The sequence below is a fragment of the Cyrtonyx montezumae genome, unplaced genomic scaffold (genome assembly GCF_038088225.1).
Source record: "Cyrtonyx montezumae isolate F1298 unplaced genomic scaffold, pur_monq_1.0 scaffold_21, whole genome shotgun sequence".
In the NCBI taxonomy this organism is placed as follows: domain Eukaryota; kingdom Metazoa; phylum Chordata; class Aves; order Galliformes; family Odontophoridae; genus Cyrtonyx; species Cyrtonyx montezumae.
This window is the reverse complement of record NW_027071948.1, coordinates 1,557,670-1,686,048: the sequence shown is the minus strand read 5'-3', so window position 1 is coordinate 1,686,048 and position 128,379 is coordinate 1,557,670. Positions and strand designations below refer to the sequence as shown.

The 128,379-nt window shown below is 45.0% G+C and overlaps 1 protein-coding gene across 4 annotated transcripts; it reads left to right on the top strand.

The window, feature by feature from the left end:
• Nucleotides 1-18,181: 18,181 nt before the first annotated feature.
• On the top strand, nucleotides 18,182-109,791 carry SKI (SKI proto-oncogene). 4 transcript variants are annotated; one of them, XM_065737925.1, is made up of 8 exons: nucleotides 18,182-19,353; nucleotides 43,264-43,374; nucleotides 101,176-101,301; nucleotides 101,796-101,911; nucleotides 102,902-103,164; nucleotides 104,089-104,390; nucleotides 106,400-106,630; nucleotides 108,312-109,791. In XM_065737925.1, exons 1-8 carry the CDS (start codon nucleotides 18,442-18,444, stop codon nucleotides 108,498-108,500), a joined length of 2,250 nt encoding a protein of 749 aa, XP_065593997.1. In that variant the 5' UTR covers nucleotides 18,182-18,441; the 3' UTR covers nucleotides 108,501-109,791. The 4 variants fall into 4 exon arrangements, with proteins under 4 accessions (XP_065593997.1, XP_065593996.1, XP_065593999.1 ...); XM_065737924.1 differs by having other exon boundaries at nucleotides 102,899-103,164; XM_065737927.1 differs by lacking the exon at nucleotides 43,264-43,374.
• Nucleotides 109,792-128,379: the final 18,588 nt, after the last annotated feature.

Genomic DNA, 128,379 nt, shown 5'->3' with positions numbered 1-128,379 from the left:
TGAAAACTGTTGGAGAGAATGTTTCAGATCTCAAACAAAGATTAGGTTTGATGGCATGAAGCCCTGGGTTCTGTGGCCCAGCCTAGAATTCTGCTGAGGGAGTTGTATAATCTGCCCACATTTTAAAGGATTTCAGCTCTGAATTTAGGATCAAAAATGGCTTGAGGATTTTACATTTTTATCTCTCTTTCTTTCTTTCTTTCTTTCTTTCTTTCTTTCTTTCTTTCTTTCTTTCTTTCTTTCTTTCTTTCTTTCTGTCTGTCTGTCTGTCTGTCTGTCTGTTAGAATTGTGGCCTACAGCCATTTGAATTTGTCCTGTTTTCTGTGCATCCTTTGAAATCAATGTACTTAATGGCTCCAGCAATAAATAAATAAATAAACAAACAACATAAGTAATAGCTGTAGTAATTGCAGAAGATCACGTCTTTTTTTTATGGGCATGAAACCACGTAACAGCGGAGCAAAAATTCCACTACCAGTTAATGTGGCATGTTGGTATCTGTAACTAGAAGTAGGTATAAAATCAACTTTAAATGGAATATCATTGAACAGAAAATACTTTTTGGTCAAACAGATGTGGAAAGTAGGTTTATTTAGTTTTTGTGATTATTTATTTATTAACGACAAGCTAGCATCTTGAAAAGTCTATTAAATCAGAAGGTATAATAAAGCCATGAAGGCAGTTATGAGAAGAGAGTATGTGATCTAGTGGTACAGTGGTTATGCTGCATTACAGAGTATTCTTGGAAATACTCATGATGTCCCTTCCTAAATTCCTTCCTTTTTGATACTCATGCTTCTGTCCTTCATTAATGCTTGACTTGACAAAAGAAGTACAAACTGGGGCTCATTTAGAAGACCTGACAGTAAAATGCTAAATTTCATTCTGTTTTCCAGATGTCATTTATTTAACTGTATTAGCCACAGCCTGACCTGAGCTTGGCTTATTTACATAGTTTCAGTTCATTGGGCATAAAACAATCCTGTGACATTGTCAATATGAAAGGTCATTCTGCTTAGATTATATCTCGTTGTAACAGGACTGTGGCACCTTGTTAGAGATATTAAAGTAGATGTTTGCACCTCCTGGATCTGTAAATCGAAACCATTTAGATTACTTCAAGTTAAAAAAAACACCAAATGACAATAATGGTAACACCCCCACACAAAAAACCACCAACAAACAAAACGACAAACAAGATGACATAGTCTTGTCACCTCCATGCAGTATTGCTATCAAACTGGAGCTTCACACTACTGTTCACTTCAAGAGTTAGGCTAGATTTGGACTATACCTGAAGCAGCTCATGAAATAGGCTCGAGGCTAACCTTCCTTCATAGCAGCATCTTTCCCTTAGATGTTTTCTCACTGTGTCTTACATCAGCAGCTTTGAATTCACTAGGAAAAAAAAATTGTATTGATAAACATTAGCGCAAACATACAGCATCCTTTGCCCCAGAGGCGTGCTCTGGCTTTAGTACCACACTTCTAATGACAAACATGCACCTAGTTTACCATATGCATTCTTTTATCTTAACTGTTCTCTCTGCATGTTAGGAGATTTATTTCTGCCCATAATGTATTTCATGTGTGTAAGTTGTAAATATTGTGCTCATAAATCATCCTGGGCCATCCAGCCCCAAAGATGGAGACAGCTTACAATAGATCTGTCTGCTTCAGATTGGGAGACTCAACTAGTTTGCTGTTTTTTCCATCTCTTGGCTCTGGTGGTGGCATGTTGCCAGTCCCCTGTCTCACATTAACAAGAATATTATATATACTGAATTTAAAGTGTTTTCCCTTCAGGACAAGAAGAATGTAATGGAGCACACATCTGGCAGTGTGACATCCTTCCTATGGGGTGCAGCGTGCCCTCTGTGCATGGAATCATCACTGTGGATTTCTGCTTCAGTCCTGCGGGCACAGGTTCTACTGTGTGCACTGAGGTAGGTCTCAGTGCAGGCTGGGGAAGCTTTGTGTCAGGGATTGCATGTGTGCATCCACAATGTGTAATGAAAAATGGGTCTGTCTCCCCTTCCATCAGCTAAACCTCTAAGTTAAGTATCGTAGAAGTAGCAAGAGTTGAGTGTAATCCCAGGACTCCACATCTTCATTTCACTTCTAGAACCAGCTCCACCTGTGCTCACACCTACTGACCTCACTTTTTTCATATGTGGGATGGAAACTACCTGCACCATGAAATGGTTGTGGGAAATTTATTCACCCATAAAGCATATGCCTGAGGACATATCAATACTACAGGAGCATCAAATTGCCCCAAAACTCCATAGGATTGTTACTATTCATCATCAATTAATTTCATTTGGACTCTTCTCCATTTGTTCTCTTGTGAGAAAGCTCGTCCACTCAGCAGAAGCTACAAATGGTTTCTGCTCCTGCTGAATTATTGCCCTTTTGCCAGTTCTAAGAAGCCTGTGCTCTTAAAATTCCTATGTTTGCATAGAACAAGCCTGCATTAAATTGGATTGTCTGAAGTAATCAATATTCGATAAGCTTCCGCTATTTTAATTGGCTCATTTATAGGAGTCTGAAATGGGCTGAGCTGCAGGTCTAAACTAAACAGAATCTGTTATACCAAAAATAAAGGTACTCTGAACAAGTATATTTCTTCATAGTAGTGCAGCTGAAAAAACTTTTACTGTAATTAATATATACCACAATTATGCCTATGGTTCCTATCTTATTTATGCATATTTAAATGTGAAGACCCTTAATACGTATCTCACAGTACATCCCAAAACTGTAACTCTGCATAAATGAAGTTTCTCAGAGCAGTCTGTGACCCTGAGTGTGTGATGCATTTCAGGAGAGCCGGAAAGGAGCATGGTGTCATCACCTGAGGGGAAACAAAAATCAGAAACGAGGAGGGGAAATTTTGGTGCTTATTTTTAGACTCTGTGGGTGAGTATTATTTTCAGCTCCCTTTGTATTAATTTCTGCAGAATGTAGTACTACTGTGTGAGTATGTGTGAAAGGATATTGGTGCGAATCATAATTTCTAGCTCAGCCTGAAGTGATCACTTACCAGCAGCATGTGAAGAATCAGGATACTCGTTTGTACCAGGATAAGGTAACAGTCAAAGACATTGCTACAGATTGTGTAGGTATCTCTGAGAAACATTACACATGCATTGATTCTGAATGGGTCCATCCTCCATGTAGCTGAACATCCGCTGTTGCTGGAATTAATGTCAGTTAGTTCAAAGCTAACTTTCAGTGTGTAACTGAGGAGCTGTTTTTTCACTTGTGACTGCATACCTTCAGCATCTTCTCCATTTGGGACAAGCCTGCACGCTCATAAGTTTCATAGAAGAAAAAGCTGCTTGTTAATCAGCACTTTATTGTCTCAGTATGCTTAAAATAAGCATTTTGTCACATTCAAGAAGAAGCAACTTTATTGGTTTGCATTCTGGCACCATGCTGGAGGCTGTCAAGTGCTGTCAGTTGTCTTCTTTCTGTAACTTATTTACTGGGAGAGAGATTGAGATTGAAATGGAAACATTCTGGTACCAATTTTCATGAGATACATATTGGATGTGTTGTAGAAGTATCTCTAATGTTACAGAGAAGGAGAGAATTGAGGAGTAACAGTCTCATCTTGCACTCTAGAGAGGTCTCACTTAGAGCCTGTGGCAGCTGTGTAGGACAGGGAACTACAGCTAAAATTTCCCTATTGCACGGTGGGTGAATACAGTGAGAGGAAGGAAAGAAGATACCATCTTATCGAAGGATCTTCTGGCTTCCTTTATAAACAGCTAAGCTTTACCACTTCCCTCACTCAGTATTAAGCAAAGGACTTTTGCAAGGACAATAGATGATATGTCTACCAAAATTTTCTTTGATGGTCTTAGAATGTGTCTTTAAGCGTCAATAAAAACAAATACTGCTTTAAAGCCAGATGCTTCTAGTTAGTCTACAGTGTTGTATTTTAATATGATTTGGGGGAAGAAGAGTTTGGTCTTTGTTTCAAGCAACCTGCTTTTGTCACTGGTCCTGAAGCTGTCCTTCTGTTTGACTTCATGAGAGTGGTTGCATCTCTGTGTCACTCACTCTTTGCAAACTCATCAGCAGAAAGCTTAATGGCAGTCTTGTACCTTCCACTATGAAGACCAGTGACAAGATAGCTCTGTGATTAAATTCAATAGTCAACACATTTACAGTTAAGCATTCTAAATAAGGACCAAGTACAGTGGATACATTAAAGCTACTGTGGTAGCTTATGCTATAAATGAAGCATTACAAAAAGCAACCACAGAGTCCTACGTTTTGTCTCTGTATAGGTAGAAGGGAATGAATTTGGAAGAGGAGATACTGTAGGAAATAGAATGGATTAAATACTTGCAAACATTTGTGGAGTAAAAATACTGTTAAAACATTCTAAGAGTCATGTGGACAGTGATCTGACAGTGGAAAAACAATGCTTTGGAAATGAATGTTTTCCCAAGAAAACTTTCCAGTAAGAACATGGGAGACTGCACTATTTCTTGTGGTGGAAAAAAAAGGCTACATTCCAACTTTAAAGAGACAGTGCTTCCATGGGAACTTGGGCACTCAGAAGGTACTCTGGCTCCATAAAGTGATGAAAAAGAAAAGTTTAGGACTTCATCTATGGTTGTTTTGTTGTTTTTGTTTTTCAGGTGTGCACGTAGTACATCCTTTTGTATGTATATTTTCCATGTGGATGATAAAAATAGATGGAGCAGTTTCACAATTGCTTCCACTTGATTTCTTTTTTGTGATCTGTATGCACTTGTGGAATTGCTGCTAGTGGAAAAATAATAATGAAATTGCTCTAGGGAATGGAGTGCACAACATATTTTGTTGACATTTTAATATGTATGTCAAGTAATCCTTTTCTTGTCCGAGCTTTTGTAAACTCACTTTTGGTGAGGACTGGTGTGCTCAGTGCCTAGCAAATGAAATGAGAAACTTTAATTGCTATTTTGAATCGAGTGTGTGCTAGTAGCAATTTAATGGTTGTTTTCTATAGGGTTATTTTTAAGTGACCCATAAATAAGCTGTTACACGGTCTCAGATGTGTTCCGCCTCAATAATGGATGCAATTGGCCCTAATTGTTTTCCTTGGTAACTCTTAGAAAGAGTTCTCATAGAGAACTCAGACCAGTGAGTTTTAATATTGCTTATTCCTTTGCTTTTCCTGGTGGTTCTTGGAAGCTTCTTGAAGCATTGAAGCACACTGCTAAAACATTGTAGGAGTGAAGTCTTTCTCTTGATGACAGAACTGGGCCTGCTATGTGCACAAAGGACTTTTTCTTCAGGGCTGTCATCCTACCCTTCATTGGCAGTAGATGTATAGAAAAGAGACAGTGAAGAAATGGACAGTTCTTGCACCAGTTGCCTTCCTCTGTGGAATCACAGGCTCGAGCTTATAAAATATACATATATATATATTTTACAAAAAAACCCAATAAACTTTCTGGTAGTGGGTGGCATAAAGAGACTTTTTTTTTCTTTTTTTTTCCATTCATGGCTTAATCTTTTAAGTGAATTTCATTTAGATTGATTTAACCTGGTGTGGGAATTGAAAGTTTGACTGTGAAACTTCCTGTTCTGAACCATGGCTTAAGTGAGTTGCTGATTGAATGTGTCTTGCCATTCTTGTATTCTCTTTCTTTTGTAGTGATCCTTGATACTGATGAGTTTCCATCTCATACGTGGGCTTGATGAGACAGTGCACTCACAACTGCTTAAAAGTACAGGAAATCTGTGCTTCTGTCCAGACCTTCCACATTTTTTCTGAGAGAATTACATCATTTCTCTTTGTTTTTGTTTTCTGTCAGTAATCTTTGTAAGTGCTTTGAAACCCTGCTGGAGGACTTGCTGAAATTCTCAGATTGAGCTTATACATGGTATTCTCCCAGGTGCTTCCTTGCTGAGCTGCTAACTAACCCCACTACATAGAAGTGGAGATATGCTACCTTGCCTTCCATAGTTACAACCCACTTGGTGAAAATGGCCTTGCAAACCCAGGGAAGAATTATGGATTCAGTTCTTACGTTCCTCCAGTCCATCATGCCACCCACCTGTTAATTATTTACAGCTAATAAAAATGTCAGTGATATGAGTACAGTAAGTAGGAAAGCGGAATATGAGGAAGATTACAGGTGGATAAACTGCAGGACTGAATATTTCAAAGAAAACATTATTACTGACATGGTTGGCCATTGAGCTCTTTCAGGTATGAGCCAAAACCAAAAGGTGCTATAAATCCATATCATATACCTCTGTCTGCATGCTTTGTTTAACCTGTGTGTGCTCCCAGTAGAGCTTCTGTATGCTCAGAAATCTGCACTGAGCCAGCTGGACTGTCGTTTTTGTGTGAGGAGACCAAACTTCCCATTTTTGTATCTTACTGAGCTTTCCATTTCAAGCTTAAACACAGGAAAGACTTCTCAAAGCCTGATTTCTCAGCTTATCATCCAAATAACATTCTGAATTTTGCAGGATCATAACTTCTGTGTAAAGCTGTCCTACTGGTTTTTTGTGTCGATAAAGGACTTAGCTGGGCACTGAGAGATAAGACTGTAGGATGCAGAAATTGCTGACTTAGTCATACAGTCTTCCTGTACTGCTTTTCCATATGGAAGTTATGGGTGGATATAACCATTCAAGTTAGCATTCTAATCCTGCAGGGTGCTCAGCCATCACATTTGATAGAAATCTGGGACACTTGACACCTTACAGAGTGCAGCTTTATATAAAGGCTTTGGATTCCTGGCAGATTGTCAGCGTAGAGCTCAGATTGATTAATCTAGTGCTGTTACTCTGAATCAGAATATGTTGTGTTCAGAGAGCAAATCTGACTGGAAACTTCAGGATCCAGCTTAGGGCTAAGTGCCAGGATCAAGGCAGGATTTTGGTTAGTATTGCCAGCTGAGAATGGCACTGGGCTTTGTGATAGCCTAGAGCTTATATTCTTTGCTTCTAAGCAAACACGCTATCCATACTCCTGCTGAGATCAAGGTTTGTCTTGATGTTTCAGATAACTCTTAATTATTTAGACAAAGAGATAAAATTAGACAAATTAAGTGAACAAATGGAAAAAAAAAAAAGTACAGATGGTAAGAAGCACCTAAAATCCCATGTGGTGCAATGACTGCTCAGTCAGCTAACGATACTTTTATGAATGAGAAATCTAATAAGGAAGGGAGAGCAGTTAAAATTTGCCCTAGAGCAATTGTAACTTCTACACCTCTTTTTTTGGTTCATAAACACCTCTGTCTCCTGCAAAAACACTTGTGAGTGTACTTTTTAATATCGCTCACTAAGTTTTGTTGCTTGACTTCATTGTTACTGCAAATCAGTAAATGAATTCCATTTGCAGTTCACTTTTTTTTTCTTCCAAGACAAGGAATATTTATGCCAGATTGCTGCTCCTACTTTTGCCTTTAAAATCACACGCCCAAAGAACTCTGTCTTGCAGAAATACACAGCTGCAGCAAAGTGCAGTATGCATGTGCAGAGATCCTGTAGGCCAGACTATGACACATATTTTGCTAGCGTTAACCTGCTAAGGAGCTGCAGACACACACTGAACAGAATAGCACATGCTGTAGGTCCCATTTAACTGATAAATACAATCAGACAAGTTGAGAGATGTACTTCATAGTCTCTTTGTCTCAACTTCAAATTACAGTCATTCTCTTTATTTTGCTATTGCTGATTTATACCAAACACGGCAGAATAGGCTCTCACGTAGTGATTATAGACAAATTATTCCTGGTTGATGCTGATGTAAGGCAGAATCGTCCCTTTGAAGTCAGATTTTTGCCCTAGAGCAGGGAGGAAGAGAAGCTGTTCTCTTCAGCTGAGGCAGTTGGTTTTCTTGTTTATGCAGAAGTTCATGGCTTGTTAGCATTCCCAACTGTTGTTGCAAAGTACATAATGAAAAGAAGCGTAGAGCAAAAAACGTCTTAAAAATCAGAGAAGCCTATGGAGCTGGTGAGAAAATGAGAGGTGACATGAGAACAGGAAGGAAAGGGGAAGGTTATGTCATTAGAGACTGGAATTCAATGTTTTGCTGAAACTCCATGGATACAGGAAGAAGCAGGGCGGGTAAAAATAGCTAAATGAAAATGGTATGAGTTCCAAGAATCCTGTCCTCTGAAAAGAAGGAAATAAATGTTCTTGCTCAAAAAACGGGCAGAAAAAGTTATATATTTTTATGAACCATTAGAAAGAATGAAGGAGAAACAAAAAGGGTGAAAACTGCTGACTATTATTTCTCTTTCCTTTTGTTCCCCAACAAAAACCTGACACTCAGTGTCATTACATGCAACTCACGGAGCCCTCAGTGGCTCAGCTCCCAACAGAGACAGAACACTGCTCAGAACGGTCCCATCAGAAGACCTCGGAGCTGTGCACGTTTCTGGGGCGGAGCACACACGATGAGTACAAAATTTGCTCACTTCCCTGACTGATGTGAAACATTACTGATCACTGTGTGAGAAAGGGGCTGCAACACATAAAATTGTTTACTTCACGGGATTGAAACTTGCCCAAAGTCAGCAAGCAACTAGGTTTTTTTTGGTACTGAATGGTATACACTTGTATCCCTCCCACTGAGATTCTTATCTATGAAGCAGAAAGCTCTTAAAACAAGAAAAAGAAAGTAAAAAGTAGGCCAGTTTACTTGGATTTTTTGTTGTTGTTAATTTCAGAACAGATGGTAACATATCACAATGGAAGTTTTATAAAAAATTCCATCTTTTAACTTTGAGTGCAGGCCTTAAATTTTTCCCTGGTGAAAATATGGAGCGTGAGTCATTAAACACGCTATGCTGTATCTGCATGGGATTTTCACTTGGTGCATTCAGAAAAGTCAGAAAGCCGTTCCATTACAGCAGATGATTTTTTTTTTCTTCTCCACCTGGGCAAATGGCCAATTCCATCATCTCAGGCTCAGCACTACGAACAAGGAAGGTACAGTCTGAGGAAGGACTGTAATGCACAGACAAGGGGAAAATCCAAGGGCAGGAGTCAATTTCCACCACTCAAACAATTGTCAAAAAAAGCTGCCCCAGTTAGGATTTCTCCAGTCCAATCTGAATTCACTAATTGAAAACTTATGGCCTGGTTTTACAAACCAGAACTTGTATTGCCTGCAGAGCGTTCAGCACCTACTGCATCTTGCCACTAAATTATTATCATATAATGATAGACTAAACTTATTCTTTGTTGGGATTCCATCTGAAATTTGGCACTAATTACTGTTGGGCAAATAGGCCCAGAGATGCTGAGTGTCATTTTCTGTGGCTCTACTGATGCGACCTGGGAGAGCCAGAGGAGCTCTCCAGTACTGCTCATCTCAGTGAAGCTATAGGACTTTGCTGTGGAGAAAGAAAGGGATTGTTATGTCTAATCTTCAATATATTTGTGAAATCCTTTTGTTCTCTCCAGGGCTCTGACAGCAGTCTCTGGTGTGTAGTTGTTAATTTGCAGCATCTTTCAGAGGACTGCAGTGTTCGTCAGCTTTATCAGCCTGCTGTTCCTTGTACTGGTGTTTGTAATGCATCTAGATCAAAATTGCTTTGGAAAAAATCAAATCAAGGTCTGAGATTTGCTATTTGGAATTTCCTCTGTGGCATCTTAGGGTATCTACACCCATTTTGGACTGGAGATGTTAAGTAAGGCATGAGATGTATTGCCTCTTAGTTACTCCAGTTAATAAGCGTGTTAGAAATGCAGAAAGACATCTGGATGGATGGATGGATGGATGGATGGATGGATGGATGGATGGATGGATGGATGGATGGATGGATGGATGGATGGATGGATGGATGGATGGAATTATCATCTTAAGAGGTCTCTATCAGATTAGCTAATTATTCTCAACCTTTGTGGTAGTTACTGACATCTACAAGTGAGGTGAATGGTCTTTTTGGATGGCCAGAATAATATAGAACACAATTTCCCCTGAAGAAATAGCTCGCATACCTTATATAATGAATGAGCTCATTTTGCCTGTGTTTGCCAGAAACAATAAAAGTTAGAAAATGTCCCAGTAATTAAAATAAAGTGTTACCCAGATTTATGGTGAGAAATGTGAAATGTCAGGCAATTGAGTGCAGCTCTGCACTCACAAATAAGCTTCACATTCGTTAGAACAGGTTGCATTCATTACTAAGAACAGTGTGGGTCCAGTGCTAGCCCCAGAAGGCAATGAATGGTTTCTCCTGCTCAGGGAAAGAAAGCAGAGGGGAGGGAAGGGTGCCAGCTGGCATGTTAGCTGAGGGATTTTAGGTCCTAGTGGTAATGCTGCAGTGTGCATGGCACAGGCATGATCATTGCTTCAGCATGGGCTTTGGATTACACCATGGATAGTAGGAAGAAGAGAGGGACATTCTCAGGCCTGACACATGCAGAAAAGAAAGCTAGCAGAAACCCTTTCTGAAAGGGTGGATGTGAAAAAGGGAAATCTAAGCAAGGCCAGCCTTTCCTGCTACCCCTCCTCTCACAGTCATTGTTTGTTTTTTAATGCAAATGCTGTACCTACAGCCCTAGGAACATGATTTCCTTGCTCTCTTAAAGTAATCTCAAACCCTGCTTATTTCAGAGACCGTTTCTTTCATCAAATGCTCCAGAACACACATAGATCCAACCAAATTCTTTTCAGTAGCATGCACATGAAAGTGTAAGACTGTTGGAAATAGAAGAGAAACTCATTGAAAGATTACAGTGCAAGCTCATTTGTACAGTTATCTTGCAAGTCATGCTCAAACACTGCCCTTGGCTTTCTGCTTTGTGTAGCTACAAAGGGGTATGTCGCTGAAATGTCCCTCTGCTGTGACGTGGGGGCTGTGATACTGAGAACTGCTTGCTGCCTTAACATCTCCTTTTGCAATCCTTCGTACTTCTCTTTTCTGAGATAACCAATTAAAAACGTGAAGAAATTTGAAATGAGAATGTTTTATGTAAGAACTAGACTGCCTAGAACCTAAAGCGTGTCTTCCTGAAAAAGAGAATGGAGCAACGTTATATCACAGACACTTGTGTTGGATTCTCTTCTCACATAAATTTAATTTGGGAATAGTTCTAGGAATATGAGTGGAGATTTGTTAGAAAAGAAATCTCCATTAAGTTAAATTAGTTGATTTGGATTCAATAAAAGATTTGGGTTCTGATTAAAATCTGCAGGATGGCCTTAAGCCAACTGGATATTATCTCTGTTCCTTAGTTCCACATCTGTAAAATGACAGTATGAATGTTTCTTTTTTATTACGTGCTTGTAAGAAAAATCACATTATGCTAATGAGGTGTGCACACACTTTAATCACAGGTTCATTCAGAAAGTCCATAAATAAAATAAATAGGAGATCAACTCTTGACAATTTGGGAGAGAGGTGCAGAAATTCCAGATTTTAGGACAGTATGTTCTGAATTACTGAAGTGATGATGCAAGCACTTATGCCCATAGACTGACTAGTGCTGTACGTGTTATTTATAGGAGATCAGGCCTTGAAAATAAATTGCAGGTTCATATGTCAGATGAGCAGATAGAGGATCACTTTTCAACAGACGTTAGATACCATAAATTTCAAGCAGACTATGGGGCTCACTCCCCACTGTGGTTTTGGATTTTAAACTGTTGTAAAATAGATCCCAAAGAACGTGAGAAAATAGTCTGAAATCAGAAGCAGCAATGATAACCCTACTTGCAGATATAAGGACTCACAAGGTCTGTCTGAGGAAGATGCACTTAAGCGTATAAACATTTTTTGTGAGATATGGATAGTGTGATGATGAGAAATTATCTGGAAGAAATGGATGGAAGAAATTACAAAAGGATATGCAGATGCTTAGACTCTGTGATAGGCTATTGGGAAGGAAATGTTTGTCCTTAAAGTTGCATGTGGGTTTCAGGTGAGATGGAAATGAAGCGTTATTAATTGTGCCACTGTGCAAGTTGGTACATGTAGTTGTAGAACCCAGCTCTGTTACCCTTGTACTCACCACAGCAGCTGCAGCAGATCAAATCAGTATTCCCACAGCTTCTCTGCATGATCGAGTGTATGTAGGAGGGCAAGAGAGGGGAGTTAACCTACTTTGTTTTGGTGAAGCTCAAACCTGAGGCTCTGCTAATCAGCAGCTCCTGTAGTGCAAGGCTGGCATGCTCTTTTCCTTTGATACTGTTTGGGGATAGACTAGACAAGATGCTTTGCCTACGTCTTAGGTTGAACTTAGTCTTAAATGTGTTGATTTTTTTCTTCCCCAGAGTGGTGATAGTCATTGGTGATATCTTCTGTGTAAGAACTGTGATAGGAGGAAATACCAAGGGTGAATAGTAACAATTCAATTACTTTTTTTTTTTTTACAGGAATAAGGTTTTGTTTTGGCATTTTTATCTCTTTCTCTGTTGCATATGCTTTAGTTTGCTTATTGCTGGGTATGCTGAGAAACGAAAGATTATGTGTTAATATAAATGACAAAAAGCCTGTGCAGTCCTGAGTGACCTAGGGCTGTTCTGTGAGCTCCTTTGGGAACCCCAAGAGTTCCAGCTTGTACGCCCTTCTCTGTGTCTGACTTTCCAGTAAATTAATTTTTTTATTGGCAGTAGCAAGCATGGCTTTTTTTAATGAGGTGTTTGGCAGCGTCCACTGGGGCATGTAGGTACAGTGTGTGGGTAGAAGGGGCAGCCCTGGGCAACATACCAGGCAATGCAGAGAAAATTCTAAAAGGTGGAGAATTCTTTCATGTGCTTTTAACAACCCCTTACATCTATTTTTCCTAGGATGTTTGATGGTTTCTTGCCATTTAGATGTGAATTTTAGTTTGAGAGCAAGCCATATTTTAAGCAGGTCATCCAGTCATTAAATATTTTAACCATGGATTGTATGCTCATTAGTCAAACTTTATGAAGAATTAAGTCAGTTCTTAAATTCAATAGTCAAACAGCTTTTCTGAATTGCCTGCTGGGCTAGCTTCTCTCCTGGCCAGGGCTAGGGACTTCTGGAGCAAGAAAAGAAAATAAAAAGACATTTTAACTTGAGCTAGAAAGCTGAATCCTATACTGGATGACTTACTCTCCAGGGATGAGAAGTAAGAAGGAATGTAAGATGGATATGGATCAAGAGGTTCTGTGCTTTGCAAAGACATAAAAGATACAGAAGAAGATAGGATAAGGAGCTGAGCTGGCCCAGAACTGAGACTCATGAATGGAGTTAGGAAAATATTGGAGATGACTGCTGAATCCATGGGATTCTCTGCTTAGTGGTGTCAGAAGGTGCTATAAACATGATAAAACATAATCAGTTAGCTGAACTAAGCCTGTCAAATGTAACATAATTAGCTGTTATCAACAAAAAGAACAGATATTAAACCAATGTATTTTGCAGAGAGAAGAGAAGCAAGACCCAGGAGAGGAGCAGCATTCTGTGTGCAGATCATGGATGTTAAAAGGGAGAAAGGTAAGACCTTTTGTTTTCTTCATTCCAAGTGCAAACATTCCTAACCTTCAGTTACAGAGAGAGACAAAACACTTGCTTTCCTCAGTGGAATGACCACCACTTATGCATCTATTTATACACCACCTCTACGTACACAGTCTCATAATTATCAATTTTATTTTTACTGCTCCTGAGCTGGATCTTGTCACTTCTTAGAGCACAGTAAAATCTCACATTAACCTTAAGTATGGGGATTGTCAGGACACAGCTGGAATCGGTGATTGAGTAGCAGGTGATAAGATGTGGCTAACCCAGGGCACACAGGTGTAAGCAATGTACCCTGGGTCCAGCCCTCTTCACTCCCATTTAAGGGTTAGCAGCTGAGGGAGCAGGATCTCTGGATAGAGGTTGTCCTTCTGGAGACTTCGCTGACCTTCAGGAAGGGTAAGCCACTTGTTTCTGTATTGTCTTGCAAACTCTATCTTGGAGAATGCCTTTATGATTGCATTTGTATCTTGGTAGAAGGCAATATCATTGATATCATTGCTTTCCCTTGCACCACGCATTAGAAATGAGCTGTAAGAACCTAAGTTAAACCTATGACCAGTCTGTATGAAGTGTAATGTAGGGAGAAGACTTTGTTATGCAGTATCCCAAGGCTTACCTACAGAAGGTGGAGTCTGACATGTGTTAAATACTATAAAAGTCCCAGTGACCTTGCTAAGCTCTGGTCTGAAAGAGGTTGCACAGATATTTTTTTCATTAATTAGAAGAAAAGAGAAAGGAAATCCTGTTGTGACGTGGGTCTGTTGCTGACCTTCTCAGGCAGTGAATTTTTCATTTGGTTCATTGTAAACGTAATCGATTTATGATTTCCTTTTTTTTTTCCTTGTGATTTCTTGATGTTTTAAAATTCTCTTATTTCAGTGTATTTCTAGGAGAAACATAACAAAATGTGGTCTCTTTAAAAATGTTTGAACATTTGGTTTTTCTAAAATGATAAAACATTGATGTGCCTTTGTGAAATAATTTTGTGAGCTGAACCTATTCTGCTGGTTCTGGATAGTTTGGCATTCCTCTGTTTCACTGTAAAGGAAATATCAGTGGGAAGAGTTCCCTTTTGTGGAGGCTCTGCAAAGGAGAGGAGGGGAAGAAATATCCTAGCTGCACAGAAGTGGTCTTACTTCAGTAGCTGTGTGTCACAGTTTGAAATGAGTATGCATAGCACAAATGGGGAACTTAATGCTTTGCTGCTATAATGAATTTACCATCTAACATAAGCTACAGTAGGAACTTTGTGTCACGTTTGTACGGATGCTTTGTTTTCACTTTCTTCTTCACAATTGGCTCTTCCCAAACATTTTGTCAACAGTTGCAATTTGCCACACAGTCCTCTGCAGTCCCCAGGTCTTCCTGGCTAAGCAGACATCTGAAACCAGAAGGGAACTAGGGTGAATTTGTTTAGAAAATACTTTTCATGAGTGTACAAAAATACAGGCAAGCATGCAGTGATGTCTTTGGAAGCATGTAAAGGGTGGGACAAGATACTCGTGAGAGGCACTGAGTTCTGCAAAATGAAGGCAATGTGGAGGTGTGGGGAGAAATGAACTGCCTGTTAAATATGGAAAATGGAGTCTGCTTTTTGTTCTGGGCCTTTGGAATCTGTGGGTGGATTGGAGCTGGCAGGCAGGGAGCAAACACCCACCCACCACAGGGCTGCGTGGTTCAGAAGTTTACAAGAGTGTTTGTGTTCCAGGAGCTGTTGGCCTTGAAGCCAATGGAGAGGGGGAGGAGAAGAGGGAGAGAGTGAGAAAAACAGTGTGGTGTTGGGGCCCTTCCTCAGAGATATTTTTTCCCTTCTCCTTTCTTCAGCTAGAGGGCTTTGGAACTGAAGCAAAACAAACAGTTACTGGGGGAAAGATTAATAGGGTTTTAAGATGCACAACACTCACAATCTGTCATTGGGGTGGCAGAGGCTTCAGAAAGCATTGCCACCTTAATCCCTGGTGACAGTGCTCTTTGCTCCCACTTCTCCTGTCCTGCTGCTGTGTAGTTCTGCAAAGTCTGTGGGGATATATGGAGATACAAGCTTTAGTGTTGCTGTGTGAGTTGCAAACTGGCTTTTGTCACGCTGTGAATTCAGGTTCAGAAGCTGCTCCTCTATCAGTTAATGTCTGAGTACTGCAGACAAAGAAACTGAGGCACACAGGAACTGAACAGCTTGCCCAAGGCAACAGGAAGTCTGTGGGAGAGCTGGGAATAGACCCCAGACGTCCTGAGTTCTGTCTTAACCACAAGACCATCCTTCCTGTCTTTTTGGTAGTCCTGTCTGCTTCAGGAATTCCATTTATGAGTTGCACGCATTAACAGCCTGCTGCCTGACCCAGTGATTTATTTGCATAAAAGAGTCATTAGGAAGGGGGGGAGAAAAACCAACAACCCAAACACCTTCTGAAAAGAGCTGCAGTTGTTACTGTCCTTTCTTCACGAGGAGTAAAGGAGGAGTGCAAACAAACAGCATCCAGAACTAAGAGGCTTTCCCATTACTATGCAGACTTCCTGCAAACAATAATTGGGATCTCTATAGTTATGTTGCAGTCTGCCTGCAAGTTTATATTTCACTGAGTTTAAAACAACAACAAGACTGAAACAGTTAAGTCCATCCAGGGCATTAACGTGGTGCTGTTCACTGTTCTGAGGACCCCTGATCCCATCCTTTTGGAGGCCACATCCCTGATGGGCTCAGGGGTATCTGCTCTTCCCCTTCCCATTGATGGCTGAACGGTGGGAAGGGCTTTCTTCCCAGAGAGCCTCTGGCTTGGAAGTGAAGGAATGAATGGAATGTCATGGATATGTATATCACCTTTAATAAGCGTGGTTTCTGAGGAGCTCGACTGAAAATGATTCCTACCTAAAGCTGTTTGATGCTTCTGTAACTGAGTGAAGGATACCCCTAGTGCTGCGTCCTGCTACACCGCACTGCCCTGAGCATCACCAGCCAGCGAGGTCTGCATCGCTGGGTTTTATCTTCAGACCTTGGCTTTGTGGTAGTAGCTAGCAATTCCAGTCATGGAGCAGTAAATCTGTGTGAACGCTGTGCAGGCACCAACCTGAAGCTCTGTCCATGTGGGATGTGAAGACACAGCTGGTAGCTTGAACCAGCATGCGTGGTTCCTCCCTGCTCTGTGATGCTTGGCCTGGCAGCACGGTGCTGAGCGTGCTGCTGTGTGCAGCAGTGCCCCTTTCCCTTTGAATGGGACTTCACAGCACAGACGTACAGTGTCTGAGCTCGGTGCCCGGCCCTGGCTGAACCTCAGCCTGTTTGGGTTGGTGAGGTTTCTGTTGCAACCGTTTGAAAAACCATAAGTTTGCTTCACCTTTATTTTACCACGGTTTGCCTTCATTTACACCGTGGTGGTCACCCCTTCAGAAGAGACCAAATCTCTGCATCCCTCGGCGTGCCAAGGCACTATGAGCAGTGCTTCAAGTCGCTCCTGCATCAGAAAGAACCGTCGCAGTTGTGTGTGCGTGGAACCGCTTTCCGGCCTTTCCTTCTTGCACCCTTCGTTGCCCCCCGGGCCAGTTCCACAGCCGCGTTTCGGCGTCCAGAAACGCTCCGACCGCTCCGCTGTGGGCGGGCGGCGCTCCGGGCGCGCGCTGCCGCCAGGGGGCGGCGTTCCCCGCGCGGAGCCGCAGCGCTCCGGGCGCCATTTGGTGCAGCGGCGGCCGCCTCCGCGGGAGCTCCGCCGGCGGTCCCCGCGTGTGTGTGCTCCGCATCGGCTCCGTGTCCGCCGCGTGAATGCGGACGCGCCGCCGGGGCGCTGCTCGGTGCCGGACCCCCCTTCCCCCCCCCCCCCCGCGCGTGTGCCGCTCTCACGCGTGGCGTCTCCGTCGCCGCGGTTCCGAGTTAACTTGCCGCGAGCGGGTTTAGCGGCGGAGGGGCTTAGGTGATGCTCTCGCGCTTCGCGGGCGCTTTTGGGCGCGCACGCCGCTGTTTGTTCCCTTTATTTATTTATTTTTAACCGTCGTCCAGAAATAAAACGGCGAGAGGAACCAGCCCGCGCCCTCCCGCCCCTCCTCCGCGGCGCGCCGCTCTGTGAACCCAGCAGCTCTCCCTCCCCCCGCCCCCCCACGGGGCCGCGCTGCGCCTGCCCGTGCAGCAGCCGCGCGGGAGGGGGGAGGCGGCCGCTGTTCCTGGAAGAGCCCGGCCTGGGGAGTTGGTCACATTCTTGGCCGGGATTCAATGACTGAGGCAGACACCAACAAACAGAGGGGGGGAGGAGGAGGAGGAGTGAGGGAGGCTGAGCCAGCCTGCATTAGCTCAGCTCTCAGGCACTCTCAGTCTCTGCTGGAAAGAGGAGCTGGGAGGATGTGCGCGCTGTTACCGCGGCTCCCCACGGCACGCTGAGACCGAGAGGAAGAAAGGAAGAAAGGGCAGCGCGGCGCCGGGGAGCCCGCCCGGATCGAGCGAACTCGGGGAAGGCAGCCCGCCCGCAGCGTGGGACGTCGGGGCCTTTTAATTCTATTCCGCGTTGCTCCCTTCCCCGCACCGAGCCGCTTTCCTCCCCCGCTCCTTCCTCCCGGTGGATATGGACACAAGCGGGATCGCTGCAGAGAAGCAGCGGCCTCCAGCGCGTGTTTAACCCGCGGTGCCCGGAGCGCGGCTCGGAGCGGCGTTCCGGGGCTGGCAGTGCGCGCTGCCTGCGGCCGCCGGCTCGGATGAGGACCTCGCCTCGGCGTGACTCTGCGCTCCGGCCGCTCGGGGCCGGGCACGGCGAGAGGTTGTGACGGAGCGGGAGAACAGAAAGGAGAACGAGACGCGTACGGAAAGGATTTATTTCCTCGTCGTCTGTGGATTGCTAAACCTGAGTGGGAAGGGGAAAAAAACAAGGGTGGGTTGTTGTTTTGTATAAAAAAAAAAAAAAGGAAAAAAAAATCCCTTAAGTGGATTTGTACCAGCGTGGAAGATAACTGGGGATTTTTGTTGTTTGTTTCGGGAATAGAAACTAAAAAATGGAGACTGTAAGTAGAAGCAGCTTCCAGCCTCATCCAGGACTGCAGAAGACCTTGGAACAGTTTCATCTGAGCTCTATGAGCTCCCTGGGTGGCCCTGCTGCTTTCTCAGCACGATGGGCACAGGAGATGTACAAGAAAGACAATGGCAAAGACCCAGCGGAACCTGTACTGCATCTGCCCCCTATCCAGCCCCCCCCGGTGATGCCTGGTCCCTTCTTCATGCCCTCGGACAGATCTACTGAGAGGTGCGAGACCATCCTGGAAGGGGAAACCATCTCCTGCTTCGTGGTGGGTGGGGAAAAGCGCCTTTGCTTGCCCCAGATCCTGAACTCGGTGCTCAGGGACTTCTCCCTGCAGCAGATCAATTCGGTGTGTGATGAGCTACACATTTACTGCTCCAGATGCACCGCTGACCAGCTGGAGATCCTCAAAGTCATGGGCATCTTGCCCTTCTCTGCCCCCTCCTGCGGGCTGATCACTAAAACTGATGCTGAGAGGCTTTGCAATGCCTTGCTTTATGGTGGCACCTATCCTCCCCACTGCAAGAAGGAATTCTCTAGCACAATTGAGCTGGAGCTTACGGAGAAGAGCTTCAAGGTGTACCATGAGTGCTTTGGGAAGTGTAAGGGACTCCTGGTACCAGAGCTTTACAGTAACCCCAGCGCAGCCTGCATCCAGTGCTTGGACTGCAGGCTCATGTACCCGCCTCACAAATTTGTGGTCCACTCTCACAAATCCCTGGAAAACAGGACTTGCCACTGGGGCTTTGACTCTGCAAACTGGAGGTCCTACATCCTCCTCAGCCAGGATTACACTGGGAAAGAGGAGAAAGCTAGACTGGGCCAGCTCTTAGATGAGATGAAAGAAAAATTTGACTATAACAACAAATACAAGAGGAAAGCCCCCAGGGTAAGTGATGCCTTAAATTATTATTTTAAGAAGAAGCGGGGGGGGCGGGGGGGGGGGGGAGGGGAAGGGGAGAGAAAGAGAAAAGGGATTTTCGATGACGTCCAAACTCAATTTGTTCCCAACTGCTTTCCTTTTAGAGTCGTTTAGCAATCTAATCGCGTTCTTAATTCTCACCACGTGTGCGTTCATGCAGCCGACCAGCGTTCGGCATGGCACCTTTTTCTTTTTTCCTTTTTCCTCTGGTTGCGTTCTCAGCACAGGAGTTGGAGCTGAATTGCATTATATGTGTTTGTATATGGTTTTGTACACGGAACCTGATCTTTGAAACCCATCCCGCTGCCCCACTTCAGCAGGAAGTGTGTGATTTGGGGTGTGAAGAGCTTCACTGGGAGGAAGAAACCAGGGGGAAAATTAACTCTCGATTGCCCCAGACACAAACGCATCCAATTTTCTTCTCAACTGCGTGCCTCCAGGGATGGGGGCAGGGGCTGAGCTGTTGAAACGCTTGAGCTGGAATAAAATGTGGCTGCTGAGAAAAATCCTGACGGTGATGCAGATTACCGGTGTTAAGTGCAGAACGGGAGCGGAGAAGCCTGTGCTTTTAGGGGATCCCGGTGGAGTCTGACTCTCCCCGGCAGACGCGCTTTTAATATCGGATTATGCGTACGTTCAGTAAATGGATCTGAAGGGCCAGCTGCAGCAGCTCGTTACGGTATGCCCTGCTGTCCTGAGGCCAGACAGCCCGAGCGTATTTTCCAGGTGTCTTGTGTTTTCCCTTCAGCCTGAGCTGCCTGCAGGCCCCACGCTTCTCGGGGTGCGGGTGAGAGGTGCAGCACGGCCACGGGCAGCGGTGGGGGCCGCAGCTTCTGCCTCCCCCGGGGGGAGGTGAAAGCCAACCGGAGAAGTCTGCCCTGCAGCTTTGGGGGCGGGTTCTGCCTCCTCCGTCAGAGATCTGGGAAGTTTTCTTCGCTTTTGTGCGTCTGGAGTGGAAGGGCAATAGCACGAGCATCAAAAAGAAAAGGAACTTTTAAAGGCCTCTGGGAATGCTAGGTGAAATTCTTAGCTAACTTCCGCAATACCCGCTGAAACGGGCACGTACACATTCAGACCAAACATGGCTTTTATTAAAAAATAATAATAATAATAATAAAAAGCAAACCGAGGAGGTATTCATCTCCCTGCACGCACAGTGCAGCACGCAGTCTAGCTGGCCCGAGGGGCCTGCTCAGTCCATTAATCCATTTGCTTGGGCTCCTCATTTCTGCATCCAGGATTCTTACTCTCTCCAAGCCCAGTTTCTCCCAGTTTCTCTTCTGCCTAGCCCCCATCTCGCTTCTTGTCCTCACCACCCCCCTTTCTTCCAGCTGGAGTGTCAGAGCCGCTGTGACAAAGCGGGGCTGTAATGAGCCCCATTATCTCCGTGGCTGGAGGTGGATGTGTTTTTAATGGCTTGTCTATTCTCCGTCAGTCATGTGCTAAGGGGCTGCTGGGGTAGATGCGCATGAATGTCTGCGAGAGGAGAAAAGGGCTCCGGCAGCGGAGATGTCTTTCAGCTTGGGCGGTGAATTTTCTTGGGCGTGCTCTGGGAAGTGAATAGAAGAATCACTGCTTTCTTCCTTCTGGACGGGGTCAGGGTTAGGAAGGGGTCTGTGCGCCTGGCGTGGGCATTTCCACAGTTTGATTTAAGTGAACGCGTTTATAGGTCTGCATTCCTCTTCTTACAAGGCACTCTGTTCTGTTGTGTGATCGATGCAGTGCCCCAGCTGAAGAACAAGACAAGACTGCAAAGTTTGGGCATTGCCTTACTCTCCTAGTGACCCCCTAGCAGTCTTAGCTCAGAACATGGCAAGCACTCTTTCCCCCGCCCTCCAAAATCTATTTGCTGCACTGGGAGCGTGACTTCGGGATACCTGGTCGTACCTAGCAGTGGGTGCCAAAAATTAGACACGAAAAATCATTCAAAAGTGTGTTTTTGAAACGATTTTGCAGAAGTGTGTGGTAAAAAACGTGCTTGAAGTCTCCTGCGTGGGTTCATTTGGGAGATGGGAAGAGCTGGGGGAGGAACGGCGTGGGGTGTGTGTGCTCAGATGACAGGACAGCGCGCATCCTGTGCAGGACGCCTCTGAGTTTCCACGCTTTTGAGTCGTCTTTGCAGCTCCTATTCATGTGGTGCGGTCTTGAGGAGGCCCTGACATCACTGGTGGAGTTTTGAACGCTTATCCTTCCTTTTTCTGTAGTCTTTTTCCATAGGGCTCAGCCAACGGATATCATATGCTAAGGTCATTTGTGTTGTAGCAGTGTGTGCAGATAATTAGGGCGAGATATTATCTGGCTGTAAGGTTGGTAGACTGTGGCCAGGGGCAAGTAACACTGGAGTAAAGTTTAGATGCCTAGTAAGGAAATGAAAGGATGATCCCGTGTCCGTGTCTGTGTGTTACTGTTAATCACTGTCAGTCTGTGTGGGTTTTGTGTGTCTGCTGGGCTCTGTGTCTGTCTGTCTCAGTGGATGAAAGGGTGAAGCATATGCGTCTTTGTGGTGGTCTTCCTTTTTGATGTAGATCTCTGTGTTGCTTTGTTCTGCTTTATACAGAGGTGTCTGTGTGCTGTGTGCTGTAATCTGCTGTGTCAGATGCTGCCTTCTATGTGCAGGGGGGGTTTAAAATAATTCTCCCGATTAATTTGTGTACGTGTGTGCAGTGTTGTGCTTTCCCCGGGCTCTGTCAGTGCGTTGCAGCTTGGGATGCAGCTGCCCACTGCTGTGGCTGGTTAAGAAGCAGCGAGTTTTCAGACGGCTCTTCGTTCTGTGAGGTTTATGTGATGAGGTATGTAGGCATTTGCTAGCACGGCTCTGCCTTTTAAGGGGCTGACTTCTAAATGCCAGAGCTGGGCTGGCATGAGCCCCCACTGCAGATTTGGCATACTGGCAAAACTGCCTTTTTTCCTTTTCTCTTTTTTTTTTTCTTCTTTCTTCCCTGTTGGGTGGTTTTAAAGCATTGCTACAAGGCATGGCTTTGCCTAGATACTTACTTCCCACCCTGTATTTGCATGGAGCATCCATTGTGCATGTCTATCCATCTATTTATCTATACTGAGAAATAGATACATAGATACACTGTCTCTCAGCATGGTTGGTTGAACCAGATGAGCCTTTTCTGGTCTTGCCACTTGTAGAAGCAGTTTTAATCTACATCTGCAGCTCAGTGAAGTCAGCAAAGGGTCTTAACCAAAACTGGGATGAGTTGTGGCAAGAGCTCCAGCAGAGAGGAACCATCCATAGTGGCTCAGCCACTTTCTTACCCTCTTTTAAAAATCAGATCGTTATATCCTCCCTGTTAATCCTTGGATAAATGATTTACCTCCCATAAGCTCCTTCACCTTCCTGCCACTTCCTAAAGCTCTTTCTGTTCTTGAGCCATACTACATAACCTCTCCATTTTCCTCTGTTTGTGTCCTTCACTGGGCTTTCCACTTTCTCATGCGCTGATGCAGTTTTTCAGCCGTGATCTCTGCCTGCTCTTCCAGAGTCCCCTGGTACCAGCACTGCTCTTACTTTTGTGGGTGTCCCCTTTCCGTGCCTGTCACATGCTGCATCCACCTCTACTGCCATGGAGCACAATCGTAACATTCTGGGGTATTTTGAGAGATTTGAAATGTGAGTAACCTGTCAGGGCTGCAAAACAGGGTCCTGGGAATACACGAGCAGTGCCAGTGCACTCTCCTGAGCTCAGTGGCTGGTGCGTGTTGTGTTCTCTTGCTGGTACAGATACGGCCTTGGTATATCTATCAGATTCTCTTTCCACTTTAGCATGATACATCACTGCTTTTAAACATCAGCATGTCTCCTATGATTGAATCAGTTCAAAAAGCAGGCCTGAGGGCTCTTTGGTTGCTATTTCCAGTAAAGGAGGGTGGGTTTGGCTCTGTCTCTTTTGAACTTTTTTTTTTTAATATTGAACTGAGCAAGGTTTGACAGCGCTTTCATATTTCCTACCTGTGTGCCAGACATCTGTATTTTTAGCAAAACTGTGTATGATCAGACACTCAGAGAATACGAGAGCTTCCCTTGCACATGTGTGAACACACCCACACACGCCAGCACCGCCGTGTTCCCACGGTTCATGTCCCAGCAGCACTTCTATGAAGTAGCTGGAAGCTAGAAGCAACATTCTGATACTGACACACAACCAAGCACATAAGGCCTCCCACTTCATTTCACAATGCCTCCCAGCCCAGCGCTGCCACAACATGCAGCTTTCTCAGCTGGAGTAAGGTTTAGCCAGGTCAAGTGTGCGGCCAAATCAAAGAACAGAAATTGCTGGAAGTGAAACAGTGGGAGACCGAGTGAGTTCTAGGGGAGCTGTGGCTCTTTTAGGCGCTGTGTGGTGGTTGCTGCGCTGCATTTTGCGCCCACTTGAAATGTTGCAGTAATAGATGTTGAATGCATATCTTTCTGTATTTCAAAGTTCTGCCTCCTGGCAGTAGCGAGCTTCTTGATTCGTTAATCGTATGTATCCTGTAGTGTGCAGAGCAGAGGGATTCTGGTCTTTTTTTCAGATATTGGTGTTCAGAGTGCTGGATTTATTCTGTGTGAAATGCATTGATAAATACTCTTGAAAAGTTTTCCCTGAGAACTATGGGTTCGAGTACTTTTTCCATGGATCAAATAAATCATTTGCCCACTTGCCTAATGTTTTATATTCAGGAATTATCCCATAAGAATTTTGAAGACCCTAAAACAAAAATGTTGAAGTCTCCAAGGGATGGTTTAAATTTAGAGTCATTTTACAGCTTAGGAATAGGACCTGGAAAAGGACACGAACCTTAAGGGAAGTCCTGCATAACTGAGGAGGTGTCACTGTTTGAGCAGACATCAGCATTTTTCTTCCAAGAGTACAAACAGATGTGGAGAGGTACGTGCATGTGTGCGAGGCAAAGAATATGCTGCAGATAACAGTGTGAGGATGTTGAGTCAACTGTGGTGTCCGTACCTCCAAAGCAGTTCAGGCTCCTGAATCCAGCCCTGTTGAATTAGGGAGGGAATTCTACAAAATGCCTTCTTTAGAAAATCACTGCCTAAAATGTTAGAACATCTGCCACTCCCTTCGTTGTCTGGGCTGTCTCACTTGCTTCTCCATTTCTGCAGTTTGGGGCTTGGGTGGCTGCTCTGCCCAAAACAGTAGCGTGCTTTGAAGATGCATGTAAAAATGTTTTTTTGGATGTGCTGAGAGCCTGTAACACCTGGCGTGTGTGCCAGGAGATGAACACGGATATCACTGGCTGGAGCTGGCTGACCGATGAGGGTGTGTTTGTATTTGCTGAGATGAGTGTTGACACCAGTGTTGTAAAAGCATCTGGAGGCGTCCGTGCGAGGCTGCTCCGAGCATGTCTAGACAATGCAGCGGTTAAATCCTGGCAGCTGCCTGGTACCTTATCTGCACCTCGCTTAGCAGCACTGCTGGGACTGGGAGCTCGGGGGCTGTGTCTGGGTGCTGGAGCTTGAGCAAGGCTTGGGGCTTTGAGGAAGGTCCATCATCCATCCTGACTGAAAGCTCACGTCAGTTCTGTCTGTTAGCCAGCACGTTTTGCTGATGCTGAGGGTTCCCGTGGTACTGACTGCAGCGAGGTGTGGGCTGGCTCTGGGGAGAGCTGAAGGTTGGAATTCACTGCTGGCTCGGCTAGCCCAACTGCTTTGCCATCATGCTAGGAATTGTGTCTCAATGCAGAGTACCTGGACCCAGAAAGATTGATTAAATCAAAGAAAAAAAAAAAAGACAAACTGAACTCCACAGTCAGAAAGAGGGAACTGACGTGGAACAGTCACACTGCGACCAACAGGAGGTTCTTGGAAAGAAGGCACAGGCAAAGTAACTCAATCCGAGCTGTAGAAAATCTATCAATAGAATATTATCAATTACTGAGCTAATCTATTTTATTTGAGTGGCCTTAGAGCACTTAAATCAAATTGATTTTCACATAAAGGAAGCATTACTTTAAAATGTAGTAATATAACACACTTTCCTTTTAAATTTGTCAATTATAATATATGTGTTAATAATAAATAGGCACCACATTTTTATTTTTAATGCTTTTCTGCTCTATTTCTAATATAATTAGCATTTGTCATTCTGGGAAGAGGGAAACAAGCTGATGTAATGTTTTTTTTTTTTTCTTTGGAAAATAATCATGAAGAAGCTGGGTTGCTCCAAATGGGCATTCTCCATTCCCTTCCTTAGATACACCTTGTCTTACATTTTTCACAGTTCGTTGTCTTCATTGCCACTGTAGAAATTCAGTCTTGGGTTGTTCTGGGCTGGTTCTGCAGTTCTCACTACAGCAATAGCAGCTCAGTAATTGGAACCAGTTCACCCACAAACCACAGAGAGCTGTCTATGGATCAGACTCCTTCCTGTGCCTTGCCTGGCAGTGCAGGCAATCGTGAAGTTGAGCAACAGAGTCTGAACCAGGACCAGGGTACACTGATGTGAACACAAAGCAGATTTGGTGAGGTTGTGGTGGACTGTGCTGAAGCTGATAGTGAACCTAAAGCTTTGCTGCTGCTGTGTTGTTTTGGTGGTGCTCTGATTCTGGCAGACTGTATTGAGCAGGGCAGTGGTTCCTGAGCTGGGAACTGGTTCCTGGCTTCAGGCTGGAAAGGTTTTGTCTGCTGCTCGCTGTGTGCAAGTCCGTGCTTTCAAGTTGCAGTAGGTATCTGTCAGGATTGCTTTCTTTTTTTTTTGTTGTTCCTATATTTAGGATTTGTCTGTATTTTTTTATTATTATTATTTTATTACTACCCAAGAGATCTGTAAAGGTGGAACGAGGGTCAGCTTTATTTTCCTCGATGCAGATTCAAGGACTACAAACTTGGCCTCAGAATTGCATCAGGTGCGGGTGCAGTTCTTTGAACATGCCCCAGTTTGCCCATATTGGGCAAACGTGCTGGCTGACACACTGGCCCCTGTGCTGATATTGTTGCTTTGACCTTTGGTTGGGTGAGGTAGCAGAAACAGATAGAAATTCAGGTCCTGATCCTGCCAGTGTTTGGTGGACAGAGCTCTTCTGGGAACCAGTGGGAATTCCTGGGTGTGGATCTTCTGTTGTTGGCTCCACCTGAGGACTGGCTGCTATCACTTGTCTTTGGGTTGGGGCGTATTAAAACAACGTTACACTGCACAGTGGGATTTCCACTGGCACGAGGCACGTTCTGCCACCCTTACTTGTGTTAAGAAGTCTTCTGTCTGTTTAAATAGCTGTGCTTACAGTCAGGGAAACGTGCACGTGGGCAGAGATTGTGTGCAAGTGTAAAAAGTGCAGCATCATTCTGCATGCTGGAGATAAACAGCAGAGGAGCTCATCGATAGCCTGGTTTCTGGCTTTGCTGCTTATTGATCGATGTGCAGTTACCTTTGCACATGCTTCACAGGAAATGTGACGTTTATTTTTTTAATTGCAACTGTGTCTGCTTCGGTGTGAGAATCGTTTGAATTGGAAGCACAAGTATTGCTTGGGTTTTAATGACTAAAAGCCAGCAGCAGTGTAAAAATAAGACAGAGACCAGTGCTTCTCTTAGTTTTCCTAGGGAGGATTCAGAGGACACATACCCCTGTGCTTTGTTCTTCATCCTCCATTCAGTCAATGGCATCATTTTATAGAATAAGGTCATTGACTTGGATTGCTTGTTGGTTTCTCAACCCTTTTCACTAGCCAGTTTGTGTAATGTCTGTCTGAAATGTTGAGTAAGGGCATTGAAATAGCAGACAGGATATCAAGTGTTAGGAAGTCTGGGTTAAGTATAACAGACAGTTCTGGCTGGTGAAAGGGGAGCAGCTCCTTGAGCTCGGTTGCAGCTCAGTCTCTGTGGAAACAGGCTCTGGGCTGTGCTTCCAGCCTTCCCCCTGCTCCCTCTACATGTGTATAATTAATTGTGTGGGTGCACCTCTTTTCTAGAGATGTCTTCTTTGTTTCTTAGTGGCACAGAATTGTCTGCAATAATGTCTCTTTCGAAGGATTACATAAGTTTAAGATGATTTCTCCACTGGGAGAATTATGCAAGTTTAAACTGAAATGTATTTAGAAAGCTTTTATGTATGTGTTTTCTGACTCACAATGCAGAGGGTGATTTATTTGCATCCTTAATTGGACAACATCTGTTAGGGTTGGAAGAAAAACACTTCCTATCTTTCCACTGCCATAACCTGCATTTTTTTTTTGGAGCCCCCCTCTGCTCACTGCAAGGTCTGTGTGGGTCTGACTCTCACCCCCAGGTGCAGGCAGCCACACGCACAAGGTGGGTGCTTCTGGGAAGGGATCTACAGAGTCCTGGTGCACATTTGCAAAAGACAATCAAAGATAATAAAAGTTATACGTGCCAATGGTACTGCTAAAATCAGAAACAGTAACACCTGTTTTGTCTTTACTTTTCTCCTTTTATAAGATGATTCCTTTATTAACATTAAATGGACAACAAGGACAGTGAAGCCTCTCAATTCTGCTAGTAAAGACATGGCACTGAAGTATTTCTGTAATGCTGCTCCTAGTGATCTCTGACCATTTAGGAAAAACTCCTCTGCTGGTTTTCAGCACAGTTTTAAGCTGTTTTGTAGCACTTCACATGGGAGAAGAAAGAGACTGTGCTCACGTGCGTGCGTTGAAGGTCTGAGGCCCTGGTAACCTCTTGGCCAAACACGAGCTGCTGCAGCCCCAAATCTGGCACTGACCCGTGCACACAGCCCTCATCAGTTTCAGTGGGGGAGCTGCACGGATCTGAAGAGCTGCCCATGCAGATCAGATTGCAGGAATGGGATCACTTGCTGCTATTATGTAATACTGGAGTGCTGAGTGTCTTGGACCACGCACAAAATGCTTGTAGATGCTTTTTTCGGGATCTGACTAACAAAAATAATTCTGTTGAGTATTAAAATCTATAGATTGTCTGGGGATCCTGCTGCTTACTAAAACCGAGATGTAGCAGTACCAATTACAAGCAACAAATTGCATCAAATAATTAAAAAAACACACCTCTAAATATTAGCTTTGGCTGGGTGTGATATTTGATTTGACAAGTAACTTTAAACACCAAGAAAGAAAAACCAAATGTCATTCCAGAGGTTTACGTATTTATAGCTGTACAGTATACATTGTTAAGTCTTACGCAGAGTAATAGGACAGAAAATGAGAAAGTAGACAATGTGAAGGGTACAGTGTGGTCTGATTCCAGTGACCTTCGTTGATGTTATAGATTTCCAATTTACACTTCTGTTATTAAGGAATTCTGAACTTCTAAAATCCCATCACTCCACAGCTGATAAACTTAGTGGAGTTGGAAGATAATGGAGTTGCATGGAAGTTTTCTAATTGATTTATTTATTGAGTGGTTTCTCCATTCTTAACTCTCCACTAACAGTTTCAGTTAATACAGTGGGAGTGAATTCTCACCCATGCTGGTATGACTTAGAAATATTCTTCAGAGATAAATGTGCTGCAGCATTGGGTCTGTTACAGGTATTTCCTTGTTCCCATTCGTTCCCTGCAGGAAACAAGCTGTGCATTGGCTCCTTGCTCGAATGCATCCAGAGGTTTAGCTGAGCTTGGCTTTTTCCAACAACAGTGTAATTTTTTTTGCAGAAACGGTGAAGGCCAAAGAACAGAGGCCTGAAGGTGTAAGTGGGGACGTGTTCAGCTGTAGGCAGGGGGGTGAGACTTGCAATGCAGTGTGCTGCAGCACCCAGAGGGTGCGTGCAACCAATGCTCGAAGGACCTGCCACTTCCAGCGCCACAAAGTTCCTTTCCTAAAACTTTAATCTCAAGGATCATATTTATATGAAAATCTTATTATAGATTTATTGATCCTTCTTTATCCTGTTGATTCTAGAACAAAGATCACGTGTCTAATATTAATACATTTGGAAGAAAGTAAAATCACTGGAGTGCCAAGAAAAAATAGTGATATGGAGTGGCAGGGGAGGGAATGGTGGTGGTGTAACTGCTGCTTGCTCGTGCTTACCATATAACTTGCATCGTTGCTTACAGTGCTGTCTCACTTACCCATGTCTTTTAGGTAAATTTGGTCTTTCTTTTGACAATTAACCTAGCCATGATGAGACTTGAATGAATATCATCTGCACACCTGTTTAATATTAAAGATCGGGCATTCAGTGCTTTGTGGCTTTAGCTTGAAATTCAAGTTGCTTTGAGTCATCCCTTTCGTCTTTTGTTTGGGTGGAAAAAAGGAGTGGCAGTAAACGGCCCGCAGCTAAGAAATGAAAGAGTTGAATTAGGTTTTAGAAATGTTAGTCTTGGCATTTGGGACATTTGCATTTGTACAGATTGTCACGCTTCTCTTTATTTTATTTTGAGCATAGCAGTTCAGTGCTGGGGATGAAAAATGTTCCCTATCTTTTTCTCAGTATTGTGACACTGAATACGATGCTGGAGGAGTGGGAAAGAGCTGGAGAGCGAGCTGTGCTGTCACATGTTGGGCAGATACGGGTACACCAGCCTGGTCACTGCCCCACCTGCATTCCCAGGCTCTGGTGCAGCTGAGGTTTTTGTCTGACAATGACTTCTAATTCTGGGAACAACAGCATAATCCACACATTAATTATAATCAGTGAGACCAAAATTGCAGATAAATTCATTTTGGCGTCGTTTGTAAAGCTTCCAGTTCAGGTGTAGCTGTGGGAGAAGCTTTGTTAGTGCTGTGTGGAGGGCACAGTGTGCACGGGGGTACAGGCAGGGACGTTTAACCCTGGTACCATCAGTGAGCAGTGTGCAGGCAGCTGCTGTGCACGTTGCATCGTGTAGTGGTGGTGCTGCAGACGTATCTGTAGATGTGTGGATGACGTTTGACTTCTGCCACTGTATAGCAGATAATGTCTTAAGTGACTCCCTGGTCTGGACCTTGAAGGTCTTCAATCAGCTTATTTTGTATGGGGTGCAGTGAGAGCAACGCACGTGACATCAGCGTAGTTGTGCCAGGAACTGATGCAAGTACGCAAAAGAAGCAGAGGAGCTTCTTCAGAAGAGACCCTGAGTGCAGTGGTGAGCAGTGCAGCCTGCTGCTGTCTGGGGAAGGCTGTTTGGGCACCAGTTTGACTGCAGTGGAGTGGGTGGTGGAAGTCTCTGGTCAGAGGGTCTGCACGTGGCCAGAGCTCTTTCACTGTGCATGATACGTGGGTCGGATTGCATGGAGATGTTTCATGTGAAAGCGTACATCTGCTGCTGGGAGCTGAGCAGGACTTCTGAACACTCTGTGTTTAAATTCCACTTGTACAAACTTAGAAGGAAATGTAAAAATGAAGTTTCTAGGAATGTATCCAAGTTGCCCTCATTAACTGGACTAATTTATCAGTGCAGTTTTCTCTTGTTACAACTTGATTTGATTTCAGTTGATTCACACGAATCAAACTTCATTTCTTTCTTTGTGAGAGGGATGCTCGTTCACGTTCTCTGACAGAGCAGCTGGATCTCATCATGACAGATGTGAAAGCCCTTGCGTTTATGTTGCTGTATTTTTTGTGGAAGAGTTTTTTATTTCTTGAATTAAGCTCTTGTCCTTATTAGTCCCCCTTCAAACTCATTGATGTGCAGATGGTTCAGACGTCAGAAAGCAGCACCAGGCCTCAGGAAATAGGGAAATGTGGACACATTTCTGAAAAATGCCTAGTTTTTTCTTTTTTTCTAATTTCATTAAAAAAAATAGCAAAGTTTGGTTTGGATTATAATCCCAAAGTAAAAATCAGGTTGCTCCAAATTCACTCTGCTTCAGTATCCACGTAGGAGATCGCCTGAGCTGGCTTTCTGTGATGTTGGTTTTGGTGGGGGAGCTTTTTCCTTTGGCATTTCACAGACTGATTTTCTTCTCTGTGTTACAGTAGGAACAAAACTGAACTGCTACCTTGGAAAGCATTAAGTAACGTCGTGGCAGAGCAGACGTGAATTCAGTGAGCAGCTCCATTGCTCTCGCTGCTGCTCAGGACACATGCATAACTTTTGGTGAGGTGGAGGGGTTGGGGTTTTTGTTTTTATTTTTTTTCCCCCCTCCAAGCTCCTGTAGGCTTTTGCCCGAGTGCATCTTGGGATTTCCCTTTTGCTGAATGAGCTGCTTGTTCGAGTGGGAGGAAGTGAGGTCCCTTCTGGATTAGGAGGGGATGGGGGAGGAGGGCGGGGAGATGTCCTGTTTCATATGCAAAGTGTGCTGAACTGGGCAAAAAAACCCAACCAAAAACACATGAAAACCTATTTCACGAAGCCATCCATGACACAGACTGGCAGAGCAGTTACTGGCTTTGTTGGGGAGAAACCTTTTAAAAATGAGACAAAGGTGGAACTTTTTTTTAATACCAACTGAAGTAAATAAATAAATGCGTCTTTAGGGCAGGTAGCTGTGAGTGGAGCAGGCGATGAACCGACGTGATACCAGCCCCACTGCAGTCAGGAGTTTGCAGAGATGTGTTATGATGTACACTTTTCTAATGGCCACCATTCTTCAGTCTTTCACATCGGTATCAGCTGTGTCATTTGATTTCAGCTGCATTTCTCCTACTCAGCCTAATAAATGTTTAGCAAAAGAAAAAAGTAAAGTAGATGTTCCAGTTTTAACATAATGCTGCTTCAGTTGGGAGCAGTAAAGTCTGTGCAACAGATGGTGAGTCCAGGGTTGAAGCTATTCCTTTTTTTTTGCATCGGATGGGAAAGCTGCAGTAATGCAAGAAGTATGGAAGGCAGCAGTGTTCACTTGGACATCCTTGGAGCACAGCTTCTGGCAGACTGGTTTCATCCTCTGTGCTGTTGGTCATTTATTGCAACGCAGATGGCAGATAGCTGCATGTTTTCCTTGACTCCAGTTGATCTTGCAGTGATGAATACTGCTGTTAAAATAGCAACTGCTTGGAATTAGTTGTCATGTTCTGATGTTTTGGTTTTTGTTTTTAAATAAGTTGAAAATCTCAGTTGAAAACTTCTTTTCTTAAATTTGATACTGCTCTTTCTTATTACTCTTGGTTTATTTCTTAGCTGTCTTCCACACAAGGAAGGGCTTGTGTAATGCCCGAACCATTCCCATTCCTCACTGAATGATATGCAAATCTAGTCAATTAAGCAGGGGGGATTTAATTAGCAGTTTAAGTTCATGTGTGAAGTGTCTTGCTTTAATTACTTAACAGTTTTGTTGCAAATTTGCTAATTTTTTTTTCCTCAGAACTATCGAAACTGTGATTTTTCTTTTTTGGTAACGTTTTCAAATAGTGAGCATTGCCCAGCGAGTCTGACCTTTGTACTGCTGTGTGTGTGTGTCCCTTTATTTGTAAGGATCTTTTCAAAGCTGTGCAGAGAAAGCAAAGCCATGTTTATTGTTTCAGAACAGTACTTTAAAATAAAGTAAGGATTTTTGTGCTTATTAAGTAAATAAGTAATAAGTTTTTTGAAGTAAAAGGCTGGCTGCTTTTCCTGCTCTTCTGGCTGGGTGATAGCAGTGTCGTGGTATCTGCCAAACTGCCCAGGATAGTTGCAGTGTGTTGTATTAAATGGTTTCTTTTGTCCAGGCAGAATTTGAAACAAGTGACTTTTCTGCACCGCTGCAGAACATCAGCACGTTGCTGTGTCAGCGTGGCTGCAGTGATGGACGTGACCCAGCGTTAATACAGGTTACAGGATGGTGACAGTGCAGAACGAGGGCTGGTTTTCTTATCCCATCTTTTTATTTGAGATGTCTGAGCGTGTGAGAGGGACTGTTCATGCAGGTGGTACTCGCTGCCTTTCTGAATCTCATCAGGATGGTGTTGTCTTGTGGCTGTGTTTGGCTTCTTGAAATGTTGAGGTGATGGTGGCAATGAGAGGAAACAGAAGAAGCAAGATTGATTTCCATGACTTCCTCCCTTAATAACCCCAAATCACCTGTTAAAGCAGCTCGGACAGATGTGGATGTGTGCCCAAGCTTTCCTCTGGCAGTGCACAGCAGATGGCTGCGGTTCCTGGTGCACTGCAAATTTTGGTATAACTGGGTACAGATCTACCTGTTTTCAAATAGCATTTATCCCAGTGATAGCAGATACATCAAAGGTAAATCTGAATTGCAAAACAAAGTTTATCATCTGTTGTCAGCTTCCAAGCACTTGGCCTGTAGGTATTTCTCTCTTCCTCCCTCCCCACCTCCTCTCCCTAGGTGCCGTATACCAGGATGCCACTATAAATGCATGTATGCAACTAGGAATGGTAACTCAAGAAAGGTTTGCAGGGATTAGCCACGAAGCACCATGCTATAATGCAGCACTTGGTTTGGAACGTGCAGGTTTGGTACGGAGAGCTTCCCCTGAGCTCCCAGCTGTGTTAGTTTTGATGCTACCACTGTGTTACTGGATGTGTTGCACTTCACTTAAAAACTCAGAGGAAAATTTAGAGAAACGTCTGTGTTTAAAAGCATCTCTACGCAATGGTCAGGTGATAAGTGAAGGAGGTTAAGAGGCTAATGTTGTTATATGCAGATGTGCCATTATTAGCAGCCCTGAAGCTTGTTTCTTGGAGTAGCTGTAGTGTGCAGACAGTGATCCCATGGTGCACTGAGCCTGATGCCCATTATGGTCAACTGTGGCTTGTTTCTGTTCTTTGGAAAAGTCACAACAGGAGTATGCAGGAGGTCAAGGAAGGAGAGTGCTGCGTGGCAAGGTTTGCTAAATGAGCAAATTCTCAGGAGTACATCTGGTGCTGGGAGGCTCCCGCAGTCATTTCTTAGGATGATAGGTTGTACAGCTTCTGTGGCAGGAGTGTTTTTATTGCAGCTGGACTCTGCTGCTGTAGGACTGAACCACTGTGAACTCTGGTACACCAAAAGGCCGTTCTGTGGTGGACTGAAAGTGTCCATCTGTTTTGGTGTATAAGAGCACTGTGCTGACTGCAATTCCTTTTACTGCTCATTGGCTGCAGTCGTGGGTCAGTGCATGTGAGTGTGTGTACATGCACAGATGAGAGGCAAGGAAGGAACATGAACAACATTTGCACTTATAGTCTGTTGCACCACGACTTTAGGGGTACTTCCCAGTCATTTTTTTAAAGATTTCTTTGGTATCTGACTTAAACTTCGTAACCGTCCCCCAACACATGTAGAGATTTTGCTCATTTATCTTCCACAACAGTCCTTGGTTTCACTGCAGGGTTGATGACCGAGTAGTGGCAACTTCAGTTTAAAGCTTTTAGATTGGAAAATGGGGTTTTTACCAACCAAGGCTTTCAGAGGGACATGGATAAGAAACTGCTGCATTAGTTCTAGTGACTTCTTCTCACATCTCCGCATCTTGAATCGATTTTAAATAACTGAACAAATGCACAGATACTGTCTGTAGTAGTGGTGTTAAAATCACTTTAGTCAGCAGCCATCCAGACTGGGCAAAAGGCGTTTGATTGGAGGGCCCTGTTCAGAGACTCACTGTACTACTGTGTTAAGAAATTCACCCCATTAATAATTCTTTTTCTAAAAACAGGATAAACATTTCTAAAGTGCTCCATGTTTCACGCGTCTGCTTTTTATGAAACGCTTTTGTGAAACAAAGCCATGTTAGAAATACAGGAAAAACTTACACTTCTGACACGCAGGATTTCAGTATTTGCCACATCCCCCCCTCACTAATATCAATGGGGATCTCAGCACTGTAACATGAAGTGCTGCTTCCTTTCTGCTGGGAGCCACGCTCTGTTTTATGTAGTCTTGTTGTGGTCCTGTTCCTGATGGCAGTGTTAGTGGGCCAAGGAAGCAAAAGTTAACAGCAAACTGGACTCTCCTTTCCCGTTTGGTTTCCAAGCAGAAGCGGAGATGCTGTGATTTAGAAACTTCTCTGTACTTGTAAAACGAATCCAACTTCTCAATCTGTAACAATAAGTAGCACACAACTTTTAGGTGGGATACCTTAATTCCTTATTTCTTTCTGTGCTTTCTCAAGTTAGGTTCTGGAGACATTTCCTTCAAATTTATTATCATTATTATTAATCTTATTAAGAACCCGTGTTAGTGCTATTCTATTTTTAAGAGAATATCTTTCCTGTTTGGCCGGGGCAACCCTTTTGTTGAACCTCTTTTTGGACCGTGTTCCCATGTGCTGTGAAGGCGCTGACACATGACCTCGTTACACACAGAAAATCCTAAATGTCCTGCCCCTTGCCAAAGCTATCACAAAGCTACCCATCACCCCCTTTTCAGGATCCCAGATGGTAAATAGCAGCAGGAGGTGAAAGGGGAGCTTTGTCTCCATTCTGAGTCCTGTTTTAAGTATTCCGTGTCTGTCTGTTTCCCTCTGCTTTTCCCACTCTGCCCATAAATTAGCAAGCCAGCTTTTCTGACGAGGGAAGACAAAATGTCCATAAGCTGCAGTAACATCACCTACTCATGATAACGTTTTTGAACGTTCTTCGTTTTCGTTCTATCCGGTTGTGATCTCTTCATTTGGGTTGAGCTCCTGCCTGGCCTGCTTGCTAGAGCACTCATGGAAATGCTGCTTTTACGAGGGTCGGGCTGCAGTTTATAGCTTCTGTCCCAGCTTCTGAAAGGAGCACGTCCTCGCAGCAGCGTTACCTACACCCTGGGTGGCTGGGCTCTGGTGACTAAAAAAAAAAAAAGAAAAAAATCCTACAAAGATCTGCCTGTCCTATTGTTTTCATAAAGCCAGAGTTGTAAGGGAGGTGGCCGTCTGTGCTCGCTGGGATGCCCTGGAAGCAGCTGGCTTTATGAGCGTGGCGAGGGTCAGCAGTGAAAGGAGCAGAGACATGGTCAGGGGATAGCACAGCCCAGAGCAAATGGCCTGCAACTCTCTGAGACCGTTGTTGGAAGCTGGGCTTCACTCCTAGAATTCACTGGGCAGGGCACTGTCTCTGTGCCCTCTTCCCATGGAGCTCCCCTTGATGGCAATGATTTCCTCTCGTTTTGTGCAGGACAGCTGGCTTGGGCTTTTGTGCAGGTGGAAGGTTCTGTACACGAGCTGTGCTGGTGCTGGTTCTGGAGTAGTCTTAGCAGCATCTGTCTGTATTGAGGTGGTAACATGCAACTTGGTATTCATGCTGTTTTTTGGTGTGATAGGCGTGAGGGACATACAAAACTTCCTACATTAATAACCTCCCAAATCCAAGGCTGTGGGAGTGTTTCCTCTGAGAACAGGAAACTGACTTTCCTTTTTTTTTTTTTTTTGCTATACTATTTACCCTCACTTATCCTGTGTTGTCTGATGGCTTCTACTAAGCAATGCTGATTTATGCTAGCTGAGCATATGCCTTTGTTTGTTGGGGACAGGTTGTTTTGGTTCCATTAATTAAGGCACTGCACCCTCCTTAGCCCCATCTAATTCCAGTAACAACTGGCATTTGCCCGAGCCGAGGTCTGACAGCTCTGTGTGCGTGATGTTCGTCTTTCCTCTGACCTCAGTGCAGCTGGGAAATCAGAGCCTGGTGAAATGAAATGCTGAAAGTTTAATTAATTCTATGGATTCCCTGTTTTTTGGTGCATCTTTATTTTAAGCTGTTGAATATTAATGTGGAAAGGGGAGTAGGAGTGCAAGGTCTGTTTACTGTCTAGTACTTGAAAGTGGTTTTCTTTTTTCTTTTTTCTCTTTTCCAGTTGTTTCATTTTGTCACAAATGCAGTTCTATGATTCCCAGGTTCCTACCCAGTCTTAAGATGCCAAGTGAATGTCAGCAGGGAAGCTGATGGGAGGGATTTAAAGCTATAATGCAAGCATTGTGGCTCTGAAACATAAGAGTGACTCCACTTTGAACATGAATTAATAAACTCTGATATTTAAGTGTCGAGAAAGATTAAGCAGAAGAGAGGGAAGAGCTCCTATGTCTTTTGGCTCTGTTTTCTGGGTAAGAATGCTCTGTTTTCCACATTGCAAGTTAATTAGTGCGGTGTTTTTTTCCTCCTCTGGGATCTCCTGTATTTCTTCTGACCTGTAATTCTCTGTGTAGTCATCAAGTAGAATAGATCTGATGGGCTCAGTTCTGACACGTTGTGTTTTGACAGCACATTTTGTTCATACTGAGTCAATACTTTTGAAGCTGGATTGCTTGGTCACTTTAATTTGACATATACCTAGTTGCTGCCAAAACTCCTTTTGGCTTCTGCCCTAACACCAGCCTACTGTTCTGTCACCTTCTCTGACTGTCACTGGTGCTTTTATGGCTGCACAATGTGCAACAACTCACCAGGGAATCAATCTGCCTGAATCAGTCATTATATAAAGGAGAGTTACAAAAATTAACTGAACGAATGTGCTGTTGAGTGTACAGAGTAAGCAAGTCAAGGTGGGTTGGCTCCTTTGTTCACTGGCATCGCGTGTTGTTATTTGAGATTGCCAAAGCTATGAAAGTTTCAGATAAAATGATGGTTTATGTGTCAGGGCTTTATCCTGAAGTCTTGGCAATCCAGGGAACAGACTCATGACAGTGAGAGTGAGGATGAGATGGAATCGAGCAGTGCTACTTCAGCCCCAGCTTCTGTCGTTTGTTAAACCTTTGTGTAGTGGCTGTGGCTGCTAAAGGTGAGGTCAGTATCTTCTCTTTAACACCTTATTAGGCTGTTGCTCTAAACTGTGAGCTGGTGTGAATGCATTTTTCATTTTTTTTTAAAGGCTTTTGGTGGATGAAGCTCTAAAATGAATAGAAATAGTGTCTCCCTCTTCCTTTTGCCTCCTACTCGCCGCTCACACACAGTGAGCCCTGGGGTCTTTTCTTTCTGTGTGGTTGGCAGAACAGAGAAAGAGAGAGAGGGAGACTGTCTGGGCCCCTGGTGCTGTCATGAGAAGAATAGTTGTGCTGTTACCGCTAAATCTAAAGGGACAAGCTGGGGTATGTATGCTGCAGCAGCCAGCGGGCTGAATTAGTGGCATTTAGGCACTGCTAAGAGGCTAATTGAGTCACTGGTACTTGCTGATTAAACCAGCAAATTGAATAACGTATGGATGTGCGTGTTTGTGTTTGGGTCTATGCTCTATGAAAAAAGAACATTAGGTTTTCTTTAACCCTTTTGCTCAAGCTCCTTAGTAGCTTAAGGAGTGTCAAAGTAGCTAAATAAATATGAGGAGATCAGTCTTACTTCTTTCTTTTCACCCTGCAATATTAGATGGGAGGGCACTCCTGCAGCTCCTTTACTGGTTACTGAATTGTTACCGGTGAAAAAGTGCAGTGTTCAGTGAGCCTTTGGTTTACTATGGGGTAGTCAAATTTGTGAGCTGACAGAAGGGAAAGAACTGAGGCCATCCTCGAGGGATGTGGGTATGCCAGGTGAAGCCTCTGCTGGAATTTTGGTTGGCATCCATCTCAAACCACTCCACCTCCTCAGAACTGTGTCAGTAACACACAGCTGGTGGTTGCACGGCTGCTCCTGGATATCTCAGCAGCAGTGCATAAACAGCTCAGTTGTATATAATGGGGAGGATTATAGCACAGGTAAAGAAAATGTTTTTAACTGGGCTGTAAGGGGAATACATAAAGAATCTGCAAAGCTGAGCTAAATTTTAATATACCCTTGCGATGTATTTTGTAATGCGTCGTCGCTTCTGAAATCTGCCCACAGACTCAGGCCCAGCTCTGCTTTTGCTCACAGTGGTTGTTATAATGATTGTGGCTTGTTTAACTTCAGTAGAATTATTCCTAATTTACAGCACTATAACTGAAGAACAGAATTAGATTCTTGTGTTTTTCTTTGAAGTGTGTGGTGCTCTTAGGGAGGCTGTTGTGCTGAGGGCATATTGCTTTCAGTGATTCTTTTTAATTTTGCTTTTAGCTTTTAAGAAGAATGAGACACCTCTCAATCTAAACCAGAAGGACATGTATGAAAAAATAGTAAGACTCATAGAGGCGAATGGTGGGTTCAGAACCTTGTGAGTCATTGCAGGGAGATTGACAGTTTGGGAACATGAACGCGGAGGAGTGAGGATGGGATGCTCAGGGGCTGATGAGATAAGGGAATCTATAGAATGTCAGCAGAGGGGTCAGCAGCAGCGTGCATCTCATTCCAGAGTTAAACTCAGGCATTGGGAAATGGCATTCCTTGATGGCAAATACGATCTGACAGTTCTCAGCTAGCTAGTGTTCTCCTCCTCCTCCTCCTCCACCCTCCCTTCAGCCACATATCAGCGGATGCTTTGGAGATCATGTCTGTTCTTGCCTTCAAAGCAGCAACAAGAAAATATTTAAAGCCACAAGCACACCTTAGAGGTTCTGCAGGGTAAGCCAGGTTAGCAATCAAATTGTGTACTTGAAAAATTACGTCCTTATTTAGGCAGCTCAGTTTCCAGGGTGGTCAATCTGTTTTATCTCTTATTCAGAGATTACTGAGCTTTACTCTAATTTTAGCATGTAACTGTTGTCTTCTTTCCTGTTCTTTCTTCCTTTCTTTTCTCCTGTGCATGTGAAAGAATTTCTTTCTGTTCATGGGCAGGCCTGGACTGGATCTGCTCCTGGAATTAACTACATAGGAGTTCATTCATTCCTCCTCTCCAATTACTTGGTGTTTGCTAGGTATAATTTGCTCATGGGTGGTGGGGAAGGAACTGTCCTCCCCTTGTTATTACCAAGGTGCAAGGAGCTAATACTACTTTAGTGGGTAGGGCAGGAGACTGAGTCAAGAGAACTGTTTTATAGTCCCAGCTCTTGACACCATTTAGAGGGGTGACCTTGGGCAAGTTACTTCACTTCTCCGTGAAGCAGGAGCAAGTGTTTACCTCCCTGCCCAGCAGGGCTGTTGAGAGGATTTCTGTAGATTGTTTTACATACATACAGGATTATGTTATTATTGCTGAGTGTTGTTTTTTTATGAATATGTATGAAAGGTACTGGGACATTACCTCACCTTAGGCCTCACACTCAACTCGTTGCAAGCTTGTGGTTGCTGTGAATTTATGTAATGGAAGAGATGGAAGAGATTAGGAGCATTATCCTCAGAAGCTGCTGACATTCTCAGAAGAGAAAGTGGCAAACCCCATTTCTCCTTCTCTAAGTAGCTCTGCTCTTTTCCTGACTTTGTTGCCAGCATCTTGGGCACGGGGCCTGGAATGGCTCCCATCAAACTAAGCACGTATCATTGTTCTGTAGGCTCTTAGTGAGATCCTACAATACAGCTCTTCTTGCTGATGGAGAAAGGAAGAGATAATGAGAAAATACTGTGCTGCTGTTTCATTTATGAACCCTGAGCTTGTGGCAAGGGAACCGACCGCACTGTGGAGGTTGCACAAGTGCGGTCTCCAGGGTGTCACTGGCGGTGTCAGGGAAAGCTTCCTCTTTTAATCAGTCCTGTGGTGCAGCTGTGCTGCTTTGGATGGGTGGCCATAGCTGGGAAGCATCTAGTTAGGCAAGGAAAGGCCAGGAGGGTGTGAGCCTTGTCCCACTTCATCTTTTACGTGAAATGGGGAAAGGGCAGGAGCACTGCACAGGAGGGAGCGTCTTCCTTGTCAGAGACTGAAGAACATCTGACTGTAAGCCCGCCTTGTATGCTGTGCTTGCAAACTGTAGGACTCTGAGGCTCAAAGTGAGCTCAGGGTGACTCGGTACGGCCGTGAGCTCAGCCTCACCTGATGCCCCAGTATGCAGTACTGCTGCTGCCCAGGCAGGGTTGTCCAACCTACAGATGTTCTGAGAAGCCATGTGAAGATTGGGTGGTTTTCTTCGTGACGTTTTGTGGATGTTGCTCCTAATCTCTTCCAGTATTTCGCTCTTTAAGTCATCTTCTTTGTTTAAATAAATAAAAAGGCCTCTATCAGACTGTTACAGAACTTCGTGTTTGGGTTGCAGGTGTTGAAAAGTAGACACATGTGAGTACTAAGTGCTTTATAATAAACGTTCCAGCCTTCTAGTTTGTAGGTCTTCTTAGGTGACTTGAGTCAATTGTACGATGACAGCTATCAAATAGCATCTTCTGTCCCAGTTGCCTAATGACAGCTATCAAATAGCATCTTCTGTCCCTGCCTGGAGCCAGCAAGCTTAGATTTTAGTCCATTGAGTTGGCGAGGCAGGTCCGGGTCAGACAGAAACCTGTCGAAAGCTATGCTTTAAATAAATACCTGTGCCTCTTTCTCCTATTCTGCCATCCTTTAGTTTGTGCTTTTGGGCAAGGTGTTAACAGTAATTTCTAAAATCTCACCCTATTTTCTACACTCACTGTGAGCATAATGAAATAAAAAGTGAGCCTGTGACATGAAGAAACAAAGCAGTGTGAGATGGGTTAAGCACCGGAGGCAAAAGTTGCTGCCAGAATCCAGCAAACTTCATTTTGGGGTTCAGGAGAGTTCTGTTGTTTGCTTGTGGCTCCGTGCACGCTCCTTTACCCCTGATGCAGCTGTAATCCAATCTGGTGGCTGCAGTGGGGTGACCTGTGGCACATCGTGGCACAGCCACTGGGGATTGCTCGAAGGAGAAGCGCATCGGGGTTAGCCTGCTCCTTTGCCTGCCTTGACCCTCACTGTCTTTTTCCTTACTCATTCTCTGCTTTGTATTGCGAGGATGGAGTTGCATAAAGACTTTGCAAATTATTCATTTGAAAATGACATCATCAGGAGGGCTGCAGGTTGGGGATGTGTGTAAATCAGAACTTTCTACAATCATCTAAAAGTTTCACACAAGGCAAACGCTGCGTTTCCTTGTTTTAAACACAAGTGCACTGATTAGCACTTCCTCTCTGCGTTTGTGGCTGACTTTTCACGTTGTCATATTCGTACTTACAGTGAGATATGCGTGTCACTTAGCACCTGATTCTCCTATGCAAAGGTCTTGTCACACAGCTTTCATCAAATGCATCTTTTAGTGAAGTGGGTGCATTGCAGTGTGCCCGTAGCCATCTCATGGCACTTGTCTGTGACCTTTCTGCTGGAGTGACAAAGGGAGTTCTGTGCCACGCGAAGCAGTTTGTGCATTGTTCACTTGGAGTAACGTTGCCTTGAAATCACTGCTCCTGAGAGTACCTGGGAAGATCTTATCTTGGTTTGATGTTGGAATTCTTACGTTTGAAAACAAGAGGGGAATTTGAGCGTGGGGAATTATTGTATATTAAATGTGTTTTCTTAATTTATAAAGCATTTGAATAAACCCTGGCATGAATGTGCTGTAAAAGGGGCAAGGCTGTGGCAATAAAAAATGCATTTTGTAAATTTCTGCACTGTGAAAGGGCTACTTCTAATGGAACTGAATTGCTTAGTTGATATAGCTCTTGCTGGAGAAAATTAGAAAGGCTTCATTCCTGTCATAATGAAATTGGGTCATTGTCTTTTTTAACTGGGTCATAGGAGTTTCCAGCATGGGAGGCCTCTTGCCATGTTTGATGAGGGTGAGGTATGGGAGCAGCCTGCTCTGTTAACCCTTGCAGCAAGGCTCAGCTCAGCTCTGTGTGTTCCAGGCACCGTGCTGCAGGCTGGGGCTGTCCCTGGTGCCCATCCAACCTGGGATGCAGGCACTGAGGGCAGCAGCAGCAGCAGAGCCCTCGAGCCTCCCACATCACCCCTGTGGCTTGGCTTCTGCTGTGGCCCAGAGATCCTCCTGTCCTTTACTGAACGGAAGGAAAAAAGCAGATATATAGAGCTAACTTCAGTGCTGTGGGGTCTATATTCACTTACCAATTCCAACAAATCATGCTTGAAGAGCATTTTGTTGCTATAGCAGTGTGTGAGAGGTGGCTCCCACCCTCACACCGCCACCACTCTGGGCTAGGAAGGCTTTCAGAGAGACTGAGCTGACCTCCTCGCATCTGGGAGAGAAAGAGTCTTCCCTGTCTGCGCTATGTGAAAAGCAGCAGTGTCTGAAAACCAAAACAAAAAGCCCCACAGCACAACAACTGGCCTCCTTCCACGAGCCAACCCTATTTCCAGCCTGTCCGCCACGGTACCGGGGGCACGGGCTGTTATTGAGAGGCTGCTCTTGTACATAAAGCCTTGTGATTTCTGTTTAGAACCGTGAGTCTCCTAGAGTTCAGCTCCGCCGGAACAAAATGTTCAAGACAATGCTGTGGGATCCAGCTGGAGGTTCAGCGGTACTGCAGCGTCAGCCAGATGGAAATGAGGTGCAGAGGGTTGCAGGGGTGGGTGTGGGGAGTTCCTTCTCTTTAAAGGGAAAGGAAAACAATAGTGATTCCGAAATACATGCATTCATGTGTATCTATAGTGTTAAATGCTAACTATGGCAGGCATGTTCACATTCAGCTCGGTGCCAGTAAGATGTCAGTAGTGCTTTGTGTGTGGTTGTTACAGTAAATAGGGCAGAGACTGCTCTCAGTGAAAAGCCCGTGTAACTCTGCTGATTTTGGATGTACACTGACATAACTAGAGCATAATTCGCTCATTGCCTGTGATTTTCAAATGACCCTAGTGAGTTTGTGTTTATGGCTGGACATGCCTTGCATTGCCCTGGTTTTCTGGAAGTGCCAAACTCATGCATTCCAAAATTACCGATATTCAGAGGTACAGATGACTTTTTTTTCCAAATCTTCAGGCTTTAGCAGTGATTGCCCACGTTTTGTCCTCTGTCTTCTTTTATTTCTGCTGATGGGAATGGGCACGCTTATGGAGGGCTGAGGTCTATCCAGGTTTTCTTTCTATGCAATTGCTCTGTTTCGTGGAATGGCTGTAGTGATGTAATGCATCATCAGTTCAAGTAAGGTGGTGAGATGAAGCTTCCAACTCCCATTTGTGCATGTTGATACAGTTGAAATTTTAGATATCTTTTGGCAAAGCAAAATTTGATATGAGAAAAGTAATATGCCATAGAACCTTTGCTGAAAAAACTGCTCCATTTAATCTCTGGAAATTGTAAACTCATACCACGGAGCCTCTGTAGGCTTGTGACCATGGAGAAACAGGGAGAGTATGTGTGGTGATTTCTGTAGCTGAGTAGTGGTGCTGTCCAGAGGCACTGAAATGAAAACGGGGGGAAGAAGGGAGGGAGCAAAAAGGCCACTTTGAGAAATGTCCCAGAAGTTGTTCATGTTGTTTGTGTCTCTTTTTTTTCTATTAGTTTTCCATTTGAACAAGCAAAAGCAGAACTACCTGAACGTGCATTCAGAGAGCTAGTTCTGCTTTTGCAGAACTTTTTCTCCTCCCATTCTTTTATATTTTGCTCTTTCCTCTACAAAACGAGTGGTCAGCAGGTTCTAGTGAAACCTACTTTAAAAGACTGAAATACTTTTTAGTCCATTCCTGTAAGCATTCTGGGTTCAGCACTAACTTCTACAACATTTCCAGAGAAGCTCTGATCTCCTGCATCGTGTGTCAGGAGCATCAGCTGAATTCATCATGCAGCGAGTTGTGCACTGGTGCAGCAGCACTCATTCCTCCAAGGAACATCCTTAGGGAAAGAAAACTTCCTGTAAGGAAAGGAAAACCTTTTATTGTAAGGAGAATGAGGAGAGGAAGCACAGTGGTATTCCACACAGTGACCTTTGTAAGGAGGAGGTCTCTCTGCTGGAATGTTTGTAGATGGTTCTCCAAGGAAGTGAAGACTTAAAGTATCAGAGTTGGCTGTGGTCATGTGTTGGATGCTGAACTGTTAATTAAATTACAGCACAGATCCCTGACCAAAGCTTTCAGAAGTCTTTAGCGCTCTTTCATCTGTGCCCTCATATCTTCTGGGAGCAGCTTGCAATTCAAGTCAGATACTGATGGATGTTTAAGGCTGTCAAGCAATGCGGTATCAGTAGTAGTGTAAAAACAGACAACTACAATTTACTGGTGGCTGGTCAGGGCTGGGAAAGCCCGTGCCCCTCCTTTAAAAGTCCCTCTTTTAGAGCTCTCCCAAACATGAGGTTCCCAGACTCATTCACTACTCATCCAGAGAATGAACGTCTCCTTTCTTCTCCTGTGTGTTCCCATGGCCTGTGTGATCATAAGTTGCATTGCTGTGCTCTGTTTTCCACAGCCCGTGGCTTCCAGGCTTTTGTGTGGCTTCTTCAGAATTTCACAAGTACATCACAAGATGCTATTTTGGGTGGCTCTAAGAGCACTCAGATCTTCAGAACGCCCTTTGCCACGTTCCATTAGGACCGCGAGGTACCCAGAAAACAAACCAAGCTCTGGCTAACTCTTAGTCCAGCATGTTCAGTTCTATGCAGATGTGATCAGAAGGTGCTGCTTCATCTTTTTGCAGCGTTTATCTTGAGCTGACGCACATCTTCTAGAGAGATGGCTCATTCACCCCAACTTGGGAGTGTATGTTTAATCAGCCACAAAACCTGAGTGTATAGCTCAGTCCAGCAGACATTTCTTAAGTGCTGTGCTAAATTAGGCATAGGAGACGGGCCAGGCAGGAATAAACATGCTATAGGTGGTGTTTTCTGTCTAGGGGCTTCCCAGTGAGCCCGAGTGAGGGCACTTCTGACATGTCTGAATGCCCAGCAGGCTGTGCTTCGTTGCGTATCACTTCCTACATCTCAGGTTCAGCAGAGGCTGTACTTCATTTCTCTGTGAAATGTCCCTTCTTGTGCTTGTGGTGGCACTTCTCCATGCAGGCAGGGTGGCTGGCAGACTGTTGGTTCAGGGAGGGACTGTTGTGCCGGGGTGCAGGAGTACCTGTCTGCGAGCAGCTGCACCCAACCTGCTGCCGGAGCTTCCCGTTCTGTCGTGCTGCATTCCCATCAGCTCCCACTCCTGCACAAAGCTTATGCAACTGTCTCTGAGGCAGAACAGGGGTCACTTCAGGCGGCTGTTTTGATCTGGTGGTGCCTCCTCTCCTCTCTAATGCTGTCTGGAAGGATTTGTTAGATTCTTTTTTCGAAAGAAGGGGCCAGGCACGCAGCGCACACATCATGCTGCCGCGCTGGGATTTAAGGGCAAATGGAAGCCAGGGCTTGACAGGAGGCTGATTAGGAATACAATCCTTTCACAGTGCTTCGCTTTTGCATCTAAAGAGACTTCTGTGTGCTCAGCATTTAGATTTGCTGCCCCAGTGACATCACACGCTGTCAGTACTGCGGCTCCAACAGTACCACCAGCAGTGCTCTGCCTTTCCTGCTTAGCTTGCCTGAGCCTATTGGAATCATTTACATATGTTAAACAGCCATTGTGTGACCCTGTGACAAAGAGCTTTATTTTATCTGCCTCGCAGAGGAGTAAACTGAGATAGGGAACGACCTGGTGGCTTGTCTGTGCCCACACAAGATGTTATCCGGGGGGATCTGCAGTGAGAACCCCAGCACCCAGGCTGTGCTGTGCTCTGGGAGCACGCTCAGCTCTTCCCCTGGCACACAGCCTGGGAGCAGGGAGTCCTCACCTCTTGCCTCGAGTTCTGACCTCTCTATTGTGGCTGCAGACTTGCAAATAAAAGCTGGGTGTCATGACCACCAGCCTCTCAGTTTGAGGCAGCAAACTGCAGCGTGAGTGCCCAGAGGGAATGGTGAGTCGATGAGGATGTTGATCTGCCAGCTTCCAGTGACCTGGCGCAGCCTGAAATCAACCGAGGGGAGACCTGGGAGCTGGTCTGTGGCTCATTGCCCTCCCTAGATACTGCCAGAACTGTTTTGGTTGCTTTGATCAGTACAGAGCTAGTTAAGGACGGATATTCTCTCTTTTTGCCTCTCCTCACTCTTCAGTTTTCAGCTTTGGAATACTCACCAGGAGAATATCCAAACAAAAAGCTTCCCAAAATCACTCTAAATCATCATTATAGGAAATGTTTCCTGAATACTGCTGAACTTAACAACAACCTCACTCTGCTTCCATATCAGACAACTGTCACGTGCTTTTATGTGTTCTTGGCATGTCTGGGAGTCAGATGTGGTCAAAGCAAGCATGCTGGTGATACTGTGGGGTCTTGTCACCTGTGTGGAATGCCCCACATGAGTCACAGGGAAAGTGATAGTTGTTAGAAAGAGTACATAATTAGATGGAGATCTCATAGGGTATGACCCCTGCCTGCATGGATTTGGCAGTCAGCTCGACAGCGGTTGTCTCTGGGGTCAGAAAGAGAAGGTGAGAGAAAGCTTTTCTCTTAAACTGTATTTCCAGTGCTTTTGGGATGATTCTGTGCTGGAGACAACATCGCTCTCAATTCATCTTTATGTGTCAGTGCTGGCATTTTTGATAACTGATTTTTGATAACTGATCCCAATTAACAAGGATGTAAAGGAAGCTTTGTATCTGAGACTTCTTGTCTGCTGGGATGCAGATTTTTCCTTGGAAGGCTGCTGGGACTGGTCAAAAGCGTATGTAATTTGAGGTTATCTGTGTACAGCATCAGAACTGTTAAACTGACATGTGATGTCAACTGGAGTTCTAAGTCGTTATTATTTCCTTAACAGCTCACATTATTGATGTAACTCAGGGATACGTAGGCCTAGTTAGGAATAGCTCACTCTAAGACCAGCTTTGTTCCACATGCTCCTTGGGGTGCTTTTGCCCTGAATGACAAGCAGCTGTAGCCAGATAGTATTTCCCAGAATTTCATGAACCAAAAAAAAATTATGAAAGCTTTATATGTGACTCGTTCATCTTAAGCAGTGTACAGCTCTGGCTTTGCATGAAGCAATCACTTCTTTCCCCTCTGTGGCACCTTTGATGTGCTGCCTCTTGAGCCTGCCTTCGTTTTCCTAGATAAGTGCCTGATTTGTGTACTGCTTTGGTGGTGGTTTGTTTGTTTGTTTTTCTTTTACTCGTTTGAGTGGCTGCATATGGACTCTGGAAATGCTGTGCTGTCTTGACAGGTGAGAGAGCAAATGTAGCATTCGGAATTCCTCCTTCCAGCACTGCAGCAGGCAGCTGGATTGGGAGCATCCTGAGTGGAGCTCTGAGTCAGCAGCAGAGGAAAAAGAGACCTTAAAGAAAATCTGTATGCCAACCTTGGCCTGGTGAGATCTTGGGAAGACTTATTGCTGCCCTTTGTACATGCAGAGCGATTGAGCGGGATCCTGTTTGGTAACATGGAATCTTTTCTAGAAGTAGAAAACCCAGAAACCAAACCTCAGTGTAGGAGAAGAAAGATAAAAGTTTGGATGGCTATCAAAATGTTCTGAGCTGCACTCAGAGCAGAGTTACTTGGAAATGTAAATTACAGGGGACAATTAAATAGCACTAGATTGACAGATCATAATGTTCTTTCCCATATACTGTATTTATTTGTAAAACGGAGGCTGTGTTTAGCTCTGCCTTTCCCCCAAATTTTATTTCAGCTTTGCCTGGGAAAAGTACATGGCATTGCATGTTATGAGGGCTTTCAACATAAATGTTCTTTGCAAACTAGAACTGAATGAGTGGCTCTTATGGTGTGTTCCTTTAATAGAGAAGACGGCGAAGGAACAGCTTCACTGTTGAACTGACCCTCTTCATTTTAGCAAGAGTTGAGCGTAAATAAACCCAATGTCTTGCTTTCTAGGAAGCCTTAAATTCATGTTCCTTTCCTCGAGTTCAGGGGGGACTAATTTGACTGGGCAGTGTTCTTTCTAATCTGGACTGGGTTCTGGATGACCTGGTACTTTGTTGAAGAAAAATTAGGGATGCATGTGTAAATTCCTCCCCCCTTTTTAAGACATCGATCCATTTGGTTCAGGCACTGCTATGAAGAGTATCCACATTCCACGTGCCCCTCTCTCAGAACGTTTCCCAGCACACTGTTAATTAATAAAAGACACTCGTGTGGTTTTCTCTTTTTTCCTCTTGGTGTTAACTTATTTATAAGCAGAGTGCATGTTAACTCTGTAAATAACTTCCTGCATTTTTATAAGTATTTTCTGGTTTCTGACTTTTTGGCACTATTGGAAGAATTCATGTGGTCTTTGTTTAGTGCTGGGATGTAAGCTACATGCATGCAGTAAGAGGGATGTTCCAGCCCTTCTGCTGACCAGATGCTAGGTAAAACAAAACAAAATCCTACATGAAAAAACAAGAACTGCAGAAAATAGGCGTCCTAAGAATTTACTTTTCAGTTCTGTGTAGATTTTACAGCAAATAGTGAGAGAGCTCAGAACGGTCAATATCACAAATCCTTTGTCATATAAATTAATAAAGAAAACTCCGTTATGGAAATAGAATCAGGAACCTTTCCATTCTCTGGAAGCAGGAAAAGGGGCACTGCAAAGATGAAGCTGGATTTCCCAAAAAATTCAAGACTAATTTTAAGGCCAACAGATTTTCCCTTCCAGAACAGTGTCTGCCTCCAGACGAGGAGATTAGCAGGACTCCCACGGGAACCATTGGGAGATAGGTCCTCATGTCCCCTGGTCGTGGTCATTACTGAATATTGGACTACACAGATCATTGAACTGATTTATTTTAGGGACTCCTTCATGAGTTACTGGCCATTTAAATTCTGTTCTGTAAAATGTTCAGAAATATGTTTGAAGCTGCCTTTGACATACTGTGTATGTTTGTTTTGGGGGAGAGATTTATTGTTATTTGTAAAAGGCTCTGATGTTTTGTGTGTTATCTTGAAGATGCCTGCTACCATCTGGGCTTGTTATTTAGCAGGGGTAGGATCAGGGCACAAGGGAAATAGAAGTAGTGTGCATTGCATGGCCTTCTGTGGTCTTCTGTGACAGTGTGTTGGGTGGAGAATGGTATCAGGGCAGGATGAAGGCATACAAGAAAACTAAGACTTAACTGATGAGTCTGAATAAAAGTGGCTAAGAAATTTTACCTGAACTGAGCGTGGGTGCTTGTTTGGCTGTGTGATTGTGTGGCTTACTGCCACGGGTGAATCAGCGCTGCTGCATTATGGCTGTGGGCCCCGCTGCCCTGAGCAGGGAGCACATGAGAGCAGAATCCAGCCCTGATTAAATACGGATAGAAAAATTAAAGGTACCTTCTGAGCTCCTGCATGAGCATTTCCTAGTAAAGTTCACAAAAGTTAAAGAGGTGTGTGATTGAGAGAAGAGCAGAGTTGTGGCTTTCTCTGGTTCTGAAAGGCTGAATTCTTTTTGTTTTCTTCCTTTCTCCTCCTTCCCTGCTCATTAAAAAGGCGCTATTTGTGGTCATTAGGAGGCACCCAGAGCAATTAGATCTAACTGACCTTCGTGATAGCTATTCAAGACAGAAGCTAAAACAGGATTGTATTGTAAACAACAACAGAAAGGGGGGCACACTAAACTTTATGGCGTGTTGGTATGTTGGGGGGAAATTAGAGGATTATGTGGTCAGCATCCCTGTAAATCTTGTTTATCACTGATGTGGGGGAGGACACCATATCTGAGGGGAATCCTCGGACAGGGAGGTTGTGAACTCTGTGGCTTTATCGGGTAAAATGGCAGAGGGAGGAATGGAAGGAAAAGGGAACGAAGTAAGAGAGTTAGGCCAAACTGCTCCGCTTTCAGAGTGAACTGCCATGGGAAAGGACCCAGCAAGTTCTGGCAGATCAAGATGTAGGGGTGGCACTACGCTGCTGCTCTGTGGCAGCATCCCTGCCTCACTGAGCACACGGCCTGGGGCAGTGGGAGAAGCTGCTCTCCTGGCCTCCTCCTAAAGCAGCTTGTATACTTTTGGTACATGATGAGTCTTACAAATAGCTAACCTGCTCCTAAAGCTGGGTGTGAATGCCTTGCACAATTGAAGCCACAGTGATACAAATGGGATCAGCTTTGAGGTTGGAAGGGCTCAGCATCTTCCTGGGGTGGGATGGGCAGAGCAGGGCTCGGCCCCTCGGTTTTATGTGGGGTCAGGCAGTCAGCGGGGTGGGAGGAAGGTTCGCAGGCAGTGAGCCCACCATCTGGCAATCATAAAACAAGTCATCAACGTTTTTTGGAGGAGGATGGTGAGGAAACAAGCTGCAGACGATTGTCATGAGCTCGGGGCCCTAACACAGACACCTTTATGGCTGCTCTCTGTTCTGGTTGGGTGTCTGTACTAAGGGTCAAAAGTTCAGGCTGTTCCCCCTGCATCTTTCTTCCCTCCAAAAGGTGGGATCTGGGCATTATGGGGAGCTGTGCCACGATGGCAGTCCTGGGCAGTGCCAGCCCTGTTGGTGCCCCGTGCTGCCTGTGTTCAGGGTAGGCTGGCTAATGCAGCCTCGGATGGGGAGCAGAGAAACTGAACAAAGCTTCACCATGTGAGATGCTGCAGTGAGACGGAGCAGCCAGGCTGCCTCCCAAACAGTGAACTGGCAAGTGCACGCTGCTCAGTTACCTTTTTTATTTTTTTTTCTGAACACCATTAGTAGCTTATAAAAGTTGTTATGCCACTGCACCAGACTTTGGAGGGAAGCAACCAGATGAAGATTTCAGAAACTGCTGTTCAGAGCAGCATGCAAACTGGTCTAGGGAAGAACACTGGGGAGCGCGGACAGAAGCAGGTGGCATTGCATGCAGGTGATGCAGCAGGTCTGCTGGTGCTGTGAGGTATGCTACAGGAAAGGAAAAGTTGGGATAGCTCTGTGAAACTGCTCTTCTGCGACTTGTGTCCTGTGTGTGGTTGTAGCTCCTCCCTCTGAGCTGCACCCACCTCGCTTTAAGGCTGAAACTTCCCGTTTGCCAGATGTGGCAGGAATCACAGATCCGCTTTGTGCATCAAAAGAATGCCATAACCATGGGGCCTGATTCTTCTTCTCATAACGAACACGAGCAGTATGAGTAACTGTGTGAACGTGTGCTGCTATGCCCACTGTGGGATCAGTGGGCAGGCAGAATGAGGTACAGTAACAGCAACAAAAATGTACAGAGAAATGTCTGAAGCATTCGAATAAATGCTGTTTTAAAGCAGTCAGACCTGGTTAAAGTGAATCATTCTGTGAACTGTTCTAACCCCCTTCACGACACAGAGCCTCCAGATTAACAAATGTGCTGGAATGCAGAATGCACATCTGGTCTTCGTTACTGCGGCCCGGCTGTAATCACATGGACAAAGCTACCTTGGGTTTTTATGTAGAAATGTTTGTATTACACAAAACCCCGGTTGCCAAGCGATTTTTATTAAAACGGCCAGTTTATGCTCAATCCAGTGTCCTGCTGAGGAGCTCTAAATACCATAACATCTATGCACAGCGTCACTCCCATTGTTAAGAGCTCTGTGGGCTGACAGTAAGCAGTGTGCTAGGGGATGGCTTGGCGCTATCTGAGCTTTGTCTGCACTCATACTTCTCTCGTTGGAACGTCCAGTTGTTGCTGCCATCTTGAGAGCTTTGCCTGTAGCAGGGCAGACTGGAAGCTGGAACAGTGACGATGGTTTTGCCTAAATGCAGCAGATCTGAGTGATGTAGAAATTAAAATACCGCTGCCTAAAGTAAGCGCCCGTGGCAGATCTGTACCTGAAAGCTGAAGGGTTTCTTAACGATGCATGGAAGATTAGAAATGTGTACTTGGAAATCTCAATTGCCAGGATCTAAGTGTAGAAGTTGTGTGGGAGAGTTCTCTGAGGGACTCAAAGTCAGCAGGCTCAGCAGTGGGTGCTTTTCATTAGAATACGGATCTGACCTGACCAGCAGTTCTTTCCAGAATTTGAGCCTGAAAGCGGGACGTGGGTCTAATACGTACCGAAGTTTGGCTCAGTGAAATATGGCTCAGAAATAAAGAGAAACGTCTCTCACAGTGTGCACCCATCTAGACATAGTGGTAGAAAATTTGAAGCAACTGCTGGCAAAACTGTACTTCTACTAACGTTCTGCAAGAACCAATTGTTTTGGTAGATGAGGAAAGCTTCCATAGCATTTTTCAGTAACTAACCCTGCCTCGAGTTAAGGATGATGTTATTTTGTGTTTCCAATTAATAACTAGATTCTTCTGTACAGTAAACCCTAATAAGTGTCACCAAAGGTCACAAGACAGGAAGGGGAAGGAGGAGGGCTGGTTTCGTAGCATTGTGTCACTCACAACTGTCTGCCGGAAAACCACAGAAACCTACCTTCATCCACACAGACGGCCAGTCACAACATCCTTGGGTGGCCAAGTGGGTTTTTCCTGTCCAGCAGTTCTGCTTGTCCTCATGCAAAGCACTCTCCTTACTCACCCTTTGTTAACAGTGGAGGAACTAAGAGCTGTTCCCCTGAATGTGTGCAAGTTTATGTCCTATGGGAGTTTATGGCATAAACTGTCGTGATTTAGCTTGTTTGAAAGTGCTGTGTCACACACAGAAGCAAAGACTTTGACAGCAAGAAAGGCTGCAGGTAGTTGATCTGCTTCCAGTGCTGTTTCCTTTGTTTCACAATAGAGATGCTACTGCCTGTAGATGAAGGAAAACTGACGCAGTTCCTGTCCGTCCTAGCCAGAAGAAACCAAATGTTTTTTTCAGTTCGATGTGGCAGTCCTTGATGGCTTTCCTTGTGTTAATATTGCCTTCAGTGTTAGCACACAAAAGCGTGCCCACCCAGGGAATGAGTTTGATCTTCAGGTGCTGTGCCTGTGACACCAGGGTGTACGGCTGGTGCGTGGCCCACACGTGGTTCCTGCTCACCTAGAGGCATGCTGACCATGTGGCACAAGTACCTCTGGTGGAACAGCACTGGAATATGACGTGTGAAGTGTCCGGAGGGCAGCGCTCGAGTACGGCAGGCACATCTTCAGAAAAATGACCCTGCCCTCCCTGCTGTTGCTCAGTTATGCCGTAGGGGAAAATACCTCCCTGCTTGTCTGTGGCATTCTGGTATGTCACAGCCCCACTCTGAGTATGGAAACATGCCTTGGTACGGACAGCATTGCAAAACTGCTGTATTCTTCTTGTTTCAACAGTGGTTACTCAAGAACTGTTTCAGTAGAGGAGATCGAAGGTTGATTTGTTGTACTGTTTCTTGAGTGCTGAGGAAGGTGCACCAGGTACGGTACAGTATGAAGGCAAACATCCAGTACCTTCCGAGCAAATCTTCCTGGGGTACTGCATGCAGACCCAGAATTTCTCAACCCTTCTTAATGCGTCTTCATGGATTTTTCTTGTGCAAATTCCTCTGACTGTTTTTGGAACTTTTAGAAGCTTTTGGCATCTGCCATATCTTGTGGCAGTGAATTCCCCATTTGTATGTGGTATACGGAAAACATCTCCCTTTGTTTCTTCCCCTTTTCCCCAGATGTCAGGGAACTTAGTAAGGGAACTTTCGGTACCTTTACCTTAAAAAAAGAACTGTGTTTTTACTGTATTTTCTTTAAAACATAACTTTTTACAAATCCTTGCTTACTGTGCTCATAAAAGCTGCACTGCAGTCCATTTTAGGATGATGGTTGAAATACTCCATCACACTATTTTTATTGCTTATATGGGGTACAAGGAGTGTGAGCAAATAAAATGCATTGTGTGCTATTGAGTGTAACAGCTTGAGATAAGATCTGTGAAGTCTTCCTTAAATAAGGTTTCTGGTTTTGTTGCTTTTCTGGCCAAGAGGTGAAAATAGTATTGGTTGGCATCCCAGCTGACACTGAATCTCAGAGTGGGCTCTGTATATACATGGAGCATTCAGCAGTTGGTAGAATCAGGCTCTGAGATGCTGCACATCTGGGATCCACCATGTGCCTTGTCTGTATGGAAAATGTGTGTCGTTTGTAATGTAGTTGGTGAATTTAAGCTCCTGCTCCTAAGTCAGTGCAGCCATACTTGGTATGTATGCAAGCAGACCTGGTAAGAATGGTCTTACAGTTTAGATTTGCCTGTTAGAAACATCTTAAAATTAAATATAACCAATGCAAAATATGTGTCAATTGAGCTGAGTTTAGTTTGAAACTAGTGCAGCTTTCCAGTATGGGAATGACGTCAGTGTTCCTTCCCTCACGCACAGTTTAATTGCTCTCCTTTAAAAAGGAAGTTTATATCTCCAGCTGAGTGTATGCCAGGCTCCTGACATGCATGACAATTGAACTGTCTTTTTCTGCTGGCTATTTAACATCGCTATTGGCATACAGAATCACATAATTTGAATGACTTGGCCTAGCTGCAAGTGATCTTAAGTGTAAAGATGAAAATACAGCATGATGAAGTTACGTTGTTGGCATAAAACTGAATTTCGCCCTAGTATTCTTACTACAGTGATAAATTAAAGAAAAAGAAATACCCATCTTGTAAAGTATTCAATTACATCAATGCAGTGAGGTGCTACTTTCCCTTCTTTTATGCTGAACCTTTTCATTGTATTTTTTTTTCTGTATGTGTTAATGCAGAGCACTGTTAGAGCTTTAGATACACCACTTTTTTTGGAACACATTTTCTTGGCATGAATTGGTGTGTTTTCTTGGTCTGTCACATCAAGCAATATCCCTGTCAGTGCCAACTAATTGCTATCAATCAAATGCCGAGCATGAAAGGCTGGTCTGAATGTTTATTAAAGCACAGTACAAGTATGGGGCACACGATTTCTTGTGAAATACAAGGCAGGAACGATGGTTCTGTGGGAAATGGGCTGACACGTCTACGTTTTGCAGTTAGGAGCTGCTATGCAGGTGGGTAGATGAAGCAGGCGTGAGTGATTCCTGTCAAGATTTAGTGCCTGTCACTTGGGGGTGAGTGTGAAAGTGGTCAGGAGGAAACCATTCCTCCTCAATTGCTGCAGGACCATCAGGGACCATCTGCTTGCTCACGAGCAATGCTGGCACAGCCACAGCCGACGGGATGGTGCTGTGGGGCAAAGAGGAGTGCATGTGATACTCCATGTCAGATAGCTAAAATAGTCCACTGGCATTCTGCTTAGACAACTTTTGGGGTAATCTGGTCAAGTGTGAATCTTCTTGTGTTAATTGCCTTGTTTGGGGGCTGTTCATTTTAGCGTTTTGTCTTGGCGTCAATTATATCACATGTATTTCATTAAGAAAATAGCAGCCTGTAGCCTGGCTGTCCGGGCCTGGTTTGGAAACTCAGCACATCCTACCAGGCTGTGAGTACCAGGAGCAGGGAACTGTGGCTGCACGAAGCCAGGTATCCCTTCCCTGCAGAGCTGTGGTGTCTGGTACCTTTGTATGGATGCAGGGCTCAAAAGGTCACAGCTCTTTTGTGTGTGCGTGTTTATTGCCTCCAGTTTAGTTCTCAGGAGTCCCATTTCATGACCACCATCAGTCCTGGCCAGGGCATCAGACAGGTCAGGGGTGTTATCTCTTTCTTTATGACTCTTGGATGTTTTTTTTAGGAGTAGCAGTCATTCTTTCTCTTTCTTACAAGCCCATTTGAAAGTTCTATAAATAACCCTGGCGATCGACCTTTTAAACATTTTTATTCTTTAAATGATGCTGAGTATTTACCTTAACTTTAAAACAAGACAAAAACTTTAAAACCCAAAGCAATTGAGATACTTCACAGCTGCTCAGAATAACAGCCTAAGTGTAGGGGAAATAGTGGGGTTGGAAACAGGACAAGCGGCAATGCATCATTTTTGCCTCTGTTTTCTAACAAAAGCACAGGGCTTACACTGCAGTTGCAGTTGTAATTTTTGTTCTCTCTTCTCATAGGGAAACCTCAGTCTTGTTTATTAGAAATGTTGGCTTTCTTTTTAAATAGAGTTCTGCTTTAAAGATGGCACTGAAAAAAAAGCTTTTGCTGAGATGCTCTTTGAAAGCAGTGTCCAAGAGAGGAGAGGCATGTACCATCCCATCCCTGCACCGTTCTGTTTTGGTATTTTGGGTTTTCACAGTAACCCATTTTCTAGAGGAACATCCTTCATGTCAGTTGACTTGAGGCCACAGGGCCTGTAATATGGGCTTTTCTGGGGTTTACCACTACCACATGGAGCTTTGTTTTCTGAGTGCTTGAATTTCATATCTGTAAGGACACTAAATCAGAACATATATATTTTCCCTCAATGCAAATGGGGCCAACGTAAAGCTTGTCAGATCTTCAGTTCCCTCCTGAAGTCTCCCTTTCCTTTGGGTCTGGGGTGGATGGGCTCTGGAACCAGACGAGCTGCTTCCTTCCCCAGCATTCACTGCCAGAGTTTGGCATCTTGGCTGCTTTTGAGCTGTCCTCTATTTGTCACAAAATGCTGGAAGTGTGGAGATTGTGCTGAGAGCAGGATGGCCTCAGTGGAGCCCTGCTGGTATCTCACCTTCTATGCACGCCAGCGATCCTTGGAAGAGGTTTTCAAAAGTGAGGAAGCAAATACCTGTTAGTGGTTGGCCAAATCAAAACCACGTCGAAAGCAGAGAGCACTGCTGTGTATTTAGGTATGTCATACAGTCTTCCAGAATATTATTCAATCACTGCGTATGATTTTATTCACAGATTATTTGCCTTACTGTAGAAACTGGAAGTCTCCTACCCGCTGTGCTAGGTACAGCAGATAGCTGTTCTGTCTCAGGAGAAGCTTGGTATGCGAGACCAAAGAAAACTGATGGACACATGGGGTAGGTGGAGAAAGTAAAACAGCTCTCTCCCCATGCAGTGACATGTATGTTGTAAAACCAACGTTTCCCTTGGCTTAGCTGCCAGGTTACAGTAGTTTACAAACTGCAAAAAGAAGAAATGCCATTGTGAGCATGCTGGCATTGTGTGCAGTGAAATAAATAATATTGCAACATTCAGACCACATCAGATCTGCCTGTCAGTGCTTGAATATGGGATAGATCTGATTCCCAGCTGCACTTGAGAGGAAATTTGAAAAATGAAGGGTCACGGGGAGGGGTCCCTGTGGGCTGCATAACTACTTACAAGATTATTGGCTTCCTTCTGTGTGCTGCATCCAATGACAAGTGCCTTCTCTGTATCTGTGTGCAACTGAAAGCAGAGTGATTTGCATTAGATAGCATAGACAGGAAAGGACATATGGATTGTTTTGAAGGAAGTGAAAATCGTTCTGTTTCTACAAACTGGTGCATTTTAAAATGTCATCAAAGAATTTCCAAACCCGTTTTCCCTTTAAACAGGTTTGTGAAAGTGTGTTTAGGGGTTAATGTTACAGGCTGGAGTGACTTGAAGTTGTAAGAACCCTTGGAATGTGTAAAGAGGGGAAGGAGTCCATAGATAAGGCTGAACTGTGAACTCAGGGCACAATCCACTTTATACCTTAATCTCCACCAATAAAAGTGGCATCAGCTGTCTGACTGAGTCAGGACACTCCTCCTCCTGGTCAAGTTGTTCCAATAAGGAAAGTAGGCTATTACACCTGTGAAGAGGGCAAAGAAGGTGTGAGGTGTTATTCTTGCACTTTGAAGCACATAAAGCAGAAATGTTTAAAAAAAATCAAAATCAAAAAGTGTTCATATGAGGCTGTGTAGTCGGCTCAGGTTTATGAAACTTGTGAGATTCCTACGTAATTTTTGAATTGGACCCCTACTCTGTCACCTCCCTCCATTCCAGTGTATTTCAGCATTTGCAGCATTGCAGTTGGATCTACAGTTGTGTTAAAAATGGCATGAAAAGAATCAGATCTCTTTTTTAGAGTGGCACTGGAGAATTCCTTTTCTTCTGGCAGGCAACAGTTTGTCAAAGGCAGCAATGTGCACATGCAGTAATAAACCAGGGAGGGTGCGTGCAGCGTGCCCAGCATAGCAGGACACCTGTCCACACAGCTGGGGCAGCAGCAAGCTGGGAGCTACCTGCTCCTGTGCAAGGATGCGTGGAAGAGCGGCACAGAATGAAAGCAGAGTTCAGATGGAAATATTTAAACATCGTCGGAGAAATCTGACTCAGTGGGGCTCTGTGTTGATACTGTATCAGCAGAGGCCTATTGTTTAGTTTGCACATTAACTTGCTTCCCTTGTCACGATTGTTGTGGTACCTCCTCCCAGGTTTTCTTCTCAAGAAGATGCCCATGTGGAAAAACATGGGAATGGGTAGGTTTGTGCTTCTGGACTCAAAACCTGGATTCTTTAAACGTATAAACAAGAGTGATGGTACTCTGTGTCTTTCATATGAGAAATATCTCTTTGATGAAACATTAGAAAATAGAAAAAAAAAAATCTTGACTGTAATGCAGAAGTAAAGTGAGATGTTTTCTTGAGTCCTAGTTGTACATTAAATATAATGGTCATTGGCTGCATTGTGGGGTCTTTGAAATGTGGAATCGATGTTTATTTAAATATCTGCAGGGAAAACAAATGAAATCACATTAATTTTAAATCCAGTAACTTTCTTTCATTTCCAAAAGTGCCTTATGAATTTGGGATGACTACAGGAGACGGTCTGAGAACTCTGATTTCTAAGGAAGAAATGGCTAGGCAGCTGTTGAAAATCAGATTTCTTAATCTTGAATCTAGCTGAACCTCACTGTTGCCCTCCCAGAAATGAAGGCACGTAAAATCATATTATTTCTGACCATTTCTAAACCAGCATTACGGGCAGAACAGACTGTTACTTGGTCAGTCTGCGTGAAGCGACATCTCGTGACCTTACTAAAATCAGGAGATTGCTGTGTCATTCCAATTCCCGTTTACACAGTATCCTTCCTTTTTGCATCATTCCAGCTCTGACCTAGGACATCATTTATTTTCTTATGGTCCAAGTATGTTATGATCTTGAGAACTGGTCATGAACGTGAAGGTCAGAACAACGGCCTTCTATTTCTCCGTGTTGCTGAGTGATGGACTCGAAATCCTTGCTTCTGTGTTAACCTATCTGCAAAAATGGAGATAATGCTGCTTGTAGACTTCTATGAAGCACTTAGAGGGTTATCTTTTTTGATAGGCTGCTTCTCAGAAAAGGATAAAATGACTTGAGTGCTCGTGCCAAAACTAGACTGCACTGAACATTTGGAGAAATTGATTTTAATTTAAATTTTCACTCTTGCTGTTAGTGAAAGCCAGAAGGGAAGAAGTATTTCAGAAAGCAAGCTTCACTAGCTTGCTTCTTTTAGGGCTCCTGGAAAGCAGGAAGTGCAGCAGTTCTTATGAAAGAGGTGCAACCCATGATTTTAATGAATAAAGTTGGAGAACTGCCCACAAATCAGCATTCTTATTTAAACTAAGCCTCAAACCCCACTACTGGTGTTTAAGGACAGTCCAATGAGGTGCTAAAAATACCGTGTTCCTCCATTCCTTTTCATTTTAATTTTGAGCTAAATTTTAATTTTTTCTTCCATTTTAATTTGAGCTAAATTTCTTGGTTACAGGATTTTTCATGAAAGGACTTTGAAGTGGAGACAAGACCAGAGCAACAGTGATATGCTATGCAGCACCTTTATAGGGCAGTGGTGGCAGAACTTCTTGGTGTAGGTCACTTCTGTTAGTACAGTGATGTTCAGGGTTGGCTCTCCCTCATCTCCATGGGTCCTGTATTCCAGGGAAGACTGCTTGGTCACACTAGAAGTGACATCCCCAGGCACTGTGGGTATGGAATGGATGGGTTCTGCTTTACCCAGGGCCTGCCCATCCTGGCTGCTGCCCAGCCTGCAGCTCACTGCAGCAGCTGGGGTTGGGGGTAGTGGCCAAGGTCAGGAGCTCCTGCTCACCATGCAGGACCCTGCACCTTGTCACCTGCTGCTGCTTCTGGGAGAGATGCTCAAGGTTTAAAGTTCTGGGTTTGACCACTCGGGTTGCCACAAGGCCTTACAAAGGGAAACAAAGGCTGAATACAGTGCTGTAAAGGCAGCCACTAAGGAAGTGGCTCTGCTTGCCTGGATTTACAGCCTTCTGGGACCATCCCAAATGTGCTGCCCAGCTTCTGCCTTCTAAAGAAGTGTCCTCTTGGCTCTATTTTCAGCCCAGTGTCTGCTCACCCCCCTCCATCTTTTTTTTTGAAGCCACCATTTTCTTCATATGCTTATTCTCAAGGATTTTTGTCATTATATCATGCTTCTCAGAAGAGTTGCTTAAAAAAAAAAAAGAAAAAAAAGCAGCCTCTTGTCAGAGGAATGTGCAAGCAGAGTACATTTAAGAGCCACATTCTGTGCTGCCATGGCAACTGGAGTTTTAAAAATGATACCATCGGTGCTCCAAAATGATGCAACCTACAATGAACATCAGGAATAATTAAGAAAAGTAGTGTGTGCTCTGTGCTAAGGAGGAGAAACAGCGAGGGGACCATTTCTCTGTTGACAAGGGGAACTGTTTTTCTCACTATTATTTCTTTTCTTTTCCCTCCTGCGAGTGCAGTCTACTGTTTGGGTTATTGTGTATGTGCTGGTAATGCCCTCACAGTGGTCAAAGGATGTTTGTTAGAACCTGTCACGTTTGTCCCTGCTGGTTCTGTGGGCGGCCTGCTGCCGATGCTGCAGAACCTTTTAATTTCTTTTTAATAGCAGTGGTGCTGGGGTGCAGCTCTGTGAGGGGTGAGGGCTCACCTTCCTGCCCGTTGAGCAGCAGTCCCAATATGAGGGATTCCTCTGTCGGAAGCAAAGCTGTGTGTTTAGTGTTGCCCCTTGTTCTTCATCCACAGCTTTCGTTATCCCATCAGCAATGCAGAGGGAGCAATAAAACATGGAAGTCCCGGGGCAGATGATGGTGCATGGAGGAGTCAAGAGGGCTTGAAAATGGCAAAGGTCACAGGTTAAGACCCTTTACTGGAAAGAACAGAAGCAGTCTGGGCTTGTTAATGCAGCGACTGGGATTTTTAGTATGGGGTAGAGAAAGTGAGGAGGCTGGGAAAGGAGAGCAGCCCAGGCTCTCGTGAAGGCTCAAGAAGCTTAATTGTGAATATTGCCACTAATCCAATGAACTGGATACCTCCTTCCACCTCTTTTTTTTTTTTTTCCTTTTTTTTTCTCAAGCCAAAAATTAACCTTTTCTGGATAAACTGTTCAGTCTGTTCAGGAGAATGAGACTGAATCCTGCTGTTTCCAGGAAACCAAACAAGAGACCATATCTGCTAATTAAATTACTAAAATCCAAAGAGCCATGAAATTTCCAAACAGGACTGCTTACTCTGGGGAAGATTATTACATTTCCAGTGTGAGGACAAGCCTTCCTTTATCAGGCAGTGTCAGGTATTGGTACCTCAGATGTAGTTTTACCCACCAACTAGGAATCCTGGACAAGGGCTGGCTGTGGAGGTAGAACTACCCCGACTTCCTGGAAAGCTCTAATTGTCTGACTGTTTCCTGCTACGCACATATTATGGTTTCTATGCCTGGCAGCCTTGAGAAACAGATTCTGTATTCTTTCAAGGTTGTTTAATGATGTATTTTAAACAAACAACAATAAAAAAAAGAAAACAGCCAGAAGTGAACAGAGCAAGGACAGCACTCCGTGCCTGCCCTGGGGAAGGCACGTGGCAGCAGTGCTGCTGCCACCCACTGCCACCTCCCATCACCATCCCTGCCCAGGGAGCACCCACCCTGTGCACTGCTGGGGAGTTCCTTCTTCTGAACTCGGAGCGCACAGAGTTCATGCCCCAACCACTTCCCAAAAGGCTGGTATTATAAGAATCTGATTTCTTCTTTCTTTTGCTGATTAGACAGATTGAAAGTGTGTTTTATGGGCACACCCTTTCAGGTTTCTGTATCTCCTAGCTTGCATTAATTTTTAATCACTTCCTCCAGTTGGCATGCAACAACACCTCTGAGGACTGGCTGAATTTATTCTCAGGCAAGCACTACTCAGCCTTCTTTATCAAAAAATCTAAGGTGACATGACCTTAAAAACTTAAGAAAACGGATTGTAATTTCAGGTACACTGGTATGCATTTGCTCCAGGGAAGCAATACGAGCTTCGCTGAGATCAGAATCTGCCTGCAAAAAGCCTTACAGTGTAGAGCAAATTTGAGCTTCTGGATTTTCTGGGCTGTTATGTGCATCTGTTAGCAGAGGATTCGTTGTGCATAATTCCGGAATTGCTGCTCTCTTTTCAGGCAAGAATGCTTCTGGTGCAGGGTTTCATTTTCCCTATTGTTCTGAAGGTTTAAACTCATCGTATTTCAGCAGGCAAAATGAATGCCTAGGAGAATGTGTGTCTGTATGTGGATACACATTCAAGATGTCTATATACGAACTCCTCTGTGGTGATTAAACGTGCTGTTTCATTCCCCAGGTGATGTGCCAGATTGATTCCAGTTAGAACATGTAACTAGAGCACCAGCACAGAGGAAGGGATGGGCAGTACATGGGAAGTGAGTAACATCAGTGTGAAGGGTGGGCCCACGGTTTTCGGACAGCAGCAGGGCCTACATCTGCAGGATCCAAAGGCTCTGCTTTAACGTTCGGCTGCCAGGCACTGTGGTGGCAGGTCTCAGGGCTGGCCCCTCATTATCAGCCTTTGCTGCCGGGTGTAGGCTGAACATTCAGCTCACAACCCAACAGAAGCTTAAGGTAGGGTTTGGGGTGAAGCACACGTTCGCCTGCATACAGAGAAATGCAGAAGTTGAAAGGCTCTGCCATGCAAATGTGCCTTTAAACCGCTGGCAGGGGGTTGCCTGTCCCGAAGGCACGGGAGGAAGTCGTGCAGCGCTGGTGAATGGGTTTGCCTTGGCCGCAGTCCCAGCCAGGGAAACTGCGCGACAATTTTAGGGCAAAGGTTCCCCCTGGGTGACACTCTACTGTATTTCGAATGCGCCGTGCGTGTGCTGAGCCCTGCGCAGCTCTCCTCTGCCCCGAGACAAACGAGGCTGCAGAGAACCCCCGAGCTGCTCGATGGGGATGACCCCGCTTGTCGCTGAGTGACACAGCTCACAGACCCCAGGGCACGCCTGCCACCAACACCAGGTACCCGTGCACAGAGCGGGGTCAGTGCCGCCCAACGGAGCCCGTTCAAGGCCGCCTGACGCGCATCTCGCATGCCGGTGTGTCATTCCGGAAAACCACACGCGGCTTTACCCGGCCGTCCCGGCCGAGCTGCCTCTCGTTCCCGGGGCTCCCTGCCGCGGCTCCGAGGATGCCTGCGAAATGCGTCAGCCCCGGCGCGGCGGTGAGCCGGGCAGACGGGGCGGCTGCGCGCAGGACGGAACAGCCGCAGTCTGGGCTCGCAGCCTCCTGGCTAGACTGGAGAAACTTCTAATTGAGTTCCTGAGCCTCCCCTCCCCTCCCTGCAGCTCGGCTGAAAAACACCCTGGCTGCCAGCCATGCCCTTTCACAGTGACCTTGCCTGCAAATAGCACAGAGGAATTTTTACAGGCACTGTGTGCACTTGGAAAAAGGGTTGGGGGTGTCGGAAGGGAGCACGCTGCTCCTTTGGGATGAAAGGCTCGATCTCATTGGCTCACGACCCCCACGAAAAGCGCTCCGGCCCTGAATTGCACGTTTCATTTCTTCGTGCTTGCTCATTTTTATGATGCCCTGGATTAATTTCTCTCTTCTGATTTCACGACAAATTATAAGTCTCTAAAGATTGAGATAGATGATCGGTTTAAGGGAAATTGTTTAAAATAGGGGTAGGATGACATGTGATATGCCTAGGCTCTTTTATATGGTTATTCTTTGGCACACATGTTAAAATATGTACATAAGATACTGAGGGAGAGTGTATATATGTGCATGTCCATATATATATAAAGTCCATCTATCCAGTAGTGCACGAACATAATGTAAAATGATACTAGCAATGGCTGTCCACTCAGTGTATATACATAAAAAGCAGCAACAGCCATTGGTTAAAAATAACCTCGAATTCTTCTCTCAGATTACTTCAATTAAACTTAGAACATTTGATGTGAAAAGTTAGGCCCTTAGATTCTGTTTGAGAATAATTAATTACTGCTTCTGGGCCGCTGTGATCTGGGCAGTGCAGATCACTGGGTTAGACACACAGGAGCAAGACATCATGTTGCATCTGACCTCTGTGGGACATTGAACAAGCCACCTTGACTCCTACACCTTCTGCCATCAATACTGAGGCAGATTACAAGCTTTTTGGGGGGAGGATGAGTCTTGTTCAGGGTGACCAATGTAAGCACAGACATCCCCTGAGCTGGGGCCTCTGGGAGTGCTGCAGCAGCGTTGCTGCCCTTGCGTCTGCATCTGTAGCCTTGAAAGGCAGACAGAAGTGCTCTTGCTGTTCTGTCTTGCGGTGTCACAGGCTCTGTGCCTCCCATAGCTGTGCTGTGCAGTCTCTCGGATTTGAAGGTGTTCAGCACTTTTCAGGATCGTGCTTTTCACACGTTGCAGTGTGTCAGTGGTATCAGGCTCTTGAGACTTAGGACTTCACGATACGAAAAGGAAAATTGATTATATAGAAGCGGCTTTAGTTAAAACTTGTTTTTCTTGTCTGCTCTCCTATGTTTATGTCTGTGGCAACCCGTTCCCTGTAGTCAGCAAGCTTCTTTTCACTGCTCTGAGAAATTCAGCTGTTGCAATCAAAGGTAATTTTGTTTGTGCAAGATATTCATCTCCAAAGGAAGGGCCAAGAGTAGGGGTGAAAGAGAGGACAGTAGGCAGATAACTTAAGTGTTTCTGCTAGGCCTTTCTGACAACCCCAGTAATTCTTTAATGGCTTCCTAATGAAGTTTAACATAATTATGTATGAGAGTTTTTTTGGATCACTTTTCTGCTCTGTGTCTTGAAGGGTTTGAAAAAGCAGCAGTCAGAATCAGAAGAGATGTGTGTATTTCTGAGTGCTGCGTTGATATGATGCTGCAGCAGAGTCTGAGCTCTTCTTATCTTTCATACAGAAAGGCAGTAATGGACTAAATATCGTTATGTAAACCCAACTGTGAGATTCATCGATACCTATTATATTCCTGGCAACCTGTTTGTAAGCAGCCCAGAGTCTCAGGGTTTTGATACCTAAAGAAAAAGGGATTCTTCTGTTACAGGATAGAATTTGCTTAGTGTGACTTTTTCCGAGACATATGGTACAGCAGCACCTGTTTTATAAGTATGATCTCAGTGCAGAGAGAGCAGATCATCCAGAATAGAGGAAATTTCATCTCTTTCCCATCGTTCCACCTGGCTGCCACCTGCTCCCCCTTGGAATTGGCCCCATTCCTGGGGTTCACCACGCTGACCTTGGGTGGGTGGGGGGAAGTTGGGGCAGGCAGTGAGCACACAGAGCGCCGGGTTGACAGAGGGGCCTGGGACACACAGCTTGGCCAGGAGGCAGGCTGTGTCGTGTTGGTGCAGCCACCGAGGGGTGTTGACTGCCCTGAGGGCCGTCTGCTGTCGCTTCTTGTCTACCTGCTGCAGCAATCTCTGTAGCTGGGTGCAAAACACGTGGTCATTCACATCCGAAGAAAGACCCATTGCTGTTTGATAATGCTCTGGCAGCTCGGAAGTTTCCATCCTTCCAGTCCTGCACCACAGAATGCTGGTGATAACAGCTGGGAGTATCCAAGTGTAGTTGGCAGTGATGTTCACGCACCAGGGATAAGCATCCCGACAAAACTACCATGCTTATTTCCATGTGGATGTTACTGCTTGGTAAATTCCAGCACATCTGGTTGTCACCACTGAGATTTGCCAATAAAGAGAAGGGTATTTTGCCTCATTTTTCAGAGAACAAATGAAGCGTGGCTGCTCTTGTAAAGAAGATTTGAAAAGTTCACAGATTTTATTCCTCCTTTTCCCCGTTCACCCCACCTCCCCTGAGTTTAACCACCTTTCTTCACTTACTTGGTATGACCACAAATATTCAACTGTGGTTTCTTAACTTAATCCAACCTCACTGGTGATGGTGGCGAATGCTAGCAGCTTCAGCAGGAACTGCTGTGTTAAGGTAACGAACCTGCGTGGAGCTGCTTCGTTAGCAGAGCACTTGGCTGAAGCACGTCCTGCTGGGGTCAGTTGGGAATGGTGCCCCTGGGTTTCAGTAGTCCACACTGCATTTGTAAGTTATGGAATGTCAGGCTCTGAAGTGAGTTCGAAAATTAAGTTGTTCATAGTAATTTTTTAAGCCTTACTTATTGCACAAGTCAGTGGTTTACAATGGGAGGCCACCATTAGCCTTAGTTTTCCTCTGGGAAAAATGAAGCGCAGGGGAACAGCCGGAGTTTGCTGCTGGAATCGATGCAGCTGGGAAGCTGCTCCCTCCTGTCCCAGCCTTGTGCCTCTCCTGCCACCCACATCTGCTGGACAAGGCCTGCTGTGGGTTTTGTGTCAGCCCCTGGTTGGTGTTAATGCATGGGCACCTCCTCCTTCAGAGTGAAGGGGAAAAGAAGCACATTCGTAGAAGAAAGCTACTTACATGTTCTTGACATGGCTGAGACCGTCTGCAACGAGTTTGCTTGAACATACTGCAAGTTGGAGCCAAAAGAGACAGCCAGCTAGTGTGGTGCAGCTCTTGTTGTTCTGCAGCATTAATTTAAGCTTCTTTCCATGTTACTGCGTTTTCACTTCCTTTTCTAGAAGAACAGCAAACTGCAGATAAATGCAGCTCTGATTGCCTGTGCACCCCATGTGCATTCTGCAGCGCTGGGGAGAGTCTGTGCAAGGGGGAGAGATAAGTAAACCACCTCTGTTTAATGTGAATAACTTCTGCTTTGGTTCCAAAACGTTCCTTTCCTGTATGTAAAGCTCTGATGGTTGCCTTGGTATATGGACAAAATTGTCTTTTTATTTGTGATGGGTTTCCTTAGACTCTGAGAGGATTAATGCATGCCTACATAAGATTGGCAGGAAAATACATAGGAAGTCTGCCTTGCTGAGCTTCCCTATAGTCTGTGCTATGTATGTTAAGGCATCTGTACACTGAGTATAGCTCCTAGTATTCGGAGCACTGTTGGGTTTAGGGGAGGAAGATGAGGCCAAGATGGCCTTTGTTTGTTACTCTCCATCATCTAGCTTGGGGCTTTGATTTCTTGCCTCTCTTGAATTTATTTTCAAGCATTACAGATATTAAGAAGGTGATGGATATAGGATTCGGGTGTCTGCATCTGTAGAGAGGTGGGCATCTCCAAGCAGGATCCTCAGCAGTCATTTCAATGTGAGCTACTTTTGTTGGCTGGTCAGAACCAGCAGCCTTACTGTCTCTTGGCATAGATGCATCCTTGGACTGTGCAAGCACAAGCAGAGTGTTCTTACACCCGTGGCTGGGCCAGGCAGAGCTTGCACCATTACAGAAGCCATTTGTTTACCATCTATTCTTATGGGGCTCTTTTTGTTTACTTTGAAGCTCCTTTATGCTGCTGTAAAGAGATTTAATGCAATTTGAATGCAATTTAGAATGCGCTGCGCAGTCCGTCACCAGCTTCCGAGCACATAAATGGGAAAATTAACAGCTGTTCTCGAGTGTGGCTGATTTCCTGAGGACCACCTCTCTCCCCTTCTTAATGGGAGACGGAGATGACTGTGACGTGCGCTGGCAAAACAGAGCAGTCAGAGCTGACCCTCTGAACCATCCCGAAGTCCAACAGCATTAAACAGCTCCCGGTGCCGCCTGCCAAGTGCATGCTATCGTGGTGTCTCGGAGTCGTGTAGCCATTTACAGATAAGGAAAGGTTAGTGCCCTCGGAGCACTAGGGCAGTGTTTACAAAGGTGCCGCTACCAATTTAGCACGTCATTACGGTGTTTGTTTCTTTGCCTCCTTTTCATGATTGGTGGCAGACCAGCTCCAGGTAGAACATTCCTAATTCTGGGCAGGCAGCCCGCAGCGTGTTCTTGGTGCTGTTGATGGCCCATCTGCAGTGCTGGTATTGATGTACAGCTCTCAGCGTGGTGCGTGTCAATCCACGTGATGGCAGCGTATTGCAGCCCCTCCAGTGGAAGTGGGACTGGGGCCATTTCATTCCTTTGTCTCTTAAATCCTCTGTAGGCCTAATCTAGATCTGTAAAAAAGGGTCTGTCCTTTCTTATTTGGGTTGTAAACTTCTTGGGACAGAAACTGCTTGCGTGTGCATGTCTTTGTAACGCTGTGCTTTTGCTTGAGATACGTGAAAAGTTCTGCAATATTAATACAGGAAGAACGGGATAAATTTAAAGTTTTCGGAGCGAGGTCTTATCTGTGAACAGAGAATTCTTTCTCTCTGCCAAGGAGGAAGAAAGGATATAGATAGCCTCTCACTGTTATGCGATTGCTGAACAAAGAAGGAAGTAATTAGGCCACACCCTTTCTGTGTTCCCTTCCCTGCATGGATGTGGATTTCAGACTGAGACTTAAAGAATCTTAAAGGTAGGGGAGGACGGGTTGCCCAGGAAAACAGCCTGAGTGATACTGAGCACATGCAAGGCATTGTGCACCAACCTCATCTGGCTTTGCTGCCAGCTGAAACAAGAAGTTAAGTATGATTCTGTTTTTCTCCTTTCTATATTTCTTTTCCCCATTAGCTTTAGAGTCAGTTAATGTTTATACAGACTGAGTCACCCATCCCTACCCAGCCACCAAAGAATGCATTTAATTCACAGCTCAAGAAGCAAACTGAATGTTTAAATTGACTCAACCTTTGTGAAGGCTTTATCCGTTCTGGAGGAGAGCGACTAAGTGAAACCAGGGGAAGTCAGCCTGCAGTTACCCAGCTTACAGCTCATGCTGTAGGATCGTTTTCACAAAGAGCACTGCGTGTTCAGAGCACATTGGGAGTGGCATCATGAATTCTGGAGCCAGGACAATGGCTGCTTTTCGTGGTGCACAGAAGTGCTGAGTGACTGGGCAGTGTCACAGAACATTTGGGGCTCTTCAGACTGTTTCTAGAAGTGTCAAGCCCTTAGAGTGCTGGGATTTGGATACCTTACAGGGATTTAATTTTCATAAAGTGCTGAATGCACACATTCTGAAAAACAGGATGCTTGAAACTTGTCATATGAAAAACCTCAGTTGTTGCCTTTCAAAAAATGTTTGCTCTTTGGCCAGTTTTTCAAATGTCATGGTGATGGTATTAAAACAAGCAATCAAATATGGGCTCTATAGCATTAAATTAAGCTTTCCCCAGCCCCCCCCCCCCCCCCCCCCAATATATTGTTTGTCATACATTTGGACTACTAAAGGAATTCAGTGCAGCTGGATTGAAGGTGTAAGTCACTAAGCTGTGTGTGGCTGGTTGTGGGAAGCATCCTTGATCTCTTCTCTAGGGACTCCACAGTATCTGGAGAGCCTCCTTTGCAGGATGCAGTGCCATTCCCAGGTCTCTGCCTGCTGTTCCGTACCGAACCAATGCTTCAGCAGGCGGGTAGCAAAGCAGCAGAGAAAGGGGGTAAATTGTCCCTCTTGATTTGTGTGATTTCTGTTCAATATTCTTTGGTAAGCAGCCAGAAATCTCTCCACACTGCCGCTCTTTCTCCCTCCTGTGCACACTGTCTCTAGCTTTTCCCTTCCCTTTTGTGCCAAGAATGTGGCAGGGGGAGGGGGAACCGCACAGGAAATGCCTCTTCTTTTCTCTAACGACATTTCCAGCTGCATTTGGATGGGAGAATTCGAGGAGGGGGAAAGCATCAAATCAGTGGAAAGTTGTTCAGCTGCCAAGTCAAACTGGTACATTTTAGCTCTGGAGACAGTAGAGCCTTTTCTCTTGAATTTTGGCCCATTCTGAAAGTTCCGTTTTTGGAAAAGCAGGGGGAAAAGAAGTTAGTGACATCAGTGCTCCTGGTTTTTATTTACGTGCAGATTTCTTTGCAGGGCTAAATTATAGCTTGACTTTTAAAGGTTGTAGTTGCAATCAGTTTAGAAAGGCTTAAGAAGGGCGATGCCTTTTTATTTTATAGCAAGGAGTGTCTGGCTGCCTGACCGTGCTGTGCTTATCTCACCACACACCTCCGTGCCATGCCAGAGCTGGCTGTCCTCTGCTCCTGGTGCTTTAGTAACCTGTCACACCTGGTGCATACACGTTGCGGTGCACAATCAGCCTCTTTTCAAGTGGCTCTGTAGACAGATCAGTGCAAGGATAGCCTTACAATTTATGGGGTGCTGAGAAAGCAGAGGGATTAGTTGTGAAGTAGAGAAATGGGAGAAGTGTAGATAGGACAGAAGATGAAAGGTGTTCTAAGCAGATAATGCGATTTGTCGTCTGCATCTCAGCCCAGCGAGGAGGAGGAGGAGTTCTCCCCAGATTGTCCAAGTGTTTCAAGAGGAGCAGGCTCTGCCTGTAGCATGCTAAATTTGGAGTTTATCGCAGTTGTTGGTTCCGTGCCCAGCATCCTGAGATCTTTTGTTCCCTTATGTTCAAATAGAACAGACTATGAGAGTAAAACTGGTGGTGGACCTCATGGAAGCGGCAAGCAAGGACTGGGATCCTTCTGGTGGTAGATGTTACAGTCTTAGCAGCTCGAGTGCTGTGTATTCTGCAATTGTTTGCCGTGTAAACTGTGTTCCTTTGAGTAAGGTGCAGTGAAACATCAAAACTCAGCAGCAGCTTTACCTTGTGGAAAAAAAAAAAGATTTTAAAAGGAGGAGAGAGGAAAAAAAATAAAAAAGCTTGTCATTAGCAGCCTGGTTGTCTGCGTTTAGAAAACCTATTAAAAATGCATCATGCTGAGGAGACAGTCTGCACAGTGTGTAAAAAAGACGGGTTGCAGTAATGCTGTCTGGGTGTTTTGAACCACAGTCTCAGACAAAATACACAGGACAGGGAAGGGTGGGGGGAATAAAAATCCTGACACAAGTTGTTTATTGCTGGTGCAATTGCATTCTGGCTTCAAACCAAATGTGTGACTGTGCAAGGGTCACAGAGGAACAGCAGCAGGCAAGAGGGAAAATGGGAGCAGAATGGCAGTGGTGCAGGAGGTGCATCCTCTCTCGTGTGAGGAGGTGTTAGGCCTACTGGTGAGGGGCAGTGTGGGCTGCAGCTTAGTTCAGCTGGATTGACCCAGTCACAGGCGGCGTAGGGTAGCTCAGAGGTATCCTTCTGGAAATCACATGGCAGTATGTTTTGGGGAATCCCCATGTGACTTATCAGAAAGAGACCCAGATCTGTGGTTGCTGCCTTTACCTCTTATCAGTGTTCCTTTTTGAGCAGCATGGAGGAGCAGATGGGGTCTGGAGGAATGCCAGCTTCCCTGGAGGTCCTCCTGGCCCTCTCCACTGAGCAAGGAGGGGAAGTGAGCGTTGAAGCTTCCTCCTTTCCAGGGCTGAATCATCATTTGCCCTGAAGGAGCCCACAAAAGCAGGAGTCACCAAACTTGTCTGGAACATGCTGTTTTCGCAGCCTACAGGATAATGTGGTTGGCGGTGAGCAGTCCCAGCCCCTTTCCTTCTCTCCAAAAGACTGAATTCCTTCAGCTTTCTGCAAGCAAGCCTTCTGCAAGTGTACTCTGCTGTCCCTTACTGCCTTGGGAGTGCCCAAGTGAGGCCAGTGGTTCCTGCACCACGGAGGGAGCTCCAAGCTGGCCTCTTTTGGTTGCAGGAATTGTTTTCACTTGGTGTTTCCATGCTCTGTAGCCATGCTGTTTTCCTTACCTACTATTGCAGAGCAATAATAGTAACGCTGCAAAGCTGGGAGTTTGCTTGCTGTGACCTTTTCAAAATCTTTTGATTTTGAATAGCAAACCAAGCATACTAAAGAGAGCTCTAAACTGTGATAAATCACTTCTTCCACTCACTGCTTCGTTGTTCTCCTCTCTTGCCTCAGTCTGTTGTATGCATATTTTTTGCATGAAATGCCATGTAGTAGTGGAGCAGATCAGTACTCAGTAAGGTTCCTATCTGCTCACAGTCTCTCCAATCAGAGCCTTGATTTTGACATTGGAAACAGTCTTCTGCTCTCGCAACATAAACTGTTCTTGCCTACAGAAAGGAGTAATGTCTGACAGGAAGATGTGTCTGAGTTGGTGGTGGTGTGTGCAGTGGGCTGTGGCAGTGATTTTGGAAGAGCTGGGTTTTGCTCTTACTTGCAGGTTCACTTTTTGCAGGGAACTGTTGTGTCCCCCTATATCTATTTCTCCAGATGCAGAGTATTGGTTAGCAGTGTCTCTATTTATGCGCTTTGTATGCAGAGTCACATGTGAATGATGTATGCTGGAATATTGTGAACCATCACGACAGACTGCTCCTTGTGTAGTGCAGTTCTGTGCACTTCATTCCTTCAATCCTATTCAGATTTGTTCTTAATTGTTTGTGATAGGTAGTTTCATAATATCATTATGCTCATTTAATACATGCATGAAAACATGCTGGACGGGTTCAAGGTAGGTCCAGTGTTACACATCGGGATGGAGGCTGAGCTCACAGTCCCACTTCCCAGTACCATGCAGTGGTCTGAAGGCAGTGAGCCATGCTGGATTGTTCTGGGCATCCTAGAGCTCTGCTCATGAGCTCTTACTCAGTGATGCCCTCTGTGTCACACCCCCTCAACCTCTGTTATTATTTGTTAGCTGCAGCCGTTGCTCTGAGCTGTATTAGAAATACATGACCCGAATAAAACAACCATTTAAGGTCAGTTGGTGATTTACAGTGCTCTTTTTGATTCTTGCTTCAAGAGGGTTGTTGAAGGCAGGGACAGCATGTGTCGTGCTCCATGCAGGCTCTGTCAGCAGTGCTTCAGAAACGCTTCAAAGGCAGCAGAGTGCTGATGTCTGGTGGGATGGACTGTGAAGTTCCCCATGGGCCATTGTGCACTGAAGAGCTGAAGTGGAGCTCCAAAAAGAACTGGGTTTACTAAGTCTTCAGTTCTTCTATGTTGTCTCTGTTTTGGAGTGAGCTGTTATTTTTATTGGCACATGTAGCTTGGTGAAGGTAGAAGAATAGCAAGTGTATGAATTACGTGAAAAGGTGGTGAAATTATTCTTTTTCTTCTAATTGCAAGATTGATCTTAATCTAAAGATAACTTCAGGCGGTGAAAGCTGCAGAGCTAGATACAGGGCTCATGTCAGTGGGTGCAATCCACGTAAAAGCCTTTGACCTCTCTCATTCAGTTCTCCTCAGTACTCTGAGGGAAAGTGGGAAGGGGAAGGAACAGATAAATATTTACTATGAGAGATAAATATTTACCGTGCTTGGGTTGGACCCCGGTGTTGTTTGAGTTCAGCTAGAAGCTTCAGAGCTCTGTGAGCATCTCCAGTGCCAGCCGGCAGCGGGCCTCCTTTGTTGCCTGTTGGTACAAAAACCTCCAGAGAAACGTCCTGTCTGCAAGAGCAAACACGTCAGCGACACTATGTGAAGAGAAGTAGGTGAGCAGGAAGGTTTTCTGTGCCGTACAGGGAGTCAGCTTGTCCTAGGGAGATTTCCAGGGCTTCCCAAGGCAGTCCCATTTGGGCAGCCTTGCCCTAGCTGAGAGGAACAACGAATTAAAGTAACCGGGATAGCTCACCGCCGAGCAGAGCATCACTCGGCAGCTGCTGCCGCTGCTAATCCCTCTCCAGGAACATGTTGCTTTTTTTGTTGTAGATGGGAGAAAACCTAGAAGTCTATGCAGGCATTGCTCATGGAGGCCCTGTGCAGCTGCTCCTCGAGGCAGGGAGGGGTTTTGTTTCCTTTGCCTTCTCACTCATGGCCAGGGCAGGTAAGGCCTGGAGGTGCTGGTTGCTCAGGGGGGCTGTCACGAGGGGAGCAGAGCTCGGTGGAAGGGTGTTGTTGCCTTCAGACCTGCCTCACGTTGGCAGTCTGCTGGTGTACTATTGCCACTACGTTTCATTTCTCTCTGGAAACCAGCGTAACCTTTTGGAGAGTTGTTTTTGTATTTATCCCATGCCGCAGATGCCTTTTTAATAGGGAACAGAATGTATTTATCTCCATTTGTTGTGCAAATTCTATTTGCAAAGAAAAGTGAAGGATCCATTGATTTTTGTGTGAGGGCTTTAAGACCCCGTGGTGTGGTTCGTGTTCCAGCAGACCCTCAGAGCCCAAGGCAGCGTGGGTACATGATTCCCCTCCTTTGGGTAGTGTTCATTCTCCTGCTAGCTGTGGGAGAAAACCAGAAGGCAGATAAAAAGCCAGAAGTTATGCCATTTTTGTTGCTGAAAAACTATATCTGAGGAAGGCAGAGCATTCTGCTGCTTGCAGGACGGGGCAGATGGGACCGCTGCCTCTGTCCCGAGCAGTTCGGAACAATACCTTCAAGGATCAGATGTGCTTGGCAGCCTCTGGTTATCCTGGACATTTCTTTCCATGTCTCTGTGTTTCTCTTGAGCCTGCCCTGGGCCAGGCTGTGTTTGTGGAGCTGGAGGCTGGCTCGAACTCGCTGTTATGTCGGTTTCTATGGAGGAAAAAAAACACACGGGTTGCCAGACCTGAAAGAGTATTAAAAAAGGAGAAGAAAGTGTTGGGGGAGGGATGGGGTGGGGAAGAAATGTGATCCTGTGATCCTAGCGTGCTCAGAGGGTGAAAGCCTGACTGCCCCCTCCTCCCAGTTGAATTGTTAAGGGTGGGTTTTGTCTTCCCAGGCTTGCAAAGCCAGACCGAAATCCACACGTCTTTACCCAAGATGTGCTTTCAGCAGGGTAGTTTCTAATCCCAAAGCCACTGCTGTGGTTGGCCAAGACCAGCTGGGGTGTTCTGTGCTGTGGGAAGCAGATGAGGGCTCACCCATGGTTGATCACAGAGAGCTGTGTCGTGCTCTGCCAAGCCTCTGGATGGGCTGCACAATTAGAGGGTAGCAGAGCTAGCATTTTGCGCGTGATAGCTCTAGCTTTTCTTAGGTTTTAAGTCCATCAACAAGCTTTATGCCACTCTTCCAGGAGCAATTTCAAACTGCCACCCCTCTCCCTCACTTGTTTTCCTCAGCATTGTAACTTACATAGATTCAGTAGCAACCTCTGGCATCAGATAAAAGCCCCTGCAAGGTTTCTGCTAATGGCGGGGAATGGGCTTTATAGTACAGTTCTCCATCTGCCTGGTTTAGAAGATGTCTCTTGAGATCTTGGCTCTAGGGAGTTCTTGTAGCTTCCTGTAATGTGGCAAAGCATTACATGCATTACATGTTCTGATCAGGATGCAGAAGAAAGCAAAACAAATCACTGAAGAAATTATCTGCCCTCAGAATAATACTCTGGACTCCTTTCCCTTGAGATTTGTCACCTTTTAAATATATCATTTCACAGTCGTGTGTTTGGGTGGTTCCTGAAACTGCATCGCTGGCCTTACTAAGGCTGAGATTCTCCAGCCAGCCATTGATATACACCGTACTTGTAAATGCTCTCTGTATTCAGTGAAATCCTGCGGTCCAGAAGGATCTGATCCTCCATCTCGTGGCTTTGGGCTGCTGTGTGTTGAGAGCTGGGACCCTGCCTGTTTCACCCGTGACACGTCCTGAAGCAGTCCCAGAGCTGCTTGCATCCTCAAGCCAGAGACAACCTGTGGGGTCATCAGGTGCCATGACAGCACTTGGAAGTGGAACCAGGGTCACTGGGATTTGGGAACCTGTTTTTTGAGCAGACCTCTAGCTGGGTTTCAGGAAAGCCTGGAGGCACTTTATGGTTTTGCGTAGAAACCATGCAAAATGTATGTTTTTTTCCTTTTCTCTTGAGTTTTGGTTTTGTTGCCACCAGAAATAGTCAAAAGGCTGTCCATAAGCAGATATAGCTGAAGTAAAATTCTCCATAAGTACAGAATTTCTCACAGCAGAATATTCAGTTGTTCCTCATTCTAAGGAATTTCCCTCTTTTTAGGACCTAAATGTACCTCTAGAAGTGGTGACTCAGGAAACTTTGGTATCTCTGCCTTTCGAAGAAGTCAATACTTCGGGGTGTGCAGACGTTCCTGTGCTGATGAGGGTGTGACATTTTGGGCTCTTCTTGCTTCATTATTTTCCATTGGAAATCATGAGAAATCCAGGAACAAACTCTGCACTGAAAGCACACTTATTTGTATAATATCTTCTCAGAAATAACTCACAAAACACGCTTCATAGAGAAAAGATTGATTAAAAAAAAGCCAAAAACAATCTCTAGCTTTTAGCTACATGAAAGCTCATGATTGAAAGAAATTTGGAGATGAGGATTTTCTCCAAGTAGGTGCTGGTTTTAGAAGAAAGTCTAAACTAGAATGCTTGGTAGTAAACAACCACATTTGCCCTTCTATTTTGACAGCTCAGGTGGTGGCTGCAGGAAGGGCAGTTACAAATATCTTAATTGCAACACGGTCTGGAGGGTGAGACATTTCTGTTGTAATCCTCCTTATTTCGACAGCCTGGCCCTGGGTGAATAGATGGAGGCGTGATGATTGCGTGCCGTTTCTCACTGACAGGTAGGCTGCAGTGTTGGTGTGTTTGGGGCTGAGGTGTGGCACCTGAATAGTGCCTAGCACAGCAAGGAGGCTGTTCAGTTTACCCTTGTCTACTACCACAATAAACATGGTTATTTGTAATTGCTGCACTAGTAACGAGCGGCTGAAAAAGTGTGGTATAGAGACAGGCACGTGTGGGGAAAAGCAGCACTGGGCCCAGTGATGGTGGGATGCCTTGGGGCACAAGGCAGTGAATTTGCTGAAGCTTTGCCTCCCCAAAATCTCCTTGGTTCCTCGCGCTCCCCTCAGTAAACACTGGCCTCAGCTGGCAGCTGAAGCAGGACAAGAGTTTATTTTTATTTCTTGGAATTTGGTAGACCTGAAATCTCTGTTAAATGTTAACTTTCAAGAGACACATGCATCAGCATTCTGAGCCACAGCTGGTACGAAAAACAAAGAGATTATAGAGCACATAAAATGAGCTAGATTTTGTCCTTTCCCAGCATTGTCCCTTCTTGCTCTCCCGTGCGTTTCTGCATGACCTAAAGAAGAATCTGCAGATGACTGTGCACCATCTAGTAACTATGGTTTGTTATTTTTAATTTGATCGTAGAAGAAACTGAGCTGGCAGAGATTGAATCCCATTCCCTCCTTTTCTTTAAGACTGTTTTCATTTAAATGGTTATGGTGGTTGCCATAGGAAAAAAACCCAGCAGCTTAGAGAGTCAGTGTGCTAAGTGTTGACTCATAGATTGAGTGCTAAATAGGTGTTTAAGCCTTTACTGAACTGTTATCAAAAATGGCACAAAATGTCTCCCCTGACTCAGTTTGTAAACTGCATACGGGTATGTAATTAACAAAGAGACCTTGTTAAAAAGATAGTTTTGAAAAAAACCCAGGACTTTACTTTCAAAGGTTTCCCAACCAGATGAAGCCTCATTCTGCAAGGTCCTGAGAGCAGTGTGGACCCGCTTCTTCCTATTGCGTTAGTTTGTCACTTAGAAATTTCAGCTAGTCATTATAATTATTATTTTTTTTTCTCAACAAGAGTTTGGAGTTACTCCAGGTTTATGTCAAACTGGAATGCTGGTGAGATAGTTGAAAGAATTGAACTTAATTTGAATCCTCTCCCACTCCTGGGTATTTGTGGTTAAGGAGGATCATCTGCTCAAGTGAATAGACCCATTTTTTCCCCCAAGTTTCAGATATCGACTGTGATAGTTGTGTAAGTCTGGAATGTCTCCACTGACACCACCTCAGCATTCATTTGTTGGCATGTTTCTTTCTGTGCTAGTAGCAGTATGTCCCTTTCTGGGCTGGTGTTGCCATGATGGGTGCATTGCACGGTGACAGTAGGCAGGGTAGCTGCTGTGCAGCCTGGCTGTTTCTCAGGATGCTAAAGGTAAATGGTGAAGTTGTGAATGCAGAAACGTTTCACGTCGAGTTATATGGCAGTTTCATGAGTAACCTCAAGCAGGAAAATTCCATCTAATGAAAGCTTTTCTTGTGTGCAGAGGTGGCATATCCATACATCAGTGTGCGTGTAGCAGTTCAGTCGTCTTCCACAGAGGTTCTTACACAGATTGGAAGATTGTGCCCTGAACTTTTCCATAACAGATACTTTGTGAAATCAAATTGTTCATATTTAGGGAAGAACAGAAGCAATTGGAGAATCATCGGTTTTCGGAGATTGCTTTTTGCTACTGCTGGTTGTTTTAAAGATGAGTTCCAAAGCACATCAGTTACGTAGTAAAAATAATAACTCTACTTTGCTTTCTTTCACTTCCCATGTTATCTGTGCATTCCATCATTCCAGCTGTTCACATTGAACCGGGGCAGAAACATTTGTTTCTCAAAAAGTTTGTTTGTAATATAAGCATTTGCAACCTTACTGTAAGTCTGAATGGCAATGGTAAACTATATTGACAGAATATAAATGTGTAACAGCTGTCTCACAGTTAGCACAGGCTCTAGGAACACTGCTTTGAGTGTTTATAGTGCATCCTGAGATCTCAAATAAGGCTCCTCTGGCTGTAAGTATCCTTCTAATTTACACAGATGTTTCTTCATCATCTATTCTTTTCAGGCTGTTGGAATGATCAACAATTTAGTCTAATTGTGCTGGATGTTTGGGTTGTAAGGCTGTTTATTTTGTCTGTATGTCTGGAATATTCACTCTTTCAAGGACTTGACTCGTCTCCACAGACCGCACATGATTTAGAGGGGAATGGGTTGTGTGTTTGCTACGGCCTTGAGGATGAAGTTACCACGCTTGGTTTCAAGCAGTGTTCTTCTGTTCCTGGCTGTGCCACGTGGCACGTTGCTTCTCTTATCTGCAAACTGTGTGTGTAAAGTGCTAGTGATGATAATAATTACCTGTTAGGATAATGGCTTGAGATCTATGGATAATAAAGTGCTATTATTCTCCTCAAGAAGAATTATTTCCTTTTTTTCTGGAGATGACTAGCCAATGGCTGCGTGACTGTGCCTTCTGGGTCTGGTTTTCTTAAAGCCCAAATTTGGCAAAATAATGAACTGAGCGTGCTTTGCCAAGCTGTGATCGTCTTTGTCATTGAATAAATAAACTATGGTGGAAATAATGCAGGAATTCAGGCATTTTATTGGCCCAGCCCAGCACTTACAGTGTGAGTCCCAGAGTTCAAAGTTTATTTTGTGGCAGATCTTGCACAGAAAATCCATGAAGTCCTTTCTTGAGGATGGTCATGGGATCATTTTTCCACTTGCCTGGTGAGTTTATACTGAGTTAACTGTCTACAAGCAGGATTCCTAGAACGTTTTGTCTACTCGGATTGAATCTGTTTTCCACACTAATTAAGTTTGCTTTGTGCTTAGTAGATGAGTTCTGTACACAAAGCAAATACTGAGAAGCTGCTGTCAGAGGTAAATATTCTACTTTTGTAGTGTTCTTGATGGGCTTTTCTTAGAGTTAGGGAAGGGAATTTGAAGAGAAACTCAAAAAGCAATGGAGTAATTATTCACTTTATAGCAAATCCTATGGATCTTTAATGGCTCCAGTCAAACAACCCTTCTTCACCTTCCTTGATCATGATAGATAATCAATTTTCTGGGACAAGTGATGTGCAATAAAATCCCTGTCAGTGCAGGGCGGGCTGGTGCACGGAGGAGCAGAGAACCTTTAATGAGTGCAAGGCTGTTATTTAATCCCGGTGTGTTCCTTGGAGAGTTCCTAAGTTTATAGAATTGTCTCAGTCCACAAAACATTAGGTTTGCAATTAACAACCACCTTTCACCAAGGAAAGGTATTTTTAGAGCTATTCGAATATGACTGAGTGAGACAAGGAGTAAGTTCAGGTATACGTGTGGCTTCTGGTGTTTGTAAATAAGGGTGGTGGGTTTTGCCTTGCAGTTATTTGTGCCTGTAGTGTACACACAGCTGCTTTGGTGGAAATAGGACAGAAATGAGCAAGATGTACTTTCTTTTTTTAGGGGCGCCATCTGAAAATTCACCCTTAGACACTATGTGTTTGTTCAGTCAGTTAGTTGGACAAATAATCCGACACACTGCAGACCTCCTGATGTATGCTGTTGGTGAAGCTCCGTTTGGGCTGTATAGAGGCAGTGGGTTGGTTTGTCACTGGCAGGGTTTGTCCACCTCCAGCTGTGGGACGTGGACACCTCTGCTGTCCCCTGCTGTACTGTGTGCATAGCTGTGCCATACTGGTGTTGATGGCACTCCTGTAACTGTCAGCCTGGGATCCCATGAAGTGCCTGCTGCAGTGCAACCACTGCGTGAGCAGATCTGGTTTCAGGTAGAACTTCACTTGAACGAAAGCACTTAACCGTGCTGAAGAAGACCTGCAAAAAAAAAAAAAGAGAGGATTGCTGCTTGTTCCCTTCTGAAGGTGAAGGAGACTTGGGAGTGCTTAATTAGGGTATTGCAATGAGTCACACAGCCTTCTGAGAGGTTTTGCTAATTGCTGTTCTGTCTGTGGCTCGTGTTAGGCAACATGCTGGTGAAAGAAATAGTTAAGCCTGGCTGGCTTCTCACCAGCAGATCAGTGATGGGAGTCTCCGTAGCAGACGTCTGTGGGAGGAAAGGGCAGCGGCAGCCTGCTCTGTGCCCAGCTGGCCTGACCATGGGCTGGAGGCAGTGGGGCTGGGAGTGCTCTGGACCCCACATAGCCTGCTTCCACAGCTCCCACAGCCCCAGCACGTGCCCATTATTCCAGTGGCCTTACAACGAATAGTTAATACAGAAAAAGAAATAATGGAATACTGTAGCTGGGGTTTTCTTCTCCCCTTGCAGATAGCTTATACTTGCAGTTGTGTTTTGCCATGGGGTTACTGCCACCCCTTCCCTAGGGGATGCAGATCCCAAACCCTGGGAGTGGGGTGGGAGCCCTGCTGAGTGTGTACTGGGGAGCTGTGGGGTGCATCTCCATTTGTAGCTTAGGGCTGGTATTGTACATCTCTGAATTCTTTCATTCCCCATTCTGTTTTATTTGGCTTTTCTTCTGAAGCTGTGAGCAGCAGCACGTCCTACCCTTTCTCAGCTTTCCAAAAGTTGCCTGAATTCCTTTCTTTTTTTCTTTCTTGTTACTTTACCCAACGTTCTCTTCCTTCCTTCCTCCCTTCCCCCCCCAAATTTTGATCCCTCCGTAGCACATTTCAGCAGAATTGAGCTATAATGTATAATTCACCCTACCATGCTGAACCATGAATCGTTTGCGTGGAAAGAGAGAGAGAGAGAGATGGAGACATTTGAACAAATAAAAGGTTTTATTTTGCATGGAAACTTGGCAGCCTTTCATGTGCCAGCTTCCAGACACAACTAATGCTGGGCTTATTTTGCACAGAGGGGTGGTTTAAAGAATTACACCTCTTGCTACAAGTGCTAGAACTTCTTTTCTTCCCATTATTTTTTCTAGCTCTTTCCCTTATCACCTTCATAATTGTGTCTTTCGCAACAATTAAATCGCTTTTGCTAACATTCCTCTTGTTTGTCTTTAAGATAGGCAGTGGAAATAGCGCGTTCCTGTTGCTCCTTTTTGGGTACATGCAGATAGTGGTAGTGCTTTGCAATTCAGGCTGAGGATCTCAGAACGCTTTGCAAATACGTGTTAATTACAGACTCCTGGTGGGTGGTCCCACGATGTTAACTGCAGCGAACAGAAAAATCACAAGAATTGGTAATGCCAGAGGGAAGCTCCCTCACACCCTGCGAGCAGCTCTGTGGGGTTGGACCTCGTGGGCCGTGTCCCAGCTGGGTGTGCAATGTCTGGGTACTCTGCTCTGTCAGTGTTAGCGTTCAGTGCAGAAGTGGGCAGCCATCCTGAAGCGTAACAATATCACATCTCAGGAGGAATAGTATTGTAAAATAGTGTTGCTGGTTCTTGAGGGGCTGCAGTATAAAAATGCACTGCGTTGCGGTTTCAGATCTTTCTGCTTTTCTCTCTTGTTCTTCTGTAACTCTGAAATGGGTTGGAAATGGGTTGGTTTGGAAGTGTTTTGTGGGCCCCTTATGTATTGGATTTCACTGAAGGTGGGAAAATATCCAGCCAATGAGTGATGTGATTTTGGAACTTGTTCAGACATTTTTCTTAGCTGGGATGGGGGGTTCTTACATTTGAATTGACTCCAGCTTCCCCGTGCTGCAGAATCCCTGCTGCCTTCTTACTGACTTTTCGCTCTTACATTTAAAAGCAAAACAAACAAGCAGAAACGACCAAAAGCAGCAAAAAGTACAGCAGACTCGAAACCATGTCAGCTGATTCCACGTTGAAGTTGACATGGAAAAGCTCAGGCCTTTGTGTGTCCCCTCCCCTAGCACTGACAGGGTGTCAGTGAAGGTCGGAAACTTCCCAGGTGAGGATTTCTGAGGACTCTGTTAAGCCATATTCTGAGGTCTGGGCTGAATGCAAAATCTGCACTCTGTGCCTTGCTGGGTTGGGACTTTGTCCGGGAGAAGGAGCTGTGGATACCCCCGAGGGAGCTCAGGACAAGTACATCCCAGGAGAAGCAGATTCTCACCAGCAGCAACAGAGATGACAGCAGAAGCCCTTCTGGTATCTTTGCAGAGTGGGGCTTGGAAAACGGCTTAGATTGAAGGCCTGGTTGCATCCTTAACGCTGGAGCTGCTTTCAAGCAGCTCTGTAATTTGGAATGTGAGTGACGTCAGTTCTTCTGGCCATCTGGTTAGAAAATCTAGTTGTAACTGAAAATATCCAGCCCTTTTTTTCTCCATTGCTAGGTGGTGACTACACACTTATGTAATTTAACAGCTCAAATTCTTTTCCATTCTGGTGATCTCTTCACGAAGTCATAACAGAGCGGATGCTACCGAAAGGATATCAGCAACCTGTGCAGTTTACATTAGCGGTTTGTCGGCTCAAGGGAACCTCGCTGCAGAGGAGAGGACAAGGCTGGGCTTAGGAGATGCTGCCCTGTGTTGTGGCTGTGCCCTGGGACGCGACCTTGGACGAGTACCTCCCTGTTCTGTACCTCGGTTTCCCCAGTCCCTGCGCAGCCACAGTGGCACTTCCCGTTGTTAGCAGCTAATGAGTCATGCTGTGGAGCACTGGGAAAGGCAGCGAGGTACTGTTATAATTATTGCCTGCAGAGTTCTGCTCGTTCCTTTCTTGTTTTTCCTTTAGTTTTGTTTGGTACATCCAAACGCTCCACTTTAATGCCATCCTTCCCGTACTTTCAGAGCCCACTCCTCCTGCTGCAGTTGTGCACTACAAAATCGTAATGTTTGTGCTCATGGAAAATATGCATGCAAATGGACTCACTGATGGCATACAAAGCATAAAGGGAGGGAAACCTACCAGACACTTTGTGAGGAGTTTTTAATAGAAAAACTCAGAAGAGCTGAAGAACAGTTTGTAAACCGTAAGCGCAGCCATACTACCCTAAATATTCTTACAGAACATTCCTTTTTGGTTTACTCGGGTTCTTAGTGAATAAGCTTTACAAGCGGAGTAACCACCACACCCCGTTTCGTTTTTATGTTTAGTGTTTCCTCTAATTCTTGGAGGAGTGGAAAAGCAAAGTCTTTCTGTGTCGTTGATCCTTGAGGCAGCAGGGAGCCAGGCATCCCTTCACTGCCCCTCGCACAGCTGGCTGGGCCCTGTGTGCCTGCTGGTGACCAGAGGGCTGACAGTGCCAGGGAAAAGTGTGGTAGACAACTTGCCGTGGAGAAGCTGAAGGGTTACAGTGTGAGAAAAAAGAATGGACTCCTTAGTCCCTGCATGTTCTCTGTGCATTTCCAGGTCGTGCTTATGAGTCTGACTTGGGTGGGAAGGAACCACTCCATTTCATTATTCCAAAGGAGTGTGTGAAGGGAACCGCAGTAAAAAACTAGTGATAAATAGAATAGAACGCAACTTAATCAGTAGAAGTGAGAAATGATCACACTGTTCCACCCCCTCTCCTTTTCTAAAGCAAACAAACCCCATCTCCCTGAGCAGGAGTGTTTCTGAAGGAGCGGTGCGAGCTGTCCCAGCCCTGGGTGTCCAACCCTGTGCTGCATGGGTGTAGGGGTCAGCAGCAGCTGCTCCCGAGGAGCACACGGATCCTCCAGTGGCAGAGGAACGCATCGCTGGGTGGAAAGCTGTCCAGAGTTTATTGGGGCTCTACCAGGGTCTGTTGCTCCGTGCTCTTCAACAAATCAGATCGAAGGCTCCGTTGCCAGTGAATAAGTGACACAACTCTCAGTCTTAAGGAGGATTGTAGGCAGGAAGTGCCTCATTTATGTAATTTTTAAAACATTCACTACACGGTAATATTTTTTTTTCTCCTGGAAGCTTTTCCACTTGTCACACACAGAAGAAAACATGCAATAATGGTTCAGCTGGCCGTGGCACCCACTACCGCAGAACAATACATCTTCGTATCGCATCTCTTGTTGTAATGCACCATTTTTGTGCATTAATGCTGAGCTGCAACTCCACAGCTTACGTCTGTTTTCCTAAAGCACTTCAGTACCACACTAGAAAAAATGATTTCATATTAGAGGGGAGAAAAGGAGTGGGAATTACTCAGTGGTGAGGTTTAATTGTTCTGAATCCTTACAGCATTTCATGAGAAAATGTACCGAGGAGATGTGCAGTAGTGGGAAATGTGATGGAAAGGTATAATTTGACCACCTACCACTTGCAGCTGAAAAGTAGTTCTAAGGGCTGCATGCCTATCAGGATTAATCACTGTTTCATTATCGAACATACCTTCTTTTTCCCTCCCGCAACCCTTCGTGATAGGCTCTGGGCATCAGGAGGTGTTTGTCAGAGGTAAATAGGAGCCACAGTCCAGCTCTGCCTGCAATGCACACAAGAGCACCTTTTGTTCAGAGCCGTTCTGGAGCCCTTTGCTGCCTCCTTTGTGGGAGAAGGGGCAGGGGACAGTGGCAACCCCCCCTCGTGGGGCAGCGCATCCCCAGTGTCCCCAGACGCTTTATGGCCCCAGGTCTGGCCATTTACCTCCGGCTGAACTCTGCCGATGGACGTGGCCAAGTGTTTCATTTGGACAAGAAGAAAAGGAGCATTATTGAAAGAGAGTGACCTTTCCATCACCCTCCTCTGTCGTCATGGTGCTTTTATAGCATTTCTCTCTAGCAGCCCCTTCCCTTTTCTAAACCACAATAATTCCCCTCCTCCTCACAGGGCCTCCTCCCAGGAGACCTGGTGCTTGCTCTTTATTTCCACAGACACCTGCACTCGGTGTCGGTCACCAGCAAGGCTTGGGGATGGTGGTTCTGGGTCCAGTGCCAGCCCTTTAAGGAAAGAGACTGAGCCCTGGAGGGCAGCAGGGGCTGCTCTGCCTGGCACTTGTGCTGCTGGAGCTCCGTGTTGGGGCAGGGGGCCTGCAGCTCATGGAGCATCGGTCTGTTGTTGCTCCTCTGGTCCAAACCCTGCGTTGGTGGTGGGAAATGGTCCTGCTGAGCCCAGCAGTCCTTTTCAGGGCTGGCTGTCAGCTGCCTCGAGGCTGCCAGCACTGCTGTGCTTCGGGGCTGTGGGCAGCGGGGAAGGACACTCGTTATCCTGAGGGAAAAGCCCAAGCTGAAAATGAGATCACTTCTTCTCCTTAACCAGTAAATGTATTTTTGGCAGTGCTGTGGTAACAGTGAAGATTTCGATGTGTTGTATTTCGTTTTTATTTTCTTTACGAAATGTTGGTGAAACATTTCTGCCTGCAAAAGTGGCATAACCCTGGTGAAGGAAAAAGGGCAGCGGTGTTCCTGCAGGATGAGGAGGCACAGATTCAGCTCCGTGTGCCTGGAGATGTGAACACAGGATTTTTTTCCCTCAGCTTTTAATGAGTATTGAGTCGTTAGTACGCTGCTGCAGTTGTACCTGGGCTACAGCTCCAGCACTCGATGGGCAGCACAGCACAGTGCCTCCTCAGCCATTTCAGGTGCTTTTATTTAAAACCAGGCATGATGCTGGGACCATAAGAAGGGGTTAATTGTACTCAGTCTCTCAGGTTAAACCTTGGCTGCTTGAGCAGCCTTGTCCTTGCCCAGGTTATGTGCCTGCTATTTTTATTTTGCACCTCTGCAAATTTTAATCTTTGTAGTAATCATACTTAGCAGGTGTGAGGCTTGATTATAAGCCAATAAAAAGAAGAAAGAAGACGCTCTGCTGCCAGGTTGTTCACCAGCCATGGAGCTGGCTTATTGATGAACGTTGGGCTCTCAGCCAGGCTTTCCTGCCTCTGAAGGCTGGGGGGAGAGAGGTGGTGCTCGCACGGCACGGGAATGAGCCAGACAGAAAAATTGATTGTTACTTTAATGTGATTTGACGTGAGAGAAAGTGGAAGTAGAGGACAGGAAAACTGCAGCCTCAGCACTGCACTGGAAGCGCTGTGACTTTACCAAGCATGCTGGCTTTCCCTTTCTCTCCCAGAGATGAATTTGTAGAGTCCCTCCTAGGGAAGGAGCAGAGAGGGGGGGGGGGTGCAGCTGCACGACAGCCTCGTGCCAGACAGCCCTGCGGGGCTGCGACCTTGCAGGGATGCGGTAAGAGAGCTGCAGGGTGGCTGAAGTCACAGCTGCAGCAGGTACAGTGAAGCACGCTTGCAGTCAGGGTGGTAAAAGCATTCAGAACTGTGTGACTCGCCACTTTCAAGCAAGGATAGCTGAGCTGGTGATCTGCGCTTTCAGTGCTGTTTCAGGCGTTTACAGGTAGCACATTTTGGCAACAGTAAGTTGAAAATACTACAGAAAATAAACGCGATGTGTGTGAGGCATGCAGGTGGTGCCGAGGACGTTAACAAATCTTGGCCAGCTGAGAGAGGAGGTCTGGGAGGAAAGATGCTTAGGCATTGTGCTTTTAAGCAGAGGTAAGTTTGTAGAGGTTCTGATACTATTTACACTCTTGTGGTTTAATGAAACACTTGCATTACTTGATTTACCTGAAGATATTCAAATAGCATCAGTAGCAGAGCCAGGAATAGAGCACAATAATCCTGGCCTTTGTAACTATTGGAGAGCTCTTCTTGCCCTGCAGCAGATAAACAGATCATTCTGCAACCATCAGAAGTAGGGAGGGGTTTCTCTTCCTTCTGTTTTTTTTTCTCTTGGTGCTATCCATGAGAAGAGCATGTAGTTCACAAAAGCTAGAAATGGACTACAGTGAGAATAAAGCTGAGGCTGATCTTTTTGTGGGATTTTTTGCCAAGTTTTAATATTAAGAAGGGGAAGAGAGAAAATGTTAATGTGAATACTTTCCCACCCATCTTAAAGCTCCACCACTTGCATTCCACATGGGTCCTGACAGCTCCACAGGAATATTGCTAGCAGCCCATGATTTTAGTATCTAATCCTATTAGTCACGACCCAAATCAGCCTTAAAATGGTTAAACACATAGAAAGGGAGTGGGAGTAGAGTGTCAAGAATAGCTTGGAAGAAGATGCTATCCCACGTACTGGAAGGAGCTGGTATCCTTAAGGTGTCACAGTGACAGGAGCGAGGAGAGGGCAGAAGCAGCAGGCTCACCAGCTGAATGCTGCCTGTGTGTTTGGTGCAGGTCTTCCGTGAAGTTCAGAAGCTGCTGTTGCTCTCCATCTCTGGAAAGAATACCCATCAGGGCTGCCAGGGATTTCTGGTGGTTAGAGCACAGGACTAGGAGCCAGCCCCTAGCAGCCTTCCTCCTGAGCTCTGGGTTCCCTGGCATGAGTCACTTGGCCTCTCTGGTTGTGCAGAGCGAAGATGGGAACAGGGCTGGTGTGCTTGGTGGCACAGCTCGTTGGTTCTTCATAGAGGCCATGACTGAAGCTGCTTTAAAATCAGGTGTGATGTCTGAAATCAGTTGTCATTAGAAAAGTGGTTTGGCCTTAATGTTCGTGAGTGCTACACAGAGCTGTGGAAGTGCTGCTCCATTTACATTTCTTGCTGTTTCTCACCACTCTAAGCATGCTATCGTGCTGTCTTTGGATGGGTGAGAAGAACCGCAGACCTACAACATAGCAAGTGGAAAACTGGAGGAAAGAATGTCGGGAGCACTGACAGGGCTGAGGTAGCTGTGCTGGAAGGCTGCAGTGTGTGTGTTGGAGAGGAGTGGGGTGTCAGAAAGCCCACCTTCAGGGATGTCTTGACAGTGTTAATGCATTCACATTAAGTGCAGCCCTTAATCCATTTGCATATTTTGATCTCTGAGTACTTACCCATAGTTTTACGCCTTTTTCAGAGGAAAGGCAACCAAGAAAGCAGCAAATGGTAAGGTGTTTCTGTTTGCCAGAGACAGATACAGCATCACTTCTGATTTTGACAGGGAGCGGGGGAAGGCTTAACCTTACAGCTATCCCTTTAAGGTTGTGGTTATAGTCCGGGTTTTAATCGCTACTTTGACCTGATTAAACCCTCAGCCACAGAGAAATCAGCTTACAGAAACATGTCTCCTGTTGAACCTGGGAGCAGCAGCAGGTCAAAAAAACAAGCCAAGCCAAATACCATTAGAAAAAATAAAAGCTTTAGCTCTCACAAATAGCATGGTGATGTTGTAAATCACAGAGCACTGCTTTGCAACCGGATATTTCAAGTCTATTGATGGTGAATATCCAAGTGGAATCATCTAACTGCACTGTGGCTGCATCTCCTGTGCAAACAGATTAAACCCATCCCAAGCATAAAATGTAACCTGGATTTTGTTAGGTTTTTATTCTTGTGCCTTCTGCCTTTTAATATGGGGTCAGGAATCAGGTGTGTGTGGAACGGAGAAAGGGAGGAGTTACTTCCCTGGGAGTCAGGGATCAAATGAATTTTTAATCTTCTTTCAGTCCATCTGCTCTCTTATTAAATTCTCCATCTTCTTTCAAGACATTACTCAAGTCTGTGCATGGGTCTCTTTACCAGTGTGAAAACACAAGAAGTGTCCCATTAACAATTGTGATGGTACCGAACAAAAACCCTTAATCTGTGGATCAGTAGTAAAACTGCATGGAGGAGAGAAGAAAAAGGGGTGGGACAAAAAATCCTTTAAAACCAGAAACCGTTTTCAGGCTAGAGTGAAAATTGAGACTTTCAGGGGACTGGCCCCATCTTGAGCTGAGTTTTGCCAATTGCTGCTGAAGCTCTTGGAGCCTCCAAACCTCCCGGTGGTACCTGGCTCCACGGAGAGCTGGGGGTTGCGGGGAGAAAAGGCATGTACAAGGCCAAACCCAGCTCTGCCTGAACACAGTGAGCCAGCTATCCTGGGAAGTCAACGGCTAACAAAAGACATGAGAAAGGCAAGATGACTGAGGGCCCCAGCCTATTGTTTTCCTTCTTCTTTCCAAATAATCATGACTTCCCTGACCTCCTGGCTTGTTCCCTCCAATGAGGATTTCAGGACAGCTGCTACCCTAACAGCTGAGCCAGACATTATTTGCCTGGCTTCCCGCAGTTCCTTCCTCCCACTGCAGCAGCAGCAGTGCAGATGATAAACTTCTCTCCCACGAAATTAATCTGTATTCTTTAATAAAGGTTTGGGATTCTATTCTGTATTTTAAATAACTTTCCTTCCCCCTTCCTGATATTTGCTGCTTTACCTCCACGGTAAAGCACCTTCTTCCATTTTCAGAATCTTGTTTCTCTCCAGTAATGGCTCAGTGTTTTTCTTATGGAAATGGACTAAACTTGGTTTTGTAGAGAACAAGGTTACCATGCTGCTGGAGAGAGCTTAGCAGAGGTAATGAATTTGCAGCCTAGTTCAGTTCTTCTCCCCTTAAGGCAGAAGTGTCCCTGTGGTGTTTGGGAGAACCTGTGCAAAGTTGCTTGGAAAATAACCCTTAAGCCCCATGTATAGTGGAGCTCAGGTAGATGGCTGTGATGGCCTAATGGGATCGAGGCCTTTGAAGCTTCTGGCTGATGCAGCAGGTAGCGTTAGCTTTGTGTCTGTGTGAAGGAGATGATCTTTATTATTCCCATTGTTGGCTGGCAAGGTTCTCCTGGAGATGAGCTTCTCTTTTTTGAACCTCACTGGTGTTCCTTTAGGTGAAATACCAGGTGTCCTATGATTTGCACTTTCCAAGCTGAACTTACAGTAAACAGGTCACTGCATTTATACCAGCAGGATGATACTTTATTCCATGAGAAGACATCGGAAGGCAAAACCTATCTTTGCCAGACCCTTTTTGTCCACTTTTGCTCAGTGTCTGCATGCTGTGTCTCCTTCTCAGGCCTGCTTTTGCCCTTGTGCTAATAAATCCCAGCCAGAGCCTTGCCTTGCTGGGTGGTGACCTTTGTTATACTGCAATGCACTGCTTCCAGTGTTCAGGTCTTGGGCTTCGACGGATGTAGGCATATTCCATTAAGCATTCAAGTTAAACTGTTTTGTTCAGGTCTCATCCGAGAAGAATGGCGCAGAAGTGTCCTTAAGGTGAGATAGGGTAAAGATTTGGCAGTGGAATTGGTAATGTGCAGTTCAGTGTCTTGTTGTGGGTGACTGGTTTTCCTGGCACAGCGTGTGATGCTGGGATTTATTGTTTGCTTGCATTTTCATTACCGGTCTGTTACCTGTTGCATAAATCAGATTCAAGAGCATTACACAACAGATAGTCTTTTACAGACTCGTTTCCTTTGTTTTGTCTTGCTTTGTTTTTCATAGTCGTCATCCTTGGCTCTCTGTAGGAACAATAACTGCATGTAACAAGTGCAGGTAACTCAGTGAATGCCACAGTTTAGCATGTGGTATGCATGCATGTTGAGTCATCCAGGAATATTCAGCAGCACAGGAATTGTTGCCTAAATTTGTCTGTCTGAAAATGACTGGTGGTTTTGTTCCGTCCTTCCATCGGGTTTCCCATGCAGGATGCAGCCCCCTGTTATCAGGATCCGTTCTGTGCCTGACCTGCCCTGTTTCAGCCTTGGCCAATAGTAGATCACCTGTCTGTGCTCCAGGTGGCTGCACACTGTCTTTCTCTGAAGTTTTCTCATGAGGAGGTTTATGTAAGGTTTGCTTTTTGGCTAGGCTGCTGGTGATGGCTTTTCATTCTCTGCATTATAGGCTTCGTCAGCAGACTACAGCTCACGACTGGGACTGAGGCTCAAAAGTTTCAGACAAAAAAAGAAAATAAAATCAGAGACTTTGAAGCCATCACGACACCAGGGCTGAATTTAATTTCTGTTGATTCCCGTGATGCGTTTGATGGAATGTTAGAGACTTGTGATGGCACAATTCCCCAAGAAGGAAGAAAGGCAGGCTTAGACTGTTGCCTTGGAAATCTTGCTTACTTAGCAGTTCGTATGTCAGTTGTGTTGGTGATAAGAAAAGCCCATCCCATGGTGCAAAGAAAGGGAAAATGGGAAATGGGGGAAGAGAGGTCAGTGCTTGTGGCTCCAAACCTTCTCTGAACTCATTTCCTCGTGTTTCTGGTCTCAGGCTGCAGGCCAGACTCCATGGTGGTTTGTAATTAAACCCTAATTGTGGAGGTTCTGTGGAGTTCTCGTTGCCTACCAGGTCAAACTGAGTCTGGTTTCTATCAGGGGATATTTCAGTTCAGTTGCCCCTAGAGGAGGTATGGGAACAGACAGTCCATTCATATTGAACAGATGACCAAGGCTTAAAAAACTGGTTTTGTCTATTAAGCTACAGCTAAGATATTATGAAAGCTACTTAATAATGTTCCCTAACATTTATACCATGCCATTTTCTTACTTTAATTTTCCAGGCAATTAAAAATAATTGAAAGTTACTGCCAAACCCCCTGAAGATATACTTTTTGTTTCAAATAAGCTTATTTTCATACTTGTGAGGTCACCAGATATTTATTTGACCGTCTTTATAGGGGTCAGGCACATTACACACACAGAAAGATGTGGAATAGAACTCACATTGTAACACCGAAGTGAGAAGTAAGGGGGGAAAAGCAGTGCTGGTTGTGCCCGGTGGGTGTTCGTATTTATTATCTGGGCACGACAAACAGAACTCACTGTACCAACCGAGTCCTGAATTCTGCAGTGTGCTTAAGCATGCTGGACCTGTTAAGTTTGAATAGATGATGAAGAAAGGTTGGGTGCTTTGGTGGATCTGGAGGATGACCCGGGGCCGGCCGATGCCCAAGGGCAGCCCGGGCTGGTGGGTGCCTTGGGGTGCAGACCCCATTCTGGGATCCCAGCCAGCCTCTGTGGCACTGAGGGCGGGGACAAAGCAGGAATTGCATTGGTAGATAGGGACTGTACGTAGTCAGACCTCTCTAATCTCCCATCCTATTAATAGAGTCGTAGCAGACACAACCCATGTGGCTGCGCAGTCACGCTGCACTGCAATATTGCTTAGCCAGTTCTCCCCCTAAAGGCTTAAAATCTGTCACGTTACACAAGAGCTGAAAGCCTTCTTGTGGTGCCCCAGATTTTCACCTCCTGTCCATCCTGATCCCCTCCCATATTTCCCTTCAGATTATCTTTTACTGCCTCCTTTGGTTGTACAAAATTAAGTTGTTGAATACAGTGTGACTCTACCTGTAAACATGCACACATATACTAGGGGCATCTCCCCTTAGATCTCTCATCTGGAGCCAAAAGGTGAGTTTTCTCAGGATTACAAAAAACTGGGTGGGTTTTTTTTGCCAGTAGACTGTGTATGAAGTGAGGCAGTTTGCTAAAGGCTCCGTGTGCCTTGTTGGTGAGCGTGGTGACCGTCCCAGCGCCGTGCTGACGGACACAAATCCTTTTCTATCTGTCCTGCGTGGTAAATGCTCCAACTGAAATTAGGTCTGTGTAGACTGCTCACCCAGGGGAACAGAAAGGGCTCCTCCAAGCAGAGCTGTACTGGCAGGAGGATGTGCAGCGTGGGTTTGCTGGGCAGGGTGAGCTGAAGGGCCCTCTGCTCTCTGCCCTCTCCCCTCTGTCCACATCTGGTGCCCGCAGCGCGTGATGCTTATTTCTGAAGGCAGCAAAAGAAGCTTTGGAAGTCTAAGACGGTAATTGGTTGTCTGCCTTTATCCTCAGAGCTCTGGGGAGGTTTCAGAAGTAATAACTGTTACTTAAAGTAGATGAGCTTCTTGTGAATTTCTTTGAATTGCGGAGCACGTTACTTGTCGGGGACTTAAGGAAGCATCTGCCTGTCTGTAGCTTTCAAAACATTTTGTAAGCAAAGAATTATTTTTTTCTGTATATGGATGGTGAGAAGATAGTCCTCAAAAATGGTGTTTTTGTAGCAGTGGCCTGTCGTGATGGAAAAGGCGCCAAGAAATAGGAGTCCTTCTTGATGATATTGAGTGTGTTGAGGATCTGACTCACCTAAACCCATCCGTACCTGAGCTGTCCTTAACCGTACGGCTGCTGCTCAGCTCCTTCAGCCAAAAACTGTGGCTGTCTTCATCAGGTGCTGCAGGGAGCAGTTCCTGCAGGAGCCAGGGAGATAGATGGGGCCTTGCACCGTTTTTTCACCAGGACTAGGGGTTTCCATTGCACTTTGTCTTACCCTTAATAGGATTTGGAACTATTAATCCATGATCAATGAATTGACGGTCAACTTTCACCCATATGCTTAAGGCAGGCTGGGGCATCAGAACGGGCCGGTTGGGCTCTGGGGGATTGTCACTGCTGCTGCCCAGGAGTGTTAGAGCCAACCAGGGGTGTTCCCTGTGCGTGGCCCCGTGGTGAAATGCACATTGTCTCTTACACAAAAGTCCCAAGCTTTCCTGAAGTGACCTCCAGTAGATGAAACACAAGTGAAGAATAAACTACCGCAGCCCTTGGGCAGTGCTGCCGTAGTGCAGCCAGAGGAACCCAGGCATTTCTGAGTTCTTATTATTCTGTACTGCTGGTTCCTGCAGTGACAAAATGCCGATTTGGGACGTGCAAGAAGGGCAGGGACACAGAGCAGGTTGTCAGCAGAGGCCCTATAAATAACCACGGGGAAGCACAGACCGCGGTGCAGACGAGCGGGGCTGCGTCTGCTGTGCTCCGCTGGCTCTGCAGCCTTGGAAGTAATTTGTCACGACGTGTCAGACGCCGGCCCTGGCGCGGGCTGGCAGCGGGCCCTGTCCCCCCGGTGCCACATGCGTGTGCACACGTGCCAGGCGTCTGCTGTAGGGCAGCGGAGGGGCCCGGCGGGCTGCGGAGCCGGGGTCAGCGGGGACGGGGCTGGTGGCCTGGTTTTCCGACTGAATTGTCAGAATATGTTGTACAACAAACGCTGCCCAGTGCTTGGGGCTGTCTGGGAGAAGCTGGTTATTTTGTCATGGCTGTGCTGCAAGGACACCCGATTCCAGCAGGATGGGTGTTTGTGCCCAGCGTGTAATATCACACATCCTACTGATGGCCGGAAAACCCACGGCACTGGGGACGTGATTTGAGCACCCCGGGTTGGCTGCTGCCCAGGTGCTGCCAAGAGCTTGGTGCTTTTTGTCAGCCCTCTGCATCTGGTTGCCAGAGTCCGTCGTGCATCAGCTGGTGTTTGAGGGAGAGCCGTGCCTGGTGGGGCCGGCATTAGTGAAAACCTCAAGGGGAATGCTCGCCCTTTTATGTAACATTTGAAATTAAAATGAGATTCTTGGCGGGCAGAGTGGACATGTCTCTGCAGCACAGGATCCGAGGCCCGGCTCGAAGCTGGGGCTTGAGTGCAGTTACAGCAAGAGATGCTGGTTTCATTTCAAAGAAAACGGCAAGAGAAAATTTCATCCACAGAGGGCTTTTTAATTTCCAGAACCGTGACCCCACGAACAATTCAGCACGCACTGGGCAACGCAAACCTGTTTGTAGAGGAAATGTAGATTTTCCTTGCTGAATCTGATGGCATAGCTCCCCTGGGCCTCAGCTCCAAGAGGGGCCGGGCGCGGGGCTCCTTGCGGCTGCCAGCGCTGCCTTGCTTCCCCGTGTGCAGGCACAGCCCCTTTCCTGCGCTCCCAGGGCGCGGTGCCAGCAGCGGGCAGGGATTGGGGCCCTTTTCCTCTTCAGTCCCGACCTCCTTGCACTGCTCCCCATTGCTGGCTCAGCTCAGCCGGGGAAGTGGGAGCTGAAGTTTTTGTTTTGTTTTAAACCACAGGGCAGGGAGTTCTTTTCAAGCCGTAACTTCTGGTTTCCACTGGAAGGGCAAAACAAGCTCTTAGCCAGTGGAAAAGAGGCTTCCAGTTGCTCCAACCAAGAGCCAAAACCCAAGTACATCGCTTAGCAAATAATCAGCTATCTTTTCAGATGTCTCTTCAAAACAAATAAAAGGAAAGAGAGAAAATCAGGGTAGTGTTTGATTCAATGGGCTTAGCTGCTGCTGTGGGGATGCTGACCCCGTGCTCATTCCTGGCCTTGTCCTTGCTCGCTGCAGCCGGGGCCGTGCCTCCATGGTGCCTGCATCCCAGCACGGGTACTGGGGGTCAGGATCATTTTGAGTGGGAAATACTGATTTTGTTGAGCAGCTGCTGAAGAGATTCAAAGAGTGGCTGTGGAAAACTCAATATCTGTAGATTTGGGTTGAAGAAACTGGGTGGTTTCAGTGCCCTCTGAAGACAGTTCTGCGGTACAGAGGATGTCGTTTTGGTTTTTCTTCCTTCCCCTGCCTCTCTGAAAATGTTTCCACCTTTCGACCACTCCGTTCCATACGATCGAATTGTCTCTTTTTCCATTTGACTGTCAGGCCTGAGATCTGCAGTTGTTTCTCATCAAGCTGAAAGGAGTGGCGAGAAGGGGGAGATGGCTGCTTTTACTGGGAACTCCTTGGGCTCCCGAGTCACCACCCAGGGATACTCGGCTTAATAATCGGTGACAAAAACGGGTTAGGCTGAAGGGCCTAGGGCACAGTGGGGCACACTGTGCAGACAGCACAGCAGTTGTGCTGGGACTGAAGTGTTCACAGTGCTGCCAGGCCTGGCCTGGGTGCTGGGGCGTGTGCTCAGATGGCAGCCGGGGTCTGAAACCAGCACGAGTGGTTTGCTGATGCTCCCTTCAGTGGTTATGTATGTGTGTGGTTTTTCTTTGGAGAGATGCAGATAATGCCAAAGCGTTACCTTCTGCGTAGAACGAGTAAGTTATCTTTTATCTGAATTCAGAGCAGTACGAAGAACAATATGCTGAAGTTAAATGAGTGTGAGAAAAAGCCAGTTTCCTATTGTTTAAGCTGAACATCCTATGTCTCCACACGCTTGTAAGACTCCCTGTGTCCATAGCACCGTGTCTGACAGCCGGGCAACGCGTTTACCTTGCTGCCAGAGCAGTATGAGCTGCCCTGTGCACAAGGAGCTCTCCCTTTGGGGTGGGCTGAGCTGCAGGAGTCAGGGGAAGCTCAGCTCCAGGCAGGATCATGCTCTGAAGGGGGGAGTAAAGGTGACTGTTGCCTGTGATTGCGTGTCTCCAAATGGGGGGCAAAGTGGGAGCATGTGCTTCACCAGAGCAGTGAAAAATGGGGAGGTGGGAAGCCATCTGGTCTTTTGACTGGAATATTTTTAGTGTCTGGGGTTTTATTCTTGAGGCATCTTTTGAAGTGGAACAGAATTTGAGTTAGCTTCCTAGGAGAGGCTCAATTGGTAACAGAACTTGGGGTCCCAAGCCCTTCTTTGTGTGTGCTCTGCCTGCATCCTCTACAAAACTCCTTTCCTGCCCAGCTTACCCAAAGAGTAAAGAAACATTCTACTGATAACAGGTGGCAGGTTGGCCCTTCATAATGGCCACGGCCTCTGGTGCAGGTGTGTTCAGTGCAGTCAGGCCTGCTCCTGCTCTGTAGGATAGTTGCTGTTTCAGGACTTTGCGTCCATTTCACGTTCCCTTGGGGTAAAACGTGAGCAGAGGTGGTCCAGAGGTGGACAGGAGAAGCATAGTGAAGAGCAACCAGATAACCGTGCATCGAAGGCTCCCAGGGTCAGTGAAAGTCCCTGGGCCCTCAGGTGCAGCCCTGGTGAGCTCAGGCTGTGCTGTGAGCGGGGCTTTGGCAGCGGGGGCATGGTGTGTGCTCACCCACCAGCCCTGCTCTTTCATTTCTAATGTATTTTTATCTTCAGATGTCTGGCACGTTTTGAACCCAAGCAATCTATCTGTGGGGTTTCTCCACATTGTATCAGACCGGCGTCTGGTCTTGTGGTTTGTGCCCCTAATGAGAAAGCTGCTTGATTTTCACAGCCAGGCGAGCATCAGAGGAGGCAGGAAGCCCCACCCTTCCTCCTGGTGTAACCGAACTCAGCTGTCTGCATGAACTCGTAGCAGAAGCGATAGCTCGAACAAATGACAGCATCTATCTATAGATCGAGAGCCCAGTTCTTATTTTGCCTATTCTGGGTTTATAGGCTTTTTTAGCTGCAGGGTTTTCAGTTGAGATGCTTCTGATTTACACGGGAGGTAGAAATATGAAATTGAGTTCTTCGGCTTCCCAATATTTCCCAAATTCTTTTTTAAGAGACTGAAATACAGAGTTCTGTGTATTGGGATAGCTTTTGAGGACATTAAATCAACAGTGAGGATAGACGAACCTTTCTAAAGATGCTACAGAGGGACACGGTGACTTCTGCTGCTGTGGGAACCACATTTCCAGGCAGTGAGCACTAGGAGTCAGCCAGGCTGGGTGGCAGCGAGCCCATGGTGTTCTGTGAGTGGTTTCATTGACTTCCCTGTCCTGCAGGATTTGCCGGCACTCAGCTCCCTCCCAAAGGGAGCACTGTCCTGTTCTCAGTGGTCTTAGCTTATCCCCTAGTGGATGGCTGCACACAGCACAGAGCGGGCCCAGTAGAGCCAGGAGAGGAGGGCACAGAAAACACGAGCCAGGCAGCCAGCCCAGCCCCTGCAGAGCTGGAAATCAGGTAGGGAAAGGCAGCAGATTGCTCAGGGGTGTATTTTGGTAAATCCACAGGCACCAGCAGTCGCATCCATGAACAGCCCCAAGTCACCAAATCTTAGTGCTTTCTCTGGGCCCACCTCCCCATCTCTCACCCTGTGGCCTCTGCTGCCCACTCAGCGCTTCCACCCCGGCACAGCGCACCAGGAAGGCTGGGCTGTCCGGGGGGGTCAGCACTGCTTTCTGCTGGTTTCATGCTTTGTTACTGTATGGCTGAATTGAACCAGAAAATGTGATGTGACGTGTCAGACGTGGCCCTGGTTGGCCAGAGGCCAAATTAGGCTGCTTATTATCAGTTGGTCTTAAAAGGGATAACTTTGAAGTTCACGTGCCCGAAGTTCCCATTGGAATTTACTTGAATAAAAGGGTTCAAGGTACATTGTAAAACATTTTATTCCAGTTTTGCAAGGTTTGGTTTGAAGTTTTTGATAAGTCGTTTATGAAGATGGCAAAAAGTTGTTTCTGTGCAGTGGGGCAGGAGTGAGTGCGTGCGTGGGGACGGCGTGTCCGAGTGGGCAGAGGGGCAGTGGGGCTGAACCCCCTCGTGTTCTCAGGTGGCAGCAGTTTGTTGGTAGTGCTTCGGAGCCCGGGGAGGGGAGGTGGTGGTGTCAGAGCTGTCTGTGTGCCCCACTGAGCACCTCTTTTCTTTCCCCCCTTTTTTCACCTTGCTCGCATCATTGTGGGGAGGGTAAAGCCGTTTCCCCCCATGCAAACAGAATGCTTACTGCTTTACTCCTTGCAGCATCTCATGCTGCCGGATCGGTGCTGGCTCCTGGCATCCTTCCCACGTCTACTGCTTTTTTTGTGCTCAGAGCCCTCCTGAACCTCGGATGTCAGCCTTGATTTAAGAGAAAACAAGGGTGACAGTGGAGAAAGCTGGAGAGGAGGCATGATTTCTTTAAAAATGCAAATGAGATCATTCTAGTTAAATCTCTCCCCTCCAGCCCCTTCTGATCCCGCCTCTCCCTGAGCTGCTGCTTGACACTGGAGGCAGGGGCAGGTCCCGCTCCAGCTGGGTGCTGCCGAGGGGCACAAGGCAGAGGGTTGGGGGGAGGAGGCTCTGAGCCCCACCACCTGCTGCTGCTGCCGCTCCCATTCTGAGCCCCCTTCCTCCTCCCCGCCCTCCAGCGCAGCTCCCCTCCCCACGCCACTCACCATCCCCAGTGGATAGGGCTGGGATCGGCACTCACTTGCCAAATACCTTTCTAATGCTGTCACTAATTCTGCACAGACAGCATCTCTGAAAGCAAGAAACAGATCTGTTCCAGTGCATTGTCCTGTGATTTCCACAGAAAGCATTTAGAAATGCCTTCTCTTAGTGGGGTTGGATGGGAGGTGCCATGCCATAGCCAGTGCCGGAGTCAGCCCTAAGTAAGCCTGAGGCTGTGCTGCAGGAATTCTTTACAAATCCATCGAAGCTGGCATTTAGCACTGGTACAGGCTAATTTTGTACTTGCGGTTGCACATATACACGCCCATGTCATTCTACTTCATCTGCTACATATGGAAAGCTGCCCCGAGCTCCAGAGCGCCAGGGAATGTTTTACTAAAAGCTCCAGACTTGGTTTGATTATGTTACTATGCACACTGGGCTGCAGAAGCCCTAAGAGTGTGCGTGCTGCCAGATGAACTGGCATGAGCTGGATATTCACACCGCGGCCCTGCTTCCATGCAAGGAGCAGGCTGTTCTTGTACATGTCAGAATTTCCTCCTGATGAAGGTGTGCAGAAGGGATGGAATTGCTCTGGTTTCGTGGCTGATGGTTTTGCCTGGCAGCCGGCTGGGAGTCTGGATAAGTGCAGTTTAGCAACACTGCTTCAGTTCCTTATGTACTCCTCAGGTAAAGTCACTTAGATGTCCATTGTGAATAATGATTTGGAGAAGCAGTCTCTGAATTCCCAGCTTCAGATGCTTGAAAGGACCAAATTTCAGAAAACGATGCTGAGCAATAAGCTCCTAACTTCCTGTCGTCGCCAGGTAGACCTCTCCTCGAAGCATTTTGGGCTCTCAGAATTCTGCCATACAGGTGTGTCTGTAACTGAGCAGAAATGTTTGCTTGTGTGGGATGTGGGGCTGGGAAGGCACAGCGCACAGCTGAGCTACTGCAGGTTCTCCCAGCATGGATCTGCCACCTCACTCAGAGCCAGAGCGATGGAAACACAGGGAGTTCAGAACTACAGAAAGACAAGAAGGTGGAGGAGAAACTGAGGCAGCGTGTTCCTCTTGATATCTGTAGCTGTGGTGTGGAGCAGGGTCCAGAACCTTCTCCGTCCTTGCTGGCAGACGAGTTTGTACTGGCAAGGCTTCAAGCTGGTGTCCCCAGTGCACCAGTTAAACCAGTAGTTACCAATTTTTTTTGCAAGCCACTCTGGGACTATAGGAATTTTATTCCTTCATAGTGTTGAAGGAAAGGGGTTTTGCTTGCCAAAGGGCTTTCTTATGCTTGGGGATGATTTATGGGCCAAGCTGAGCCACTTGTGGAAAAGGCAAAGCAGCTCTTGGCAGCACCCCCAGAATCCACTGCAGCTGTGGGGTAGTGAAGTCATCCGCATAACAACCACTGCAAACAGAATAACAAAGTCTGTTCTGTTCTCGTTTAAAATAATCTTTCCAGTTCAGCAACCACATTAAAACTTACCTTTCTGCATACAAAAATAATAAAAGGCAGATACTTCTTTGCAACATGGTGTGAATGTCTCACTTACATTTCTGCCTGTCACTCATGCACCACCTACACTTTACCTGGGTGCTTTAAATGAAGGAATGAAACCACGTTATGTTGTAATTTGTGCCTGTCCCGTGTTTTCACTCTTTTGTTGTTTCTTAGGCTTAAAGATGCAGAAAAAAAGTGATGTCTCTTACTTTCAAATACAGAATTTGCTTTATAACTTGTTTCTAGGCTGATTGCAAAATTAATAATGGTCTTTAATTTTCCCTCTCTTTATTTCAGGTCCCTTCAGATCCTCCTGCTTCCAAGAAAACCAAAATAGACAACTCTGCTTCCCAATCTCCAGCTTCTACTGAGAAGGAAAAGCAGTCCAGTTGGTTACGGTCCTTATCCAGTTCATCTAATAAGGTGATTGCTGAGTATTTTGTAATCAAGAGAGATCAAATTACCATGTAACAGCCCTCTACTAAAACCAGAAGAGATAATGTGAGAAAGACCTTGCCCAGGCTTTCTAAATTAATCACATTTCTATCCTTTTCCTAGCAAGCATTGAGCTATGCGGTCCTCCCAATTTCCTTGCCACCTTCCAGTGTTCACTGACCTTGATTGTGATGATGGAGTAAGCAATTCCTTCGTGCCTTTGAGGTACAAGAATCCTGAAACTCAGGAGCCTCATGTGGTCTGTGCAAACCATGGATAACTTGTTGGCAAAGACAAAAAACGTGGGGTTTCACATGAGTAAAGTTACCTCTTCCAGTGGAACCCGCTAAGCCAGTAGGACTTAGCCAGTGGGGGAGCAGTTCTAGAGATAAGAGAACGTGCACTTCACAGAATTGTGAGTGCTTTGTTGGGATTAATGCTTTTAAAAGATTGTACTTATTTTTCTTTCTCCTCCTTCCCAGAGTATTGGCTGTGTCCATCCCCGTCAGCGTCTCTCAGCTTTCCGGCCCTGGTCCCCTGCTGTATCAGCAAATGAGAAAGAGCTCTCAACCCATCTTCCTGCTTTGATCCGAGACAGGTAGGGGGCAGGAGCTGAGGGAGGGATGTGGCTAGCAATGGTGGAGATTAATTTGAGAGCAGGTTGCTTTATGTTTGCTGCCCCTCCGGCACCACAAAGGCAGGAGAGGATGGAGCTGTGGGACAGCAGCCCACCCATGGCACGTGGGCTGGGGCAGCTCGTGGCAGCACACTGAGCTGGAGAGCCTGGGGAAAACTGGCCAGAAAGCAGGCTGATGTTGGGAGCTGCTCAGTGTGATTGAACTGGTGCACGAGTGAGACACAGGAGGGGCTGCTGGTGTCACAGGAAGCGTCAGGGCAGTCGCGTTCCCTCGCCAACCTTCAGCTGTTCAGTCTGAAGACACTGTGCCAGATTTCTGCCTCGGGGTAATGGTTTGTTTGGAAAGTTTGGTGGAAGTTGCCAGGTGCTGTAGTGATGTTGGGGAGAGCACGTTTCGCTGCTGTGATGAACAAGCTTCTTAGGTGCTGTGGGGGTTTATTAAAAAAAAAAGAGGGAAATAAAGGTCTACCATCATATCGCTGCTTTTAAACAGAGAGGAGGGTTGGGAGGTGTAAGGTAGGCCCTGGGCTGCCTGAAGTCTTGGAAAAAAAACCCCAACCTTCACAAGTTCCCAAGTTTTCAGTGTAACTGGGGATACTTTGTATTGTCGGTGCTGAGTTGAAGTTGCAGTCTGTGCTACATTCTGTCTGTTCCACGTTACAGTATTACTGTCCTTGAACACAGTTACTCTTTCAATGTGGTTTTACCTACAAGTACTCAGCTGCATGCTGTGTCTGCAAAGCAAAGCTACGCGAGGATGCACTTGAACTCCTGTGGCCTTTCTTATGGAAGCTGTTTCCAAGCTTACAAGATAGACAGAACTGAAGAAGTCCAGTTAGGAAAGTCAATAATGCATGAAGTCGTGGGGAAGCTGATTTGTATTTTGTATAATAATATATTTTATATAATTTGACCGTTTTCTCCTCCCTTTTGCCTCCCCTTTTCAAGCAGTTTTTACTCCTACAAAAGCTTTGAGAATGCTGTGGCCCCCAATGTGGCACTCGCACCTCCTGCCCAACAGAAAGTCGTGAGCAACCCACCCTGTGCCACAGTGGTGTCCCGGAGCAGCGAGGCACCGAGCAGCGCTGCGCAGCCGCGGAAAAGAAAACATGCTGCAGAGCCCCCACCTGCCCCAGAGCCCGTGGCCACTGTTACTGCCCCTGAAGAGGATAAGGAATCAGAAGCAGAAATTGAAGTAGAAACCAGGGAGGAATGTAAGTGTATGTCTGCCTTTGTTTTATTTGTGCTGTGTTTCGCTCTGGTTGACCTTCAGGAGTTACACACTCTGTTGAGTTCAGGTGTGGTTCTGGAGGCCTGGTACCTCCGTGGTACATTAAAATGCAGTCTTTGGTAATGGATAAAATGGGAAAATGGAAAAATGAGAGTGGAACATAAGTTGAGGGGGTGTTTTCCTGGGCGAGGGGCAGAGGTGCATCAACAAAAAGTACCTGAGCCACAGGAGTTCACAGACCTAGAGATTTTCATTAAACCAGACAGCCTTTAATTGAAGCAGGTAAGTGTTGTGCAGGGCTGGACGTAATGCATGTGTAGTTCACACCAAAACAGCCATGTTTTGTTCTGACTGAGAGAGCTCTATGAAAGCCTTTGTGGGGTATGCACACGTAGCCCACAGCAGAGCACACACACACACACCTGTAAGCGTGGAATTCTGTGTCAGAGAATGCAGCTGCAGTTTCAGAGCTACATCCATGCAGCTGAATGCATGAGGCAGGGATCAGGGCTCTGTATGCAATCAGTGAAGGATGAAAGGTACTGTTACTGCCTCACCAATACTTCCCTTAGAGAATCCCACTGCTGATCTCAGTTTGTACAGTCCTTACCTGCTACGTACAGTTCATGCAAAGTAGGATGTTCTACCCCCTGAAAATGTCAGGATCGTGTACATCTGTGATGTAAAACAAAGTCACAGTTCAAGCGAATAATAAATAAGTTGGTCCTCTAAGTTAACACAGGTTTGCATTTTCATCACACTTCAAGCATCAAAGTATAAAATGAGTATTTTCTTTCTTCCATTTTTTTTTCCATTGATTATTGAAATGAGGGGCCTCAGCATGTTTTGAGTTACATTCGTTTTCTACATTTTTTTTTTATTAATTTTAGATGTTTCTATTTTTCAGTCACCTCCTCCTTATCCTCGCTCTCCTCCCCATCCTTTACTTCATCCAGCTCTGCAAAGGACATGAGCTCACCTGGGATGCAAGCCCCACTCCCAGTCAACAGTTCATATGAGGTTGCAACACATTCTGACTCTCACAGCAGTGGGTTGGAAGCTGAGCTGGAGCACCTAAGGCAGGCCCTGGACAGTGGCCTAGATACAAAAGAAGCCAAAGAAAAATTCCTCCATGAAGTTGTTAAAATGAGAGTGAAGCAGGAAGAGAAGCTAAATGCTGCCTTGCAAGCCAAACGCAGCCTACATCAGGTAATGTTGAAGGATGATAGCTTTCTCTTATCACTGTCTGCAGATGCTCTTCCAGATAGAAACCATTAAGTTGTCTCATGTTAGAAAGAATTGTCTCATTTTTCCCAAATAGCAACAGCCTTTACTGGAGAACATTTTGTAAATTCAGCTGGGAAACCAAAGTATACAGGAACCATTCTTACTTTTTTTTTTTTTAAGCTTGCCACCTGTTTTTGCTTTAGAGTATAAGTCCATGGTTACCAAAATCAACATTTTTCTTTTACCGAAAAAAACCTTCTATCCCAGCACAGTTTATTTAATGTAAATTTGCCTGAACTAGAACCATCTCTGACATTTTGGAGGTTTTATTTATAGTTATATAGATCATTTACAAATCCTGCAATTGCCCAGCTGCTGGAGGGGAGGTATTCCTTGAAGCTCTCACCAAGAGCTGAACTACAGCTCTCCTCCTTCGTTCAGAGGAGAAACTCCTTATTTCTGTAAACCCCAGGTCAGAAAAAAAGTTGCAGATAATGTGGCCATGAACAAATCACAGTGGCTGCGCAGAACAGTGGGTGAGCTTCTATTTTATTTGAGATAGAGCAGAATTTGTACCTAGGAATGCAAGATGGCACCAGACTAGGAGCTTTGCCTGTCCTCTTTGAATATCATGTGCAGAGCTGGAACCAAGCTAGAAGTGTAATCCATGAGAGATGAGGGGTGTCAGCTGTAAAACAAGGCCCAGGGGACAGAGCACTGCTATTTTACCACTGGTCTTGAGCAGGTGTACACAGTCTGGCTTTTCTCTGAGGAATGAAATGAAGGACTACTAGCAAGTAGGACGAGGTGAAAGAGAGTAATGTGGAGATAGGATCACAATTAGAATTGTGATGAAAGTTAACCAACTCAAACTCTTGCAGAGCTTCGTTACAGCAGACCTGTGTCTGTGCTGAATACCTCTTGTGTGCAGACAGCTTGTTTGTGCAGCTGCAGGTCCAGGTCCTGGGGAAGGGACACTGAGCACTGTCTTTTCCACTGAGCCACTTCTTTTTTTTGTCTCCTTGAGCAAATCAATCACTTCATTCCTTTGCATTTCAGTATATCTGTTTCATTTTATGTATTTAGAAGTAAAACTAATAATATTTATAAGTAGTGTATATACTTAAAGCTAACCACTGAACTTGGTAACTACACACACAGTGTTCAGTTAAAGTAAAATAGGAATTATATCAGGTAAGTAATGGAGCAGCAGAACTGAGCATTGAGGCATTAAATCGAGCAGGTGGTACATGAAGGTATCCCAGCGTGGGCAGCTGAGGGTTTCCAGTTCCACATGCACAGCAAGTACGTTTGTGCATGCTTCCAGAGGCAGGGCTGAGCTAACAATGGCCTGGCTAGGAAGTGGGATTGTCAGAAGAGTGAATTTCCCATGACCCGACTGCAGCGTTACTTAACAGAAACATGCTGCTGGGAGGGCTGTGTCTGACAGGGAGGAAATGCTGCTGCTGAAGAAAAAAAAGTCTCTACTTTAACCATTCAGGAGACAGGCCTTTGGGCAGCCATGCTGGTCAGAGCACACTGAGGGTCTTGTCTTCTAACAGCTTCTTAACAACTTCTGAGAGAGGTGGCAGTTCCCAGAGCAAAGCATGGTTTCCATTTAGGTTTTAGCCTGGAGTTTCCCAAGTGCTGTGACACAGCAGCAAGCTGGCTGGGGGCCAGGAGACCTGCACATCAGTTACCTACAGCAGAACAGAATTCCTTTGAGTTAGAGAGAATATACAGGATTTGTTTGTCCTCAGGCTTGCCTTAAGTGTTCTTGGGGGGTGGGGGGTTGTCAAAGTGGATCTGCATATAGATTTCTTCAGCAAACAATAGGTTTGCTTGTTCAGCTTTGCTGTGCACAAAGAGCATTCACAAACAGCATGTATCATAACGTTGTGCCTCTCTGGTGTCTTCAATTAAATAAAGCATTTGTACTCGTTCAGCCCCTGCACCTCAGTTCTCACAAGTTTACTGCTTGCGTGCTCTAGGAGCTGGAGTTCCTAAGGGTGGCGAAGAAGGAGAAACTGAGAGAAGCAACAGAGGCAAAGCGCAACTTGAGGAAAGAGATCGAGCGTCTGAGAGCTGAGAATGAGAAGAAAATGAAGGAAGCCAACGAGTCTCGGATACGGCTAAAGAGGGAACTGGAACAAGCCAGGCAGATCCGGGTTTGTGACAAGGGCTGTGAAGCTGGCAGGCTTCGGGCCAAGTACTCTGCCCAGGTAAGAGCTCAGCACTGACAGCTAGCAGCAAGCAAACCTTCTGAAGGCGTGCTTCTAGCAGCAGTTTGTGTCTGTATTTCCTCGGGTGCCAGCTGGCCTCCTTTTGTCTGATTTGATGAAGTCCAGCTCCTGTCCATATGTCTATATCCCCATCGTGTCAGTTCGCAGTCCTAGTCCTCGAGGTGTTACTAACGTGCCTCAATTTGAGTTCAGGTGAGTTCTGCCTGAACTTTGCACATTTGTCTGTACAAAATCACCATTTACAGGGAACTAAGACAGATGTGAGACATCAGTTCCACTGCTGCTGCTGGCCATGCCAATGCATGGAGACCCATTTCAGTACAGTACATCATAGGCAGTCATTTCAGGATAGTTCTTGGAATGCAGGAGCACGCCACTACATGCCAGGTACATGCTTAAAGCTTTGAATTAAAAATCCCTCCCTGCCCTCTCTGCACCAGATTCTTATGTAAGAAGTTATTTTAAAGTTTAATTAAACCAACCAAAGCCCAGCAGTGACCCGTGAGCTCAGGCTGTGCGTCCTTAAATCGCCTTGTTGTGTCTTGCTGTTGCAGGGCATGTGGGATGCAAGGCCATTCAACCCCTGAAATAACCCAGCACAGCAGACTAAGCTGAGTGCAGAATGGCAGCCTCCTGCCCTTCTTTGAGAAACAGCACTGAGAAGCAATCCATTGCATGCCCTGCCTTCCCCTTCCTCCAAACAAGAAATCCCAGTTACTCCATGATGCATTTCTGCCAAACCTCTTGCTGCATAATTAGAGGTGTGAGGCAGAAGTTAGCCACAGAAACCTGAAAAATGGGGCACACTTGGTTCAGTTTGAGCTGCTACACAGAAGAGATTGGAACCACTTGCAGCTGTCACAGTGTCATAGGTTTGCTCAACTGTCCTACTGTACGTACTGGTGTTGATGGCACAGATCACATTTACTACAGTGGTGTTTCTGCTGTGCACTTCACGGAGGTGTTGCTATGCCCAAAGCACGAGCTACAGATACTTGATGTGGTTACTTCAAGGAAGAAGGAAAAAGGAAAAGAAAAAGCAATAGAAATCAGAAATTTGTCTAACCCCAGGCTCTCAATACCGGGAAGGGGAGTGGTTCACTTGTTACCACTGTGAGACATGTCTAACCGGAGACCAGAGCAGGAAATGATGTGGGCTTCCTCTCTAGCATCACAGGATGTCTCGCTGATAAGAGATGTCCAGACTAAACATAACCAGATCGAGAACTGCTGCTCTGGGCGTTACCTGCAGCCCACTTCCACTTCAGCAGAAAAAAGAAAAAAAAGAAAGAAAAGCTGCAGCAACAAGTGCAGATAAATAGAATTCCTCACACACTGAACAGGGCTTGGAAGATCTGCACCTGCCTCCTTACAGTCCTGCACATGTAAGGGGGAAGGGTTCCTGTATGTGAGGGTGCTAGAGCTGGAATGAAGGATACAAAGTATTTTTAATTCAAGTATTAATATTTTATATTAAATAACAATATGAAATGTTAATACTTCATATAAAAGTATTCTTCAATACAGAAGTATCTAAACAGTTGGTGTAACATGCTTGGATAACTGTAGAATAGTGTATGGAAAAAGCAGTAGGGAAAAAGAGAATTCATTTCCTTACCTCAGCCTTGGTAGATTCATATCTGGTTTTTCTCCTCTCCAGATTGAGGACCTACAGGTTAAGCTTCAGCACGCAGAGGCTGACAGGGAGCAGCTCCGAGCTGACCTGATGCATGAGAGGGAGGCTCGGGAACACTTGGAAAAAGTTGTCAAGGAACTTCAGGAACAGCTGTGGCCTAAATCAAGCAGTCAATCCAGCAGTGAAAACACAACGAGCAACATTGAGAACTAAACCACCACGTCGTCTGACACAGACAGAATGACATATATGCACAGTAAGGGAGGATGTGTGGGGTACGTGTGTAAGTGCATGTGTGAGTAGTTGTGTCTTAACACACAGATCTATGAATATGGATTCTGATTAGTTGGAAGGCAAATGTTACTCTTTATAACAGAAGCACTGAATTACGCCTCTTTTTTTCCTTTTTTTTTTTCCAATCCATATAGCACAACATCTTACTGTGCCTATAAAACACAAAGTGTTTATAAACAAAATACTTTTAAGTCCACAGCAAATTTTGTACTGGCAAACTCCAAGCAAGCAGCATCGTCCAACTAGAATCAGAGTACAAGGCAAGCATGGCAGTGTTTTTATGTTGCCCTTCTGCCTGTCGGAACATTTTGGAATTTAAAAAACAAACTTTTCTTATAAGCTATTTAAAGTAATTCATTACACAGACTTGGTATTAAAAAAAATTAACAAGATTTTTTATAATGAACCTTTAAAAGCAAAACAGAAACCTTCGATGCACAATTTTTAATGACTTGTTAAAGGCTTTGGGATTCTGAATGCAGAAGCCCTTTGGTGATGATGCCATTTCATTAGCAGTTTTCCAGCCATCAAGGAAGCCATCACAGTTTTGATCCCGTCCTGTGGTTGTATGAGAATTTCAGAGTGCTTTTCAAAGTTGATTTTTTCCTTAGAAACAATCACCTTCATTTCCTGTCCTGAACACAAGAAGAAAGGAAGATGCAGGAGTGTAAGGGCGTGGGGGAGGGCAGGAAGAGAAGATGGACGCTTCAGAATTACAAACCCAGCCTTACAGACTTCAGTGTTTCAAATCATGCCATATTTTCTAAAGACATCTTCATCAATCGATGTGTTCAAATGACTCACTTCATCCAAGAGCACTTCAGCTTTAGGAAAAGAAAGAAGGAAGGAAAGGAAGGAAATGGATGACCTGTTAATTGTTGGTTGAGAAGTAAAGCAGAAGACGTGTTCTGAAGTCATTCTGAAATCCTCACCTCAGCTTTCAGTTCTCTGGAAAACTCATCTTTGTTGCACCATCTTACCATAACGTTCAGTATTTACCTACTTTTATTCTGAACTGTTTTCAGGATTTCTGTGCCCGAGGAGAGTGCAACATTGCATTATTGGATACTACAGAAAAGAAAAACAACATTTTTGCTGCTGTGAATAAGCCTACATCTTTTTTAAAAGAAAAACTTCTGTTTTTAAAAATAGAAATTACTTTAATTTTGGGATCCAAGCCGCAGCCCCGGAATTACAATGCAGCATACCATCACTGTCTCACCATTACTGTTATTGTCGTCGTTATTTTTTTTTAAACTGCACTTTGTCAGAATCTCACTCTGCATTTTATTCCATATTTTGAAAGTTTACAAGTTAAGCATTCTCTGCAGATGTTAAAATCATCAGCGCCATTCTCCACCACGCGACAGCTCACACCATCATTTCCACGTGTGCAGAATGAGATGAGAACTCAGTGGGTATAGAATGCCACCAAACAACAGTGAGCAGAGCCGTGTGCTGCTGGTTGGCTTTCACAGCTGTGCTGTGTGGCTGTGTCTGTCCAGGCTGGGAAGTGCTCAGCGCAGTTGGTGCTTTACTGAACAAGAGAAAAGTTCTTGTGACCCACAGACACTCACCTCTGATACACTCAAGCTCAGTGAAAAGTTGATCTGGGGCTGCAGTTGTGCCTTCCAGCTCATTTCTCCTCTCAGCATCTTCTATAGGCAATGCTGACACTTTTTTTTTTTAAACCTTAAAGAATAAAAAGAAAAAAAATATATAAAATCCTATGCATCATCATACCCAGAAGTTATTCTAAACCAAGAAATGTATTTCCAGTAATCTTTATTTGCTTTTGGACATTAATGCAGACTATGTAAGCTTAAAAATTATTTCCCAGTAGACAGAGAGCGGCTTCCAATCCTAAAATTACAGTATTTAATGCAGTACACAAGAGGGTTGGTGAGGTTTTTTTTTTGTTGTTTTTTTTGTTGTTGTTTTTTAAACAAGAGCTGTTTGCTTGAAACCATTATAATAACCATTGTAATAACTGTGAGCATTAACAGAGAAGTTCATATATACGTTTTAGGTACAAAAAGAAGAAATATGAAAGGAGTAAAATTACTGGGACAATGTAGAACTGTTGGGAGCAAGAATCAGTGACAGCAAGGAAGTGACACGAACCTGTCTGTCTGCACAGGGCTCAGCCCTGCGTGTGGGATGCAGAACTCCTCCTCTAAAGTGCAATGCAAAAGGATTTTTGATTATGTGTAGGCAATGTTGTTGGGTTTTTGTTTTTTTATGGGATTTTTTTTTCTTTCTTCTTTGTATGTTTTTTTTTCTCTGCGATTATTAAATCATATGCATGGAATTAAAATCTCTGCCATATGTATATTCATTAATGGGCATTATTACTGTCTTATGTAAAGGGTTTGTTTTGTTATGCAGTATGCATAAAAATGTTCTCAGCCTTATGATTTCCAGATCTGTATTATTCACTAATTTCTTCGAGGGAAACTGAACGATTTTAGCTTTAGTTGATCCTTGTGCATTTCAGAAGTCCACAATGTTCTGCTGCCACATGATGAAATTACACATAGAACACATCTGTTCTCACCCAACATCAGACTCCTGAAATCTGCCTTTCCAGGTAGCCGTGTTTCCCCAGCCTGTCCCACTGCCACTCACCCAGACACAGCAGCACAGCTCTCACTTTGCTTTTCCTCCCAGGAGCAGCAGCCCACAGACCTGCAGCACATGGCACTATTTCTTTCGTGTGTCTCAGGAAGGATAGTGATTCACTGCCACAGCTTCTTCTGTGCATACGATGCTTTTACCCCTCCAACATCAATGAATTCTGCCTTCTTTTTTCTCCTAAGACAAAAAAAAAAAAAGAAAAACTTTCCTTAGCTGTCACCCACCCATCATCATCATCTTTGTTTCGTACATAGATGGGATGAGATTTGGAAGAAATCTCTTCCCAATGTGAATTAATTATGAATTACATCCTTGTTACACAAACAGGGTTTCTTTTGCCATGTATTATGATAAAGTGTAGTGCATAACTAAACCACAGCATTAAAGTTAAGACATCTCAGCCTTTGATTCCAGGCAGTGGAGACATCCTAGTAAAAAACATCTGTGAAATCAGGTTTAGAACTCAGTGTGATTGAACGAGGTGCAGGAAGGCTGACAGAACCCACATCCACCAGCAGCTAATTGCCAGGGGGGTTTTACAGGATAGGAATCATAAATCATCGTGTGTCTTTCCTAAGTCCACTTTTACAATAAAATCTTGATACAATCTGCAGAAATAATTATTTTTTAATTCAGAATTCCTGTGTTTGTAATTTATTTTTACAATAATTCTGTCAGTATAAAGCCATAGAGACAGAAGGGTCTCTCAAAACGGTGGGAACGTGAGGGGAAGCAGTGGTGGAGGTGCTGAGCTGAGGGGGTTCTGTGTGTAATTTCTGTGTCCCACGCACTGCTCAGTCCATTGGCACTCCAGCACGAGAGTGTAGGAACTGTAGAGGCACATCTTCCCACTTCATCTACTCTTTAGTTTCCTTTGAGAAGTTAAAAGGGAGAAGAGGTGTTCCGTACAGGCTGTTGACTCTCCCTGTAATTAGAAATATATCACTTGTATATTCAGTTTAATTACTCATTGTTTCTATTACTGAAAGAAGACTTAACGAAGGGAAAAAAACCAACAGCAATAACATTCATATCTTTGGAGCAGCTAACTAGTATAACATAATATTCTGCTTTTCAAACAGAACTAGCCAATGTAAAAAAACTTAACAGTAAATTCAACATGTAAATACTTTTTTTCATTTTACACTGTTGTATTATAAGTGTATATGGTGTTTACTTTTTCAGAACTCTTTCTTACCTGGTAGCTGTCTTGTTTTATGAGTTGTGTTTTTAACTAAGAACCTTTGCTGTCTGTTAGGAAAAAAAAAACCACAAAAAACGAAACAACAAAAAAATCTTTTTGCAACTTCCCAGCTGGGTTAACCCTTCTCCGTCATTCGCATTTTATTTGCCTCAGACTTTCACTGTAAAGTATTTTATTACCAAAAGGTTCATCTTCTGTTCCCCCCTCTCATCGGAATCAGTTCAGATGTTTTAGAGCTTTTTGTTGGTTTGGTTTTTTGTTATTGTTTTTTTTTTTTTCTTTTTTTTTTTTTAATGAGAGAAATCACAGAAATGACATTTTTTCAATTGAAGAAAAATAAAACTATACATTTATAATAGCCAATAGCATTTCAGCACATTTTTGTTATCCTGGTCTCTCCTATGCTGCTGCTAATGACAATATTATGACTTACTCTACTATTCTAGAACTATTTTTATGTAAGTAATGTATGCTTTTCTTGTTTATAAATGCCTGATTTAAAAAAAAAATAAGAAAAAAGCTTGGCATATTTATCTATTTCGCTGTGTACCTTGATAGTCCTTTTCCACCCCCTTTTCCACATCCCCTCCCCTTGAAGCAGATAATATTGTAAAATAAAGGACTTTATGAGATTATGTATGAAAATAGCTATGCTTATATACCACAGTGACTGAATGTACAGTGTATAGACGCATTACCTAAAATAAAATTGTTTGTCCAGAAAAAAATAAATAGATATGCAATGGTTTTTGAGTTTTCTCTGCTTAGAGCTGGGCCCTAATTGTTCAGGACAGGCAGAGGTAGAGATCTGCGAGGTGTCTGGAAGGCTGTGAGGGATCTCTGTCTGAGAAGTCAGGACTTAGCAAAGCAGTTTGACACTACAACAGACAGAAACTCCACTCTGCACACACACACACAGCTTCTTTACATTGTCATTTCCCTTGTGCTAATGTCCCAGGAGACACATGGATATTTACCCACAGCAGCAGCAGAGGAAACAGCACCAACACCAAACACTGCTGGGCCTGGGCAGGGACAGAGCCAGCTGTGCTTCCTTTCCATGAGCATCTCTCCCCCAGCAGATAAACACATCCCTGGGCAGCAGCAGTGCTTACAGTGCTAACAGAACTCCAGAGCCCACAGATACCTGGTGGTTATGGAGTGGAGGAGTGGAAGAGGAGAGGGCTGAGCCTGGGCTGCTGCAGGCTCTGCTTCTGCTGCAGGTTCCCTCTGGGGCTGTTGGATAGGTCTCTGTCCCACCCCTCTGCCTTCGGGTGGAAGTGGCATTAAATTGTCTCAGATGCTGGAGGGAAGCTCGGATTTCCTGCCACGGTTTTATCTTTTTTGGCACACAAAACAAAACAAAGTCTGACTGCTTTCAGTGCTCTCAGGCCCACCATCACCCCGTGTGCCAACCACAGCACCCTCACACCCCACAGCCAGCCCTGCCACGCTCCATGGCACTGCTTCACAATCTTCTCAGGTCTGCACAGGACAGCTCAGTTAGGAGAAAGGAATTTAATTGGAAATGATGCGTACCTCTTCACAGGAAAACCCCAACAATGGATTCAGTACATTTCTGTTGAGGAGGGAGACGTGTGAGCATACAGAAGTTTGTACCGGGTCAAAGAAGAAGAAATACAAGAGGGGAAAAATGCAAAAAGTGGGAGATGGAAACATATGTTAAAGTCATTCTCTCATGGTTTTCTGAGAAACGGCTGCAGAATTTCCACAGCTCTGGTACATTTCTTAATGTGCCCTTGTAAAAGAGTGGAAAAGCAGAGAACGATCAAAGGAAGCTTAAAAAAAATTGTACTTCTTATTTCTGACTCATCCAGCCTTGTTTTCTAAGGTGTTGGTTTATTTCCTGTTTCTGCCAACCTGGACATCAGCTGGGCATTACCAGCAGTCACACTCCCAGCTCATTTTTAACAGGACACAGCAGAATTCCTTTAGGAGCACGGTGACAGTCCTCAACCTCATCTACCACTGTACTGCAGATCAGTACACTGCCTCAGACACAGATCAAAAGGATCCTACTACACTGACAAAGAACAAATTACTATGCAAGAAGAGAAGGACAAGACAGAGTACTTTCCAGACCACGAGGCCTCAAGCTCACTCACCACCCAGTGCTGAAACAGAGCTGCTGTGGTACAGTCCTGGGTTAGTGCCAGGTTGCCAGCTCAGATAAAGGACACTGAACTTCAGATAGTTTTCAAGTGAATTTGGGAGTAAATGGTGTTTGTTTCAGTTTCTGAAGTTAGCTGAGGCTAACTTGGAAGTCAGGCTTGGCCGCACATACGGAAGTCTCAGATGTCTGAACCCAGCTATGCAGCCCTATTGGACATGGTCCTTATTCTTGGACTGTCCCTAATGCAGCTATCCCAAATTTATCTGGCTGCTCTGCACTCCAGGAGCTCTCACAGTACTGACCCAGATTACAGGCACAAGCACACGGAGCAGACACCTGTGCTGTTCATCCACCACCTCCACCGTTCTGTGCTCACATCCTTTGGAGGGAGGTGGGTACATAGGTGCTGTAATAGAAGACCACGGAGACGCAGGTGAATCCTGGCAACACCCAAAATAATCCTCTCAATTACTATCATCTTTTTTTTTTTTAATGCTAACTTGTTTACATACAGAAGCAAAAATCATTAAGAAAAATCAAGTTTTGTACAGCTGTGTAACAAGGATGCCACTTTAACACCATATCATAAACAAGGCCTTCAGAAGTGGTCTGTTGAGTCGAGACAGACACCTGGGACCACGCTGAGAAGAAGTGCATCCTCCATCACCAGTACCTCAGGTGCCCAACAGAGTTTCTCAGCAGGCAGCAAGAAATGGAGGTGCCCAGAACACTCAGAGAAAGCAAAGCTTTGCATGTGTGACTTCATTTCCTCACCTTTCCTGGACTTGTGCAGCCTTTCCTTTGGCCACGTGCCTCTGCCCACACAGCTACAGTTCAAGAGGTAGTGAGGACCTTTGCATAGTTTCATCACCTGAAATATCCACTTGCACACAGTAACCTGAGCAAGGAGATTGCTCTCTAAAGTCCAGGGCAAAGTCACAGGTTCCTAAAGCCACCAATTCCAAACATCATCTACATATTCAACTAACGTGCCTGTATGGAGGACAGATAATAAAAATGGCTATGGAATATCAAAACCAGAATTAAACAAGAGCTCAGCACTGTCTCGCTCCTTTCCATCTTACTGTTAGCAGCACCCCTTATTTATACCTAACAGATGGAGCAAAGGGAAAACACAGAGCACATAGAGTGGGGCAGAGGTCTGATAGGGGTTTGAGGCAGAGCACAACCCTCGTTGCTGCCTGTGGTGTTCAAACCATACTTTTTATGTGCTCCCATGTTCATCTGCTGAAAAGATATTAAAGAAATACGTCTTGGCACATCTGCAAGGAAGGGATAAAACTTGCAGAAGATGATAGGAACCAGGGAAGCAGTAAAAACCCTGGAGTGTCACAGTTAATGATGATATGTGAGTAATCCAGTTATAAAGGCACTGTCAGTGGGAAGAGAGCACAAATATAATAAAACCCAGCTGTGTGACGTACACTCCAGTGGAATTTTTATTAGATGGCTTATGTGCACTTTAAGTATACCTGACTGCAATGCAAATTCTCACAGACCTGCGTTCGGGAGGAAAAAAAGCTTCCACAGCTCTCCGTGCTCAACCAATTGAACTGAACTGTTCTGTACAGTATCCGTGGGTTTTCTGGCTCATCTTTTTGGATTTACTTTTGTATTTGTTGTCTGCTGAGTCAGCTCCTTAATCTGGAAGCTTGAGAATTTCATGGCCCTAAATACTTCCCCAGAGCCCATTCTGGCCCAGATCAGTCCTCCGGCCCTTCCATCACTTATCTCAAATGTCTACTCTCATCTCTCCCATTTGTAAGAGCTACAACAACAACAACAGAAACCACGCAGGCAGGACAAGAGGAAACCACAGAAAAAGTACTCAACCCACAAAGACCAAAGGAAAATTAGGTTTACTGCTGCAAAAGTCAGATTTGTTAAAGAATAAAAAAATCAGCCATCCCAATGCTGTTCCCTCCTGGCTCCTTGGGCACATAGCTGAGAACTGCCTCAGCTCTGTGCAGCACTGCTCTGCTGCAACTGCAGGCATCAGTGTATTACCAACACTGATCTTCTCTTAGAAACACCACCACAGTGCCACAGCAGACACTGTGAAGGAAACAATTCCATCGCAGCTGAAACTACGACACCACCACAAGGACTACGAGCCTGAGCATTCAGTATCTCAGGAAGAAACCTCAGTGCAGAAGTTCACAAATCCTGTTTGCCTACGTGAGGGTTTGAGTTCAAGAAATGTTGGTGGGTATGTGTGCTGCCAGCAGGACCCAGCCCTGAGAGCTGCAGCACAGATCTGCCACCGCAGCTGCACAAACTGCCGCTGTCCCCACACCTTCATGCAGCCAAGGATCAGTGGCATGCAGTGACAGTGCTGCTGGTCACAGCCCACAGATGTAGGGTGGCAGAGCAGTGCTGACTACAGGCTCAGTGGGAGAAGGGCCCTTTCCTCCTTTCCCATCTGGTGATGTTCAGCCCCGCCAGATTTCGGCATTGCTTTGTAAGATAGGTAACCAGCACTACGTACAGAATTTACTTGCTTACCTTTCCAACCTAAGCATGCAGTTACTGTATCTCTGCATCACCGTAGTTGCTCTCTCTACAATCCATTACAATGGAACTGGGGTGCTGAGACCTGAAGAGGACACAAGGTTCACATGGAAGGAGTGCCATTAGGTTACATGTTCTGTTTGTTAAGATCTGGACCCCTGCACATACAAGTGCTGCTGATGTTAGCGCGAGGCCTGGACGAAACTGCAGGTGAGTAGAAGTGTCCACCTCTCACCTGCCTTGCTATACACAGATTCTTTCTGCTCAGACTCTCACAGCACACAGAGCTGGGATCCCACGCTGCTTAATTCAATTTGGCAGATAACATTGGTGAAAGGCATTGATTTCTTCCCTCACTGCCTCTTTCTCTTCCATCAATTTTCCCAGATAAGAGGCCTGTGGCTCAGACCCTGCTGGTGACGGATGCCTTGTAATTGCTTTGAATGGATTATCACCAGACATCTAGCAGGCATGTACAGTGCTACAGCTGTAATCAGAAACAGTCTCACCCAGTGGAAGGGCTCTGAGGAACAGACAGCTGTTTCTATTGCCTCTGCCTCGTCTCTCTGCTCTTACATCAAGCCTAACATGGTTTATTTACATTTTTATTACAGTAATATCTAGGACATCCAACCAAAACCAGATAGATTAAGTGCTATTTAAGTCCAAAGGACCTTCCTCCTCTGCATCTGACAAAGTACAGGATGGACTGAAGCTACAAGACAACCGTCCTTCCATGTTTTTGGATCAACAAAGTTTTCAGCCTTGCACAATTAAGTATGGATAATATAAGGAGTAAGTCTCATACTGTATATCTGTTTGCTCTAAAAAGAAACCTCACAAGCTCATAAACATGCATCCATCCTGCACCATGGATATGGCACTGAAGCCTAACAGAGCTGTGCACGAGGCTCTCCTTGGAGCTGAAGGCTGTACAGAAGGGTCCCATCCCTTCCCCCTTCCTTTAGCAGATGCTCTGCCCTGATCAGACGTAGCAGGACAGATCTGGTGCTGTTCCAGCTCACCTTCTGCTTTCTGTTGCTGTTTGGGAGCTATCATTCACGAGGGTTCCTTCCTCCAACACTAATTCCTCACTAGAGTTCCTACGCAATATAACAGAAGCTGTGCATTTCCTCCTCCAACTAACAGGACTCAGATGTTCTCATTCCCTTTCTCAAAGAGCTTTTTTTCAGTGCTTATACCACACTGTCAGCCCTGGTTTTAATTCAGTTGCTCATGCAGGATCATAGTTTAGTCAGTCTAAGAGGACATTTATATGGAAATGGCACTTTGATAGGAAAGATTTTCACGTTAAGCACAAACAGTACGATTTCACACTTCCAGTCCTTAATTCTAACCAAAAATCAATGCTACTTTGAAACCAGTGCCATCTAACACGATGTCCCAGCTGAAAGCTCCCTCTTCTATCTTTGAAAACAACATGAAATCTTTCTCGGAGCACATTAAGAGTTACTGTCAGTCTGGTACTTGCATCATCAGTGAGAATCCTTCCCTGCACACCTACGTGTCTAACATAAGCACTGATGGGCCCCATTTTAAGTGATACGATTTCCCAGAACTCCGGTGAGGGACTCGCACAATGCTTGACACTGGCTTGTTCCACGTACAGGAGCTGACTAATCATATGCTTTTTAAAAAAGCATCATGAGATACAACAAGAAATATATGAATATTGCACCTTGAAAAGCAGAGTGAAGGCAGGGGAAGAGGGGACAGTGGATTTGCTAGCACACATGTACAAACTGGCCTTGGGGCTTGTGCAGCTGGGAGATAATGTGCTTTGCAGGTCACTGGCTCCTAAACACTGTGTTATCTCTGTGTAACATACACCTTGTTGTGTCTTACTGCTTAATTACAGCTGATATGCAGGCCATAATATTGCTTATCATTAGCTGGAGGATGACAATTACCTTTTAAGATTAAACTATTTTCTTTTTTTCTTCAGCCAAGTCTCTGTATGACACTTCCTCAGCCCAAGAAAAGATTTGCACAAGCAGAACAAATCCATATACTAATTGGCTATGTGCTCCTCATAATGATGTATAATTTAGGAAGCATGCATTATGAACATCACGAACAGCACTCAGCACTGCTCAGAGCCTGAATGTAAACCCACAGGGTCAGCTAGTTAGCTGCAATTGCCCAAAAAACCTCAGACAGCAATAAAGGCAGTGAAGTGCTGTCACCTACACAAAAAAGGTCCAACCTGGTGACAGTCAACAGCTGTGGCTCAGCTTGCACAAAGCTCTGTCCTTCCCATTGCCACCACCTCTCAGCACACCTTCCATGCTGGCAGCTTTGCCCCCCCTTCTTCATTCAACCCCGCTTTCTGCGAAGGCTTGGTGATGTTTTGGATGACATCTGCCCTACAGGCAGAGCAGCAGCTGCACACCTCCATCCTCTTTAGTTTGAAAATAGCATTTTATACATCCTAGTGTTTTTTGGGTTTTGTTTTGCTTTATCATTTATTTTTTGCTTTTGTTTCAGACACAGACATAGTTAACAGAGATCCTAGAGTGGGGAAGCAGCTTGAAAGAGTAGGCTGTAAAAGGATCAGCTAAAAGTGGTGAGTCTGCTCCAGCTGAACTATCATTAAATAGGTCCACCTCATTTGAGAAACAGAGACGTGTTACTGCGCACGAACTACACTCCAAAATTGCTCATAAATACTGTGCACTAAAATCCACAACGGCTTAAAAGGAGATTTAACTCCTGATTACCACAATAAAACTTAAAGACTGAATAAGAAGCATTTCTATTCCTCTACTAATCATTTGTGAGAACCCCTTGGAGCAAAGCCTTTAGCTCCTGAGCAGAATTGCCATAACGTACAGTTGTGATGACTCAGTGTCAGAGGTCAATGGTTTAAATCTCCTGTCCTGTAGTTTGTCAACTCCTGTTTATCCTATCCAGCACAGCACCAGGGTACAACATATAAATCTTCCAAAAATGTGTTTTGATCTTTCACCTACAGTAGATTAAAAATAGCCCTGAGCGAGAGCTTTCAACGTTTTGTCATCGCAATTTCTCTGTCAAAAAGTGATGGATAGCTACGTGGAAAAAGAGTGCACCAACCCAGAGATCGTAATGAAGAAGTCTGAATTACATCTCCAAGAAGGAAGAGTTTTACTCACAGTGGAAATCCCCACTCAGCTCACCCCACTGGGCCTGTGTGTTGCAGAACGGGACGTGGCATAATACCCATCTGCTGAGACCTATCCCATCTCCCTGCACGTGTCTCTTTGAAACCTCATAGCAGCTCTGGGAGCTCAGGCAAGAGTCCTGAGTTACGTTTCAGACTTCAGAATCCTCTAGAGTGGCTTAAGCAGAATGTCCATTTACATTTTATTTACCAAAACAAAAAACCACCACAAAAACACACACAAATTTAAGGGCAGGTACAAATTTTCACATATTTTCATGAAACCAAATATTGCTTTAATGAAAGATACAGTTACCACCATACGTTACACTTTGCTTCTATCTGTAGATCACCAAAGTGAAACGGATCTCCCAAGTATTTGCAGAAGCCTCTGTTTATTCAGAATGATGCACACCCTCCTAACAGCTTATAAAGAATGTAACATCTGTTTACCAGACACCTTTATGACGTTCCACCTCTCTGAGCAGTGTGCTAAGATTTAAGGAGTGACCGTGTTAAGTCTTGTAGAGGTGCTAAAATAAATGGCTCTGAGAAACACGAAATTGCTGACAACCCCTTCTTCCTTCCTGGTCTCCATCCTCTGAGGGTTCAGCAGCAAAACAATCCAGATAGCTGTCAAACGTAAACTCATCAGTAAAAAAAATAATTATTTTGGTAGCTCTCCAGTTCTCATAGTGGTGCAGCACAGAACATCCATGCTGACTCTCAGAAGTCACTCAGACTGAAAGACAGAGAAGGTGGCCCCAGGAGAAAGCAAACACACAAAAACAAGAGTAAACCAAATGAAGTTTTGTACCTCAGGTCTCTAGAAATGCTTGAGATACGAAGGAACTGCATATTCTCGCCAGCAATTCAAGTTCCAACTCCTGAGCTTTCCAGGAAGTCTGTCCTTTTATTTTGGATCAGGTCTCTTTTGTTAGAACTTAAAGAGTCACAGCATGCCACGACTGGACGTATGGAAGGAAAGGAGCTCATGAACAGCCATCACAAACGCCAGGATGCTGGGGGGTCTACGAGCTTTGCTTCTGGATGGATGGAGCATGGGCCCTTCTAATCCCAGACAACAGTGGCACAGATCTCTATCTGGTATTGAAGAGCTTTCTGGCTGATGTAACCACGTAAGAAACTGTCTGTCATACAGAAAGCCGCAGTTTCACTTACGCAGCAGTGAGAGAACACATGAAAAAAAGGTACAGCTGTTAAACTTCACACCAGAAGCCAATCCAAATGGAGGAAATGTGGGAGCCCCAAGCCAGACACAAAAGCATCATTAAATGCAAGATGAAAGAGAAGAATAAAGTAAAATGTTTATCACAATTATGCTATAGGTATTTGTATTTCCTGTTATTCATATTTGGTATATTGTTGAGTTGAGTAGAATTTGGAGGATCAAACCCAGCCTCAAATGATGCATAATCAAGATAGTTGCGTCAAACAAAGCATCTGGACAAGGAAAGGTGCTGAGAAAGTAAGGAACTGATGCTTCTAATGCCACACAAACCAGAGATGGAAATGTAACACACCTCTTCTGAGAGCCACACCGTGCCTCCCAGCACTGAAGCAGCACTCCAGCTACTCATCTGTACTCCAAGATAAATCCCATACGTATTGAAGACCAAAGAGCTCTGACAAGTTCTAGATAACGAACACCAAACAGCCCAAGTGCAAAGGGAGGCAATTTCCTGCCTCTGGTCACAGAGCTAGATAGTGTCCTCAGCTCTGCACTACGTCATGAGAACGGAGTGGATCTCGGTAACAGAGGGCAGACCCCACGCTCTGCCAGTCTGCATTTAGTCACACATCACGTGGAGCTTCCATTTATAAGCAGTTAATATGGAGGCAATAAACTATTTGCAGATGTTATAAACGTTTTATAGGTCGGGGTACTAAACATGCTAGGGTTAATAATTATTTACTAAACCAACTATTAATCATTTACAAAATGCCTATGAATAGAAATTCTGTAGAATTCATTACTACGTGCAATGGCTGTTATCTTGGTGACCACACTGGAGATCAGTCCAAGGATCCCTGCAGCTCAAAGATTAACCACATTTCTAAGGCAGAAACAGCTACAAACCCCCAAAGGAGAAAGCTGTAAGCAAAGTGGAAGTGCTGAACGTACTGGCACTGTCAGACACGGTTTCCCTGTGCCTTGAACGATACCTTTTAATGCCAGGATACAAGACCAGATGCACTTATCTCATTTTTAACCAATGTTATTTACCTGAGAACTGTGCCCCACCAGCCTTGAAACAAGGAAGCCTACCCAGGGAAATATTTCTGAAACTCATTCAGAGAACTTTGTGCTTTTGAGGCGAAGGTTGAGGCAGCCTTGTAGGGCAGACACAGAAGATGAAGTTATCAGAATGACAAGCAGACTTAACAACACCACCACCACCTCTTTATCTTTTAATTGCCAATATAATGAAGTCATAGACCTTCAAAAGATATACAGCTGCCTCACTCTGATTTGAATCACTGGGCAGTAAAGCATCTTTGAAAATCTGGAACCTTGTGGATTTTGAAGTGCTATCAAATTTATGATAAAGTACCAGTGTTTGAGATGACACTTTCCTTTCCCAGGCAGAATTACAGCTGAGAAGGAACACACACATTCACTTTCTGTCTCCCTTAACTTGTGTCAGAGCACAGTCACAAGACTTCCTGAAGCCCTGAGAGATCTGCCACCTAAGGTCTTGCCACAGCCCTGACTACTCGTGGTTATCCTGTTGCAACAGTCAGCTCTTCTTTTTTTTGTCCCCAGGAAGCAACTCCCTATTTACACCACCTCATAATTACAAAACAGAACCAAAACCCCTCACAACTGTTAGGAAAACCAATTTTAGCCCAGGTACAAATTTGGCTCATCAGATGGTTTACCAATAAGGTGAACCACAGACCTCCCCGGTTTGGAGAGCTGAAGAAAAGGTGATACTGACTACGTCTCCACGTCCCATGCAATAAGCAAGTATTCAGGATACACCAGGCAGATACCAGGTTCAAGAAGGGCAGCAGCTCAGAGCGGCCCAAAAATGAAGCTGTCTTTGTTCACTCACTCTCTGCTGAACACCCATGGCTCTCTCCAGCTGACTCAGTGACGGTTACCCAACGCTTTCAAAAGTAATACTCAAGGTCTCTCTAAATTAAGTCACTGATGATTAGTTCTGAAATTTAAAAGAATATTTCCATTCTCAGATGTCTCAGGGCTAGAGGAAGTTTAGAATAACTGTTTCTTCCTCCTGTCTCTTGAACACTTGTCTGCAATGAAGTCCAAACCCTACAGCAAGGCTGAGCTCTCACCTTGCAAAATACAGCATGGGCCAGTTTCATTTCCCCCAACACTGAAATGCTTAAATTCCCTGTTTAACAGAAGAATTGTGACTCTGAGCTAGACTCGGTGGTTTCAGTTCGCAGGGGGTTTGTTTCCCACAGCTGCTCTTCAACCAAACTGTGAACGAAGCTGAAAATTCATTTGAAAAACCTTCTATGGTTTCTCATGCTTTCACAATTACATTATAGCTCTTTCCTCAACATTTATCACCCCCTGCAGGGAATTCCCCAACACATGGGTAAAATTTACCAGGAAGGCTTATAAACCTTGATGAGTATTTCATCTCAAACAATGCAAAAAAAAATAAATAAATAAAAGGTTTCAAATAAATCTGGGAAATTTTCTTTTATGAGCTCCGTGGTTCTGTGATGGAAACGTGGATGCTCAACGTCCTGTGCTGTGAGCTGGCCTGGAGCCTGCAGAAGCAACTGGAAGGAGCTGCATGGATATGTAGCTGCTAATGCCTCTCTCTTTGCCTGTGACTCAGCAGGAAAGTCCTCAGAGAGCTCAGGTGAGGACAACTCCCTCTTTACGACCAGAAGTTGTTAGTGGTTGGGCACTGTGGACTGCGAACAAAACGTCAGCTGAGCCACACCAAGTTCTTGTCCACCAGATAAGAGCAGGCTTCACAGGTCTCAGTACAGGGTCAGACCCAACCCTTAACCAATTTCAATTGTACTAGTCCTCAGCCACAGTACTGCACACCAGAGGAACAGTCCCCATGGAAACCAGTAAACTGGCACCCGCCTGATGCCTTGCTTTAAAGGAGCTGTGAAGCTGCATGCAGTCAGGGAGGAAATCCTCCTGCAAGCATGCAGCTCCCATCATTTGAGCATTTCTATCTTCTATTTCACTTTGCAGCTTTGCCCTATTACTGGCACTGTACAGTAGCAATGCTCAGATGCTCACCAGAATCACTTGGGCCCATTTACAGCCACTTCTCTGTTTAAGATGTCAGAAATTAGCATGGAGACAACACCTGAATTCCCACCCTGGAACCAAAGATGAAACCGTTCATGTCTGAGTCCTATTAGCTGTTCAATTAAGTTTTGAATTATTTGACGCCAGAAGTGCCTGGATTTTACACTAGCCACTATTCCTGGACCCTCAAGTAAATAAGAACAAATCTAAAGTGTTTCTTTAGTTGGGTTACCTCTTTGAACCGTACTATTTTGGGGTGGGAACTTCCTACTACATACAAAAGCTGTTCTGAAATACGTCTTTGATCCTTCTTTACAGCCAATGCAACACGACATAATGAAAACTGTTCAGAAGTTTACTGCGTATTCACACACACTGCTGCATAAAGTTCATGCCCATAAACACCATTTTTAATCGACATATTCTGTTTGATTAAAAGGAAATTACTGAGCATGGAATCAACTGCAGTGACACCCACTGGAACATAATTTAAAATAAACATCATGTAAACAACTTCCTGGAATCTGTTCAGTGGTACTAGCATGATCTTTAAGAAGATGACACACAAAAGGGGGTGGGGGTGAGGGGGGAGCCAGATTCTAACTCAGCGTAACAGATACTTCCACTAATAAATTAAATGTGTGTGGGAACGTTCCCAAACATTAGGGGCAGCTGACAGTGAATGGCTCCTGTCTGTATCAGGAAACTCTCTGACACAGGGTGCCTGCAGACAAGCTGCTTGTTGGGAATGGTTTCCCACTCTGAACCATACCTGGGAACAGTTTGGAAAAACACGAGCTGGCACGGGCCGAAGTTCTGCCAAATACATTCCATCTCTTCAGTAGTACAGTATCGTATTGCACATTTGAAGAACATTCCTGAGAACATTCCCAGGCATCCCTGATTTTACTAGCATGGACACAGTCTAAGATTTCCAGATGCTTACTAGAATAATGTTTTGCTACTTGGACATTATCTTCTGAACAAAGAACCCAACGCAACATAAAAAAGAAAGGCTTAACTAATGCAGAAATGAACAAGTAACAATACTGCCAAAATGGGAACTTGGGTCCAGTTTGGAACAAGCACTTTTCTCACTTGCCAGAAAGCTGTATGTTCATCAGACAGCTTCTTGACACCCTCATTCTACGTACTATTATCCTGGAATGAACAATGACAAGCACAGTACTTAAGAAAGACAGCTTGTAGATGAAATGCAAACACCACTGGCAGAAGATTTTAACTCTGGAATTTAAAAGAGATCTTAAAGCATGAATTAATACGAACTATGATGAAGAACGTCAAAGTGCCTCTGCTAGTGAAAGCACAACCACAGCAACACGTCTGCCCACAGGTCTCTGAGGCTTCTCTTTCCCTCCTTTTCACCTCTTTCACCCTCTTTGTCTCTTTTGATCTGTACAACAAAGGTGTAATCTTAACACATAGAGACAAACCAATTCCAGCTGCCATGCAGCTACATCTTAGGTTCGTAACAAATAAAAAGTTCCATTAAATCATCATCATAAAACCATTGACAACGTTCAGAAATGCAATCACCAGTAAAGGAAAACAAAGTGCTGTGTCACTTATTACTACGTCCAATTTCTCAATCAGTACTATCCACTCCCCATTAAAAAAATAAAGTAAGAAAACAACAAGACTGGGAGAGGTACAGAAAATGGAGAAAGGATAGATAAAGAACAGAACAATTCCCATGCAGAAAACAGTTAAGTGAACTGAAACTCCCTGTCACAGCACATTGTGGATGCTAAAATTCAAAAAGCATCAGAAAAAATAAATAGCATCGGAAATAGCTGCACTTTTGGCTCAAGAAACTGGGAGCACTACAGCATTTGGGCTGTTCTCATCCTCTTTTCCTGGGGACACCATGCTGGCAGCTCCCTGAGGCAGGATATTAGGCGAGACAAACCTTCTGCCTGACCCAGTACAGCAGCTCTTATCTCGATTTAATTTAGTCATCACAGAGAGCAACATGTGTTAAATGACCTAAAACTAATACCACCATCAGAACAGGTGAACCAGGGCCTGGCACAACGACAACAGAATCCTTAGAGGGACTCTAAACCACTGACTGAACAGAACAGGGAGCGGAGGAAACGCTGTGCCAGACGTCACAGGATAAACCAGCAGTGATCCCTGACATATCCCAGCTTCTGCAGCCCCAGTCCAGCACTCTCTTAACTAATTCGTGTGTGAAAGCACTGCCAACTTCAAGTTATTCAAAATCTTTAGTCAGACTGTGAAACACTTTCCATGCAGAAAAAATATATATTTTTTAAATAGCTTAAAGATCTCGAGAGTTATCTGAAACAGGAAAATGAATCTTTCATTTGCTTCCTCAGATTTCCAGCTCCTTGCATTTTCAAGCATTTCCTTCTCTAAGACCAGAAGCCATAGGAACTCAGTGTTCCAAGAAGGAGAGCTAAAGGACCCGTGTCATGACTCTGGAGATGGGCATGAAGAAAAATCCCAAGTGTCACAATGTTAGAAATCCGAGTTGGCAAAATACCTCAGATCTGAAGAGGTGAGGAAGTATGAATGGCACTAGACGGACTTGAACAGCTGTACGTATTTCAGCCCAAGATTTTAAATTTTCTGTCAAAATATTATACTGAAGAACTAACATTCTCCATGGAAAGCAGATATTTTTGGTGAAAATGCTATTTTATCAAAACTCCACTTTCCATTAAACACAGTTTTGACAGAAAATTTTCAGCTATCCTTATTCAGTGTTATGCTCCGTAGTTGAAAACGTTAGCAGCTTTTTTAGGCTGTCTCTACAACTGCAAAGATTTATAGGGTCTTGGCAAAGACAGCTAACAGGAAAAGTCTGATCTAACCACCAGTACCTTCTTATTACATATTACACACATTCCTGAGCATTATTTGTACTTATGTTTAGTAGTACACTCAATAGTGACACAGCATAGCAATGCTACTTCAATAAAGTAGTTAGTATTTCCTTCTGTGTTTGTTTTTCTTTTTTAATTGTTATTATTCCTAAATACTACTACCGAGATATCCCTCTTCTACTATTAAAGCACTGGAGATATTCATTTGGTTCAGCATGCTAGGGGACACCTTCTCACCTAGTGCCAGATCTGGCACTGCTCGGTGAGCTGCTCTGGGGAGTTCTGAAGGTGGAGTTTGCTCCTTCCTCAAATCCTAAAGAAAAGCATTCAGGACAGAACCATGCAGAACGTGTGCTGGGATGGCACAGCACTCCCTGGGCTATGCTCTGAAGGCAGGCCAGCTGCTGGGGACCGCTTGTGTGGAATTACAGCTCAAACTGAAGAAACTGAGACCACCACCACCACCAACAACAAAAAGAAAGAGCAGGAATCAGAGGACACAAAACGAAAATCAGAAACCCACTTTTTCTATAAAAGAGTGAGAAGTCTAGAGAATTTCTGAACATTATATTTTACAAACTTTTAAGATTTCCAGAATCTCTTTACAAGGTGCTGGGGCTCTGCAGAGCCCACCCCTGCCCACTGAGCTTTGCCTAACCTGGCAAGAACTTGGCAACAAGGTAGACCTCATTAGCGATGAGGAGAAATAGAGGCTGCAGTGATGACCTTCAGACAGCTAACACAGGAATGACTAACAGGAGAGGCCAGGGGGACAGACCCTTAGCACCCCAGGTGGGCCACTTCTGCTGCACAGAAATAAAGCACTGGGATGTCAGCTTGTGTAAATCAGTGCATCTCCAGTGAAGTCAGTGGGCTGCACTCGTAACTGCTGTGGACTAGCAAAGCATCATTAGGGTCAGCAGAGTCACACAGTGTTGTAACCACCTGAAAGGCTGACCTGAATTTTGCTGCCAATATG

What these genes read in the sequence shown, in the direction of transcription:
- SKI (XM_065737924.1), top strand. Translation starts at nt 18,442, where the DNA reads ATGGAGACTGTAAGTAGAAGCAGCTTCCAGCCTCATCCAGGACTGCAG. An exon ending in CCTGCTTTGATCCGAGACAG is followed by an intron (nt 101,912 to 102,898) that starts GTAGGGGGCAGG and finishes CCCCTTTTCAAG; the next exon opens with CAGTTTTTACTCCTACAAAA. An exon ending in GGGCCAAGTACTCTGCCCAG is followed by an intron (nt 106,631 to 108,311) that starts GTAAGAGCTCAG and finishes TCTCCTCTCCAG; the next exon opens with ATTGAGGACCTACAGGTTAA.